General features: G+C 44.0%; 1 protein-coding gene across 3 annotated transcripts; it reads right to left on the bottom strand.

Annotated features, from left to right (window-relative positions):
• Positions 1–16,926: 16,926 nt before the first annotated feature.
• KIDINS220 (kinase D interacting substrate 220) lies at positions 16,927–117,310 on the bottom strand. Of its 3 annotated transcripts, XM_075269089.1 has the most exons (30): positions 117,211–117,310; positions 108,300–108,439; positions 103,940–104,038; positions 101,803–101,901; positions 100,958–101,056; positions 100,239–100,340; positions 98,996–99,094; positions 98,382–98,579; positions 94,839–94,937; positions 94,650–94,748; positions 93,280–93,378; positions 93,013–93,190; positions 91,420–91,584; positions 90,796–90,975; positions 88,161–88,326; positions 87,492–87,643; positions 85,917–86,206; positions 84,684–84,824; positions 82,497–82,737; positions 79,313–79,401; positions 76,922–77,066; positions 74,926–75,088; positions 41,678–41,856; positions 40,646–40,869; positions 38,997–39,110; positions 37,492–37,548; positions 26,226–26,363; positions 25,991–26,089; positions 22,291–22,524; positions 16,927–21,310 (listed from the first exon to the last, which is right to left on the bottom strand). In XM_075269089.1, the coding sequence occupies exons 2-30, from the start codon at positions 108,405–108,407 to the stop codon at positions 20,072–20,074; spliced, it is 5,295 nt and encodes a 1,764-aa protein (XP_075125190.1). In that variant the 5' UTR covers positions 108,408–108,439; positions 117,211–117,310; the 3' UTR covers positions 16,927–20,071. The 3 variants fall into 3 exon arrangements, with proteins under 3 accessions (XP_075125190.1, XP_075125191.1, XP_075125192.1); XM_075269090.1 differs by lacking the exon at positions 37,492–37,548; XM_075269091.1 differs by lacking the exons at positions 37,492–37,548; positions 38,997–39,110.
• Between the last annotated feature and the right edge of the window lie 4,586 nt (positions 117,311–121,896).

The raw sequence follows: 121,896 nt of genomic DNA on the forward strand, positions 1-121,896 counted from the left end.
AATACACCTTTAAAGCTGTAAAAGTTGCTAACAGTCTTGAAGACTGTTTTGACTAGAAAGGGTTAAGAGTGAAGACTGGCTATTACTTGCTTGAAGGACTCTCCTGCTGAGAAAGGAGCCTCCTCACCTGTATGCTGTAACACTTTAACCTGAGTTAAACAGGTGTTTGGGAGGCGCCGAGCAGTCTGGAGCCGCTGCCCTTCCTTGCCCTTGACACAAAATCCATCTCTCAGGCCTGGAAGCCAGAGCTGTGCTCCTCTAATACAAACAGTGCACTGATCAGATAAGGAAATCCACTGGGTGACCACACATACAGCTCCAGCATCAGACTCCCATCAGACGTCTTGGAGACTTCTTGGTACTAATTTCTTGCCCTCCCACATTCGGGGTAATCTGTTCTCATGTCAGAAAACTTGTATCATGGCAGAGAATGGAGCACTTGAGAAGATTTATAACCCTTGTCATGAGGAGCGGCATAGACAATGCTCTAAGTAGGGCATCTAAAGCAAGGGGGGGTCTTGGAGTCCTACAAAAAAAAGGAGTATAACTATATGGACACTGGTGGCAACCTATATATTTAGCTATAAACTTTAACATTCATGGCACTAAGTTATGATCATGATTTTCAACTTAAGATACCAGCGTACAGGGGGTTTGTAGTTTTATACATAGGGCTGTATAATCTGACTACTTGTCTCCCACCCCTTTATCCTTATAGGTAACATGGCTACTTAAATCACAAAAAGAGGCACGGTTTCCCTATTAAGCCTATATTCACTTAAACCACATTCAGATTGCCACAGTCTTGTTGCATTTGGTACCCCAAAATCATTGACATGACCTGAGCTTAGATCACCACGGACCCCTTCAGTAGCAATACAAGAGGTCCAGCTATTGTCCCCAATGTGAAGGCCTAAAAGGGTTGCCAAGGGAATCTTTACTTCGTGTGGGGGTTTTAGATCCTGTACCTTGTGGTTCTCACGCCAGGTTGTGATGGGAATATCCCCGGGTCCCTGCCCCTTCCTCCTCTCTCACCACCAATTACCTGTGCTATGAGGAGGGGGAGTTGGCTTTACCATAATCTGCTACAGGTAAGTATGGCATGGAGTGACCTATGGACCAGGTGCCAGGTCTGATCATGTGGTCTGGGATCTGAACCAGGTATAGCATCTATAAACCCCATAGAGGGCAAGTTTCAAAACAAATATATATATATAATATTTTTTTTTTTTTCTTTGAACTATATCCAACTAAACTTTTATGAGCTTGTAGAAAATATCAGGTGCACTCTCTATTGGTGCTATAATAATGGATGCTGTACATATTTGTGCTAATGGTAGACAAATCCTTGTATGATGGGCCATGCTTGGTGCAGGGCCTATGGACACTTTGTATGTTCTCTGTTTGGTGTGGTCTGAATTGGGTCATGCAGGGACTCTTGCACTAGGTGTAATTATTTATTTTTTCTCTCCTCTGGAGCGTCCCTTTAAAATTGTGGTATTCATGTATATAACCCTCCAAAGGGAGCAGAACTAATATATATATATATATATATATATATATATATATATATATACAGACACTATATTATGGCAAAATATATAAATCCTAACGTCGATACATCCGCTGCGGAGTGCCACTACAATATACATTTCATGCTAGTCCTTCTCTCCATTCACCCTGCATGTATATTGATCCTTCTGCAGTCCAGGAAGAGCTGGGAGCAGCAGATTAGCAGCTCTTTGGCTCCCTCTAGCTGCTCAGATATTCATGACATATATGTGCTATCTTGTAGTAGATGGTATCCCTGTTCTGGCCAGTAGCTGAAGCCTCTTCCTGCTGATAAACACTTTGGTCTCCTTCCTGTTCTGCTAATCTTAAAGCAGGCCCCCGGAGTGTCAGAGTGAGCTGCTGAGCAGAGCCACACCGCTGATCTCTCATCTTGACAGCGTCCCTTGTTTAGACACCGCAGATCTCTACGCTGCAGTCAGGGTATTTTTAGGTAGACGTTTCCTGGATAGGAAAAAGTAAAGCTGCACTTCCTATACTGTTGATGTGAAAGTGGTTCATGCAAAACCGTGTATGCTGAAAGAGGAGATCCGGCCCAAGTCGCTGGGTCTCAAGATACGGGACGAAGTACGTCCAGGTGGGAGAAGGAACACTGGAAATGGCGTCAGTGCTTGGTTGTCACAGGAGAGTTCAAAGACATTACTGAACCTTCTACAGCGTCAACCAGTGCCATAGATTTACGTTTATTGGATGGGGTGTCTGACTCATGAGCCAGTTACACTAAAGTGCACCCTATAGGATTGGGATATGGGCCACCAGGTGATGCTTCAGAATCATTTACATCAGGTTCACTCTCGTGTTGGGGTCTCTGTTTTATTGGTTCATCTATAAGATCTGAAGAACAGTCCGTCAAAGGATGGACAACCATGAATCCCCATTACTTCTTCATCCAGGACTTCTGCCATATTCTACGCTGAAGACTCCCATGCAGATGTGAATGTATCCTGAGCGTTGTCTTGTAGACAATCCTGTGTATTTGTCATTCACATGTAGATCCTCCAACCTTTTATTGAGGTATCTCATCATAGACATTGGTGGCGTACTGCTATTCTCTGGGTCGGCCATTGACTATAATGGATGTCTATGTGTCGCCAAAGTAGCCGGTTGGTTTCCTAATACTGCAGCTACTTCTTCCTAGTGATTGTGAGGGTTACAGCTGTGGATCCTCCTCCGAGCACTACATTTATGGTGGATCTTCCTCCGAGCACTACATTTATGGTGGATCTTCCTCCGAGCACTACATTTATGGTGGATCTTCCTCCGAGCACTACATTTACGGCGGATCTTCCTCCGAGCACTACATTTACGGCGGATCCTCCTCCGAGCACTACATTTACGGCGGATCTTCCTCCGAGCACTACATTTACGGCGGATCTTCCTCCGAGCACTACATTTACGGCGGATCCTCCTCCGAGCACTACATTTACGGCGGATCCTCCTCCGAGCACTACATTTACGGCGGATCCTCCTCCGACCACTACATTTATGGCGGACCCAGGCAATGTCTACAAAAGGAATAGGAAATACATAGGATGTTCTTATACTTCTAACTTCTGCTCAATCCACTCCGGACCACTCCATTACAAAGACAATCCACTGATTTAAATGGACATGGTGTAATGCCTAATTCCCCCTGTGGTGTCACTGTAGGCTTACCTGTTATAGCTGATCGATGGGGTGACATGCTTATTGTCAAGTGATCCTTCCAACGAGTGAAGACCGCTACAATTCAGGCTCAAGGAGCAGGCCATGGAATTTGAAGAAACTGCATCTGGGACCTGCATTGCACCCATCTAGTCAAAACTTCCCTCCATTCCTGGGGAAGGGGCCCGGCGCCTGTAGTTTTGCTTTTCATTGTCGCTGCAGGAGGAATGTAATACATAGTTAAGTCCATCAGCCTAGGATCTACTCTTAGAAGGTCTGCTTATGTCTTGCAACTTCATAGGGGCCATCAAGATGGGTCAACCCGGGGAAGAACTACCTATACGTCCATCAATAAAGAGAAATCCTGCTCTAAAATCTCTGCGCCTCCTTTCTGCTCGGCTGGTGGGTCTTATAACCAATCGTGTCTATGGACAGCTGTATATGATACAGTATATGGAAGACTTTATATAGGTTCTTCTTCATATTCACCACTGGACAAGACAAAGTATTACAAGAACTTTTCCCATGACAAGAATTTTGAGTATTTTTAGAAGTCAGAAGTAACAAGTTGTTTCCTTCAGGGTTTGGTAGATACAAGTAGAGTTCAGGCGAGTCATGGATCTGTCAACTCTCAAGGCTACAAAATGCAGAGGAGCAAGTTCTATTTCTGATATTCGGTGGCGTTGGTGTCCTCAGATAGACGTTTACCCTGGGAGCAGTTATAGAAGAATGAGGGCTGTGCCGTGATCGGCTGCTATGGGCAAGGCTTGGTATGACCACACATGGTGCAGAGCTGTTTCATTTACATTTGGTTGTACGTTGGTGACAATACTCCTGAACTAGTCAAAACTAGACAAAAGAAAATGTTTGCAGATAATCCTCCCCTGAAACTCATTAGCATATTGGGAGATATAACACTATACATAGCCCTGGTTCCCCTGCAGATGGTCTGGTGTAGTGGTGGGGTCTTCCCTACCGGAACTCATTGTGTAGCCTAAATCTAATTCTAAAAGGGGATATCCTAGTGATGTTATAATGTACATGAGTCCTCATAGGGGATTCCTACAGTGTCTGACTTCTGTCTGCGGATGACAGTCACCTAGTGTGTATTGTCTCCTGCAAGCATTGTCTGTACTAACAGGTTATACTGACGGCTATTTGCAGCAGAACAGTGCCACCTACTGGCCACATTATCATGGAAATGCTAAAACACTTGTTTTAAGACTAGATAGATAGATAGATAGATAGATAGATAGATAGATAGATAGATGGATGATATGAGAAAAGGTAAAGAATGAATCCAGAAGCAGAACAACCAATATGGCAGCTGCTTTACTGCTTTGGACACCTTCATATGGGCTCTGTGCCTAAGCGGCTCTATGTATCTTCACACTTCCATACTAGAAATCCCATCGTCATGATGGAACGTATAGAAGGAAACCTCATTCCCCACCATCTCTGTATTAACACACTAAATGCTGGATGTTCTCCCAGATTAGGAAAACATGGAAATTCCTAAAAAAATAATAATTCAATACCGGTCCATGGGCTGTGTCTGGTAACTCAGCTCCACTGTAGTGAATAGGGCGGGCTGCAATACCAACCATAACCTGTAGACAATGGTGGTGCTGGTGTTAGAAGAAAGCAGTGATGTCTTGAGTCAAGTTTCTCAGCTCTTTCTGTTCCCAGGATCTCAGGGGATGACATATCATTGGGGGCAACCTGCACAGTACCCAATGAGTGAAGGGGTCCAATGTGACACTAAAGCAGCTTCCCGCTGTCTATTAGAGTGACTATAAATCTTTGAGCTATTGAATGTCATGGCTGACAATTGTTAGAGAGATAGAATGATCATGTGCTGAGATATGGAATAACAAGGGGCTTCTACTGTCTGGGCCACCACTGCATGATCGGACCTTTTGCTGTCCATACACTAGGGGTCCATGCATTTAGCAGAGCCCAAGTCCGGTGCCATATTGCCTCCATGTGCCTCCGTACAGGCTCTATTAGGGGCCTTATATAGAGAGTAGTCTCCCACCTCCCTAAAAACAATGCCTGTACAGAACCATACAAGTGTCATACAATGGAGAATACCACACGTTGGATCGGATCCTTACCGTATTATTCGTCAGGTCTAGTCGTTGCCAATGTTTAAAAAATTGTCCATGCCAACAAAGGATGTGCAGACCATCAATATAAGCCCAGAGCAGACTACAGAGGACGGAAACCTTCACATACGGTGGCGTTTTTATTGCAGAATGCCCCTACCAGTTCCAAAGTGTGAAATCCGCAAAGCGAACCCACACTACGGGTCAAGTTCCTCCAGCAGATGCGGTGGAGCCCCCTCCCCATATGAACATACCCTTAAAGGATTGGATTAGAAAAGGTATCCAGGATATGCCTCGTTTCCAGGAACACCCACCATGATGGGCAACCTCTTTCCAAAATCTCCATTTTAACCTATACCAACAAGGCCCATTTTAAGAAGTGGGAAACCAACATGGAGACTTTAGTTCTGGGCCTCCAATTTTTCATGAACCACCTAGTTTTGTCTCGTGCGCTAGTAGGGATGTATGATAGTATCTGAATATTCGGAATGATAAAGCCGCCATGTCTACTTGGAGTTGAGAGTAGCATCACCCATCCCTGACAGGGTTAAACCCCTTCCATTTTATGCCTTCTGGATTGGCACGCACACGCCTTGTTTCTCGTGATTCGCCGCTGACCCGGTGTGCGGAGTGTTATTGCACCACAGGCTCCACCACCATGCGGAGGTCGTTTGGATGGCACTTTCAGGGCTGTGTAGTGGATGGAAATGGAATATTATGCTTGGATCCTGCCTGCAAATGCATAATATTTTAATGTGAACAACTTCCATTTACCTGTAGTAAAATCTTTTATGTAGGTTTTCATTATGATAGCGGAACTGGCGTCATAAAGCTTTATAGGTTATGTTTAACTTGCAGGTGGAATGGGTGATGGATAAGCTCATTGATACACATTAGAACCTGCGCCAAGTCTACATTTCACGGTGCCAGTGCTGAGACGTGTTACATGTTGAGGGGGGAATTAAATTTATTTATATGGTAGCAGTCTATGTACTTGGAAGGTACAAACTGGAGAATATACAGCAGGTACCAGGTGGTGCAAACAAATCCATCTGAAATTGTGGTCTCCAGCTGTTGCAAAACTACAACTCTCAACATGGCTGCAGTCGGCAGGGCACGCTGGGTGTTGTATTTTGCAACAGCTGGAAACCCACAAGTGCAAAAAAATAGGCATATGAAGGTCAAATGGTGGTTAAAATGGATGCTGTACCCCTGAGAATTCATGGACAGGGTATACTGATGTGTCTCATCCATAAGGCGGGGGCTACATTACCAAAGATCGCCTTGAGGCCTCACATTGTGACCCAAAAGGTGCTGTGATTACGACAATGATTGGGTTATTAATTATACACTATACATTATTATATACTGTAATTAGAAGGTACAGTCATAGCACCCTTGGGATCACAATGCGACTCTGTTCATAGTTACATAGTAGATGAGGTTGGATGAAGACATCAGTCCATCAAGTCCAACCTATAACCCTACAATCCCCTACAGTGCTGATCCAGGGGAAGGCAGCGAAGGAGTTGCAGGACGACATGGCGATCTTGGGATGAGGTCAAAGTCTCTGTGTAGTCCAAGCCAACAGCAGTCTTATAGATGAGACATATGCAAAAAAAAAGCCCCTACTGCAACCATCACATCCACCCTGTAGGTCCCTATGACCATTTCAGCACCAGAGTGCTCTAAATCCCCATATAAATAATGGCCTAATATCTATCGGAGAAAGAAACCATCAGTATCATAATGGCAGCCAGCCGTCCTGGGTGCGATACCATTGGGTTACCACTGATAGCCATTTGCACTGTGATGTACGACGTAATAAACTAACTGTAGCCAGAAGGGACAGGACCAGTCACCAGTACAAAGTATCAGTCAGCCATGTGGAAAGGAGGCGGCCGCGGAGTTATTGGCAGGAGACTCAGCTATCTGTATATACAATGTAGTTTATCTGTATATACAATGTAGTTTATGTCCTCGTACCCTGTATGGTCATCTTATAACAGCAGATTGGCTAAACCTTATTGTACCCTCCAGAACATTGAAATTGCAGCATCAAGAAGGAAAAGTCTCGGAATTCTGGAAATGACAGGATAGACATATTAATGATAAAAGTATTCAAGACATCTCCATTTATTCAGTATCCAGTATGAGCGCCATGGACAGAAATCCACGCACTTCTCCACCATGACATGCTAACAATGAGGTTATTAATGGTTAATAAAGCAAAAATCATCCAGAAGTCCATAATGTAATAAATATGGGAATAATCATACAATAAAGAAAAATTAATAAGCAAAAACAAACATAGGAGAGGAATATACAATATATCTAATTTACGAGAAAAAACCTGCTATATACAGGCAATACCAGTTATAACATATCCGCAGTGCAGTCAAAATAATATCCTGTATAAATAACTCATGGCCATGGACAGAAGTAGATAACATACTAGGTATAAAGAATTCATGGCAAGATCATATATAATATACAACGGTTAGGGAATGTTCACATGCAGGAATCTGACGCGGAATTTGAGGCAGAATCGGACACAAAATCCGCCTCCCATTCATTTCTTTTGCTTTTTTCCCTTTCCTATCAGTATGTCTTTGTAGAATGGGAGGAAATCCACGCAAATACGGGGAGAACATACAAACTCCTTGCAGATGTTGTTCCTGGCAGGATTCGAACCCAGGACTCCAGAGTTGCAAGGCTGCAGTGCCCCAAGCTCCTTCCATTCATTTCAATGGGAGTCAGTAGCTGGAAGAAATAAGCCTCCTGCTCGTTCTTCAGGAAGATTCCATCTGAGAACTTCCATTGGAACAAAGGGGAGACGGAAAATAAACCACCCCAGTGGCACTATTCTCCAAATTTTATTTCAAATTCTGCTTTAAATTCAGCATCAAATTGCTCTGCGTGAACACTCCCTAATAGAGATGAGCGAGTACTGATCCGAACAGCACGCTCCATAGAAATGAATGGATGCACCTGGTTCTTCCACTTTGACGGGGGCCGGCCGCTTAACCCCCAGCGTGCTGGCTACGTCCATTCATTTCTATGCGAGTGTGCTGTTCGGATCGGCTGATCTGAACAGTACTTGCTCATCTCTACTCCCTAAATACACACGGATTAAATTGACATAAAACACAGCAGATGCAAAATACCCAATAAAGATAAAGACTACGAAACAATTCATCAATAGGAACAATAAGAAAACGGAAATGGAATTTCTACACATCCAAAACAAAAAGAAATAAATAGGAAAAAATAAGTATAAAGAAGGAACCGAGACCAGGCGAATGTATCAGAAGGCGTTTACAAACATACCCCGGACATGGTACCAGTGACGTTGGGGTGTCCCCCACTCTGATACATGTTTCGCCTCCTTAGGCTTCGTCTTTAATCTCATCAATCCTCTGACATTTTTTCCAGTTGCTTTGAGCGTTTCTTTTGCTTTCTTGTGTTCTTTGTACATCGATCTTGTAACATTTCACTATAAGACGATGAACCTCATACATCCCCTTTAAGAGCCTTTCCACCTTCTTAGTCACCTCCATCTGCCAATGACACTTTTTGTTACCTTTGTCCCTTATTTTGACTTCTGATGACTCCCATTTGTCCAATGACGCGGCTTCTACACCCCTTTCATGTGGGGATGGTCTGTGACTCGTCCATACCCCGACTGCCACTTTTTATTAACCCTATTAAGTGGTTTTGTAGGCTGCTTTGCCTTCCTGATGTTATTTCTTCTACGACCACTTGAAACATTGTCATTGCGCCAAGGTTGTCACCAGTCATGGGACGAGTGGACGGTTCCAGCGATGACTTACGTGTGTAGTAAGAGGGCTGACACATTCAGTCCGCAGCGGAGGTCGGTCGATTGTGTAAGGTTTGTTTCCTGAAGCGTCATCCATGGATCCATAAATTAGATATCACACAGTAAAGGGAGTGACAGACCAGTATATACGCTATATACAGCTCAGGCTTGCTTTAATGTGTGCAGCTTTGCCTTTCCTGTCCATCAAAGCGTGTAATCCAGAGAAATAGGATGAAGGTCAGCCATTTAATTACTCGGGTGACCTAGACAAGTGCTACACTGGATAGGAAGATGGTGGAGACATTGTGATGTGGCCTAATGTAAGCAATACATCAGACATCAAACAATAATAAGCCAGAAAAGGAAGCAGTGTAATGGAAAATGACCCGGGGCTGCTAATAAATAAACTAAAATGTGATCACAGTGTACGGCGGCGGCGGCGAATCACACAGTGTGACATGAGGAATGAACTTAATTATTTTCACAGAGAAGCCCCGGCATCATTTGATACACAATTTGGCAGCTTATATGGCAGGAAAAACATTACACGACTTGTAGAGAGTTATCAGTGACACAGGCAGAAGTGTGGATTTATTCTGCTGACAGTATCCTTTGTGCTGGATGTGCAGGCTGGAATTCTTCGCTGGTGCTGTCAGTAGGAACACGTGCGGAGACTGGGAGTTACCATCCAAATTTACAACTAGGAGCTATGCGGAGAAAAGTATTACAATAGTAATCAGGACTAGGGAGCGATGAATAGGGAATGTAGGAAGAGACAGTGGCTCGGTGGTTTTATATCTAGAAGCTTTGCTAAAGAGAAGTATCACAATAATCCCAGGCCTAGAGAGCGATGAATGAGAAATGTAAGAGGAAACGGTGGCTCAGTGGTTATAACTAGGTGCTACACAAAGAAGTATTATAATAGTACCAGGCCTAGAGAGCGATGAATGAGAAATGTAAGAGGAAACGGTGGCTCAGTCGTTATAACTAGGCGCTACACAAAGAGAAGTATTATAATAGTATCAGGCTTAAAGATCAATGAATGAGAAATGTAGGACGAGACAATGGCTCAGTGGTTACTACTAGATGATACACAAAAGAGAAGTATCACAATAATACCAGGCCTAGAGAGCAATGAAGGAATACAAGGCCTAGAGAGCAATGAAGGAATACAAGGCCTAGAGAGCAATGAATGAATATCAGGCCTAAAGAGCAATGAATGAGAAATGTAGGAAGAGCCGGTGGCTCAGTTGTTATAACTAGGTAATACACAAAAGTGAATTATCACAATAATCCCAGGCCTAGAGAGCAATGAATAAAGAAATGTAGGAGGAAACGGTGGCTCAGTGGTTATAACTAGGTGCTACACAAAGAGAAGTATTGTAATAGTATCAGGCTTAAAGATCAATGATTGAGAAATGTAGGACGAGACAATGGCTCAGTGGTTACTACTAGATGATACACAAAAGAGAAGTATCACAATAATATCAGGCCTAGAGAGCAATGAAGGGATATCAGGCCTAAAGAGCAATGAAGGAATGTCAGGCCTAAAGAGCAATGAATGAGAAATGTAGGAAGAGCTGGTGGCTCAGTTGTTATAACTAGGTAATACACAAAAGAGAAGTATCACAATAATACCAAGCCTGGAGAGCAATGAATAAGAAATGTAGGAGAAAACAGTGGCTCAGTGATCACTACTAGGTGATACACAAAAGAGAAGTATCACAATAATACCAGGTCTAGAGAGCAACGGATAACAAATGTAGGAAGAGACAGTGGCTCAGTGGTTATAACTAGGTAATACACAAAATAGAAGTATCATAATAGTGTAGGACTGAAAAAAGCAATGCATGAGAAATGAAGGAAGATCCAATGGCTCAGTGGTTACAACTAGGAACTACTCAAAGAAGAGTATTACAACAGTATTCAGCCTAAAGAGCAATAATTGAGAAATATAGGGAGAACCAGTAGCGCAGTGGTTAAAAAGTGCTACTTGAAGAATAGTATCACAATAGTACTGGGCATAGAGAGGGCTGAAAAGGAAACATAGGAAGAGCCAGTGGCTCAGTGGCTATAACTAGGAGCTACTCAAAGAGAAATTTTATCACAATGATATCAGGCCTAGGGAGCAATGAATGAGAACTATAGGAAGAGACAGTTTCTATTAGGCTTCCTGCATAGGACTGTAGGCAGTTTAATGAATGGACTGATATACAAAACCAGCCAGGAGTGGTATGTACATACTCCATATTTTGTGGTTCACTTCTATTGAATGGGCCCCTATGTCATTCATTTTCTCTAACAATGGATAGGATATGGACAAAACTAGGTTACTTTCTCCATATTAGTCTATGAAGAGGGGAGGGGGGTTAGAGGAGATTCTCAAATAATTGCTGCTGTTATACTCTGCTATTCATTGCACTGCTAGGTTGTAGATAAGAGTCTGTGAGAGCCCGAGAATCTCCCTCCCCTCCATAGAGTTGTATGTGTGCGATGGATGGAAATAAAGCAGATTGCTGATAAGGAGGAGAAACAGCCATTTATCTTGGACCTGCCCTAAACTTACTTGGTATTGGGAAAACAAGTGTGTGATTGCAGGTCACATTTAACATCACAAATATTTTTCACTTTAGGTTATGCCTCTTAGACAATTCTAATAGTTTTGTATTGGCGATACCCAAATCAGTATAATAAGGCCTCATGCACACGGCACGTACACAGTCAGCTATCTGTGTTATTCATGGCTAGCACATTGACCCATGGCCTTATACACATGACCATGAATGGGGCCCAGAGTCAGGACAGGTCACGTATCAGGTCATCCATTGGCTTTGTGAAATAACCCCGACTGTAAGGAAACGGAAAGCAATGGCAAACAATGGGTTTGGCGGTGAAGAGATTAGGTTTGGTATGAGGTGTAGGAGGTGCTTGTTCTCCTCTCTCCAGCTTTAGGGTTATGGGTTTATGGGTGGGGGCTTAATGTGGGGTTGTTGGTTCTTTGTGTGTTATTTTAATATGTTTATGTCACCCAATGTTGATCTTTAATAAAGTTTTGTGTATATAAAAAAAAAGTCTAAAAGTAAAATGGTTTGAGTTGCCCATAGCAACCAATCACAGCTCAGCTTTCATTTTGTATTCTGCTCCTGATAAATCAAAGCTGTGCTGTGATTGGTTGCTATGGGCAACTAAGGCAGTTTTGCTTTAAGATCATTTTAATAAAACAGCCCCAGTAAGTGGATGTTTTGAGAGCGGAATAAAAAGCATGACAGGGGGCGCTATAACATATGTAACTGCAATATACACACACAGGAGCTTCTATTTAAATAGTAATGTTGGTACTATTCCGTTATCGGGCCAGCAGCAGCGCATTTCAGCACCAGCTTTCGGGACAGCAGTTCAGTTCAGCAGCGGGAATTACAATGACATCCGAGGACTGCTGGCCCGATGCTTGTGCCCAGTAGCCAGTACATCAATGACCCCCCCTCCATCTCCTCCTCCTTCCAGTGCTGCCCCCCAGCTCTCCTTACATCTACCCCGTACCCTCTCCCCGCCACATGACTAAGCCGATGCTGGCCCGATGATAGAGGCCGTGCTTGTGTGTAGTAGGCAGTACATCGATCGATGCCCTCATCCTCCTCTTCCTTCCAGTGCTGCCCCCCAGCTCTTCTTACATCTGCCCCGTACCCTCTCCCTGTAATAGGCCTCACCGTAAATCTTGAGCAATGAATGCTACTAGATAGCCGCCGGACGCTGCAGAAAGTTTGTCCCTCCGGCTCGCTGTAGCTCACCGTTCCTATAGTCGGCGTGTTTCTTGTCAGGGCCTGGATTGAGCCCCGGTGTCTTTCCTTTCGGTCTCGGTACTAGCGCTGAGGTGAGGCCTAGTCGTGTGGCGGGGAGAGGGTACGGGGAAGATGTAAGGAGAGCTGGGGGGCAGCACTGGCAGGAGGAGAAGGATGGGGGAGGGGGGTCATCGATGTACTGGTTACTGGGCACAAGCATCGGGCCAGCAGTCCTCGGATGTCATTGTAATTCCCGCTGCTGAACTGCTGTCCCGAAAGCTGCTGCTGAACTGCGCTGCTGCTGGCCCGATAACGGAATAGTACCGTAATGTTTTATGGGATCGGACAGGGAGATGCAACATTCATTGTGGGATAATCCCTTTAAAGAGGACCGGAGCCTCCCCCAACGTGTCTTACAGTATACACTAGTAGGCCCCATGGGCTGAGCATCTGGAGAGAAATCTACACCAGGTCATAGCGTCGATTTATCTACATCAGGTTTCTGGTGTAAATTATACATTTGTCAGGGAAAAGGAGGTGCAAAAAAAAAAAGAAAAGAAAAAGTTGAATTTTTTTTGCAAGAAAAAAACCAATTGAGCCCCAAAGTGTGGAAACACAGCTTTTTTTTGTTGCAGATTTTATTGCATTTTTTTTGAGCCGAAATGCATTTGCGGTCCGCAAGTTGCTGATCATCAACTTACACTCCGCAGATGTCCGTGAGCTGCCGCACTCGCCCATAGAGTTCTATGGGCGAGTCCGTGCAGTGCTGTGAATTGCGCCCATGTTCCAAAAAGTGCGGACCTCGGTTGCGGCCCGCCACGCCACGGATAAAATATCCGTTGGTGTGCGAGGCCACATTGACTATAATGTGTCCGCAAATGGTCTGCAATTGAAAACCCTCAATTGCGGACCATTTGCGGACTTAAACTACGGTTGTGTAAGACCAGCCTTACACAAAAAGTGTTGCTTTTTATGTCTTGTGCGCCAGTTTTTCAGCATGATTTATGCCAGATTATTACCATAAATAATAATCTGGCCGGGCCATTTGCTCCGCCCTGGCATGCGCTCATGACACCCCCTTTTCAGAAAAATGGTGAGGGCTGTACAAAAAAGAAAACGCTGCATTTTTTTTCCAGCAAAAACACAATTTGCTAAAGTAAATTGTGCCTTTTTATGCCAGAAAACTGACATATGGAGTATAATAAATCTGCCCCATGGTGTATTATTCAGAAGTTACCACATTATAACATTTTTTTTTCAAATGTAGACTGTGAGCCATATAGGGATCAATATCACATATCAATATGTCTTTGTAGATTGGTAGGAAATCCACACAAACACGGGGAGAACATACAAACTCCTTGCAAATGTTGTTCCTGGCGGGATTCGAGCCCAGGACCCAGTGCTGCAAGGCTGCAATGCTAACCACTGAGCCACTGTGCTGCTCCTATTATAACATTATTATCCTGACCAGGGCTGGCCTTGGCATGGATGGTGCCCTATCCGAGTCTCTCTCTTTTTGTTGAATGGTAATATGAACCCAGTTTTGCAGGTAACCGGGCGGCCATACACCATCAGTGCTCACCTGACTTCACTCTCTTAAGATCAGCTGTAGTGAAAATAACATATGTATAAGATGGTTCAGTTTAAGAATGTAAAAAAATACACATACACATGTGCACATATACACAATACAGGTATACTGTATACACACAGTGATATACACAATCATACACATACACAGACAATTACTACACCTGCTTCCATGTACAGGCTCATAGGCGCTGTTATCGGAGATTTCATCACCAACTCATCTTCTAGGGCTTGGAGATTGTCCTGTGAGTGTGGGACAGAAGAAGAGCGAGACAGAGGGAGATGGTCCCCACACCAGATAACCTGCACACGAAGAACTATATAAGGGGGCGACCTCTTCATGATAGATATAAAAGTGCCCTGTACGTCTGTCTAGGTTGTACAGTCCTAAAGCAAGCCCTGATCCTGACCTCCATCTGAAATCAACCCTCATAGTAATCTTAACTCCATAATGTGTTCTAAGTTCCCAGATCTTGTGAACCAGTGAAGATCCCAATGTTACAATCAGAAATTACCTTTACAGTGACCTCCTACATATACAGTAATGGCGGCTAAATAGTTATGTCCGCCACCCACAAATGTGCCAGCCATAAAGTGATGGCCAGAGAAATTTCTACTACAGCAGGGCTCTTATACACTGTCTACCAATAAGTATTTGGACACCCATGCAAATGAAGATATCTGCGCCCGTGACGTACATCACGCCTTCTGCCGTTAAACAGGAAATAGTATTGGCATTAGTCACATGCAAGATGCCACGAAGTGCAGAGTTGTCCGATTTTGAGATAGGAGTAATTGTGGGGTACCACAGAAATGGTCGATCCTTAAGGGCCATAGCAAGTGAACTGAATTACCCAAAATTGACAGTGGCCTATGTGATTACGAAGTGGAAGGTGAACAGTGATTGTGGGAATATGCCCAGAGTTGGCAGACCCCCGAAACTGGGAGATAGAGAGCGACGAGTGCTGGCCAGAGGAACCGCACCCAACCGATGGCTCACATACACCAGGAGTGTCACCAGGCATCCAGGAGTATTGTGTCTCTCAATCCCATCTGTAAGGAAGCATCTGCTGGCGTCTACCAACTATTGGATAGGAAGAAATGTGGTTTTTCTATTCTACCACAGGGGTCCAAATACTTATTGGTAGACAGTGTACTATAACACCATGGGGGGAATTCATCCGGGTGGGCGGATTGGTCTGGTGGAAGATGTGTGTAATACACGATGAAGCAGGTTTGTGGCTATTTTTTTTATGTAGATTGTTAGCCCCACATAGAGCTCACAATGTACATTTTTTCCCTATCAGTATGTCTTTGGAATATGGGATGGAAATCCACGCAAACACGGGGAGAACATACAAACTCCTTGCAGATGGTTTTTTGCCCTTGGTGGGATTTGAACACCAGGACTCCAGCGCTGCAAGGCTGCAGTGCTAACCACTGAGCCACCGTGTGGCCCCCGGTTTGTGGCTATTTTGTACCAAAAAACTGGTGTAAAATATTGATAAATCCCCTTCTCTTCCCACACCCTGTCTCCACCATGGACCATCTTCTATGCTACATAGTTCTAATTATTGCAGACCATGATGGAATACATTTTCTACGGCTCAGGTAAGACATTATGACAATACTAAATATCAGAGTTGTGGCCCACAGATTACTGTCCATACCAACCTGTGGTCTAATGTAATAAATGGAAATTTGATCAGTTTCGCAATACGATGCCCCTCATCAGATCTAAAGAACATTTTCACTTGGTCTCCACTAGTTCCATACATGGTGCTTTGTTGGACCATGTAAAGTACATCAAACACCTACATCTATCTACCTGTAGTACTCTTCAGCTCCCACCTAGTTTATGGAGCTTTTGGAGGTTGTCCTCTACTGCCTGGCTCATTGGCTATCTGCAGGGAAGCGGGATATCTGGGATGGTCTAATATCCATGATTTCTAATAGTGTACTACATTATTATTGTTTCCATTGCAGTGGGTTTTAGGACACAACTAAATTACACTAAGTAATAACCACAGTACTTACATTCAGTGCAAGTGGTAAAAAGTCTGAAGAAAGTGTTTCCCACCACAGAGAGGAGCAGAGACTCAGGCTTAGGATGATGCTGGAGCTAGATAAGAGCTTTCAATCACAACCAAAGAGCTTTACTTACATCAGTACATGTTAGTAATTCTCTATGTATGTCCTGCATGACCCTGGGGCAGTAAAAGACTGTTATGGCACAGATTCTCCTCTACTCACTGTGTGTAGTATACATCAACTAGTCTCCCTTAACAGCTCAGAGAGAGCTACAAACTACATTTAGAGCCTGCCAAAGTGCTAAAATTGAAAAATGTAAGTTACGGAACCAAAAAAAAGTCACCTGAAACGACAAGTACGCATTAAAGTCTCCAATAAAGACATAAGACTGGTTCCATTAGTGATCATTTAGTCAGATGTTTTATTTCCAGTTTTCACAACATCAAACCATTTACATCACGTTTGATAGATAATTCACAATACTGTCATGCAAGCTCCATAGACAGACAACGACTTCCCGGTAGACATGATGCAGTATAATGGAGGGGGGCAAACATGGTACCAAAACGCTGCCCTGTCAGTCTCTGGAACTTAAAGGCATTGTCCAGGATTCTAAGCTTATAACTATATTTGAAGGACACAACAGAACTGTGATGTTGCCTCACTGTCTAAGTCACATGACACATGGCCATATCCAATGGCTCTTGAGAAGGATGACCATTGGATGATGATGTCATGATGATGTCATGGCCAGGTCAGGTTTTGTTTTTTTTGTTATAGAAGGTCTGGAAAGTCCTACCTTTTCTCCACCAGGTCAGCAGTACTACTTACTCTCCTTTCTGGTAGACCATGTATCATTGACTACAGGATGTTCTACGACCCCCTCGCCGATACTGCATCATAGGAGCACTGTACATCAATATAACACCACAGTAAGCAATGACCAATAAGTAGTGATATCAAACACTGCAGATACACAAGACAAATATCCAATGTTTTGCTGCATGCGTGTATAAGGAACATGACACATGGTGGCTCTTGAGGAGATCTGGGTGGACTGGACTTCAGGAGATCCTCTGTCTTTTCTTTCCAAAAATTTTAACCCATCCTGGTAGAATGGAGAAGGCAAAATACCCTAAGAAAACGTTTCCCTCATTTGTACTAGGATTCGTTCCAAGAATTGATGAAACGAAAGGCGTACATGACAGTGGATCCTATGAAGAAGGGCGATGGTGGACAACAGAGTGTGTTGAACCCTTTCAGTGGACACCAAATTCCTCACCATTTTCCTCCATGTGAACGGACGGACCCTCAAGATGTCAACAGTCCTCTACAGATATCTAATTACTGTGTATGACACCCAAAGGAGATCACATTTAGCTTTTACACCCCAGATGAGATACCACTGATCAGAAGAACAGAACCCGACTCTTCACTCTATGGTCAGCACATCAACACATCTAGAACATGCAGTCTAGCAGAAGACTATATTGTGTGAGGGCACGAACACTTTCCTGGTGTCACTAATGTTATGGCACAGAGACTCAGGTCTCTACAGTTACAGACTACGACTACGTGTGAGGAACAGCGAGAAATAATAAGACAACTGACCCTGGAAAATATTTAGAACCAATAGAAACAACGATGACTCCAAAACGTTACCACAACACGTCTACTACATAAGAATGGCAACATGGAGGGGGGAAGCATTCAGGAGGCCTTGTAAAATTCTTTACACCCTGGTACATCGGATAAAAGGCTGAGGCTGTGCCGTAATATTTCCATAACCTAATTTTAATACTTGGTTTTAAGATCTTATTGATCGCTAAAGAGAATTAGTCTAGTGTTCATCGATCTATGGCTGTCTGGCAATCTCTCAGCATGCTGGAAGATGTAGTCCTGCTACAGCTAGACACCTATAGATTGGAGAACATCGGCATAAGAGAGAGCGCGGCTGAACCCAAACATCTTTTGTGTATATGGTGCCTACAGACTCCCCCCTGATGTCCGGGAAGGAAGATGACGGATGATGAATCTTAACATGCCCACTTTTTACATTCCCTTTGAGAGATAAGCTGGAGCAGATGTGCTTGGCAGCATCTTACTGTTCTTTCCTCTGAGAGTCGGAAGGGATAGTCGTTGGCCAAAAACAATATACTGCTACAGTCTTAACACCACCCAGTCTGTATGACATCCGAGACATATGATGGTACAGTAGGACCCCATAGACCTCTCCGTGTAATGTATAATGGCACCTTACAATCCCTACAGGATCAACACTGTAGGGATTGTAGGGTTATAGGTTGGACTTGATGGACTAATGTCTTTATCCAACCTCATCAACTATGTAACTATGTAAGCCATATTATAGTAGTGTCCAAGATGTCTAACATGATGTCTATTCAATGCGGAAGATCTAATAAAACTGGCATTCTGTACGCCAGTCTTAATAAAGTCCCAACCAGTTTTAATACCACCTAGATTATAGTATATTTGTCAGGCCGAGACATCCCCACTCCAGCCTGCCATCCGAACAGGGTGCATAAGGAACAATGTGGCACTTCTTTGGTGCAAGAAAGGGTCATGTGCCAATGATTGACCACATTTACACCAATCTGCACCAGAAACCTGGCAGAGTTGGGTTAGTAAACACCCCCTAATATGACCATCAGCCTTATTTCAGGTACTTGGATGTGGAGATGTCTACAAGGAATTGGACTCTAATACACTTAAAGGAGCAAATAAATGATGTAGACAATGCAATGGTGACATAGACAATGTGTACAATGATGGATTTGCAGTTCTGTGTATGTGGATGAGATGCAACAACAAAACTGAATACAGAGCACAATAGATTCTTCTAGTCTTAAAGGGACACCATCAATAAAATAAAATAAAAAAAGTTTCCTTTGTAACATGGCGTCAATGGCTCCTACATCTGCACGGTGTTAACACATCTTTATATTGCCTGTCTGGACTGTTCTGCTTCTGTTTACACCGAATATTTAACAGGGACTCGAGGCTCCAATTCTCCAAAGCCAATGTCCGCTTCCACCAACACAACCGATGACAAGTCCTCATTTATTAGTCCCGGGTAGAGATGAGCGGCCAATTCCACCAACCAACAGAACATAATGAGCGAATTGCATGATTGCATGAAGGCAAATCACTAATATGGTGAATGAAATTCCCCCAATGTTGATGTGGACTTCCCCCAAGACACACATAGAAAGTAACTAAAAATATAATGACAATGTCCCTTTAAGTAAAACGAGACGGCAAACCAGATCTTCTCCTCTCACAAGATAAAATAGAGTTGGGCCTAGAGCCGATGAAGATGATGGGATTCTGTGCTCTTTAACATGTTACTTGCTGGTTTTTGCACTTAAATATTTTCCAGGTCATTTTAAGGAAGGCAATGTTAAGGACCACAATCTGTTGGAGGCTTTTAGGGGGCGAATGATGAAAAAGGATGCTGGATAGGATGAAATGAGCACATGAACAGGCTGGACAGATGGAGACTGAGTTTAAAGGATACTCTCTCGCTCTTCGGCAAATCCGGCGGTGTCAGAGGAGGTAACGGTGTGCAGCTCTGACGTATCTTTAGCCAGCCGGCTGTACCCTGCACGTTGACCTCTCTTATGGGTCATGCGCTTTAGGTTTTCGTTGTGTACTGGGCTGGACCCTGGCACCACAATGATTGGAGACTCTTCTTTTGCTTCTGCTGTTTCATCGAAGTTTTGGTTGCCGGTGTTATTGTTGAGGGTCACTGTACTGGGAGTGCGGTTGAGGTTGTAGTTCTTCTGGCAAGTTGGCCAATTCTCCTCCGGACTGCTGGCTATAAGACTGCTCTCTGATGGGCTTTTCTTGTCTTCAGAGCAGATTGACATGCGTGCTATGGAAGGGTCCTGAAGACCGCTCAGACTATTGGGTATTCCCCGCTTACTACGCAAGCGGTCATCCTCAAGCTCTATGAGGTTGGCTTTTTCCATCTGGGAGTCATCCGAGCCTTCGTTGTTGAGAGAATGATTTGGTGAACTTTCATTGGACCGGACACCGGAATCAGATGAATCTTTCTTGTCGAGGATAGCGTCGGAAAGATATTCCTTGGCCTTGATGAATGTTCTCACGGGCTCTGCTGCATGATCAGTTACTTTCTTGTCTGTAGATGAATCTGGCTTTTTGTCTTTGCCATCTTTAAGAAGAGGGGTGTTGTCGGATTCCTCAGGCCCGGACTCGTCTTCATCGCTTGGGAGTTTCTGATAGCGCATTCCACTTCCTTTAAGCTTTATATCTGGGGCTTGGAAGAGGCTTGATCTTTCTGCACTCTTCTTACTTGGAAGGAGTTTGGAACCAGACTGGTCAGACTTCTCATCTTCTTCAGTGATGGGGTCTAAGGGAGATGCATCAGTAGTGGACACGGTTGAGGACGTATAGTCAACAACGTCATTCCTCTTCAGTAGGAAAGGCTTCCTTCCGTCTTCTTGCTTCGGCTCCGCATCTTTTGATTTCTCTTGTTCTAAGGAAGAGTGCAAAGAGCTGACTGATGTACTCTGCCCCATGTAGAACGCACTGGAGCTCATTGGAGAAGATCTGCCACTTATCGTAGACGACCCCACTCCCCCTTCGATTTGAGCCATCTGAGCGATGTACTCTCTGTAGGCATCTCTGTATTCAGCCTGCACTTTGTCAGTCAGCTTTGAGATCTCATTGCTGGACTCTTGCGAATTAAGACTGGATAAGCTTGGGGTCCTGTGTGCTCTGGCCTGAAACACAAATGTGGAACACAAATATTAATGTAATACCATTGTCCTATTTATATAGCCAATTACTAGAAAGTCATTTAGAGAGGTTTATAGCAAGAGCTCACACCAACACCAGTGTTGATGGTGCCGATGTTGTCATCCATATGCAAAATTTTCTCCTACACAGTGGCATACACTGTCACCAAAACATGGCCCCATTGACTGGAAAGACTAAAGTTGGCCATAAACATCAGATAACTGTTGGCCAAGTGCTCATTCGACCAAGAGCAATTCATCCAGAGACTGCCATATATGTGCACACTTGGCTCGACTGGGCCCACATGTGTTCTCAATGGTGAGTAAGCCCCTGCCAGATATCTCCAGCACCTTACCTCACCTGTGAGCGACTGGGTAGTTTAAATCCAACTGTCCCATCCTTCTTAAGCCCTTCAGATTCAGTATCAGTGAGGATCCCACCAATCGGACCCCTACCTAACCTTTCTGTAACTGGTCCCCTTTAAAGAGGACCTTTGAAGTCTTCCAAGATAGGGCATGTTATATACCGTCAGCAAAACTGATGGTGTGCTCTCAGTTTTCCACATATATGCCCTGGTTCTGAAGATATCAGAGGGCTGGCCTCCTAGCCCAGCATACTCTATGCAGTACAAGTCTATACTCAATACTCAGCAATAACGTTGATCTATGAGGACGGCCTCTCTGATAAGGCAGAAATATTGGTAGCCAAAACTAATGGCACCAATATCTCTGGAACTGGGGAATATATCTGCAAAACTGAGTGAATTCAGTGCAACATCAGCTTTGCAACAGGTGTTAGGATGCAAATGGTATAGAACATGACAAAAAAGGTCCTCAAGGAAGAAATCAATATAGTGAATATCTAGCGAATCTACAATTTTTCAGATGACAACTAGACAGTGCAATCCTTTCACTGTTCCCGCTCAATGCCGCCATTCCTTTCCCTGCACGGTATCTTCATTTACCTGCCAGTTCATGGCGTTGATTCGTGGCGCTTCCTCAAAACCAAGTGTGTTCAAGTCTTCAAAACTGAAGCCAAAATCATAACTCTGGCTAGCAAGGTCGGTGTGAGGGATGTCTGGGTTTGGCACTGATCTCCGGGCAACGTCCCCGTGGCCCACTACAGCTCTGACCGGCTCCGCCATTCGGGCTTCGTCAGGGTGAATCTGCGGTGCTTCAGAGCTTCTCATTTCTTGAACCTTTTACAGGAGGAGGACAGCAGTGAGATCATTATTTTACACCCAGCAAACCCACTTCCAACCCAAATCTCTACAATTATGTGGATTGCGCTCCTCCCCCTTGCTCCAAAAACAAAACCTTGACAAAAGAGAGCAAAGCGAAACAGAGAGAGACTTGTCTCCAAGTGTAATCTGCGCCTTATGACTCCATCTGGTTATGGAGAGATCCCGACAAAAGGCTCCAGGAAGACATTTCCAAGAGAACAATTAAGTCTGAATCATTTTCTTACCATCGCATGCAACGCTGTAAATACTTAAGTCACATCATCATGACTGCATTCAAGATCATATCAATATCTGCCCTGAATGTTCAGAGACCTCTGCCTCGGGCCTTCCTACATCGAAATACAAGTTATCTATATTATCTGCAACTTAATAAATATGGGGCAGCCCCCAAAACACCACTACAACCTGTTACCCAGGATGATGACAGGTTCCCAGTGGCGATGTTCTAGGTTTGCAAACACAACAAGCCACCTTTGGTTTGTCTGCGCATGCGTAGGATGCAGGTAGGCTCCAATGTACATGCGACAAATGTGGCTTGCAACTATGTACCTGACCTGTAGAACCGTGATGGTGAACCGATGGTGCCAGAGGTGGCACTCAGAGCCCTCTCTTTGGGCACTCATCTATCAGATTATACTGTGTGGGGGCCACTGTGGAGCTGATTGTAGCGTGTGGGTCACTGTGGAGCAGATTGTACTGTGTGGGGGCCACTGTGCAGCAGATTGGACCGTGTGGGGGCCACTGTGCAGCAGATTATACTGTGTGGGGGCCACTGTGGAGCAGATTGCACTGTGTGGGGGCCACTGTGCAGCAGATTGGACCGTGTGGGGGCCACTGTGCAGCAGATTATACTGTGTGGGGGCCACTGTGGAGCAGATTGTACTGTGTGGGGGCCACTGTGGAGCAGATTGTACTGTGTGGGGGCCACTGTGGAGCAGATTATATTATGTGGGGGCCACTGTGCAGCAGATTGTACTGTGTGGGGGTCACTGTGGAGCAGATTGGACTGTGTGGGGACCACTGTGCAGCAGATTGTACGGTGTGGGGGTCACTGTGGAGCAGATTATACTGTGTGGGGGCCACTGTGGAGCAGATTGGACTGTGTGGGGACCACTGTGCAGCAGATTGTACGGTGTGGGGGTCACTGTGAAACAGACTGGACTGTGTGGTGGTCACAGTGGAGCAGAAAGCTCTATAAAGCCCCATTCGTATGACCATATTTTGCAGGTCTGTAATTCTGTGCAATGGTGACTCTGCACATTATTAAGGTTAAATTGCTGTGTTGGCACTTTGTGTAATAGTACGGCGCGTGTCGGGTCTGTAACTATGGCGACCGCCCCGGAGCCGGGCGGCCGTCATAGCCGCCGGGTGTCTACTGCTTCAAGCAGTAGACAACCGGCTCTAATGCCTCCGATCGGTCCCCGGACCGATCGGAGGCATTAACCCCTCCGGCGCTGCTGTCAAAGGCGCCGGAGGCGCCATCTTCCCGGCGGCGCATGGGCGCCGCCATTTTGGCAGGGATCGCCGGCTCCTGGAGCATGCTCCAGGGCCGACCCCCCGTTGCCATGACAGCCGGGAGCCTTGTTAAGGGCTCCCAGCCAGTCTGCAAATTCTCTCTTTTGCAGGCTGGTGTATACAGCCCGCAAAAGAGATGATGCTTTTTTGCAATGCATTAGCATTGTAATGCATTGCATTAGTGATCAGACCCCCTGGGGTTCAACACCCTTAGGGGGTCTAATAAATGCAAAAAAAAATAAAAAAAAAAGTAAAAAAAAATATAAAAAGTATTAAAAGTTCAAATCACCCCCCTTTCCCTAGAACAGATATAAAAGTAGTTAAAAACTGTGAAACATATACATGTTAGGTATCCCCGCGTCCGAAATCGCCCGCTCTACAAATCTATAAAAATATTTTTCCTGTTCGGTAAACGCCGTAGCAGGAAAAATAGTCAAAAGTGCCAAACCGCCGTTTTTTCACTGTTTTAATTCTGCTAAAAATTTGAATAAAAAGTGATCAAAGCAATAACATTTTCCGAAAATGGTAGAACTAAAAAGTACACCCGGCCCCGCAAAAAAAGACGCCCTATGCATCCCCGTACACCTATGTATAAAAAAGTTACGGCCGTCGGAATATGGCGACTTTTAGAAAAAAAATTTTTTAACACCGTTTTGGAATTTTTTTTAGGGGTCAAAATGTAAATAAAACCATATAAATTTGGTATCCCTGGAACCGTACCGAAACACAGAATACAGGGGACATGTCATTTTGGCTGCACAGTGAACGCCGTAAAACCAAAGCCCGTAAGAAAGTCGCAGAAATGCATTTTTTCTTCAAATCCACCCCATTCTGAATTTTTTTCCTGCTTCCCAGTACATTATATAGAACAAATAATGGTGGCATCATGAAGAAAAAATTGTCCCGCAAAAATTAAGACCTCATATGACTCTGGGAGCGGAGAAATAAAAAAGTTATGGGGTTTAGAAGGAGGGGAGTCAAAAACGAAAAACGAAAATCAAAAAATGCCATCGGCGGGACGGGGTTAATTAGTGGGTTTTGGGTTGCAGTTTGGGCACTCGGTCTCTAAAATGTTCGACATCACTGCTGTAGGACATCAATGTGGGGATGGACCAGCATGGCCTCTTTGGAGAACTCCTCTGTCCCTGTGACTCTGAACTCTGTATCCCTGTGCTTGTATAAAGGTATATTTCTGCATGATGCCGACATCATAAGGAGCCAGTTACCTTCCAAGATAACAGGATGGTGGGAGTTTGAGAGGCAAATACTTGGTTCGCACTAGTGTCACCTCCCTGATGCTTTGGTCCATCAGAGAACCAGAACAATGTGCAGGACTCCGATGCAGATGTGTACTTAGCCTCATTCTCCGTGACAGGCTCCCTTTAAACAATTTTGCACACGACAGCACCACTGTTAACCACAGGCTGTGACTGGTTTTGCAACTTTGCTTCCGTTAAATAAATAGAGCTACATTACAATACCAGATACAACCCACAGATATACAAGAGGCAGTGGAGAGAATTTATCAAGGCGGGTGTTACGCAAGTCAGTCTTAAGAAATGTGCTGAAGTAATTTGCGCCAAATTTATTAAAAAGAACAAGACTATTTCGTACAACCCCTGGCAGTCCATGTCCGAGACCTCTTATTATAGTAACAATTTATTATTCAGCTTCTATTAAGTTTTCTGGAGTAAACTGGGATAAATCTGTCAGTAAGCGACCGCCCAGCTCCATTCTGCTAAGGCCACCCACTGTAATGCCAAGTGCAGCCAAACTCCATATACAATACCACATGCCCCGCTCTATAAGAGTACCAGGATACGTCACCAATGATGCATTGCGCCAGACACAGACATTAAAGCTGGCTACACTCTGGTGATGGTATCATCGTAATTTCCATCCTTACCGCGCTCTTGAATAGATGCCAGTCACCGAAGTTCATGCTCATCTCTTTCTTCAGCTCCTCCATGCTGCACTGGGCCAGGACACGTCCATTGATGTTCGCCTGGGTGAGTAAGCAAGCAATCGAGACATAAGCCTAGTGTACATATCACAGCGAATGTGTAGACAGGATGTTTAGGATACCCCAAGTTCACCGCTGGCCCATCCAAGAAAACCAACAGTCTATAGACACTGCCTACCTTTCGGATGGTTGCGGTGTACTGAGCCAACATGCTCTGGTCAATGCCGTCAATCTGCTTGAGTTTTTCACATACGGCGTCTACGTTCATGGCTCCCAGAGCGGAAGTGTGCGCTCCGACAACATTGCTGCCTGCAACCTGCACGAGGACAAGATAGTTTAAGTTGCTGACACAATGTAAGGATCCCTGGTAACGTCTCTGTGCACCTGCCTGCTCTGCATACACACAATACCACATGTTATGGGCTCTACCGGTATTCTCGAAAGCTCAGCCCAAGTACGCAGCCCCATTTTCATGTCTGTATTCCTGAATCAACACGAACCTAGGAACCGAACTTAGATAATCATAACTATGTTGGGTTCCACAGAACCGAGGTGGATCTGGGTTAAGCCACCCACCGTATTCTACGTTTGTAGACCCTGGGCCAACTGCACTGTATAGAGATAGAACACAGAAAATACAAAGGAGAACTTTCCAATATATGGATGTGGTCAGACATTAGTTAAGCATCACTACATGACAACACCTATAAGTAGTAGTATTACTATCCTGCTACAGAAACACCACACCAAATGTAACGATAGCCGCAATGATAGAAGAGTTATAGGTAGGGGTCCAGGCTGGACCAGGTATCTACTGAAGCTCTGCCTCGTGTACGGGACACCAGAATCTGGAACAAAACTATATTTAGGGCTCCTTCAGTGGTACCAAATCCAGGACATATAATGTGCTAGACCAGGGGTAGGGAACCTTTGGCTCTCCAGCTGCTGTGAAACTACAACTCCCAGCATGCTCCACTCACTTCCATGGGAGTTCCCAGAACAGCAGAGCCAGTATGCATGCTGGGAGTTGTAGTTTTGCAACAGCTGGAGAGCCGTACGTTCCCTACCCCTGTGCTAGACTAATAGCAATCCCTGCTTCTTGCTTGGCCGGTAGTAGTGAGAATAGCAGGTAAAAAAAAAAGTAGTAGCAATAATAATAATAATAATAATAATAATAATAATAGCAAAATAATATTGCAACTTATTTTTTATTATTACTATTCAGAATAATAATAATAATAATAATAGAAAAAAAATATCATTTTAATTATATTATTATGGTTATTAACAGGAAATGAAACATCCCACAACCCAGCAGAGTCAAGTAAACTGATCTTTTTATAGATATGTGATGAACCTGCAAGTGCACCAGGGGCGGGGCCTATTTTTACAGACTGCAAGTGCTCCAGCTCACCCTCCGAAATGGCTTCAGCCCTATAGACAGAATTAACATTTTCTGTCTCTGCATCAGGGCTGTCTATAGACAAATCAAGCTCCGCCCCTGGTGCACTTGCAGGCTAATTTTTATACCATACAGAGATGGTTTATCTCCGCATCACTTCATTTGTTTTGTGGTCACTAAGGTATGTTTCTACTCCTAATAATGTCCCCCCCACTTGTATTAGGTTGTGAGGAATTTTGGACCTGAATACCACGCGCAACCTCTCGAAGATGGCAGCCATGTTGTTTCCTAATCCTATACAACCCCTTTAACCATCCATAACAAGGGAGCCTCACCAGTACAGGGTGTTGTCCATAGATGGCAGCCTGGAGCACAGGAATACGTTTGTCTACAGGGCTTCCCTATAACTACCAATGTATAGTCCTGTATCAGCGCTCGGACCTGCCTTCTACAATCAGTCACTCCTGCTATAAAATATACAGATCCCTACACTGATCCCTACAGACGCTTCCCCATAGTTATGAATAGGACATAGTCTTATATGGTAAACCAGATTAGGGGAAGGAGAGGGGTCACATGTAATGTGCAGTATATAAACAGATGCATCAACTATAAACTTTGTGAACCCTGAGCACAGTTTTGTAATCCCTCACCCCCACCTTTGCAAAACACTGGATATGTTGCCTTTTGCAATATTATTCTGTGTATAATAATATATTACAACATATACTATATAATACAGTTACATGTTCAATATGAATGTAAACCTAGATTTATTGAAGAAACATAAATAAATTGCACCAGGCGAGCCAGCGGCCAGTAGATGTACTCTAGACATTTTGTATACAACTAATATACTAATTTCGTCAGAAATCTTCCCTATACTTGACCTATGTCCTATACAAGATCTGCATCCAAAAAGTCAATACGCACAAACTGACCAGCAATAAGATGAATGGAGACAGGCTTGGCATTCCTAGGGCACCATAACCATCGCCTGATGTCGTTCTTCCAGCAGCACTTTCGTGGTACATCATGCCATGTATTAAAAATATCAAGACTACCGCCCAACAACTACTACATACACTGTAATCTAGTCCCGCCCCTGAGGAGCAGGCTGTGTTTCCTGCCTGGCTAGAAACTGGTTGGAAGTAGTAGTGATATATTTCTAGGCAGAAGAAATTCATTCTGCTATTACAGTAGACTCTGAGGACCCTTCACCACGTTCATGAACTGGAGCTCTTTTCATCCTTTAATAGCCTGGGTTCCACTAATTCTGGCATATTTGGAATTGTTTTTCTAGTCAGCACCCTTCCTGAATTATCAATGCACTTAGTTTTGATGCTCGATATGCAGCCTAGACTCTCTAATGTCTAGTGGGTGTAGTCAGGTAGGAATAGGCAGGGGGTGTGACTCAGAGCTCCAATCAGAGGCGGACAGTGTCACACCCCCTTGCTTGCTCCTGCCTGACACCACCCACTTGATATTAGAGAGTCTATTCTGCATATCAGGCTCCAAAACTAACTGCACTGATTATTTGGGAACGGTGCAGACTAAAGAAAAAATTCCAACTGGGTCAGAATCAGCAGTCTTGCCTATTAAGGCATCAAAAGAGTTCAAATTGGCGGATATGGTGAAAGGCTCTCTTTAATAGACTATCACATAATCTGATACAAAAAAAGGAATCGGTAACCTCTCCTGAGTTAGCAATTGATTTTGGGTTGTCTTCTTTGCAGGCATTCTTGGAATTGAGTTTCTCTGCCCATCTGATAATCCAGATTATTTGATAACCCAGCACTTTACCCACCGATTTCAGATGAAAGCAATTTTACTGTAGTCTACCGTAAAGTATCACTACAGAATCCAACACAACCAGAGCGCTCGGCACAGTTTCTACGTTGCCCATAGTCGTGAGTCATTCTCTCGCCAGGAGAGTAAACTTTCTGTAAAACAGGAAATTACTAACAAAATGTTTGCTTTACATAACTGGTGATACTTCACCCAGATTAGTTTATATTGGAGGAGCGACAGGAAAATGCAAAAGACACGTAATGAGAAAATATCAACCAGCCACCGACCGCCAAACATGGGACAAAACTCCGATAGCCCTACACACATGTCCTTGACTTGTTTTAGCTTGGTGCCAGGAAGGCTGCGCAAAACTATGTGCAGGGCGATTAATGGACAACTCCTCTAAGGCGACGCGTAGCCAATTACCCAGGATCACGTCTGTTTTATGTTTATTGCTCAGATGTCTTCCTTCCAGATTGTTCTGTATATTGGAAAACACTCCAGCCGGGAAGAACAGGTTTATGTGTTGGTGCTAACCTAAGATTTCCTCCTGACCTGTTTTCCTTAAAGGAATATTAAAGGGGTTGTCCCATGAACAGTTATACAAGTTTACACATAACTATTGTTTTACTAGAATCATTTTGAATAAAGTTCCCATGTCTAGATTATTACTGTTACTACTTGTTATGGCGCCCCCTGGGGCTCTTTTGATTTTCCCTCGCAATGTCCACCTTGTGTGTTTAGTGCTGGTGGTCATACATGGTCAGAAGAACTGGAGTGATCCCAGCTATGAATGGACCTGAGCTGTGACCTGACCATGTGACTAATGGGTGTGATGTCACTTCCTGTGAAGAGGCTTGAAGAAGTGCTGTCTATTCCTGAATAACCCCTCTAAAGGAAATGTGTCCCCAGAAAATTACATTTTTTAATGAATTTTTAGGCCAAACATATTTTTAAATAATTTTTGGCAAGATTTCTAAAATGTTTTCCATGTTATTATCTGTATTTTAAAAAATAGTTCTAAAAAAATCCTGTAGTTCTGACCACTAGGTTATATAATATGCTGAGACTTTCAGCTTTTTGTAGATTTCTTTGCAGCAGCAACCTCATTTACTGCACACTGACGATCACAGCGATCATGTACAGTATATGTAGTCCACCATTCACAATAGAGGATTTCACTGCTTATCTACTCCCCTCTCAGACAACAGGGCCTGCTCCAAACCATTGTATCCATGGCCCGTGGCCCTTCTATAGGAATAAGAAAGTCACAGAATGTTTTAGGCTTAGTGGCAAAAGTTGGAATTGCAAGAATTTTAGGGTTTTTTTTTTAAATATAGATATTCATTTTGAAAAATCTGTTTAACACAAGAACGTGATTTAGACAATAGGTAATTCCCTGCAACACATTCTCTTTAAGACCTCTCGGAAGACGCCAACAGTTGTCACTTTTACGGCACGAACAAGGGCGTTGTAAAGGTCTCAGATATTAGAAAGCCAAAAACTTTATTTACTAGGAAAATAACAAGCTCATTCTTCGTGGTCACCTCAATTGGACAAAAACAGATGAGAATAGTCACAGAGTTGTAAAACTAACCGCTGTATTCCAAAACCGAAAGGTCACCAAGCAAGTCCGATGACCAAGTCACGTAGATGAAAGAACCACTTCTGTTGTGCACATGACACATCCGAGTATGAAGCTGCACATGTGACCTCGCCATCATACTCTATAGAATGATGGATGGAGCATTTTTAGGAAGGACAACGGGGGAGAAAATGAGACTATTCACAGTGAAACAATTTGTGTGTTACAATTTCCTCTTTAGAGTTGGACAATACCATTATGTGGAAACCGGCCGAGCTATGAAGACAAATTCTGAGAAAAGCAGTAGTGTCACTACCTTACATAATGGGGGCCATTTAAGCAAGATCCTGAGCAGAAGCTTCAAGATATACTGCGGCCAAACATAAAAACCTAATTCAGCAAAAGGGGGAACCAAATGAACCCTCCCAAATGTCTAATAGGAGTGGGGTCCATGAACTAGGATGCATCAATACCAAAACAGGGGTGGTCCTAACCTATCTGCAGGCTGGGTTAATATGCTGGGCTCTTGTGACTCACTTTAAACCTTAAAGGGATTCTACCATTAAACTACCTTTTTTTTCTAATGAATACGTCGAAATAGCCTTAAGAAAGGCTATTCGTCTCCTACCTTTAGACGTGGTCTCCGCCGCGCCGTTCCGTAGAAATACCGGTTTTAACCGGTATGCAAATGAGTTCTCCGCAGCAATGAGGGCGGGCCCCAGCGCTGAAACATCGATGAGCGCATCCCCATTGCTGCCCGAGAGCTCTATCCTGCACCGCCTCCTTCTTCTGCAGCAACTCCGCCTCTTCTGGCTTCTCTTGCTCTTGTAGTTCTATATAAGAGCATAGAGAGGCCACCCCAAAATGGCCGCCGGCCGGCTCCTGTATTGAACTGCAAGAGCGGCTACCCAAAAATGGCCGGCGGCGGCCATTTTTGGGTAGCCGCTCTTGCAGTTCAATACAGGAGCCAGCTGGCGGCCATTTTTGGGTAGCCGCTCTTGCAGTTCAATACAGGAGTCGGCCGGTGGCCATTTTTGGGTAGCCGCTCTTGCAGTTCAATACAGGAGCCAGCTGGCGGCCATTTTGGGGTGGCCTCTCTATGCTCCTGTATAGAACTACAAGAGCAAGAGAAGCCAGAACAGGCGGAGTTGCTGCAGAACAAGGAGGCGGTGCAGGAAAGAGCTCTCGGGCAGCAATGGGGACGCGCTCATCGGCCTTTCAGCGCTGGGGCCCGCCCTCATTGCTGCGGAGAGCTCATTTGCATACCGGTTAAAACCGGTATTTCTACGGAACAGCGCGGCGGAGACCACGTCTAAAGGTAGGAGACGAATAGCCTTTCTTAAGGCTATTCCGACGTGTTCATTAGAAAAAAAAAAAGGTAGTTTAATGGTAGAATCCCTTTAAACATAAGTTTGACAACTCCTTTAACGTACCGTGCCCTTATAATTGGCTTAGAGGAGCAAGATCTAGAGAATCCCATATGATTCTATACATGGTGGCTTAGGACAGTAAGATGGTAAACGTCACTATACCTGGTAGTCTAGGGCGGTGAAGGAGTTAATTCCAAAATCAATGGGGGCCCAAAAGTCCCCCCCTGATACCTTCTTGTAGATGAAGCACCAGGGTGACCAGCTCTTCATTCACTTCTATGAGGCTTCTAGGACTTCAGTCTCCAGTAGCCCCATAGAAGCGAAAGGAGTGCCGATCGGCAACAGGGGCATTTCCCGGAGCCCACTCTATTGATCATCGGTGGTCTCAGCTGTTAGAGCCCCAGTGATCTGACACATATCTCATATCAGCAAGATACGTGTTTGTAATCACAAAACCCCTTTAATGTGTAGCTTCCAGGTGGAGGACAAGGAAGGTGCTGATCTCGTATACTTAGGGTTCCGACGCTTACTCGCTCCCCCATTACTGTCCTGGTTGTAAACAGAGGCTATACACTGCTCATTCAGCTTCCAGTTTCCTTCCTGCACTGATCATGCAGATAAATGCAGGTAATGGATAAAGAGAACAACAGCAATAACTGTATGGCTGCACAGTTCTCTCTATGATCAGGCAATTTATAAACGCTCTACCCAATCATATAAGTTTAGGGGAGGATTATGGAGCCTGTATCTGAGTAGACTTTCCTTGAGCGGGAATAACATCTGAGCTGGGGAAAAAAACTTTGTTTTTCTTTCTTTGCTTATCCATTTTCCTAAAACGAAGCATAGAGTACAGTGTTACTGGGATCATTTAGGCCAGTTTAGTGGTATAAAATGATCCCTTAACTCTAGATTTCAGTGCAGGCATACTGTTCGGCAGAGGGTATGCATGATTTAAGAGGTGGGGCGCTTCTTCTCGTAAATGGGGCACACCCTCTTCCATTGTAGGGGATATGCAGATTCGGGAGCACCTAGTTGTAGGCTCCTGGGGTGAAAGTCCATGTGGAGATCAGGATCAAGATGGGTCTCCCTTTCTTTGACTTGGGGAAATTATAGTCCCCAATCCTTTTAGGGCCTTCTGGCTTGGACGGTTCGGGACCTTAGGGGTTTATCTTAAGAGAGTGCTTGCAATAGAATGCATCCTTTTTTTTTTTTTTTTTTTTTTTTTTTTAGTGTGGCACGTCCCCACTTTTTTGGTACATAGGTGATAGAAGGCATGAACTCGGGCTTTAAAAAAATATATATCTACCCCCGTATCCCTATGCACCCCCACAGGAGACAGAATAAAGGAGAAGCTAGAGGAGCGCACGAGATGGCAGCTAGACAAGGGAGCGGGCCGCCATCATTCACTCAGTAATAAATAAGCCAACGTACAGGGTTAAGCTGCTGACTCAGCAGCCGCCATATATTAGTATGCAAGCAGAGATTTGTCCATTGCAAATTAGCCTGGGCTGAACGATTTGCTGTATAACTATTTTATGTCGAGTGCCATCCGTTTTGAATATGCAGATGGATATCTCCCCCCATGAGCTATGTTTTATTTAACAGGCCCCTCTCCACTTTGTGAAGTATAAAAGAGAAGGCGCTGAAGCCGACATCTCGCCTGCGCCGTTCTACCACTTATTTATTTATTACATTTTTTTTTTTAGATTTTTTTTAACAAGCTCAGAAGGAGAAGGTGAGAAAAGAAAGAAGAAATTCTATACAAATCTGAAAAGCAATTTCTGAAAACTGTGGCCGTGAAAAGAACATTCGTCAGAGTGATGCGGCCCATGCACGCCCAGCCCTGCCAGATGGAAGGAATCCGCTCTGCCTGTTTTCATTTACTTAACACCGATTTACTACAGCCGGATGGGAAGATAAAAGATTCAAGAGAAGGTCTTAAGAAAACCCAGCACCGTCCTCTCTTCTTCATCAGTCTCGTTCATCATCTCTGTAATAATGCTGGACAGACCGACATAAAGAACACAGGAGAGGATTGTATAGAAATAAATGGGGATATTATAGGCTGAACTGAACAGGCAAGATGAGAAGACATTGGGAGGTTCACATTGTACCAGCAGCAAAATCCTTCCAACAGCTGATCAGCGGGGTGCAGGGGAAGCAGCACCACAACAGCGATGGACTATCTTAACGGGCCATCGCTTTAAAAAAAAAGAAAAGCCGAATAACCCCTTTAAGTAAGTCTTATTTTTCCACCAGAGAAAAGGGAAGGTTCACCATTAAACATCTTATAAAATCCTGAGAAGATCGGAACGGTAGGGGAAGTCAGTGCCGTAATATCACTAGTCCAGCACAGGCTGACAGCTCTACCTGTATCAGAGTGTAGACAGAAGGCGGTCACTCACTGTGTGTGGGCGGAGCTATCAGGACTCTCTCTGTCTCTGCTAGGAGTCCTGGCAGGATTTACACTGCTTTATACTTATATAATATAATCCTATATATCACAGAACTCAGCTTCTCTCCTCTATCCTATAACCCTATATATCACAGAACTCAGCTTCTCTCCTCTATCCTATAACCCTATATATCACAGAACTCAGCTTCTCTCCTCTATCCTATAACCCTATATATCACAGAGCTCAGCTTCTCTTCTCTATCCTATAACCCTATATATCACAGAGCTCAGCTTCTCTCCTCTATCCTATAACCCTATATATCACAGAGCTCAGCTTCTCTTCTCTATCCTATAACCCTATATATCACAGAGCTCAGCTTCTCTTCTCTATCCTATAACCCTATATATCACAGAGCTCAGCTTCTCTCCTCTATCCTATAACCCTATATATCACAGAGCTCAGCTTCTCTTCTCTATCCTATAACCTTATATATCACAGAGCTCAGCTTCTCTCCTCTATCCTATAACCCTATATATCACAGAGCTCAGCTTCTCTTCTCTATCCTATAACCCTATATATCACAGAGCTCAGCTTCTCTCCTCTATCCTATAACCCTATATATCACAGAGCTCAGCTTCTCTTCTCTATCCTATAACCCTATATATCACAGAGCTCAGCTTCTCTCCTCTATCCTATAACCCTATATATCACAGAGCTCAGCTTCTCTTCTCTATCCTATAACCCTATATATCACAGAGCTCAGCTTCTCTCCTCTATCCTATAACCCTATATATCACAGAGCTCAGCTTCTCTCACTATGCTTCTCTATATGTCATATTAAATAAATCCCTTGTTTGTTTGTTGTTTTTTTTTTTTTTTTTTTGGGGGGGGGCAATAAAGCCGACCACATATAAATACTTCCCCGCTTTAGGAAGTTGCTGCCAATGTAAACGTAAACTTTCAGTACCAACATCGCTCTTCAGTATCTCCTATTCATTGTAGATACAGCACATGAAGTATTTAGCAAACTAGAAACTAATCTCAGGAGTAAATCAACATTAAGTCACTCGATGAAGCTCTTGTAAGGGTTGGTACCAAGTCAATACCAGTAACCCAACGCCAGCTTTGTTGGCGATTTAGTATAATATCTGTCTTCATCTATTTCCGAATGATACCATCCAGGGTGAACACACGTTTCATTACAAAGGCGTTGCACACAATTCCTGTCGTTTGATGACTGCGAGTCTAATCCCAACCCTAGAAAGGGCCCGGTGAGGGCTGTAAGCCGCGCGGGCACAGAGTCAGCAGCAGTATCGCTCGAAATGACTGCAGTAAGAGGGTTATCCTGGCATCAGGCACAGGCTGTTATGTTCTTGTTTCAATGTGGAAAACAGGCTCTAGGCGACCAGGAATGTAAGACTGAGCAGATTTCATGATCATAATATATTGGCTGACACAGGATTATTTGCTCCCAAGAAAACGACTCAATCGGCTTGTATGGAAACGCTAACAGGTTCTTCCCAAAGCAATGAAGTTTCTCTAGGCCCGAACATCTTGCCTAAAAATTAGGACTGCAAACAGCCAGCTCTCATGTTATCTCCATCAGAAACCACAGCCTTGCAAATCGTACAGAAGGAAGGGAGACTATTAAAAGAAGCAGTGTACCGTGGAAGAGGTTTATTACAATATCGAGACAACTGACGTAAGACATGGCAGAGTAGAAGAAAGCGTCTTCCACTACCCTAAGTGCTAGTTCACACAGGGATAGGCGCCACGCATTTTGGTCCTGATTTTGACGCGGGAAGACGCGACAGAATAGGGCCAAAATGAGCCTGCCGCGAATGTCACGGCTTCCCGCTCCGGAGTAGGCCCAAATGAATGGGCAGAGTCCGGAGGGTGCTGCGCGAGGCGGACGCCGGGGGCTGAATCAGCCGTGGAGTCCGCCCGAAGAAAGGACAGCTCGCTTCTTTTTTCTGTGAGCGGGAACATAACACTAGTGGTCTACATAGACCTCTATTGTGAGGGGGTGGATTCTGAAGTGGATTCAGTGTCAAAATCCACCCTCTCTTGCCCCGTGTGAACAAGCCCTTTTTCTACATCCAAATTAACTTGCCAAACACTTAAAACAGGACATATCACCAAAAAAAGCCCAATGTCATACATCATCTAATAGGTGCTGTCACCCTGAACATTTTGTCTATCCAAATCTGTTCAGCCATTCCAAAGATATAAACCCTTTTAGTGTTAATACATATTAGGGTACATAAGCAAAGTGGGCAGTAACACTACGGTTTCTCTGGGTGCCTGATGTCATGCAGGGTTACCCCCGCTTGGCTAATATACCCTAATATATACCAACACTAAAAGGGCTTATATCTTTGGAATGGCTGAATAGATTTGGATAGTTGCAATGTTTTCCTAGTCCGAAAAAAATCAGGAGATAGGACTCCTTGGATCATAATGATCTATGACGCTGCGAGTCCCTGCCTCCTCCCAGCACTATATGCAGTGCAGATCCCTATAATGCAGAGTCCCGCCTCTTTACTGGGTCCAGACAGGGACATTTTCTGATATACAAACCTGATTTTCCATGTGCATGAGAATTAAATGGGTCCTTAGAATAGGACACAGAATAAATCAACTTTATTCAAGCCACTGTTCGCATTTAGAACTAGTATTATGTACGTGTGCATTGTTACATTAAATGCATACTGTATTAACCCATATATGACCTGATAAGTCACGTAACACTAGTGAGTCACACCATTAGTTTCTATGCTAATCTACTGTAGATACAAACAGACCAACCATGATGCGCAGTTAGTAATGAAAGCGTTAATGGGACGGGTCCTAAAGCAATGGGATGCCACAGCACACCACCACACTACTGCAGGCTTTACCAGAGGCGAGTGGGTGGGAGTAGTCGGCGTCTCAGCGGAATCTTCTTCAATAATGTCCTAAGTAACACAACAACGTGCACAGACTGAAAAAAAGACCCCCCGCAACCATACACATCATACCGAGAAATGGGAAATGGAAGTTGGGGGAAACAACACTGTCAACGAAGTGTCAATTACATTATGTAGCAGAGGTAAACTAGAAAAGGTATCCGAATATCTTCTCACTGTTGACTAGCAACAAGAATTACAACGTACGGCTGAAACCGTCAGGGTTGCGTTAGGCTTTTGTGACCAGCGTTGTCACCTATGTGAAAATCTGGCCTAGTAATACCATAGTTATCACTATACAATTTGGTATATCAGTAGAGTCTAGCAAATAGAAATGATGCCTTTAATTTCTATGGGTAACTTGAAGCTGCCAGACATAAATCTGCTTTGCCCTTGAATAAATATGTCTCTGTGGATATTAAAGGGGTGTTCTGAGCTTGTATTGTCTGTAGCCGAGACGCCTCTGTAAGTCAGTCATCTCACAAGCATGACCATGCTCCTGGTATTAATCTTCAGCCTTTGTGATATGCCGTACACTATACACAAGGTCTCTTTTCACCTATGGGATATCATAAATCACAGTCCTTTTATTTCCATTAGTCCCTGGCTCTCCCCTCTTGCTGTTAATAGTAGGATCATGTTTCACATGCTGGGCAGTCAGATAACAAAAGAATAGCAAAGTAAATATGGAGAACATCGTGCTACCTTGAACCTTGTAGAATGATACAATGTCTGGGATAAGGGAGAGGAGTCATGGGAACTCTAGTTGTTCACATAGGAAATATCACACACAGAAAGCTCTGGTAGCAGCAAAAAATATTGAAAATACAAAAAGTATACCTACGTCATCTGATAGATTTAGATCAGCTCAGAAAACCCCTTTAATTGAAAAAGGGCCTTTTGTGGCTCCATATATCTTACATAGGACAGGAAAGTAATATGGCCAATAATGTATTCGGTGTGACCCAATACATGGATCTGTTACTTCTATCCTCTTACAAGGACAGTTGCAGAGAAACTAAAAGTCAAAAAGTCTGTGCCAATGTGGAGGGACCTGGAAGTAAGTGTACGATTCCCCTGCAGCACCTCCACTGAGGAAACCAAGTATTGCATGTGCTGGGTCCTCCAGGTTGAGAGAATACATATTTACTCCTCTTTGCTGTAGGTATTAGTTAGGGGTCCTAAACTGAGGACATCTAAACCAGACACCCCCTTTAAGGATCATTAGATCTAAAATAAAGCATCATAACCCATTACTGAATTGATGGGGACATGTTCCAACAGTTGTAACCATGAAGAATCAGATCTCTTTATATATGAACAGAGACAAAAACAAGTCACGGTGACATAAGCTCTACTTCTCTGACCCAGATAGGAATAGGAAAGTGTTAAGGCAGGAGCAAACATTAACATCTTAATCCCCAGTTAGTGACACGAACCCCCTACTGAATACTTACAAGGCTCGTGGACTGATCTCTGGATATACTGTGTTTTACAGATGGACGTGATGTGGGATGTTGGGGGTTGCCAAAGTAATACTTTGGCAGGTAAACATGAGGTGCAAAGAATGGCTATGGAAGAGAACAGAAAACATGCGGGAATAAAAAAAAAGTACAAAAAGGAAAAAAAAAAAGTGGAAACATGATACAAAGCAAATAATGATCACAAGTGAAGCTTACCAGCAAAGGATAAAAAATAATACAATAATAAAAAAAAAAAAAAAAAAAAAGCAAAAATATGTGCAAAGGGCAAATAAACTGATATAAGATGTGTCCACGGTCATATAGACGGTATGCTATAGCCCTACAACGTATTCATAGCCAGAAAGCTATCTTAGACTCTTAGAATTTTGTGCTAAAATCTGAATAAAAAGAAATCTACAGGCAAAATGCATTGTGTTATGCCTAGTGCAGGGCCTGCGAGGGAGCGCTGGGTGACTAGGCCGCACCTCAGGCCTGGCACTAGGAATATTAGCTAGAAATACCCTGAAAGAGGACGGTTTTGGTAAATTATTGGAAGTAACAATTCAGGAGTATCTTAGAAGTCTGCACATTGTTATTCCTCCTGGAACGCTTAGGCTGGTCTTACACGACCGTATTGAATGTACAGTCCGCAAGTTGCTGAACGGCAACATAGACTCCGCAGATGTCCGTGTCCTGCCGCACTCGCCCATACAGTTCTATGTGCGAGTCTGTGCAGTGCTGCAATTCACAAACATTACGGAAATGTGCTATAAATTGCCGACCACGGTTGCGGCCTGGCCACATCACGGATAAAATATCCGGTGGTGTAAGAGGCCGCATTGAATATAATGTGTCGGCAAATGGTCCACAATTGAAAACCCTCAATTGCGGACTTACATTACGGCCGTGTAGGACCAGCCTAAATGCAAATCAACATTTGGGTATTACGGTTTTCCTCGTCAGTAGCAAGGTATTTCTACACAAGGGGACATTGTGCAATCATTGCTGGCACTGATATGCCCCTGCTGGTAAAGGGAATGGCAACACCCAGTTGTCAGTTTTTACATTTGCTTCTAGGAGGAACAATGGCAGATTGCAAATAGGTCATCCGTATGTGATTTGTGGGGGTCTGGCATCCAGACCCTGCACAGATCAGCTATTACTTTCCCTTCAGAGGTTGCGGCAGTGGACGGGGAGCACATGAAGGGTGGTCCTATTCCTATTCAAGTGGTACTACAGTGCCACCCACTGCACAGAGGTGATTCCGGGAAATTACAGCACTGCTCTTATTACTAGAACGTGAGCAGCCTGCATGTGCTCCCCACTGCAGCAGCTTCTGGTGTCTGGAGGTCACTTTAATAGTGATTGTTGGACCCTTTAGATCACATATTGATGACCTATCCTGTATGAAGAATCCATTTGGGGACAGAAAACCCCTTTAAGTTTAAGTGAAACATGGCGGGGAATGAAAGCTAGAAAGGTGTAAATACCAGGGACCACCACTCAAGATATTTCTGGGGTCTCAGATCTCATATCAGTTGCAAAATTTTCAGCAAAGGACTTGAGTAACTATAGTATATCACACACAAATCCATATATATATAGATTGATATACCATCAGCTGTGTGAATGAGCCCACCTACCCTGTTATAGAATGGGTGCTGAGGGCCCGTCAAACCACTATAGTAACTACTGGGTGGTTGAGGAGACACAACACCACCGGGGAACGGACCATTGAAGGATGAAGAGGAGCAGACGGAAGACGGCTGGCTGAACACAGAGGCCGCCCTGGGCGGAGCTTCCTGCAGGGGTAACGTAGGGTAAGGGAAGCCTCCGATGTTCATCTGGTCTCGGGCCGCTCTTACATCTGAAAAAGTGAAGGACAAGAAAAATGGATTAAAAATAAAATCTAGGATTCCTGAAATTCCAGCGGCTTACCAATAATGTATCTTACCAGAACCCTGGTGTAAACTGTATAGCACTTCATTATAAAAAAAAACAAAAAAAACCCCCCCATGTCTTCTGAATATAAGCAAGAGTATAATAGCCCTAATGTTAAGTAGTGAGCGTGTGACAGTGCCGCAGCCCATCCTGCATGTCAATAAACATACATGACTGATAGGCACATATCTACGTAACAGTTGGCGAGGCATCTGCGCGTCTTCAGACCCCTATGGCCATGAATAATAAACACCATCCGTTCCTTTACCATTAGAAAGGAAGAAGTACCGTGTTAGTCTCGAAGATGATGAGTATGGCAGTGTTATAGGGCTTATACAGGACTATGATATTGTCCTCTTCTCGGACTAAAGACATGCATTGGTCGCATGGCCATGCTGCAGCTCAGTCTCATTCAAATGAATGAGGTTGAGCTGCAATGCCAAACACGGCCACTATAAATGGCTGTGCTTGCTAAGTAGTGAAGAGGTCACAGCAGTCAATATCACAATCCTAAATAACCCCTTGTGATAAAGGGAGATTCTACAAATTGCAAAACACACACGTATTAGGTATAATTTTATAGAAAACTTAAAAAAACCCTCTATTCATATGTTTTTGAAGTATGGAAGATATCCGAAGTCACAAAAACACTCCAGGTCCAGGCAGATGTTGCCCCAGGAATCCATTGGTGCAAAACAATTCATTATTGAAGGTCCTAAAAAGCTAAAATTTACCTGCAATTATTTCCCGGAGTTTTGGATCCAAGTTGACGGTACAGGGTAAGAAGGTCTTCACATCCCGTGCCACGAGAACCGGCGTCCTGGATGACAGGAACACTTCAAAGCTTCTTATGTCACCGTCAATTTCCAATAAAGGCTCCACATCCTTTGTTGTGGGAATATTTTTGGAAATTCTAGCATAAGAAAAAAAAACAAAAAAACATTGATGTCAATCCAAGCAAAGAATCGTAACGTAAATTCAGAAACCGAGGACTTTGTCAGATCGTTCTTTGATGCTATACAATAAACGCGCCCACTAACCAGTGTTAAAGGTGTTGGTCACTTTGTTACTCAAGTGTTTTATTAAAACATACAACATTTTCCTCCCAACCGCGGTCAGGCTGTATAATCTACATCAAGCTAAGCGGAGATCACTCCGCACAGAGAACTAAGTGATCCTGACATCTTTCTTTTTCTTTGCTGTGACTCCTAGCATCCTTTTTATCTTCTATTCGGAGCTTGTATGCGGTTTTTCTTGTAGTATTACTGTATTATCCATGCTGCTGCAACACATTGAAATTTCCCCATGGTGGGACTACTAAAGGGTTATCTTAGAAAAGTTATTAAAGGGGCTATCCGGCCCCTTCTTTCTCAACAGGAAGCTTCTCTCTTGACCCAGGACAAAATGATCACCCCCTCCCTTCTGTGTCAAGAGACCCCGGACTCTCACACTGCTTGAGATGTCTATAAATAATTGAGGCAATGTTTTATCATTTGCTGGGCCTCGAACCCCCGGGTAGGTAAGGTAACTGCATAGTGAGGTCACCTTTTTAGTAGAGAGAATGGTCTCAGCTTAAAAACCTCAAAGCCAATTGTTGTATACAGAATAAATTACTTTATTTTTCCACTTGTAAGGCCTGGTTCACATCTGCGTTCGGTATTCCTTTCAGGGAGTCCCGAACGGAATACCGAACGCTTTGATAAGCGGTGACTATAATAGGGTCCGTGTGCTTTCTGAGCAGTGTCCACACGGAACATGCAGAGAGAAAAGTACTTCATGAGCTACTTTCCTGTCCGCATGACTTGTGTGGAGACCTCGCGGAAAGCACACGGACCCCATTATAGTCTATGGGGTCCATGTGCTTTCACTGTTCACCGCTTGTCAATGTGTTTGGTATTCTGTTCGGGGGTCCCCAAGCGGAATACCAAACGCAGATGTGAACCAGGCCTAAGGTACTGACATAGAGCGATCTCTCTCTATATATCAGTAATATGTGTCCGTAAAGAAGAACATTGCTTTTATAAAAGGGCTTTTCTAGACTCAAATGGACATTTTTGTATGCATTTTTTTCTATTAAAAGTTATGTTTTATTAATTTTTCATTGTTCTGGTTGCTGAATTACAAGTTTTTCTATTTCATACTGATGACCCATCTACAAAACAGGGCATCAGTATGTGAGAGTGGTTCAACAACAATGACCGAAAAAGATGAGCTGTTCTGGCAGCCTCCGTAAGACGCTGCAGTGAACAGGTAACATGTGCAGTCCACTTCTAATCAACTAAGTTCCCTGGAACCAGTGGATGGAGCTCGAGCTCCTCCTATTACGCCAGGCCACCGCAGCAGCTTCCGGCACATCACTCCTGGGAATAGATGATCAGTATGAAAAATCCATTTGGGAACAGAATACCCTTGTAAGGCTTTTAGGCTGTGAAAATCCTCCCCTATAAAGAGATGAGAGTCACTACATTGTTGCTTTGCAACACAAGAGAGGGGAAGTATTAGAAGTTAGGGGTGACTCCAAACAAAGGGGTTTGTTTTTGTTTTGTTTATTAAAGGGGGGGTTGTTTTTTTATGAATATATATAAAGGAAACTCCCTGGACCTCCCCTTTAAATTCTCTAGTAGTCTTTTAACTAGAACTTTGCCTCTTTTACAGTATCTCTCGGCGTTGTGCTGCCCATAGTCACTCCTCTCTGTACCCGTCATGTGTTGCTTCTCGTCCAAGTAATGTCAAGCCCCGGGGCACTGCCTGGCAGTTATTGGGCGGATAGCGCCAACACGTACAGGAACTCAGTATTATAGTAAGATTAATAACTCTAAATTCAAGACATTTCTAACCCCCCCCCCTCTTTAACCCCTTCTGAGGAGTGTGAACCTCACAAGTCGTCGCAACTTTATTAATCTGTCGCAACAAAAAGTGTCTGCTAAACCCCACCATATTGTGCAGACAGATGCACGATTCAACACAAATATTGTTCTGCATCGTCTGACAGAAAAGGAACAGATCGAAACGGAAATATGGGATATCAAAGCACAGAAATGAGCATCGGTACACATGAAAAATTAAAGAATATTTCACAAGTTTATGAGCAATAAGCCATAATGTTTACGACTAAACCAGTAAATCCAAATTTAAGTACCGAGCAATAACAGATCTACCAAAGAGAATGAAAAAGATAATATTACTGGGGGAAAAGTGCAAAATAAGCAGCCGACTAGTGCTGAATCCACGCAATTCACTGTGTCGTAATATAGGGGTCACTTCATATAGTCTATTAAAAGGAAAAGACTTCAGTGGGGGGAAAGGGGGGGAACTAATAGTTCATTAAATCTGACAGAGAGACGCTAGAGGCTACAGATGTTCTCCTGCAGTAGAGACTTAAAGGGGTTAGAAAAACATGGCTGCTTTCTTTCAGTAGCAGTGCCACTCTTACCCACAGGTTGTGCCTGGTACTGCAGCTGAGCCCCACCCCGCACAGATCAGCTGTTTTTTATTTGCTCCTACTTTCCCCAATGTAGTGAAATATTAGAGAGCTAAGCCTGTACAAGTACTGCTAATGGGGTTCTTAAAGGGATTCTATCATTAAAATCACATTTTTTTTTCCTCAGTCACACGTAGGAATAGCATTAAGAAAGGCTATTCTTCTCTTACCTTTAGAAGTCTTCTCCGTGCAGCTGTTCGGTAGAACGCCGTCCGGTTTTCGTCTGTATGCAAATGAGTTCTCTCACAGCACTGGGGGCGTCCCCAATGCTGCGAGAGAACTCTCCAGTGCCGCTTCCATCTTCTTCAGGATCGGCCTCTCCCTGCGTCTTCTTCTGAAGCTGGGTTCAAACTTCTAGGCCTCGGGGAGAGCCAAATGTGCATGCCCACAGGCCACAAGAAAATGGCTGCTTACACCAGCTTACTGTGTATGTGGCCACAAGAAAATGGCGGCTTACACCAGCTTACTGTGCCATTTTTCTTGTGGCCGCAGGCATGCGCAGTCGGCTCTGCCCAAGGCCTAGAAGATTGAACCCAGCTTCGGAAGAAGAAGCGCAGAGAGGCCGTTCCTGAAGAAGATGGAGATGGCGCTGGACATTTCTCTCGCAGCATTGGGGCCCATCCCCAGGGCTGTGAGAGAACTCATTTGCATACAGACGAAAACCGGGATTTCTACGGAATAGCGGTGCGGAGAAGACATCTAAAGGTAGGAGACAAATATACTTTCTTAAGGCTATTCCTACGTGTGATCGAGAAAAAATGTGATTTTATTGTTTTTTTAAACAAAGTTTTCTAAATCTGGTCAAGTTTTTCATGGTATTTCATACTAGAGTACACACAAAGATCCGTCTTTAGCAGAAAACAGTGGGTAGAAACACGAAAAAAAAAAAGACTTTGCTATCTGGCATCTCCAGTGCACAAAATCCAAGAGAGATAAGATGTGAAAGGCTGGAGTGAAAAGCCCCGGCTGACAAGTCACATGAAGTGTATTAGTTTTCCTCTAATTCCAGTTCTGCTAAAACCTGTTAGTACAAAGCTTTATTCTGAGCACAATACGGCCATTGTAAGGAAGGCAGAAATGAACGCATTTAAGAAGGTCACAAGCATCTAAATACCATACAGTAAGAAAACATGTACTATAGCAGGCTGCCGAGAGACAGGGCCGTGTTCTCTGCAAGGAAAATATTACATGGAAGAGGAAAAATCCATCGCTAGATCACGGGATGCCATGGCAGTCCCCGCTTATTTCCCTTCTTAAGAGTTAAAGGGGATGTCTCATTTTATAAAGGAATGGGATAAGGGACAAAAGTCTAAATGGATTGAATCCCCCTCTAAACACAATGACAGGGTCTCGTGTGCTCTGAATGGAGTGACATAAGCGTATGTGCAATTCTCTCAATGGCTCTGTAGTATAGTAATAGAGTAGTTGGCAGTATGCTGGCTCAGTGGTTAGCACCGGGTCCTGGCACTCCCTGGGCTTGTATGGGGTTTTTTCCATTAGGGTACATGCCCACAACATGTAGTATGTAGGGTTTTGATTGACGGCACATGGATGACCTCCGTATGCCGCCTGCGTCTCTACGACCCCCTTCACTGCTTTCAGGCCCCAGCAAAATGGACAAGAATACGACCTCTCCTGAGTGTTGACCCAAGTTCAAGGCGCCATGGGCCATAGAAATGAATGGGTCAATGTGCTAGCCGTGAAAAACAAGGCTCTTCCTACAGTCCAGAGTATGCTGGCACTATATATGAGAAAAATAAAGAAACAATAGTCAAATACAGCGTATATACACAATCCCACCAGCTGCAGAAGAGTAACTCCAATCCAGCTGACAGTGCCAACTTGTGAAACTCCAACTCCCGACATGAATCCTTACAATTTTTGTGCCATTTTGGTCAATAAGAAACCAGGCCTATAGCTGTAATAGGCTACATTTACATGGGAGAACCTATTCGGCGGACATATTCACTTTGAAGTGATAACAAAAAGATCCAAAAAATGTCATCGGAGAGGATGAAACACTTGTATGAAACCTCCTGCACATACAAGGTTTACGGACCGTCCCCTACAGATATGAGGGAAGTGTTCATGGACACAGTCCTAACAGATTGCGTCCATCATCACGTAACAGACTACAAATAGCATTGTTATAATAGAGGAGTAGATACATTGCACTACTTGTACTGACCCTAGTCATAGTCTGTATTACAGTCGGAGTTATAATCCAGGGGCTTTAGCTCTTAAACCTCCCCAGCACTCGATGGCTCAGGGGAGGCAAAAAGCGTATCGCTATTTGCATTCTAGGGAGTGATATGTATGTACAAATTGGATGGATGTTAGCCAAACCCAACTATTTCAGCAGTACAGGCTGACCACCTAATCCGTATGGGGGTGTTCCAACTTTCTCCGACGCCAGATGTCAGGCAAAAGAACAATCGGCACGTTGCATTTCAACATGCCCAGTTCCTTTGTTCTCGCGGGAGATAAACGGCCACCAGTCTAAGAACAACTTATACCGTTCTCAGAACACATGGACGTCTGGCCAAGCGTGTATGTCGGGGGAGTGAAACCAAATAGTCAAACACTTGTCAAACATTCAGCCGTCTAGGGTTGTATGGCCACATCTCCCACTAGTTATAGGCATACAGCTAAAAGTCAAACGAAGAAATTTTGTCCGGCAACTCTCCGATAATGTAAAATATAACTTTTAATAAGACATCATCATAAAATGACAAAAAATTAACGTAAACTATGAGAATAAAGAAAAGAAAGTAAACCCCCTAAAAAACTTTCAACTCCACAGCCCTGCTGAAATCCCAAGAATCTAAAGAAAAAGATCCCCTGAAGAAGAGTTTTACAAAGTACTTGGAAATGGTTATATCTGTGAACAAATTTGTTGACCATTTCTAACAGCAGAATTATGAATGCAGCTCTTCAGCTCCAAAAGGGGGGTTGACTTCTCCTGGACCTTTGCAGCTCTTTATTGTTCCACTTCCCGAGCCTACATGAGGATCCTATGGTTCTCTAGTGGACTAATGTTACCCTGTTTACATGTATTCATACTTCATTGTAGCCATTGCCGCTAGCTTTGGACCTTTTGCTTATACCGGACTAACCTCTCCCCACGACTTCGTCTGCGTGTTGCTGGCGTTGATGATCCAGCTATATTCAGCAACCGATGGTTTGCCTGCTCTGGCGTTTCGGCAGCTGTCAAGCTGTCCTGCTGCTGAACTTTTTCCTCACGCTGTGCCCGTGATTGTCCCGGCATCTCAGCAGCTCACTGGGACACCAAATAATGAGTGCATCATCGATAACAGACCTGGCTTTATTAAAACCTGAGATAAGCTGCTGCAAGAGCAGTTTAATATAGTATATGAACATAAATTCATAACAGTCATGAAGCCATGTCATTTACCGGGATAAAAAGTAGCCTATGGTTTTAATCGAGGTTACAAACTATCTATGTGCCGAATGTCATCTAAATCTGTCCAGCTATTTTTGCGTGATCGAGGAACAAATCCAAACTTTCACATTTATAATATTAGTAGGATAAGGTCATGATAGAACTTACTTTGGCACAACAGCTAGAAATCCTTCTACAAGTTGTCAGATTGCAACTATCAACTTAGAATGACGGACCTTGTAGATCCAGACCAGCCATGCATACCGACACTGCACTCTAAGCCCCATACATAAGGACAATAGCCAAAAGGCCAAACTGCTCCCTTGAATATTTATAAAGAATGTATTGTGTGTCCACAGGCTAGGCAAAATGTGATGTGCATATGCTAGTGGAATAAATTGGCTTTAACAGACAGCTTGTCTTATTATAAGATGGCAGCTAGGTCCTGGAGCAGGCATGGCAGACGCAGCTTTGCAGCCCAGAGTGTAGAGACAGACCTAGCCTGCAGGACGCGCCGTGCTTCACTGTGTCACGTGATCTCATTTACAAGGGAAATAGATTGACACAAATCAAGTTTACTTGGCGTCTCTCCAGTCAGACCTCTCATCTCAATGAAATATCACTTCATTAGCCATTTTCTGAATGTGCTGCGGATGGTGCCTGGCCTGGAGGAGTCCTGCTCGTTCGTATTGCCTTATCAGTAGTGCACGCTTCTCCGTCATTTCTATGAAACCAGAGAAAATAGGTCATTCCGCCTTCCATCTACGTGTGACATAAAAAAGATAATACTGCCGGGCTCATGTAACCTATAAAATGAGCGGAGTACGTGACACAGTGACACCAATTACATGCACCATGTACAAGCTTCTTATAGGTCACACGAAGACATCTTATAATGTATCCGTCTCCTCCAGCTCAAAAATCGTATGTGTCCATCTAGAAAGAGGTCATGCTGTAAAAGGAGTCAGACACCAGAACCCAGCTCTCCAGATAGATAGGTTACCTGGGGTTTTCCCATTGCCAAGATATCACCACTTTTGTCGATAGCAAGTGAGGTATATGGAGCCATGAGGGTTTTGTCAATTACCTATATGGAGCAATGACAACACCCTTGTTGCTTGAAAGATCTCAATTGCATGTTAAAACAAGCGATCGCTCAGAAATGGAGGCAACAATTCACAGAGTGAAAACACTGTTTGATTCATGGGACCATAACCTATCTATCTGTCGAGCTGCGATGACCTTCTGGGTTTTCCTGCCATTCAACATCATAAAAATGGAGCAATATTTACCATTTATGTTTATTATCCAATAAAGCATTATGATATTTACTTACATAGTATGGTGACACCTGGAGTTTATTTAGCATAACAATATACATGTCCACCTAATGCGCTGGTACGGTCCCCCTAGTGCAGCTGGACACACATGCTCAGTCTTCCCACAGCCAGGTCTCTACCATGTGTACAAAGTGATCCTGCTCATCCTGCTGAACAGCCAATAGAAATAGCTCATTGTCCTGCTCGTCCTGCTGAACAGCCAATAGAAATAGCTCATTGTCCTGCTCATCCTGCTGAACAGCCAACAGAAATAGCTCATTGTCCTGCTTGTCAGGGTAGGAGCAGAACGTCTGTAGTAACATGACAGTATAACACCTGTTCTTAAAGGGAACTAGTATGGTAATTTACAAAACTACAACTCTATATGTTTATGGATGAGTTTATTTATTTACTATTTGGGCTGAATTTTGAGCCATTTGCACCATGAATATTGGTAGGATGGTCCGAATGACTGGTCTACAACTCCCCTTTCAAGTTTATCCTTTCAAAGCAATGGAACTGCAGAACAACCCCATTGAGAACAGGATGGTATATCCCAACCATAAGCCACCACTTTCTAAATGTGGAAAAACCCTTTCAGATGTCTGCCTGTCTAAATAGAAGAGTCGTTTTAATTATTGAAAAATAACCAGAATTTTATTATACCGTAATATAGACTTACAACAATGATGGTTGTCAGTTTTTGGCCATCCCCATAAAGGAAGTTCAATATAAACAGTTACGCACCCAACAGTCGAAGTCCTATACGTAAGGGGTAACTACACCAGCGGGGCCTCTCCACATTGGTACTTTCCGGCATATCCTTCTGGTGTCCCCTTTTTTTACTCCACCCAGCCTCATTTATAGATAGGGAAATCACATTATGCACCAACTGGGAACCAATAGCAGGATGTAGGTCTCAAGCCCGACTACTATATCATGGAGACTCAGATACTACAATGGCAACATCCTTAACGTGTTCCTCCAATGTTTCTCAATCTGGACAGACCACACGCTACAGTTACCTTTACTCAGTGAGTTCCACGTATGGGTCCGATTTATTATAAACCTGTGCACAATACTCACCAGGCATGGCTGTAGCATACAGCTGAGTCTCTCCATGCCTTATCTGAGGGTCACACGGGAGAACAACAATATAGGGACACTTTAAAGGGAACCGGTCAGCCTATTTGGGTCACTAAACCATCCACATAGGTCCTTATGGACCAGAGGCTTGATGTCCCAAAGAGCATGATCCTAACACTTACCATGACCACCCCTCTGGTGTTTACGCAGCTCTTCAGTTAGGAGGTTATACCTTGGCTTTACACCATACGCGTTTAAGGTCCAAGCTCATGCGCACTGAAGCCAAAGTGTACTACACCTGCTTTAGTGAAGAACTGAGCAGACGTCACGAGTACAGGAGCCAAATAAATATTAATCGGTTTACCTTCTTGTTTCTTTGAACTTAAAAATAAGGACCAGTGATGGTTTTTGTGTCAAAAATAGCTCCGATGGGTTCTCTTAAAGGCCATAATAGAAACCTACATGGAGAAAAGGTATAATGGAAAGACTATAACACCTCTTCCATGTTTTGGACCAACATCCTTGATGCCAAATACTATCGTTAGGCAGCAGAGACATCAACAAATTTCCAATGCTTAGATCTAGTGGCAGACTGGGCCGCCATGTTTTCTTGGATACTTGGTACATTAATGGTAGAGTAATAATGGAAATGTTAGTTCTAGATTATACATAGTGGAGAAGGGTACGAAAGTGGAACGCAATTGCTCTTGAGCTTTAACCATGGTTTAGTAGTGGTATAGTATGGATAGGAAAATCACAGAAGACTAAGTTAGTAGAGCATTATTTATTTTGGGCTCACTAGCGTCTGCTTAACAAGATATTATCGAGTTCACCGAGTAGCCAGCCATTATGGAGAGAAATGAATATTAACCCGATTTTATTTTCTTCGGGGAAAGACGCTGCTGAAATCTATCGGAGGACAGAACTGGAATATATTAAGAAAAATATTTGCAGAGTGGGAATGCTTTCATAGATAATCAAAGACAGCAAGAAGAGCGCAATGCCAGAGTCATGCCTCAAAGCACGAAGAGATCAGTATCTGGAGCCACGAGGAATTAATGAGCAGATTGTGGACTGAATTCTAAGTTTCCACAATTGGCGGCGATAGATGGAAGACTCGCACATTGAGTTGCAAAAACAAAATCGAGTCAAAACAAAAAAATGTTGAGAGCTCTGCGAAACCTATTCTGCATTCAGTGGAAAAGCAGAAAAGATGACAGATTTAGATGTCTATGTGGACAGAAACAAATAAAAAACCTCTTTCAAGAAATCTTGAGGAACATGCCAGCATTCAAGGTCCCATTACATAAAGTCTCAATGATTACATGAGCTATGCCTATCCTGAGTCCTATCGGCAATATTAAAGGGGCTATCCAGGCATACCACCCAATCTGACACTAGGTGAAGAGAAACATAACATTCAATGACCATCGAGTATCATGAATGAGTCCATGATGTTCTAATTGACATGGACATTGGACAATTGTCTTGACAAATGTATACTCAACAGGTAGATGCATCTCTTCAAGCCCAATATCAAGTCATGTCTCAACACCTACACCTTAGACATAGTGAGGGCAAACCCCCTACCTCCCAAAACACTGGTAGGTCATGCTAGAAACAGATATATGGAACTCCTTTTGTCAAGCCAATGACTAGACTATTCCTACACTTCTTCTCAAGGTAAAACAGACACGTTCCACCCTTTGGTGTCCCAATTGTGACCAATTTTTCAGACTACACGGGATAAAAACTAATATCATTCTCGGGTTAATATTCTCTCAAAAACATTCTTCTGGGTAAGGTGACATGTTGTAAAGCGATTGTCAAAAAGGGTGAATATTGGGATCTCTACTAACATGTCCATCAAAGCAAATGACCAGATCTTCCCATCACTCAACCAATGGATCCAAGCAGCTAGGACTAGCTGGAAAATAAAGGTGGTCATATACATTAGATGAATGTCAAATGGACCATTTGACCATCTAATGTGTAGGGTAGTGGCAGACTTTCTCGAAAAGAGAGGTCAGGAAAAGAAAAAGGATTGGGCATTCAGCATTGTAGGTACTTTCTGGTCAAGCAAAATAACCTTTGGCGATGGCTTACTTGCTTCACTATTGAGAACACATGTATTCTCGCCAACCAGGTACACGTGTGTATATAGGAGGAGGGGGGGGAGAAGCCTTTGGGCAGATGTACAGTTGACAGCTAACTAAAGTTATAATTTGCCTTAAACCAATATCTGGAACCAAAAATGGCATCTAACCAAGCCTATTATCATGCAGAGGGTTGGGTACGACCGTATTACACTCCAAAGTAAGTATTAGAAATTTCAGACATTGAAAAGGAAATTTCACTAATGACTTAAAAACGGAAATGGTTTGGTTTAAAAGTTCCCAAACTGAAACGTTCTGCAGCATCGATGAACTACTTTCATGTCCGACCATAAAAGTGCTGCCTGCCATCTGCCATAAACATTATGTGTGAGTCATAAGGGAGTGTGGAATAATTCACAGCCTTTCACCAGGAGAATCCCATTCACTTGCTCTCTTTTAAAGGACAGATTTGGCATCATCTTCTGACTACTGGAACATGCGCTTTTAATTACTCCCTTAAAGCACCAGCTTAGCTAACATGTCAGACCTTTGTCGCCAGTGAATAAACCAAGGAGTCAGGATCCCAACAATAACAATTGTATGATGTCCAAAATAATAATAATAAAGAGTATGAACCATGGAATGGTAAGCTGGCAACATGGTATTATCATGGCACACAACCCAAAAAGTATATGGAAGCATTGAAGGGTTGGGAGACAAGTAGATCCCTTTTACAAGGTAACACTATTGTCCATAGACAATGTTGGGTTCTGGTTAGTTCCTCTTCTGTTCTTTCACTAGACATCCCCTATTACACAAACCCATTGGCAGATATGACTTTCAGTACCATCTTTAGGCTGATGACATCCCATAATATACCACAGTCCATGTACTAATACAGGACACCCGTGACTGTCTCTCTGCTGTCTCCAACTTCAAGTCTTCTCTCCATCTGAAACTAAGCCTTTCAAAAGCTGAACTTCTCGTGTTCCCTCCATCTACTAATAGACCTAACCCTAACATCTCCATTTCCATCTGTGGTCTTAATGACATGGTCATTCTGATTCACTAATGTCCTTAAAATTATACACAATCTAGTCACATTAATGTGACCCCCTGTCAAAATCCAGAATAACCACCTTTGGCAGAGCAGGCCGCTGTGAGACGTGCAGGAGGAGAGGGGATGTTGGGATGATGTCACTGGGATGTTGAGCCATGCCGACTCCAGTGCCGTGGCCAGCTGTGCTAGGTTGCGCGGTTGAGCATCCATGGCGTGAACAACCCGATCGAGGTGGTCCCACAGATTCTCGATTGGGTTCAAGTCTGGGGAATTTGCTGGCCAAGGGAGTATGGTAAACTCATCCTGGTGCTCCTACAACCATGCATGTACACTGCAAGCTTTATGACACGTTCTATTGAAGCTCTAAAAAGATGCATTTACCTTGTGTCCCTGCATTGGTTGCCCATCTACAGCAGAATACAATATAAAATGTTCTCCCTTACCCACAAATCCCTCCATTATGCTCCCTACATATCCTCCCACATCACTGTCTAATACCCTACCCATTCAGCCACTGACCTTAGACTTATATCCTCTGTTATCTAAACTCACATTTTCAGGACTTATCTCAAGCTGCAACAATTTTCTGGAATACTCTACCTTGGAAAATCAGTTGTTTAATACCAAACTTCTGCAGCTTCAAACGTATCCCAGAAACACATCTTTTTAGGCAGGCTTTTCTCATTCCTCATTCCTTATGTTAAAGTACTTTATCACTTTGTCTGCTCACATACGCTTTGATTTGTAAAGTTGTGTGGAATATGTTGTTGCTATATAAATAACATTAGAGGGAGTGGGACAACCACAGCACAACGCCTAATCCATCAGACACAGACGTACTCTACGTACTTATAATAAGATCTGTGGGTTTATCATGGTTTTGGTTGTTTTGGATGGAAGAATAGCAAAACATACTGTTCTACTGTTCCTGTGAAAACTACCACGAGTGCAGATGGAGGCTCCGTAAGAAGACTCTGACAGCAGTGTGAACACAGTCTAAGAAGTTTCTGGATACCGTATATACTCGAGTATAAGACAAATTTTTCAGCACAGTTTTTGTGCTGAAAAAGCCCCCCCTCGACTTATACTCAAGTCAGCAAAAAAAAATTATTTTATTTATTTATTTTTAGGAGGAGGGGGGGGGGGGGTCTATGACCAGCCGCAATATTAATGTATAATCAATGTATAGAATCTACCATAAAATAGTGGGGGAAAAAAGAAGCTTTAAAAAAAAATTAAAAAATAAAAGTTCTAAATCCCTCCTCTCCCTAGAATACATATAAAAGTAGAAAATTACTGCGAAACACATACACATTAGGTATCCCTGTGTCTGACAGTGCCCGGTCCACTGAATATAGGCTATCTGCAGTGCTCCTGTTCCATCGGGAAGGGGTTAATAGGAGCACTGCAGATCCCCTATATTCAGCCAGACTGAATTCCATGTGGGGGGGGAACAAACAAAAAAACAAAACAAAAAAAAAAAAAAAAGAAGTCCTCAAGCTCAGGGAAGGGGCAGACAGACAACCAAAACACCCCCTCCCCTTCCCCAGCAACTACTGCACCCAAAAACTCCGGCCATTTTAATTTTTGAAATTTTCCAGCAGCTGCTGCATTTCCCCCCTCGGCTTATACTCGAGTCAATACGTTTTCCCAGTTTTTTGTGGTAAAATTAGGGGCTTCGGCTTATACTTGAGTATATACGGTATTTCAAGTACCTTGGAAATAGGATTTTGGTTTATGTAATAAATGACCATTTAGATAAGCAAACCCTTTCTATACCTATGACAACAAATATTACCCACCTACACAGTCCCCTATGCTCTAGTGGTCTCCTCTGATTGTGGCTTACTTCTATAGGGTATTGACATGCCAATACCAGGATAAGAGTGCTGCAGCAGAATCGTTGGCTTCAGCGGCGGTAATGCTAGTATTTATGGTGTGCAAGTGATGCCAGCGAACGGCGGAATGGTAGGAGATTTATTGAGATTTTCAAGGACTTCCCTAGAGATGACCTTTCCTTAGTATCGAAAATCGTCCCTCGAGGTCTGGGACCAATCGGGTGTGGAGATACGGGGATGAGTGCGCACAAAACAGCAGTCAACCTGATAGTCTTCAAGATTTTTATTACTAATACACAAGCACGACGCGTTTCGGGCTACTTGCCCTTCCTCAGGTGCATATACAACTTGGCTGGCAGCCTTCCGAAATTAAGTCCGGTAAGTACAAATGCTGACCAGGATCACACCTGACACTGTAATGGTTGAAGAGCGACACTTGGTACTGTCTAATAAAGTACGAGGAGGGCAGGAATAAAGGAGGATGTCTCACAGGAGAACGGGAGGTGGTTTTGCTTTGAGGTAAGGATACGCATCTCCAACCTGCCAATGTATCCGCTGCCAGCACTAGGAGCAGGTGACATGAACAATACAGTCCATTCACTTATCTTACTACGTGCGAAAACTCAGCTACCTGACAAAAATAAACCTAAAACTGAAATGGCCTCTCCTGTGAACGATACATACAGCGTTATTACCGGTGACCTTCTGTGTTCATACAACACAGGTTACATGACACGGTGGAAACCACAAAATGCACAATGGAGCAGTATACTGGGTGGAGAGAAATTCAGGGGATCTCCTGATCAGATATCACCGCCAGCCAAATGTCCCAATTATAGTAAAGCTGAAATAACAGAGCGGAGTACAAAGAGAGCCAATACAATAAGGGCAAGCATGGGGATTTCCAATGGAAGTTTATCACCAATTATACCGAGGACAAGGTGTGAACAATGCATGACCCCGATGGCTTATTGTGGAAACTTAGGTGTGTACTTGGGATAGAAGTGATAACAGACAGATGGATAGATGGTTGGATAGATAGACAGATAGATAGATAGATAGATAGATAGATAGATAGATAGATAGATAGATAGGCGATAGATAGATAGATAGATAGATAGATAGATAGATAGATATAGATAGGATTCATGGGCCCCAAATACCAATTATCCTGTAGCATCTTTCTGCTGTCTGAGCACATATCCCTGGCTGACAGCGCTAAGATGGCCCTAGATCAAAGCAGTGTAGTTGTATAGTGGGCCCTCAGAATGATAGACTAACACTTGCCAATTCTGTAGAGGTTTATTTTTTTTGCAATAGTCACCTAATTTACATCACAGATAGGGTTATAATCGAAGCTAACACCAATTGATAACAGCCATTAAATCAACCTCTACTAATACAACCTGTCACAACTTATCTCCTCCCCCTCCCTACACAGTACGTCTCACGAGTGTGTGTATAATTATATAAATTATTTATAGGGATCCTATCATTTGATCCCCTTTTTTCCTGATTAACACATAGGAATAGCCTTAAGAAAGGCTATTCTTCTCCTACAATTTAGATGTCTTCTCTGCACCGCCGTTCGGTAGAAATCCGGGTTTTCTTCGGTATACAAATGAGATCTCTCGCAGCACTGGGGGTGGACCCCAGCGCTCAAACAGCATTAGGGGCATCCCCAATGCTGCGAGAGAACTCTCCAGTGACGCCTCCATCTTCTTCAGGAACAGGTCTTCTCTGCGTCTTCTTCCGGCGGTGGCTTCAATCTTCTAGGCCTCGGGCAGCTGACTGCGCATGCCTGCCAGCCACAAGAAAGTGGACGCTTACAATACTGTGTAAGCGGCCATTTTCTTGTGGCCGGCGGGCATACGCAGTCAGCTTAGCCCTAGGACCGAAGCCTAGAAGTTTGAAGCCACCGCCGGAAGAAGACCCGTTCCTGAGGAAGATGGAAGTGTCGCTGGAGAGTTCTCTCGCAGCATTGGGGATGCCCCTAGTGCTGTTTGAGTGCTGGGGTCCGCCCCCAGTGCTGCAAGAGAACTCATTTGCATACTGGTGAAAACCAGGATTTCTACGGAACAGCAGCGCGAAGAAGACATCTAAAGGCAGGAGAAGAATAGCCTTTCTGAAGGCTATTCCTACATGTTAGGTACAAGAAATTAGATTTTAATGGTAGAATCTCTTTAAGGCTATTCCTATGTGTTAGTCAGAATAAAGGGGTATCCAATGATAGAATCCATTTAAACTTTCATTTTTATTTTTCTTAGAACATCTGATGCATTATAAAATACTACATGTAGCTGTGTACTGGATCTAATGCACTTCATCACCTCCCCCCTCCCCTCTCTCAAACACCCTGACTGTCCCAATAGCAATAACAGTCCAATGACAATTATAGTAGTCGTTGTTAGGAGCAGAAATCCCAAAGAAATTTTTTTTTCTACCAATTCCACAATATGGTTCCCCACCCGCCCAGCTCTTCTCCGCATCGCTCAGTATCCGAACCCTCCCACACGCACAATACCAGCAGCATACTGTAGCGCTGTTCAGTGGCCACACTTGAGTTTGCCATGAAGTTTGTCCCCGGCTCGGGACGGCGTACAAGGAGTGTTTGTTGTTGGTGTATAATTTAGCATGAGAAACAGGAAGAGGGAGAATGCCATCATATGCCTGGGATGGAGAATTCGAAAGAATTCATGTTTCATCTCAATAAGGGCCAACAAAGGAAAGCTATATTTTGATAAATAGAGTCATCTAGACAAAAATGATTGCCACTCGATGCATTTCTACTGATACAAAGGCCGCAGTGAAAGGGCTCAGCAGCTGTCGAAATGCTAAAGACTATTAGGCTAAGGGGCCCTGAAAAGCTTTCTGTGCAGAAAACACCACAGATACTTCAGCCAGCTTGAGGGAAAGAAGGCCTCTTTTTAGCAATGCACAAATTGGCAGAACATTTACATTTTTAGCCTGAGAAGAGAATGTAACCCTTATTAAGGCTAAGTATGACCCACAAGTGTGTTTTCTGCAGAGTTAACATTTACAGAAATTGAAGGGTCATATACGACTCTTAGAAAGTCGGCTCGCTCTCATGGCTGATTGGAAAATTGTACGCAGCGCGATAGTCGAGGCTTGTTACCCGTAACCGGAGAGCGGCCACCTCTGTGACGCTTAAAGGGACAGTAAATTATGGGAAATAGAATATTACCAACACCTAAAAGGCAGTGTCCAGGATGTATTGCTTTATAGCCATTCCTTAGGATAGGCCAGAAATTTCTGATCAACTGGCCCACATATGGATCGGCTGTACAGGCCCACATATGGATCAGCTAGATGCTAAGGGCACATTTGTGACACTAGTGTTATACACAGCATGAAGCCGGAAGACGTTGGCGCCAGTCTCTGTATAATCGCCAGAGGCCAGGTGAAGGTACTCGGTCACTATATACCGAACACATATTTATCCCCAATAAGCCCTTTATCACACAATACAAATTTTCAGAGTTTTAAATAAATTTAAATGGATTCCATCATTAAAAACACATTTTTTTCTCAATTACACGTAGGCTATTCTTCTCCTATCTTTAGAGGTCTTCTCCGCGCTGCCGTTCGGTAGAAATCCCAGTTTTCGTCTGTATGCAAATGAGTTCTCTCGCAGCACTGGGGGCGGGCCCCAGCGTTCAAACAGCACTGGGGGCATCCCCAATGCTGCGAGAGAACTCTCTCCAATGCCGCCTCCATCTTCTTCAGGAATGGCGTCTTCTTCGAGAGTTGGGGGTCAAACTTCTAGGCCTCGAGTAGAGCAGACTGCGCATGCTCCCGGCCTAGAAGTTTGAATCCAGCTCCAGAAGAAGACGCGTGAAGAGGCCATTCCTGAAGAAGATGGAGGCGGTGTTGGAGAGAGTTCTCTCGCAGCATTGGGGACGCCCCCATTGCTGCAAGAGAACTCATTTGCCTACAGACGAAAACCAAGATTTTTACCGAACGTCGGCGAAGACATCTAAAGGTAGAGGAAGAATAGCCTTTCTTAAGGCTATTCCTACTTGTGATTGAGAAAAAAAATGTGATTTTAATGGTAGAATCAAGAAAAATCATCAATATGTGACTAATGAGGGTCCAAGACCTGGGATCCCCACAGATCAGCCATTAAAGAGACCTGGCTTCTTCCCTGTGCCGTTGAAGTCATGTTGATCAGTCATAAGGTCCTGCAGCTGCTCAATCCCATTCAAGTGAATAGGGTAGAGCTACAACACAACCACACCAAGTACACAAGTACAACCCCTGCACAATGAATGACATTGTGCCTTATTCAGTGTCGAGGCTGCAGTGCTCACCCAACTGTGGCCTCTTCTTCCAGGTGATCTGTGGGGATCCTGGGGGTCCAACCTCACAAATCACACATTGATGACCTTTCCTAAGGATCTGTCATCATTATGTAAGTCTCAGAAAACCCCTTTAGGCTAATGCCCAACATTGCAAAATCCGCAGCAGAAAAAAAGAAAAAAAAAATTATGATGCAAGGTATCAGCCTTCCGTCGCGGCTTTCTGCTACTGATCAGGCCTAGATCAATGGGCCTTACCATCAGCGAGTCTCGAGCCGCGGAATCCATGGCAAGATCGAACAGGGTGCAAATTTTTTTCAGTGTCCTGCTGCGATCTCCGATTCCCACAGTAAACTATGGGAAATAGAATCTGGGCGCTATCTGCCACATATTAGGAGGAACAATCCGCCCTCAAATTTTCAGCAAAATCCGTGTGAACTTATCCTAAAAGCATTTCTGGGAAAGTACTGGTGGTACATGTGTAGCTCCAGATGGTATAGGCGGTCTTATAGGAAATGGTCCCTGGTAAAAAGCAGTATGCAAATTAGCTCTCCTCCAGAGGGAAGAAAACTTTCAAGTGTCACCAATAAGTAGTAAGTTCCTAGAGATGGGACATCAATTTTTACTTCCTCCTTCCACTGCAGTTTGGAAAAAAAATGAAGTACTTGGGATTGGATTGGAAATGTGTTGCAGGAACTTTACCTGGTCTGTCACTAAAAGTATCGTAAGGAGATTGTCTGATACATACACAAGTCTGAACATGTATTTCTGAGAGCAAAAGTATGAGAATAATTTAAAAAAAAGTTACTGAATCCCATGTAAACCAATGTAATAAGCAAAAAGGAACAACAAAAAAGGTTTATTGTTAGTGGTCTACAGACTATATGGATGGCCTCTGCATAAGAGAGAGGAAAATAATCTTGAATATTTTACAAGTAGTAAAGAATGTACAACTAGTTTTAGGGTAAACAACATTAATTCGGTAACATATGCTGAATAAAACGCCCATCTGCTCCGGCTCAGGAGCCAAATGGAAGTGACCGTGTCCTGGAGTCAGGACTCTGGCTCGCGACCATAGAGAATAACACAGCATGCCAACGGGAACCATCACCTACCTTATGAGACCATAGCAGAGGGGGTCAAACTGAACGCACAAGCCACGCGGTTACTGGTTTCAATAACTGGTTAATGGTGGCAGGCAAGAGTCTTAAGGGGAAGGGGCAAAACGGGCCGGCTCAAGAAAATAGGGCTCAATCCTATTCTTAATGTCTCAGGATCTGCGCCTATGTTAATCTGTGCTAAATATGAATTTAGTTCCTTTTTCTGTGAAATGTCCTAAAGGCTTCCAGAAAGGTCACCTATGGGGTCACCCATCGTGTCACCAAGGCCGATGTCCCTAATGTGCAGCATTGAGCAGGTTCATATCTAATAGAAGGCTCTTCTAGTTTCAGGAAGGGTTTAGAGAAACATTTCATAGATGGGAAGGGGCAACATGGGAACCCTCTTAATGGAGAGTTTGCATCACATGCTCAATACCCATAAGTGGGCACAACCACCATCTACTTACACTAGGTTCATATTAGCACTCAGGGAGTCCGTCCCCCATTCCGCTAACAATAGGCAGAGAGAAAAGTCCTGAAACCAGGCGGAAATCCAGCGGACCCAATTATAGTTTATAGGGTTTGCGGATAATTACTTTTTAAGTGGATAGGGTTTCTGGAAACCTGAAAGCTAGTGTGAACTTAGCATTGGTCTGACCATCAGCAGACCTACAGGGTCTAAAGGCCTGCATGCTTACCCCTGCCACATGCTTAAATGAAGGGCGCATTTTCACTGTAGTCAATGGAGATTAAAAAAATGAGACTTGCCTATAAAAACTGTTCTAATACAAAACAAAAAAAAATAAATCAAATATAAAGAAATAATTTAAAAAAAACAACAGAAGTATAGCACCCTAAAAATTAACACTCCACCCAATGTATGTTTGTATCCGCAGTAGGGCTGGGCGAATATGACCTAAATCAAAAACTCGATTAATTGGGCATTTTACCTCGATTACGACTAAGGAACGATTTTAGGCCACTCCCTTTCTTACATAACACTCCCACCTCCAGTAGACCCTCATGTTTTGGGCCACAGCACTAGAGGTATTTGTTGGGCAAACCTCATGAGATGCATCTCCCGAATACTTCTGCCCTATGGTTTCGTTTGCACTGAACACATCAGAACTGGAACAGCCATTATAATTCTGTGGAGTCTCTTTAGACATAGTTACATAGTAGATGAGGTTGGATGAAGACATCAGTCCATCAAGTCCAACCTGTAACCCTACAATCCCCTACAGACCCCAGAGTATTATAAGCAGAGGCCCATGGGAGGTGAGTAAACATAAATCGTGCTACTCATCTCCCCTACGCTCCAGGACTGAATGACATCCGAGGCCGCTGAGACCTGTAATTGGGCTTGCACCTATATATCAGCCCAATGAACCCCTTTAGGTATCCATTGGTGTCCATCATTTTAAAGATCCATTACTTCTATTCTTTTGCTCCTATTGAGAGTGAACGCTATGATGAAAGGACCCCTACAGTAAAATCACCCACAAAACAAATGATGGAGTAGACCTGATTTTCAATTATTTTTTCCGTTGATTTTACAATTTAATATTACCAATAAATATCCAAGTATCTAACCATTTATGCATTTGGTAATGACGAATATAAGGGTATGTTCACGTAGGTGGAAGTCTCAAATTCATCTCTCTGACATTCCATTATGGCTGAATGCTAAAGCTTCAGATGAAGCAAACTGTCTCAGGCCGTGGGTTCTGCCCCAGGGAAGATCCGGGGATGCTTGGTAATCAATAGGAGCAGATTCGGGGAGCAGAGTTAGGAACCAATTTTGAGGTGGAATCGACACCAAAATTAACAATGTTAAAGTGATCCTATCATTAAAAGTGCATTTTTTTTCTCGCTAACACGTAGGAATAGCCTTAAGAAAGGCTATTCTTCTCCTACGTTTAGATGTCTTCTACAACCTGCCGTTTGGTAGAAATCCGGGTTTTCTTCAGTATGCAATTGAGTTCTCTCAAAGCATTGGGGGCAGTCCTGAGTGCTCAAACAGCACTGGGAGCATCCCCAATGCTGCGAGAGAAATCTCCAGCGCTGCCTCCATCTTCTTCAGGAACGCCCTCTCCCTGTGTCTTCTTCCGTCTTGGCTTTCAATCTTCTAGGCCTCGGGCAGAGTCGACTGCGCATGCTCGAGCCACAAGAAAATGGCGCTTACACAGTAAGCTGGTGTAAGTGGACATTTTCTTGTGCGCCGGTCATGCGCAGTCGGCTCTGCCTGAGGCCTAGAAGATTGAAACCCAGGACGGAAGAAGACACAGGGAGAGGGCGTTCCTGAAGAAGATGGAGGCGTCGCTGGAGATTTCTCTCGCAGCATTGGGGACGCCCCCAGTGCTGCGAGAGAACTCATTTGCATACCGAAGAAAACCTGGATTTCTATCGAACAGCGGCGCGGAGAAGACATCTTAAGGTAGGAGAAGAATAACCTTTGTTAGTCTTTGAGGGAAAAAAAGGATTCCAATTATAGGATCCCTTTAAGTTATCCATAAGCAGATATATATTATATAAGACTCCACTTGATACAATCACTGAAGAACAGGGCAAGGGAATCCATATCTGGGCTATTATTTCGTAATATTGGTCTTTAATGGTGGGGTTGGAAAAAACATGCAATAACCTCCGTTTTTACATAACGCTTATCTCGTATGAAACAAAAAAAAATAAAAAATCCCTCAAATGATTTAGACAAAAGCTTTTAACTCAACACATAATTGCATCAAAATTACAATAATTGTCCCAATTAAAATAATGCGGAATGAAGAGTTTGTCATCTTAATGTTGCGATGGTTTATAGAAGGATCTACTTAATTAGCCCAAATGACTTTCCCGTGTTGGTATCAAATGTCATTTGTTAAAAGTTGAACGATTTAGAAAATAATTTAACCAAGCAATTTCACAAAACACCAAGAAGTAACGTTCCCCTTTTTTCAGCTGAATAAAGCAAGCAGATGTGTCATCAAATTACTATAAAAACAAATGAGGCTTTTTATGGAAAAAATAAATTTTACTACTTGCAAAGAAGGGGAGAAAAAAAAATACCATTTTCCAATTGTTTTACCAAATCTGAATTTCCTAATAATAAAATAAGCGTGTCGCATTTATCTCCTGCTGCTATTAGCGTGCTGTAAATACAAGGCGGCCCTGCCCCCTGCACGGCTATCGGGAGGCGCTGTACCTTCTGTACGGTACTATACGCACTGTCAGGTAATGGCGCTATATGTCCTGGGCTGCAGCTGGGCCATTTGTGTACATTACAAAGTACTTGACTAAAAATGGAGGCATTAACCATCCGGCGCTATTAAAGGCAACAGATCGGAGGCTTCATTTTCAAGGTCCATGTGGAAAATGGGCCCGGAATGGGCATGTTTATTTCAGATGTGTAGGTTTTGTTGAAGCAGAAATGGTCGGCTGTGACCAGCCGAGCTGGTGGAGGGATAAAAACAAACATTTAAGTGTCCTGGTGTCTTGCTTTATGACCGCGACGTGGGGAATCGATGGCTAGACTCTTGCCGTTATTACCATGGGTCTGCTTGCCCCTTTCCGTGCATTCAAACCTTTGGGCAGGTGACCGACCAAAGAACATTCATAAGGATGGTGCCTTAAAGGGGTTGTCCCATCTCAAGGATTCTATCTATACTGCTAGCTTATGTGGATTTAAGACTTTTCCTAAATGCATTGCTTCAGAAAAACTGCTTTGCTTGGCTACTATCGGAGATTATTCACTTCATTGTTTACACTGTGTTTCCATAACCACGGACCTGGGGATGATCTTATCTCTCGGTCCAGGACATGTGACGTAGCTCCCTGCTCTCAGGAGGGAGGGGGAGCAGAGTTTTCGGAGCAGCTTGTATTTCTGAGCTGTTTATCTCCAGCACTTCCAGTTATCAGGTCGGATAATTGAATTTTGCTGATAAGGGCTGAGATAGGGAGTCCGTTACCTCTGTATGTAAACACAGACCTAAAACTGAGTTTATTGCAAGCTGACTCTTGTTCCTGTAGCATGTAAACTTGGGATTCTCATCACCTATCAAATCCAGCTCTGCTACATCAGCTTCATATTGTGCATCTTCCAGTGATACTGTGCTAATTTATTTACAACCATCCCTTATTAATGACTGCAAACATGTTCTGCTATGAAGAGAGATAGCAGAGCTTTGCCTGTGACAGCAAGTGAAACCCCTCCCACCGATATACCGAGAAAACCAGGAAGTGAACAGAGCACACAGCATACAGGTTGGTGAATAGGCTAGTTGGGAATACCCCTTCAAAAGGGACAGAAAAAAAAAAAGTGATAATTCCTCTGTATCAGCTGTATTTTCCTAAAGGTTTCCCATGCAGCCAGCCCAGGACTAAAACTTTAGGTTGCAAAGGTAAAAACCCACAGCCGAACCCGCAGCAGTAATTGACATGCTGCGTGCTGAAAAACCTGCAGCACAAGAAAGTCTCTGCTGGATGTAGAAATCCCATTCACTATGCCTGTACTATACTTCACAGGGGTGTTACCTCCATCATAATTAACTCACTGCGAACTTGCAACGTGTGTTTTCTTAGCCTAAGACTAACTCGCACGTTGGGGAAAAGCCGCTTTTTTTTTTTCTTGCAGATTTTGCTGCAGTTTTTTGATCCAAAGCCAGGAGTGGATTGAGTAGAAGGTAGAAGTATAAGAACTTCTTATATATTTCCCGTTCCTTTTGTAGCCACTTATAAGTTTGGTTCCAAAAACCGCAGCTAAATCTGGAACGAAAAAAAAGCCTTAGCCTATAAAGAAGTTTTTCCATTAAGACTGTCTTTATTGGTGGAGGTCTACCCACTGGGACACCCATCAACTACAAGAACAGGGCTCCCTAAATAGAAGTGCGCCGCTGCTCCATTTCACTGTATGGGACTGCCAAACATGGCCTAGCGCTGTACTCTTCTTAGGCCGGTTCACATCTGCGTTCGGGCCATTCCGTTCTCTTATCCACATGAAATACGTGGAGGGAAAGGTCCTGCAAGCAGCACTTTTCTCTCTGCATTTTTCGTGCAGAAACTGAGCGGAAACTAAACGGACCCCCATTACAGGTCTATAGGATGCGCAGGTTTCCTTAGATAACCGTTTTTTTATGCGGATAGGTTTCCATTCGGGGGATCCCCAAGTGGACTCCCTGAACACAAACCCGCACGGAAATGTGAACAGAGCTTAACAGTAAAGATTGAATAGGGAATATGATGTTTTTCGGAAACTCAAAGGCTGAAGCAACATGGAAAAGCTGCATTGTTTGCTGAATTTTTTTTATTTTTTTTAAAGCAAAGGCCAATAATGGATTTAGTCAGCTGGATATGTATAAGCCCTTACTTTATGCGTGATCACATTGTAGTTCTTTCCGCAGCGCTTTGAAGAGAAAGTTCATGGAGTTTTCCTCTGCGGACTTTCTCTTCCCATTATATCTACGGGTAAGCCGCCTGCGTTTCCGTAGATATAATTGACATGCTGCGATTTGCAAAGCCGCAAAGTGGGGATGGGATTCGCATGTCCCGTGGGGCCCAGTCCTTGAAGGGGTTTACAGGGCTACAAATATTAAGGCGCTATCTGTAGAATTGGTGGGGCCTGACCTAATACCGCCACCAATCATCTGTTCTCAGTAGCTGATACACAGACAATGGAGCAGGAGGCAGACAGCGCTGTCTTCTGTGTAGTGGCCAAACCAGGTACTGCAGATCAGCTCCTATTATACATATTATTATACTACAAATGGTTGGCCATGTAATAGATAGGTGGCTAATAGCGAGCAATTCTCTACTCTGGCTTATAGTGAGGGGTCTCAAATGGGAGACCCCAATCTATATTATCCATATGCCCTAAAGGCATTGACCAGTACCTTTGAGAAAAATCTTGGTGTAATATAAGTTAGCCAAGGTAGCGTAAGGTAAAGGGTCTAACCTGTCCAGCATGGTGCATCACACCCATCACCTAATGTGAGCCCTGCTGGTGCAGTCACCGTCTAGTTTTGTACGGTCTATATTTAAGACAATATTAATAAATCTGCCCCAGTGACCCCAGAGAAGAAACCTCACAGTCTCATTGACTGAAGTTAGAGATCTATTCTCTTTCAGACTTGGAGTAGATGGAAGAAAAGATGAAGGAGTCAGTCATGACCGTACATGCAGGAAATAATAGGATGCCTATGTGAAGTCCTGAGACCGATCCTCACACCCCAAATGCCTCTCCGTATAGATTTTCATTGTCACACATTTCCCAGCGCTTTTCAGCCGAGCTCAGACTTTACATCATTTTTTGCTACATTTTCTTCTCAGATGTCCGAGGCCTTGAGACTGTGGTTTCTATTATGCAACTGTGTTGTTCTACAAGTCTTGAATTCCTCAGGCTGAATGACCGGGGACAACATTACAGGGACAACCACAAAACTGGGGTTTTGTAGAAATATGCGGAACAAACATGTGCTATTTATAAGTGGTGTCTATTGTGCTTGGACAACCCTATCACCGATAACAAGGGTAAATATCCTGCTCCATGGAGGGCTACAGAAAGGCGGCACATCATCTACTCTATACAAAGACCAAGCAAGCTGCTGCCACCACCAATAGGACACATAGGCTTTGGCTCCCGGAGACGTTTGTGCACACAGTTGCAATTTTTGTGTCTCCATGGTGACAGACTACAAACACACCCTCTGTAGTCTGATCCTCCCACCTGTCTTCTACTTCTTACAAACCGGCTATTTGGGAGGATCAGACTACAGAGGGTTTGTTTGTAGTCTGTAACTGTGGAGACGCAAAGGTCTACATACCTAACCGGGAAGATTAAAAGTGAAGCCTTGGAATAACAGCAAAAACACTGTTCTTATGGCATCCACATGTCCTAACATTGTAGATAGTAACCAAACGGTGCCATTTTGTCAAAGGGCTGCGTCTGGCCTGGTGAGGCGGATGAAGGACCTGTTTTTGAACAAGACAACCATTAAAGATTTCACCGACTCATATTATGTGAACCAACAACCAACCAACAACAATTTCCTGATCAACCAAAATGTGCGGACATTTCTGGACTTCTACATGATGGGCTATGGGTAGAGAAAAGGGGTTTCAATTGGCAAATGTTTGGTTATGGGGTCAGTTATTTTTTAGATATGGATGCTGAAATGGCCGCTTTTAATCCAATATAAATTTGACGGGGTCTGGTCTGGAATCTGATTAATTTTTAGGGGTCCCAAATTTTAAAAGGTATGGTTCATTTTATGGGTATGACCAGGCTCTGGATTAATATTAGGGGTATGACTAATTCAAGGACTGGGATCGGGGAACACATTCAATTTTAGGGTCTGGTGTCTGAATGCATTTAGGGCCCGGAGGTTTTAATTTTTGGGGCCTGGTCTAGTCTCTGTAATAAATGTTACTAAATCTTGATGAAAACTGTATAGCTTTAGGGTCCGGCTCAGACCTAGGTAAGACTGAATTTACATCCGTGTTTGTGTCTCCGCACCTAACCAGTTTCTGTGATCTATCGTATCATCATAAAAACTGATTGGGGCAACACAGTGGCTCAGTGGTTAGCACTGGAGTCCTGGGTTCGAATCCCACCAGGAACAACATCTGCAAGGAGTTTGTATGTTCTCCCCGTGTTTGCGTGGATTTCCTCCCATTCTACAAAGACATACTGATAGGAAAAAAAATGTACATTGCGATCCCTATATGGGGCTCACGATCTACATAAAATAAAAAAAATAAAAAATTAAAAAAAAAGATTATCCATTGATTTCAATGGCTTTGTAAAACAATCCGCTGAGGTGCGTTTGGAGGATTATGCCGTGTATCCGCTCTTTTGCACAGAGGCAAAAGTCAGGGCCCGGTCTCCACTTTGTGGTTTTCAACCTTCTGCCCGAGAAACAGGACAGGAGATGGAGACCGGCAGTCAGTGTCCGCCCGTGAGCGTCTTCTGCCTCTCCACGCCGAAACCGTTTTTTTAAACTGGAAACAAAGTCCTGCATGTCCGACTTTGTGTCTGGTTAAAAAAACAACAACAATGTTTCGCCACGGTCGGACACTTTGCAAACCCATTCAAGTGAATGGGCTTGAAAACTGACTGCTGGTTTCCGTCTCCTGTCCAAACCTGCAAAGCGGATATCGGGCACAGGTGTGAACCAGCCATCAGACTTTCACTTTTGTTTTGTTTTTTACATTGATGTCTATGGAACACAAATGGATTCCGTCTGTTTTTCAATCTGTTTTTTTCCCTTTTCATTCCTCCATGCACATGTTCAGAATGAAGATTGAAAAAAATGGATCTATGAAAAGCTAATACAAAAGAACAGGTTTTTTTGGTTGTTTGATTTTAAGGATACCCATTGATGGATTTGTCAAAAAAGATGGATTATGGTATGTTTAACTGTTTGTATCAATTTTTTTTTCTTTTAGACTGATTATGAACGGGTGGATACCAGGCGCACAATGCGAACGCAAGTGGACTCTTCACTAAAACTAAAATACCCCTGCCATATACACTCAGCCATATTACAGATTTGCATTGTTTCATCCATAGGTGTATGGCAGATCTACAATACAGCATGATAAAGAACCGTATACACTATATGCACCAATGTAATGGACTAGAATTGATATAACACATTCATTTTATTATTTTCTATCACGGCTCCCTCATCTCTTCCGCCCATAGCTCTACATGAACGTACAAGGGACTTTGCAATTTCCCATCCTATACCCAACAGGGATGTTTGATAAGCATCAAAAAAAGAGGACAATCCAATTTCAATAGTTTATGTGCTGTAACAAAAGATGTAGCTTGTAAATGCGGTGCTGACATTACTAAATCAAGTGCAGGCCCTGCCGCCGCAGACCTCCGGGCACACGCGCTATCTATTGATGCTGGCTTAGAGTTACGAGCGGCAAGAGATGTCATCGTATTTATCTGCAATCTATTACTAATTTCTGAGTGTTTCGCCTGCAGGACAAGGATAGCGAGGATTCACAACGCCAGAGTGAAGGGCAGGGAAGAGACGGCAGCGGCTGCAGCAGGATTTAACTATCCACTTTAAACGCTGTCATTTCCCATCTGCTCCGGGCAAGAGGCAAAGGAGGAGCACAGCCGACCTGCACAGACGGAGGAGACTTTATATTTATTTATTTCACTAATGCCTCTCAGGCCCCAAATCCACAAGAAAATCCCGGCTAAACCTCTTATTCACTCATTAAAGTACCTCGCAGGGATACTGAGATTCCAGGGAGCCCCAGCAACAGTACACAAAGGGGCCCAAAGTCAGGAGCAGGCACAGTGCAGACTGTACAGAAAGGACACCGGGAATTTAACAGGGTCTTGGTGCAGATTTTACCAAAAATTTACAACACTATTAAAAAGGAGCAACAAAGTAGGATGAGGCCATTCACAGCCTGGCAGATTTACTAGGAGTGATGCTGGCACCCATGAATGCAGCCTCACATTCCTCTCCACTTTCCGCCCCTCCGGCTTTCAATCCCTGATGAGGATCCCTAATGGAGATGGAGTAGGAGGCTTATTTTTTCAGGGTCCTGCTTTGAGCGCTGCCACCCATTAAAGGGATCCTATCATTGGATACCCTTTTTTTCTGACTAACACATAGGAGTAGCCTTAAGAAAGGCTATTCTTCTCCTACCTTTACATGTCTTCTCTGCGCCGCCATTCAGTAGAAATCCCGGTTTTCGTCTATATGCAAATGGTTATCTCACAGCACTGGGGGCAGTCGCCAGCGCGCAAACAGCACTAGAGGCATCCCCAGTACTCCAAGAGAAATCTCCAGCGCCGCCTCCATCTTCTTCTGGAACACCCTCTCCCTGTGTCGTCTTCCATCCCGGGTTTCAATCTTCTAGGCTTCGGGCAGAAGAATATCAAAGAAGATCGGGATTTCTACTGAGCTGCGGCGTGGAGAAGACATCTAAAAGTAGGAGAAGAATAGCCTTTCTTAAGGCTATTCCTACATGTGATCTACAAAAAAATGCGATTTTAATGATAGAATCCCTTTAAATTCAATGCAATAGGAGACAGATATATAGAGGAATTTGGCTCTAATGTTGCAACAAAATCCACCTCAAAAATCGGTGCCATATTCTGCTATGCGAACATACCCTTAGGAAATTGTGCACTTATTTTTGAGGTGATTTCAGCTTCAAAATAAGCAGAAAATTCTTCCCTGGTTGTTTTCAGTGTTTCATATGAGCCTAACCAGTAGGTGATGGCCGCAGTGGAAAGTCAAACCTCTGCTTTCGATTTCCAATGTGGGATACTGGAAGGGAAGAAATGGAAGAGGAATTTTGGATGGAAGTCCGCTTCCAAATCCTCTTTGACATATTATGAAATATAGATGTAATACATTTAAAGGCATTTTCCGGAAGAAATATTATGTCAGCAACATTGAACATCAAGATACAGGAAAATAAGTAAGAGCTGCTCAGTGAGACTTGTCCCCCTCAGACCCCATAACCACCATTACTACTGCAGGATACCCTACACGCAAACAAGGGAATATTCTCTGCATACTTATCTGTCACAAAGCTGAATCTTGCTGATGGCAGAAGGAACAACTACAGGCAAATAGCGTTGGGGAAAAAAAATATACGTTCACCCTACAGAGTGAGGATAGCGAATCAGAAGAAGTGATAAGTGAGCCGCTATACAGACACTGAGCAGGCTCAGCCAGCACTAGAGGGCCAATAAGGTAATAGCAATGTGGTATTTTGGTGGGTGATGCAAAAATTAATTTGTTATGGAAACTGGTTCAATGGGACATGAAAGTGATATGGGGAATATTGCTTTAAGGGAGCTGTCACTGGAGGAGGGGTTCTATAAATGCATAAAAATCAGCAAACATGCGCCCCATACAGGACGGACAAACAAATACAACCAGCGGGCTGCGCTACTGCTGCGGCAGCAACATATAGGACCTTCTGCTGCAGGAATAGAGGTGACCATAGTGTCCTCACCTAAGCGCTATGGACGCTGCTCTCGTCTGATGCTAATAAAAAACCCGCTGTGCATTGAGAGTGACCACCACCAGACAGAAACACAGACAGGCACGACAAGACGCAGGTAGCAGACATGAGCTCTAGAAGATCAATATCAGGAAAACCTCTTCAAAGTGGTCTGTACAATACTGCCATCTGCTGGAAACCTACAGCACTTCACTTTGGCAAATTCAAAGATTTTAAAATTCAAGTTTTTATTGAAAAATCTACAAAAGCAATGGCAGAGCCCGGAATGTATTTAATAACTGGAGGAAAGTGTAACATTTGTTCCGTGGTCTGAAGGGATGTGCAGTTTTTGGACTGTCTGAAATGTAAGACTATTTACAAGGATTAAACATGACTTATTAGTATCGTATAGCTTGTGTAATGCAGGGATTTTTTTCACTGAAATGCATGCTTGTTTGTCTAAAAATAAAAATTTCTGAATCAGAGTTTCAATAAAACTTTTCCACCATTTTCCTTCTGCAAACCCTATGCATCACAGTACATAGCAATCTGCTGTCTGCCATTCATAGCCCAATACACAGCCTGGTCTCCAGCCCAGTGTTCTCCTGACCGAGTTATCTAAGGACGATTGTCATCAAATCGAAATGTATATGATTTAATTTGATCATCACTTCGTTTAGCGGATTGCACAGGGGAACATAGGAGAAGCGACATACATTACATACCCAACAAACCCAACTTATTGGACTGTTAAAGGCAGCGTGCAGCTTGCTATGTTGTCTGATACATAAAATCTGCAGAAGGCAGAAACAGACGAGACTATACAGAAGTCATCGACCTACATGTTCAACAGACAGGTAATAGACCATCAATAAATCCTCAGAAGACAAAAAAAAAATGCACACTGAGCACATTATTAGTAGCAGCATACATTTATATGTATTTTACTTGACTTTGTTCTTCCATTATTTCTTAGTCACTGTCCACATAAGACAAGCGTCACACAGCACTTTGTATCCACATTCATTCTATAAATTAACCTTTCATGGATTACAGGTTAGTGGTGTGTGGGTGATCAGACCCCCACTGACCCAATATTAATGGCCTAATCTGAGGCTAGGTTCACATCTGCCAGATGACCCGAACAACAGAGAACCGGACCGCTAAAACAGCACTAGTGAACCCCATAGACTATAATGGGTCCACCATTTTCATACTGAAGTCCTCTGTGCCGGACTTTACTCTCCACCAATTTCAGGTGGATTCTGCAGCGAAGTCTCCAACAGAGACTCAGGCGCAGATGTGAAATTAGCCTAAGAGTAGTCCAACGCTATACGTTGCCTGGAATACCTCTTTAAAGAAGTTTTCCAATCTTATAAAGAGATGACTTATCAATAACTTAATCAGTGGTGGGGGTCCAGGCTCTGGGAATTCCACGGATCCTGGATATATAGAGATCAGAATAATGACTGACTGCTGTGTTTCCTTCACTGTTATTCCCTTCACTTCCATCCTACTGGTTGTGCAAGGAACTGCAGCACAGCCTCATCCACGTCATCCTCAGGATCAGTGGGGGTCCAAGGGTCTGCAACCACATAATCAAACGGCAAACCCCTTCAGACCCCACGCACATGACCAACTGTGCCGTCTGAGCTTCTGATGTTCTGTCCCAATGTTTATAGGGCCGGTCCTATCCTGCTCGGTGACACTGACACAGAATGGAACCCCCCAATTAGAATCAATGGGAGAGGGAAGGTATCGCCCTCATCCTGCACACTCAGTCGTGTTCATGAAGCCTTAATATTAATCATTTATCACACAGACTTGTAATGTTAATCTACCTACAGGAAGTGACAATCTTTAGTAAGAGGCAAATTAAGGCACTTTATCACATACTGATGACTTAAAATGTGGTATGAAAACTTGATTTTGGACTACAAAACATTTTTATTAAGGCTAAGACCCCATATTCCCGAAACACAGCAGAAAAAAAAAAATACTATTTTACAGTATTGGCAAAGTTAATAAGATTCTGGATAATCTGGTCCGCACATTGCAGAAAAAAAAAGCTGGGTTTTTGAAAATCGTAGTAATTCAGTTTTCAGGAGCCTTCACACGGAGTATACGCTCCGCTCATTCTGAACGTAACAGTCGTTCAGAATGAGCGTATAAAAACCAGATCCCATTGGCATGAATGGGTGCCGGCATATGAGCACTCCCCAATGAAATCAATGGGAGGCTTTTTTCCCTATTGCTTTCAATGTGATATGTGCGTATGACGGCACTCATTCAAGTCAATGGGAGCTGGTTTTTACGTGCTCATTCTGAACGAGTTTTATGTTCAGAATGAGCAGAGCGTATACTCTGTGTGAAGGCTCCCGAAGGCTGCAGAAACCAAAGTGTTTTAGTAAGGGAAGTAAAACCGCACAGAAAAAAATACAATGCAAACTACAGTAAAAAAAAAAAAAAAAAAATGCAATGTGTTTTTGCTGCGGTTTGATATGTGTGGTCTTAGCCTTAAAAGGATTTTCTGAGAATTATTAATTGATGAGCTTTCATTAGAATAAGTCCTTAATTAAAGATTGGCAGGGGTCTGACACCCACAGTGTTTGAAGACCATCATTGCGAGCCCTGCAGCCCCTAGACTACTAGCCAAGCACAGCACCATACATTTGTGCAGCAGCTGTGCTTGGTTTTGCATTGCAACTCATTTACTTGGTACTGAGCGATCGGGCCATGTGACCAATAAACGTGGTGTGACATTGTCTGTGTCATCAATTCAAAACCCCTTTAATAAACACATAATGGCGTCTGTCACGTGGTCTGTCATTTTGGTGGTCAGAGCAGCGCTGTATACTACACTATTCTTCCTATCAAATAATGACCAAACCTGTGACCCAATTTGCTATATCGCTGCTGTCAGGTGGAAAACGGAACCCATTGAAGTCAATGGGAGTCTTTTTTTGCAGCGCTGATTCTTACACGAGTTATCGTGCCAACTTCTTCCGTGTGAATGCCCCCTAATAAGTACATTGGATACTGAATAGTAACAGAATGGATTGCTCAGAAATGGTGGGGGCCAGAGAAAAAAATCCCTTCTGTGACAGACAGACGGATCCTGCGATGAATACGTAACTATGTATGTAAGAATCAGTGGAGCGCAGCCTATTGAAGGATGAAAAACGTTGGGAACTGTGGCAGGTCCCCTTTAGGTAATGTCAGAGAATTGATTTATTTTTAAACTAAAAGGAATCAACTCTCGCCACCTTGAGCAATGCTTATAAAAGGTAAACCTACCTCTCATAAATAGTCTTCAGCGTGGTTTGATCATGAACAGTCTCGGTCTCCTCCAGGTAGAGGATCAGCCATGACGTTCTATAAGGCCACTGCTCTGTAAGGTTGATCCAGGATGCCAACCTATCCCAATTAAAAGTAATCTGATTGGCTCTTAGTAACCTTCCTAAAAACAGAACAAACCAAAAAGATACAAGTCAGTCAAAAGCCACAAAGAAATCCTATTACACGTTTCAGCAGAACATGAGTTTGTATGGAAAGGTTACACGTATTGATGAAACTGACAGGTATACAGAGCTCTGGGAGGGGACAAGAAAAAAGCACAATGGGGGAGTTAAAGGAACCAAAATTCACCAGAATTCTGGCGTTCCTTATATCAAATCTGACGTACGTGCTTCGCTCCTCATTTTTTGTGGTTTATATACTTTCTAATAGTTTTATACATCAGTCAGAGCAGGGGGATGCAGCAAAATATGGAAAAAATGTGTACTAGACAATTCTCCTAAACTCTCGACAAGGTGCCAAAATTCTGCACCACAATTTTACTGTAAAACTAAGCCAACTAATAAGTGGTGAAAAAGTGCACCAGATTTTCAAACAGCCTCAGGAACTTTCTAAAAATCTGGTGCAATTTAAGACTGGTCCAACTTTCCACTGTCTATGTTTTTGATCTAACCGCTAGAATTGGGCGTGCTTAGGGTTAGAACCCCACCAATGAAGCCCAGATCGATTCTTCAGAATATAAGCCATAAAAATATAAATGGGCTTTCCAAGCTAAAAATAATGATGACCTAGAGAAATGTCATCAATACCAAATCGGTGGAGGTCTGACATCTGACACCAGTTCTCATTAGCTGATATAGAGAATGGTGAAGGAAGCAGACAGCTCTGATCTCGGTTTAGTGGTCAGATCGGTTCCCATTCATTTAAATGGGAGATAAGCTGCAGTGACACAGTTCAGCCACTACACAGAGAACAGCGCTGTCTGCTTCCTGCTCCATTCTCTGTGTATCAGCTACTGAAAACACCCGACTGGTGGGGATGCCAGGTGTCAGACTCTCACAGATCTGATATTAGTGACCAGTGCGGCTCTACACACAGCCGATCAGCAGCAATGGGGCACAGTGCTCAAATGAGCCAGCGGCAAAAATAAGCAAGCCCCTGCATTATGAAACAGTAAATTGGGTTATGACTGTGATAGAGATTGGCTTTGTGGTTAGACCTGTGGCAAATCCGTCCATGGATTACCTCATTCATTACGGGCTAAACTAAGTGTGGATGCCCGCCGTAATTTCTGCACAGAAACTGCAGAGACAAGTGACTTGTCAGTCATATTTTCTACCATGTGGCTTTAGAATCCCTGTCAGAAAATTCCATACGAATGGCGAAGCAGAACCCGCTGAAAGCAATTGGAGATGGATTTCAGGCAAAGTGATATGTGCAGAAATCCATGAGAGTCTGACCCATGAGGCTCCATGCATACAGCCAAGTTTACTGTCTGATGTGGGGCAGAGTTTGCAGCAGAAAGAACTCCAATGACACTTGGAGTGACACCTGAAAGTAATCCAAGTGCACTCCATGATGTACTTACCTCTTTGGAGGCTGTGATGCATTCCAAAGACATGGAATAGCTGTATGTTCACTGCAACTGAACATACCATTGGACCCCCCCCCCCCCCATCATGAGCATCGTCCTGCCCACTCACTCCAGTGCATTAGGCCTAATACTCGGTCTGTGTAAGCATGCTGAGATTGCCGGCCTGAACCGTGTGCAGGGAGATGGACTCCTAGCATTATAGATATCTACGTTACTCGAAGTCCTTGCCTTTCCAGACAGTATTTCACATGGAGGCATCGCAGAAAACTCTAATGCTACAAGTCTGTCTCCCACCTACTGTTCAGGCCGGTAATCTCTCACACACATGGATTGAGTTTCACCACTAAGATGTATGAGTAAGGCCTAAGTACTCTACAAGTCAGAGCTCATAGCCTCACTTACCTGTTACAGAAACAATATTCAGCAGTCTTCTCATAGTCTGCGGACTGATGTCACTGAACCAGTCCTCGGTCACCAGTAGTTTGGTGAGGTCAAATGACATCTGCCGAGTGATCGTGCGCTGCATCTGCCGCCTTCTGTACGTATCCTGGGGAGAGAAAACCAAGAATTGTATGGTAAGTCCAAAGAACAAAAATGTCCCTGCTCAGAGAAGATGCTTCATGTGCCGGCCATTAATAGTCTATACATAATAGCAATGACATAATCCTGAGCTGTCACTACCATTATTAATGTCCATCACTGTCATCCGTGGACCGGGCATAGGTGGCCCCCCTACATCTATATCAGTTCTCAATGACTCTAATGTAAAAAAAAAACATGACACGCTGTCTTCTGCCTTATTTGTTTTCTTTTGCAATGGAAGAAAAATACCTGTATAGACAACTTTTTTTTTTTTTTTTTTACAAAGCTTTTCGGTAGAAAGCTTCTGTCATGGGGGTGAATGCAGGCGGCTCCATCTGCGTCTGTCATTTAAGGTCTTTGCACTCCTTCTGTGACGAATGAGAGCTATGGAATACTCTTAGCATGGTTTTATGCTTTGACCCCCTGACACACAAGAAGAATAAGGTAGAGCTTGCTGTGACGCCATGATATTTTGTCTATCCCATGGGACACTTTCCTAACAAATCCTGTCCCCTCAAATGGAACATAAGGGGGTGGGGGTAATTGTATGATGGGCAATGCAAGGAAGCACGATAGATCATGAACTAAGTGAGTGGGAGACTGGAAGAGACAGGATACAGTCACCAAGGGCTTACAAGGGAAGGCGAGCGTAGATAAGGGTAGTGTGAAGTGGAAAGTAAGGGCAGGTTCACACCTCCACCCAGTCTCCGCTTTCGGGTTTCCGTCTTCTGCCCGAGAAACTAGAAAGGAGATGGAAACCGGCAATCAGTTCTCAAACCCATTTGTTTGAATGGGTTTGCAAAGTGACCGCCCGTGAGCGTCTTCTGACTCTCCGTGCCAAAACAGTTTTTTAAACCGGACACAAGGTCGGACATACAGGACTTTGAGTCCGGTTTTAAAAAAAACAAAACAGTTTTGCCGCAGAGACCAGAAGATGCTCACGGGCGGACACTGACTGCTGTGTTTCCATCTTCTGCCGACAACACGGAGACCGGGTGCAGGTGTGAACCTGCCCTTAGTGTGATGGCAGCAAAGCTATTGTAGGCTTCCCTAAAGAAGTGGGTTGTAAGGTTTCAGAAATGGGGGAAGGGAGTCTTATGCATGCTATCTCAGACCCCTCTTGAACTGGTACAATGCATCATCCATCACAACACCCTGTGACAATGAGTTCCAGGGTTGAAAGTTGATATAAGAAACACTTTTGGAGGTGGCAGAAGGCGTTAATGGATTAATGTGAATTTTGAGACAGAGTGAAGAATATAATGACAGTAACGCCACATTTTGGCAAATTTATTAAGACTGGCATATCATATAAATGGCCCGACTGATGCAGGGACCAAGATATTTCTGAAGAGGCTGTGGTCTATAAATCTATCTGCCGTTCCTGCACCAGAATGGAAATTTACGCCAGATTTCCATTGTAACTCAAAGCAGAAAAGGGTCGGACACTTCGCACCTCCCTGATCTTCATCCCATCCACAGAATGTGGTCGAGGAGGCACCAATAGGGCTAAATGTGCTCTTCAATGATGAATTTGCCCCACTGTATATAGATGGTATATGTAGATGGTGGTGACAGGCTGAACACGCGCCGTGCCCGCTTCACATTCCCCTCACACTATCATTTCTACTTGTGACTACAAAGCCATCCCTTTCAATAACAAGTTTTGGAAACTCGGCAGCCGGTCCGTCATTCTTTTTCCGACGTCTAGCGGTTTTTCTTAGCCTTCATGCCATAGAAACTCAATACACGTTGAAATCTGGTACCAATATTTGACAACCCATTGACGCTAGGAAAATCTCTGGTTACGAGACCACAGCTTACCTACCAGTGTCAGGTTTTGTGAGGATGACAGATCTCGGAATTTACCAAATGTGACAATATGTAAACTGGGTTATAATATTAACAGTACGGCCTCTGGGTGAAGGGGAAAATAGGGAGTTTGTTGAAAGCCACATTCCCGAAATTTGGAGAGCAAACCAAGCATTGCGAGGCAAGCAAGCACGACGACCTGCTCTCCAATTTTGCGGGTATACGACTGAGACAGACGTGTGCTTTTTATATAACCAACATGCTGTCGAGCAGAAGATTCGGTTTTGTTTTTTTTTTCTATCCTTTAGTTCTATTTTGGAGCCGCTTTGCAATTGACTTCTCCGTCTCTACACAGTACATACATTCAGCGTACACCGAGACTTATCCTTTTCCTCTTACCCGTCTGTTCAAGGCTGTTTTGCTGCCAAGTTTTGAGGTCTCTGCAAGACTGTGCTGAGAGACTCGACGATCCATATCTTCATGGCCTCCTATGGAGAGAGCAGAAGACGCAGAGAAGTCACATCACATTCTTCCAAAAAAACACACGCGTGCAGTTGTCTGCTTCTTCTAAGTATGCCGGATTGCTACAAACAGGGACGGCTCCATATGCGGAGCTGCTAATTCCAAATGCTTATCTATCATCAGAAAATATATAAGAAGTATGGAGTGAGAGCCAAGTTATACTGTGCAACATATCAGCCATCTGGGGAGTGGGGGAAGGCTGAGGTTACAGCAGACGGTAACAGTACCTAGCGCACTAAATGCCGAAAACTAACTACTCCCCCCACTCTTTACAACACGCTGCTGCTGCTGCTTCATGTATTAGTGAGGGGACGCCAAAAAAACACAGCGCCTGTCTTCGGAGAAGAAAAGTTGGGATGAGAGGGTGGAGGAGGTCAATATGCTGCACCTAGAGCCATGACTCTGGTTTCATTTTAAAGGGATTCTATAAAAATGAAATTTTTTCTCCCCGAGTGCGCAGCATCTCACCAGAGATGTTACACGTAAACGTCAAGCACGTTCTGCATAGGATGACCATGCTCACCATGCATGATGGGGGCCACATTGAACAGTCATGCTAGTCGGTGGTCCAAATGGGACATCCCCAAGTATCGACAGACGGGTTTTGCGCCGCACGCTCACTGTACAGCGCCACATTATCCCCAGGTGGGGAATTTTGGTATTGAATTTTTTTTTCATGCTGTCCGTTTCCCCATGCCTTGATTAGCACACATACAAATTTTCAGGCAATTCCGTCCATTGGGTCAGCCTGCACACGACTCCAAACACCTGAGGTTATTTTATGGCCACCCTGTATTTGCAGGGCTATCCACTTTATGTTAATGTCTTACCATTAGGGAGTGGTGCTAGCCTGGAGCAGCTGATCTGTAGGGGTCCTGGGTGTCAGACCCTTGCAATATACATTATATAAACTGGATAACCCCAGCAGCCACCATCAAAAATATGCCGTCTTTTAAAGGGCGTAAGCAGACAAAGGCCAGTAACCGCTCACTGCTCCTACTCCACAGATGTGGACAGGTAGAAGAGAACGAGGCTCTGAGCGTATACAGACATAAATGATTTTATTATTTACAGTATTTTACATGTGTATCTCGACATTACTTCCCGAAATGTTGCAAAATTAAAGGACCATCTCGAGACATCTAAATACATGCCATCTACGTATTAACATATGTCGAAAAATTTGCCACAAATAATGTTTTGCCTGCAACAAAACCGACCTTAAACATTCTGGATATGATGACTTCCCCTCATTGTTCCTACACGTGCTTGTTAAGCTGGATTCACACACAGTGTTATGTAGCATTTCTGATCACGTTTTGAACAATTTTTTTTTTTTTATCTGTCTGCAGTGGCTACACTTACCGTACTTTACAGAAAATTATTGAAAAATCTACACTTATTCTTGGCATTTTGCAGCATATTAAAATGCAGCATGCTCTGGATTTGGCCTTTTTGTGGCAGTTGTTCCCCATAAACTTATCTATAGGACTTGAAAAAGATGGCAGAGAAAAATTTACTATGCCTTTTACTCCACTTTTTTGGGGTGTACAAGGAAAGAAAAGTTGCAAAAGTCAGGTTTCTGGTTTAAAACTAGTGACTTTGGACCAGGGGCGTAACTACCGGGGTAGCAGAGGTAGCGACTGCCACAGGGCCCGGGACATTAGGGGTCCAGCGACAGCCGCTACCGCTGCATTTTTTTATTTTCTTAATAGGCCCTATATACTTATCGATCCTGGTAGTGGCCGGGATCGGTAAGTGATGCTACGGGCCCCACAAACATCATTATTATACTCAGGGGTCTTTCAGACCCCCGAGTATAATGATTGGAGGTCCAGGGGAGGTAAAGTAACATAACACTGTTACTTACCTCTCCGGGCAGGTTCGGGCCTACTTCTGTGACTCTTCCTGACGTCACATGACCAGGGCCTGTATCCCCGGTCATGTGACATCCTGAACGTAACTGAAGATGGCCGACACCACCGAGGACTGCAGGGAAGCCGGGGATAGGTAAGTAACATTGTTTTTTATGTTGGTCCCCCCCTTCGGTCTCCGATTATTATACTCTGGGGTGTGAAAAGACCCCATAGTGTAATAATTGTTCATGGGTGTCCACAGTGGGGCATAATACTGTGTGCAGGGGCCACTATGGGGCACAATAATGTGTACAGGGGCCACAATACTGTGTGCAGGGGCCACTATGGGGCATAATAGTGTGTACAGGGGCCACAACAGGGCATAATACTGTGTGCAGGGGCCACTATGGGGCATAATAGTGCTGGGCCACTAAGGGGCATATTAAAGAGTGCAGGAATGAGGGAAGGAGGATGGGGGTCGGTCAGGGTCTTCGGCGGGCGTCGGGGGGGCATGTCAAAAAAGTTCGCCACGGCGCCCCGCCCTTCCTAGTTACCCCACTGTTTTACACTTTTGTGTCACCACGCCATTTTCTTAAAAGGCAGTGTGGCCAGTACATTTTACACCATTTACACCAGTTTACTGATGAGATTTCAGTGCAGGTGTAGGCCCGGTGGAGGACCGTACAGTATGGTGATATGTAATAAATGACGCGCACCCTATGCTGGTGAAGGACATATGACATTTGGCATTGAATAGACCACTTTTCATGAATCTCACCTAAAATGTTCTACAAATAAAATCATCAAAAATACCTGAAAAAAAAAAAAAAAAGCGCTGTGACAAAACACTTAGCTATGGACACATTGGACAGGTCTTTTATGACACTATCATTGCAGAACAGGCCATGTAAAAAAAAACTGGCTGTTGAAAAACCGAGGACAAACCGGCAGTAATAAATAACATGCCGTGGGATGAAAAGCTGCAGTTTGCTGCGCAGGTTTGTCTGCAGGGTGTGGATTGGATTTGTTGACATCCCATCCACTACACGTCAGGTTAGCCCCTGGCGATGCAGCTGCATCTAACCCGCTGCGAATTCTCGCCCCACCAAAAACTAGTGTATAGTAATGAGGCCTACTAGATTAGCTTCACACTATCATTTCACAGGGCACATAAAGTCCAGTTTCTGTGCATAAGCCTCACTTACCTGCATCCACACCCGGCACATCGCCATTTGTAGTAGCCGCCACACACATTTTTTTGGCGCTGCTTAATCCGCGGCTGTTCAGGAAGACCGGAAGGTGCACTATATTGCGCATGTAATCGTGTCCATTAATATTGGAATCTCGCAGAACACTATTGAGATTCTGGTTAATTGCCTTGATAATAATGTGGGGGTCACTAGCAAAGATGGCGATGAAAGGACCCTTGGAAAAGAGGATCCGAACCTGAAAAATAAAGAGAAAATGAAATACCGTCCTATAGTCCTATGAGTCTATTAGTCTGCCTGTGACTATAATAATGGAGCAGGACCAAAATAATACACTCTCCCCCTGTGTCTCCACTAAACACATTATCATAGGTTAATAAGCAAGGCTGTAATAAGAAAAAAAACATGTCATACGTTTATTGTGAGACTGACACAAAGATGAACGGCGCAACTTGTCTTATGGGTTCGTTAATAGGCCATTTTAGTAATGGCAGCAATTAGCATAAATCACTTGAAATAAAACAAAGTGGCGGCGTGAATAAATTAGCTTTGAATTGCATATTTCTAATCCTCCAGCAGGTGGCGCCATAGCCCAGTGACCGCAGTACACAATGTATGGGAAACATCCAGTTTACAGATCGCAACGGAGAGATTAGGAGAATGCTTTATTTTTCCCTCTATCCTATTTCTGGGCTGGGACAGTCATGAGGTGCTCTGTCACTCTCTATGACAGCCCTCTGGGCACAAATTCACAAGCTGCTTGTAAAATCCCCAGCAATCGGCTATCATTATAGAATTAATAGTCGTGTAGATCGTTTGCAGAACTTGAAATGCTGTTAATTATGGCTGTAAAACAGCGGTAATATGATGTAGCCGGCACCGGCGCCGAGCCGGATTTCACAGCCTGGAATTAAAAGACAATGGGGAATCGTTTGTTACCTAGAAAGTCTTCGTATCGTCCTATATAAATTGTGTGATGGAGAATTTACTGTCTAGTACAATTACATATATAGAGGGACATACCAACAAGAGGAGTGGGCATGCGATTGTACAAGTTACAGGGAACCTGTCAGGGTGATATGAGACACTAAACCACCCACAGGTACCTATGGACAGGGGGCTTAGTGTCCCAAATAGCCATCGGGGGCTGCAATAAAGACATACTTACCCGGCTCCAGACAAGAACACCTCGGCTTTATTGTGCATGTGCCAGATCTCGGGCGCACGCGCAGTAAGGCTGGGGTGAACTGTACAGGAGCACCTGAAATGAATCCAACGCAACTCATCGGACACATCTCTAGGTTTGCACGGATGGCACTGCTACAAGTCTATATGGGGCAATAAACCACACACAGTTTCTTACGGATCGAGGGTTTAGTGTCCTATATAAACCCAACACATTCCCTTTAAAGACCCTTTCAAGCAATGTAAATAAGAAATACTATGCCTTGAAGTAGAGCTGAGTAACCTAACATAATCCACTCAAAAACTGCAAAAATAATGTTCATTCTGTGGCATTTCCACATAAAAAAAAATACTATTCTGCCTCTCATGTTTTTTATTTTAATGGAGGCAATGACGAATGCAATCCTGTAGCGGAATGGCGAGATGTAAAGGGGTGCCCAAGCAAAATTGGATCAATAAATTTTTTTTCTTTAAATTGGCCAGGAGCAATAAAAAAAAAAAAAAAAAAAAAAAAGATTAAAAAAAAAAAAAAATCCTACTGACCTTTCCCTGGTGCCTCTCAGCACGGTCTGGTCCTCCCGGTCCATTGTTATCTCCCGGGGACTCAGCAAAAGAGAACCAGGACGTCATAGCCAGCGAGCGGAATCACTTTGTAAAGACACTGGAGGAGCAGGACCGGACCACGCTGGAGCTCCGGGGAGAGGCGAGGGCGATTTTGTTTAAAAAAAAATTTCACATCCCCTAGCCTATTTAAAGTACAAATTTGCCTGGACAACCTCTTTAACGTCAACCTTGTGCTCCGGGTTACACAGGACCAGACCTTGGGTAAGATTTTGAGGTTAAAGAACATAAGTGAAAAAAAATAGAAGGGGGGGGGACCAGCATGGCAAGATTCAATCCCTACAGTACAGAAAGTTGGGCTGTGATGATTTCAGAAGATACAGGTGCAGTCCGATGCTGCGTGCATGTAGCATATACATTAACAGAGGGAATACATACTGTGTCCAGCATATGGAGAACCTTGTCCTGTTCACATGCGTCCAGGCCATCAATGATCACAACCAGCCTCGTCTGGTTCTGTGTAAAGCTGTCAATGGTCTTTGCCATTTTAGCCATCAGTTCCACCTCCCACTTCAAAACCTGAAACAAATATAGTGACAGAGATAAGTGGTTAAAAAAAAAAAAAAGAACTACTGAAAAAAAAAAGCAAAGACTACAAAGTAATTAATGAAAGGGAAAAATAAATTCTCTACATTGATCCCATTCCTACCGCCCCTAATGGATATGGATACTGTCCACTGGACACCGTATGACCGCTAGATCAGTGCTGGTCAGAACAGTGGAACGCCTATAATCCCTAAACCAGGGGTCCCTTTTCTCCCATGTGACTGGAGTGACAGGTCACACGTGCGCACTGCCGCCCATTCATCTCTACCAGTCTACAGAAGAAAAGTCAAGTAGTCTGCTATCTCCAGCAATCCCAAAAATGAAGGGAAGCTGAGAGCATGGGTAATGACTTGCCAAATAGAGACAAACAAATAAAAATATGGTATGCCTCGAAAGAGATATAGATTCTCATGACAAAAACATAGTTATCAAAAAGTGGCAGGGTGATGAATCCCAAAAAAACATGGGGGTACCAGCGCCGGTCCAGTCAAGTACCTTTATTGAGATCATGATGTCACTTTATACACTAAAAGGTCTTTTTGCTGTCCGACACGCATAGTGTGCCTGATCTTGACAGGACCAGCGCTAGTACGCTCATGTTTTTTTGGGGGTGCATTACCCTGCCACTTTTGAATATTTGCGACATGGGATCCGTACCACGTGAAGGAGGTGCCCAGCTGCTCTAAGAGTCTGAATGGTGGATTCATTAAGTGAACAGACCCCATTTTCAAGATCAGTAGGGAATCCAGCAGTCAGACCTCCTCCAAACTAGCAGAAATCCCATTATACTGTGGAAAGTCCCTTTAAAGGACACACAGTATATAACTGGACAGTATACAGTAGGTGACTGGTGGAGGGTCCAACCTATCCTATTGTAAGAGCAAACACTAAAGTGACAGTGGAAAGTTTGTCCTGCTCATTCATCTAAACTTCAGAAAAATATATTGCCCCCCACATTTAAGGCCAACACTTGTCACAAGTTAACAGCAGTTTGGGGGCGAGTTGTATAATGAAAGGTGGCATCTCCACCACACCCCTAGTCAACCAGTCCTGAATGACAGCTACCTTCATGAAGCCCTCGCTCTTCAGCCTGTGCAGTCTGGAGGCCGCACTATGAAGACGCTTCCTCTGGGAGTTCAGTATGGAGTCCATAACCTGCCACCATGTCAGACAATTGAGGATTAACACCAAGCCAACCACACAGGCCACAGCGATGAGGATAGCGTTCACGGTCATATTCTTGGGATCCACTTTGTAGATGGCCAGCAAGATAACCCCAGCAAAGATGCACGCCATTATGAAGATGAAGATCACAAATGATGGGAGGCAGCAAGTCTTCTTCCATTTCTTTTTGCCTACAGGAGAAAAAAAAATTGAAGTATAGATGAAAGCACATCAAATCTACCAGAACAGAAGACTTTATTTCTAGGCGGATTGTACTCTTGCTAAACAGTGATGAGGTGAAGGGTACAAAACCCCACATTTGATGCCTACAGACTCATGACAAGACAAAAATGCAAGATTATTCTGTTACTTAGGGACCCAAAGCAAATAAGTTTTTTTTTTCTATTGATAACCTATCCTTAGGATAGGTCATAACTATCAGGTCGGTGGAGATCCAAAACATGACGCACCCAACAATCAGCGGTTCTCAGGTGCTCCGGTGCCAGAAATATACAGTGTACAACGCCTAAGTAGAGGCTCAATACACAGAGCTGAGGTCACGGGAGCAGTCTGTAAGACCAAGTGCAAGTAAATGGCATAGATCTTGCACTGCTATCCAATGACAATGTTCTAGGCCAGTGACGGTGAACATTTTAGAAACTGAATGCTCAAACTGCAACCCAAAACCCACTAATTTATCACAAAGTGCCAACATGGCAATTTAACCGTAATACTGTGCGGATCCACAATTATGGACAGATACGGACGGTCTGTAATAATATCACTTGTCTGCTATAAAACAGATACAATGTGATAAAAATAGTGAAAGGCCCCCACACAGTACAATCTACCACACAGTGGCTGATACACAGTACAATTTGCTCCACAGTGAGCCCCACACAGTGTAATCTGTTTCCCATAGAGAGGGCTCTGAGTGCCAGCTCTGGCACACATGCCATAGGTTTGCCATCAGGGTTCTAGGCTGTTTTATGGTCATTCTACCGTGGGATTATTTGATAGTGTATGACGTTCCTTACATTGTGTGTCACTGCTACTTAGAGGCACTACAGACTACTGGCAGTGGTTGCACTACATAGCACTATATAGGCAACTGTTTGGAAGTATTCCTCTTACACAGTACTGTACGGTGCTTTATTAGACATGGTCTCCTGTGCACAATGTTACTGCACATGAAGGCTGTTTGTCATGTGTATTTTGGGACAGAAGGATTCCCCTGCATTAGATTACTGTACAGTGTCTGGTGTAAAATCTGCATTTTTAAGTCACCAGAACATGGTCAGTCCAGATAATGGAAGATCCGAGTTCAGAAGAAGTGCGACTGCAGCTGTGGATGAGAACAGGATGCCAACCTATATAGGAATCCCAATTCTACAAGTAATGTAATTGAGTTGCAATGTTGTTCCGCTTCCCTTGCGGAGTTGGTCTATACACTATAAGAAGCCAGTGGACAAGTACCTTGTGTTTCTTCTGTTTTGAAAACCCGGAAGAGTCGAGTTGCGAGAAAGCCAAACTCTCTCTCACAAGCGTCAGACAGGGTGGCTATCATCTCTGCCATGGAGGTCTCTCCCCCGACACTGGAGAGTCTATTGTAGTCTGTAAACAGGAACCTGAACAAGGAGAAACCAAAAAAATATTTGCACATAGAAAATAAAGTCATAATCAAACAATGATACACTGTGCATGAACTACGGTCATAAAAAACACCTCAACATGATGACCAAGATATAACCTGTAATGTTCCATGTAACGTCAACCTAAGGGTATGTTTACACAGAAGAATTGGGAGAGAAATTTGAAAGTGTCTTCTGCCTTAAAAAAACAAATACCAAAAACTAGTCCTATTCTCCGTCCTATTGTTTTCAGCTGGAGGCCATGACAGACTGGTCTTTTAAGACAGCCTCAAGTTCCTCTCTAAAAATCTTCGTGTGAACATGTGTCCGGCACGTTATGTTCTCGAGATCTGCTTTCTTGTAGGTCTTCTTTTTCAATAGGAGATAATACAATTTCAATACATAAGGACAATTGACTATCCTCCAGCGTCTTCTCTTTAAATTTATTATATAACAGGAGAAGAAGTTTGACCGATTTATAAAAATCAAATAAATAAAAATAAAAAGTTCTGACCTTACTGGCAGCGCCTTGGTGGTCTGTTCTGGGAGCTCGGGAGGATTCACAAACATCAGCTTCAATAGCAATTCCAGGTAACCAATATGTCGGGCCAGCCTTGTACTCAGCACCCAGGCCCAGTTCCAATTCTCTCCTTCCTGTCGTCCACCAAAATACACCACAGCTGTAAACAGGAAAACCGTATTAACAAGGGCTCAGTATAGCAGATGCCACTCGCTCATAACTCATCCTATTAGACATCCAGCTGTGTTGACCAGATTCATTCTTTTGGTCTCCCAAAAATTCCTACCACCAATTCACCAAACAGAAAGGTCTTCAACATCCAAACTGACCACACAGATATATAATCATACCTAAAATTAGGTATACTCCCCATATAACCTATCCAGGGGCTGTAACTGCCCTGGCAGCAGGATAAGGGGAGAGAAGCTGAGCTCAGATATATAGGGTTATATGATAGAGGAGAGAAGCTGAGCTCTGTGATATATAAATATATATGATAGAGGAGAGAAGCTGAGCTCTGTGATATATAGGGTTATATGATAGAAGAGAGAAGCTGAGCTCTGTGATATATAGGTATATATGATAGAGGGAGAGAAGCTGAGCTCTGTGATATATAGGATTATATGATAGAGGAGAGAAGCTGAGCTCTGTGATATATAGGGTTATATGATAGAAGAGAGAAGCTGAGCTCTGTGATATATAGGTATATATGATAGAGGAGAGAAGCTGAGCTCTGTGATATATAAATATATATGATAGAGGAGAGAAGCTGAGGTCTGTGATATATAGGGTTATATGATAGAAGAGAGAAGCTGAGCTCTGTGATATATAGATATATATGATAGAGGGAGAGAAGCTGAGCTCTGTGATATATAGGATTATATGATAGAGGAGAGAAGCTGAGCTCTGTGATATATAGGGATTATATGATAGAGGAGAGAAGCTGAGCTCTGTGATATATAGGGTTATATGATAGAAGAGAGAAGCTGAGCTCTGTGATATATAGGTATATATGATAGAGGGAGAGAAGCTGAGCTCTGTGATATATAGGGTTATATGATAGAGGAGAGAAGCTGAGCTCTGTGATATATAGGGTTATATGATAGTGGAGAGAAGCTGAGCTCTGTGATATATAGGATTATATGATAGAGGAGAGAAGCTGAGCTCTGTGATATATAGGGTTATATGATAGAGGAGAGAAGCTGAGCTCTGTGATATACAGGGTTATATGATAGAAGAGAGAAGCTGAGCTCTGTGATATATAGGGTTATATGATAGAAGAGAGAAGCTGAGCTCTGTGATATATAGGGTTATATGATAGAAGAGAGAAGCTGAGCTCTGTGATATATAGGGTTATAGCATAGAGGAGAGAAGCTGAGCTCTGTGATATATAGGGTTATATGATAGAGGAGAGAAGCTGAGCTCTGTGATATATGGGGTTATAGGATAGAGGAGAGAAGCTGAGCTCTGTGATATATAGGGTTATAGGATAGAGGAGAGAAGCTGAGCTCTGTGATATATAGGGTTATATGATAGAAGAGAGAAGCTGAGCGCTGTGATATATGGGGTTATAGGATAGAGGAGAGAAGCTGAGCGCTGTGATATATAGGGATTATATGATAGAGGAGAGAAGCTGAGCTCTGTGATATATAGGGTTATATGATAGAAGAGAGAAGCTGAGCTCTGTGATATATAGGGTTATATGATAGAGGAGAGAAGCTGAGCTCTGTGATATATAGGGTTATATGATAGAGGAGAGAAGCTGAGCTCTGTGATATATAGGGTTATATGATAGAGGAGAGAAGCTGAGCTCTGTGATATATGGGGTTATAGGATAGAGGAGAGAAGCTGAGCTCTGTGATATATAGGGTTATAGGATAGAGGAGAGAAGCTGAGCTCTGTGATATATAGGGTTATATGATAGAAGAGAGAAGCTGAGCTCTGTGATATATAGGTATATATGATAGAGGAGAGAAGCTGAGCTCTGTGATATATAGGGTTATATGATAGAGGGAGAGAAGCTGAGCTCTGTGATATATAGGGTTATATGATAGAGGAGAGAAGCTGAGCTCTGTGATATATAGAGTTATAGGATAGAGGAGAGAAGCTGAGCTCTGTGATATATAGGGTTATATGATACAGGGAGAGAAGCTGAGCTCTGTGATATATAGGGTTATATGATAGAGGAGAAAAGCTGAGCTCTGTGATATATAGAGTTATAGGATAGAGGAGAGAAGCTGAGCTCTGTGATATATAGGGTTATATGATACAGGGAGAGAAGCTGAGCTCTGTGATATATAGGGTTATATGATAGAGGAGAGAAGTGGAGCTTCTGTCTGCTTGTTGTTGGCTGATGACATCAATTACATTGGGAATATTACCGTACTGAACCCCAGTTTTCAGAGCTAAAAATATTGCTAACCTGGTTACTGCATCTTAAATCCCAGTCACTTGAATAGGAAAGGCAGCAGCACCAATCCGATATTGTTGACCTATTCTTAGGACAAGGCAATATTTTTAGTCTTGAAAACCCCTTGAATATCAGTGGGGCTGAGCTGTAATACCAAACACAGTCACTATACAATGTACGGCGCTGTGCTTGCCACATCACACTAAAATCTTTACTCACTGAAGAAAATGTAGAGAACGGCAAGCAAACTGAGTGACACAGATATCCCCAGCTTGGTGTCCACGGTGAAGGAGAGGAGCAGACCGATAGTGCTGCACATCATAAGAATGAGGAAGACAATGAGCCAGGAGAACTGGAAGAGCGGCTCAATCTGCTGCCCAGCAAAGGTCTTCATCTCATCTGCAGCGAAGAGCAAAGGAAAGATTACACAGAGAATGCACAAAATATGTATTGATTAGAGATGAGCGAGTACTATTCATATCTCCCGTTTCAAATAGCACGCACCCATAGGAATGAATAGACGCAGCCGGCATACAGGGGGTTAAGCTGCCAGCCACTGGCAAAGTCTGCATACCGGCCGCTTCCATTCATTCCTATGGGTTCGTGCTATTCGAAACGGCAGTTACAAATAGTACTCGCTCATCTCTAGTACTGATCCTTATCATAGACATGTCCAATTGTACAGTGCTGCAGAATATGTTGGTGCTATATAAATACAATGTATTATTATTATCATCATTATTATTATTATGCCAAAATGGTTGATCATTCTGACAAGCCTCAGGTCATCTAGACCAATTCTGCAAAGTAGACTTGGCGCATTGACTTCAGTAATAACGTTACCTTCAAGCTTCTTGAGCAAAAAGGACTTCCCACTCCCCCACTGAGCATACAGTCCGACACAGATAGGGGGCTGCATTGTGGGCTCGCTGAGGATATCAGCCAGGGCGCTACTGTACAAGTCATACCCCAGCATATCACCATCAGACTCAGTTGGGGAAAGATGCCCTGTAAGAAAGAGTAAATATTAAATGAAGTCTGGAATTTGACATAGATTACATCAAAATTTAGAAAAAATAAAATAAATTATAAACCAAACAAACAAAAAAAACACAAAGCTGCCCATATACTTTAGGCCCATACACTTGACAAGCTGAATAGAAGGGCCAGCTCTGTCCTGGGGAGCCCCCTGGACCCAGTACCGGTGGTGGGTGACAGAAGGATACTGTCCGTGGTGAGCTCCATGCTGAAGAACAAATCCCACCCCATGTATGAGACTGTGATAGCACTGGGCAGTACTGTCAGTGACCGACTGCTTCACCCCCAGTGTGAGAAGGAGCCGCTATCGGAGATCCTTCCGCCCAACCGCGGTCAGGCTGTATAATCAACATCAGGCTAAGCGAAGATCACTGCGCACAGAGAACTAAATGATCCTGAAGATGTGCTATCCCTCCTACTACCGTCACTGTAATGCCTCTACCGTGGAGCTTTTGTATTTGTATTATTATTGTATTATTTATTACACTGAATTTCCCCATGGTGTGACTACTAAAGGATTATCTTATCTTAGATAGTGGTCAGCTAAATGCTAATACTTTCCAGGCTACATTCACATTTGCGCTGGAGTCTCCATTGGTGACGGTCACAGACTCAACCGAAAATTGAGGAAAAAGTCATGCACAGAAAACTTTCTTCTCTGCAGGTTTCTGCTGAAAAACTATAGGCACCCAACAGATCCTGTTATAATCAATGGGGTCCACCGGGCTACGTGTGTAACCACTGTTGACTGGTTCCCCGGACAGACCCGAACAGGGAGACAGCACTAGTGTGAACCTAGCGTCACAGCTATCATATAGTGCATCTCTATGGCTAAGCAGTGACATGTGCTGAATGTTGAGAGGAGAAAACCGCTGCCCAGCTCCTCTGGCATTGGCGTGTCAGCCCAAGGGCGGGTTCACACCTGCGCCCGGTGTCCGATTTGTGGGTTTCCGTCTTCTGCCCAAGAAACTGGACAGAAGACGTAAACCCTGCATGTCAGACTTTGTGTCCGATTTTAAAAAAAAACAAAAAAAAAAAAAAACAGTTTAGACGTGGATAGGCACAAAACTCTCACGGGCGGACACTTAGCAAACCCATTCAAGTGAATGGGTTTGAAAACTGCCTGCCGGTTTTCGTCTCCTGTCCAGTTTCTCGGGCAGAAGACAGAAACCTGCAAAGAAGAGACGGGTGCAAGTGTGACCCTGTCCTAAGACAGAAGGATGGAGCAATTGTAGTCTAACTACCCAATCTCATCTTGCCAAACATTTGCCATCAGGCGAGAGCTAGAGGCCCCCATATACAATAGATGGTCGGCTAAACAGGACAGGATCTAATGTGTACGGTCAGCTTCATTACGTAGTATAGAGAAGATAATAAGGAACCCACAAAGTGACTTACTGGCACCAAATATCTGGGTGAGAATACTTTTCTGGTGGCTGCAGTCTATGTTGTAGGGGGTCTCTCCAGCTTTGTTGGGTCTGTACAGTAATCGGCCATCTTTCGGGTTCCTCAGGAGAAGTTCAGCAAGTTTACGGCTTCTGCCTCGGATGGCGATATGTAGGGGAGTGTCCCCTTTCTGCATGGCACGGATAGATTATGGAGGGATTAGAGACTTTGCCATATACCCGTTTCTCTCAGTAACATGCAATATAATACGTCTCTCACCTTGTCAACTGCAGAAACCTTTGCTCCTTTGTCAAGCAAGAGCTCCACCACTTCTATATTTCTCATCTTGGTCGCCTTAATCAACGGAGTTTCTCCATCCTGAAAGCAAACACCATAAGATAATTTAACCCCTTCTACACAATATTTGCATTTTGGACAATAATCTCCTATGTTAAACAACAAACTGCAGTTTACGCAGAAAGCTGGTGTAAGCGGCCATTTTCTTGTGGCCCGAGCATGCGTAGTCGGCTCTGCCTGAGGCCTAGAAGATTGAAACCCAGGACGGAAGAAGATGCAGGGAGAGGCCGTTCCAGAAGAAGATAAAGGTGTCGCTGGAGATTTCTCACAGCACTGGGGACGCCCCCAGTGCTGTTTGAGCACTAGGACCGCCCCAGTAGTGTTTGAGCGCTAGGACCACCCCCAGTGCTGCGAGTTAACTCATTTGCATACCGAAGAAAACCGGGAATTATACCAAACAGCGTCGCAGAGAAAACATCTAAAGGTAGGAGAAGAATAGTCTTTCTTAAGGCTATTCCTAAATGTTAGCAAGAAAAAATGCAGTTTTAATGATAGAATCCCTTTAACTACACAAGAAGTAATTGAAAACTACAGCATCTCTACAGATCTATATTTTTTTTTTTTTATTTTTTTTTTTAACTTCTTTTTAGTTTATTCAGACCAGCTGGGGGGAGGGGGAATCAAGAAGGCGATGCATATATTATTCGTACCAGATATTCCTATTTAGCCATGAAAGCATTTAATTGTGCCCTGCCAAGAATAGTTTGTATGTCTGACTAGTCTTTTACTAGTATTTTCCCATCAATGACATTTAGTCCCCACCCACATGGCGCATTCAGGCGCACATGTGGACCCTTGTTCGTCTGACAGCTGCAGAACCCAGTTGTTGGTCCCACAAAAATCAGTAGTCAGCACTACAGTCTTGCAGCATTGGATTTCTAGGTGTGAATCCAACCAAGGACAACATCTGCAAGGAGTTTGCACGTTCTTGCGCGTTTGCCTGGGTTTCCTCCAGGTGCCTGTGCTTAGCTGCCGTTTTATCAATCCATCTCTCCGTCATTCAGGTCCCAGCAGACTTTAGCAACACTAGTGGGAACCTGGCCATAGAGGAGTATGGTGTAAGAGCTGTTATATACTGCAGGGAAGCGGATCCTGGAGGGGCGGCCATTGGGGCATAACAAAACTTAGATCAATGCTTCAGTCGCCATATAAAGGAGGAGATTCTCAGCTTTCATATGACACCAAGATAACCAGTTTTGTTACACTTCACCAGCATAAAAAGAAACCATAAAACTGCAAGTTACAATAGTTTCTTAGCCATACAGTATTTTTCATACAAAACATGACCTTACTTTAGTGCAGAATTCGGTGTCCGGGTTACACTGTAAGATATCGCGCACCATAGTAGCATTTCCCTTCTCCACAGCCCAGTATAAAGCAGTTTTGTTATCCTACAAGACATTAAATATTACATTAGAATCCAAATTAATGATGTAGTTATGAAAAAACAAGAATATGCATTATGTTATTACGAGGTTTACCTGTCCCCTGATGTCTATGTCCGCATATTTATGAAGTAAGGCGCGGACAATCTCAACATGGCCACCACGGACGGCTCCGATCAGAACAGTGTCCCCATTCTGTTAGAAAGAGAAGGAAGTTCTATAATATTCGTACAAGACAGACTTAAAATTAAAACCTAACATTTTGACTGCAGTCACCACTAGAAGGCGCTCTCTCCAGTCCAAATGTGTAAAAGGTTTGTCAAGGAGTCACAAAAATAATTGAGTAAAATCCGGGAATAAAATAGAAAAATACTAATACTCACCCCCATTATAATGTCTTTGCTGATCTCTGTGACATTGACATGACCACTGCAGCCCATCACTGACTTACATGCAGATTTTACAGTGACGGTCAGTCACTGGCTCCAGTGGTCATGTGACTGTACGGCACATCACTGCTCATGCTTGCACAGTCTTTTGCTGCTCCCTCCATTCGTTTTTACTTGACTGCTGACACAGCCAAACACATGACTGAGATACCTCCGACAAATCTATAGAAATGAGCGAAGACCATCGCTACATTCAGATGGAGGTAGAAGGGACCTCCAGTATTCTGACGAGTGGGGGTCGCTGCAGTAAAAGCCTGACTGATCTTAAAGGGAAAGCCCCTTTAATCACATACATAAGTGATGTCTTCACTTTTTCATGATCATTGAGGTTCTGACTGTTGGGACCACCACAAATCCTCACTCCATAGTTTATCTCATTACAACAGCGCTTGCTGTGCAGGGGACTTATATAGGGCTACATTAACTTAAAGGGATTCTATCATTAAAATCGCATTTTTTCTCGATCACACGTAGGAATAGCCTTAAGAAAGGCTATTCTTCTCCGACCTTTAGATGTCTTCTCCGGGCCGCCATTTGGTAGAAATCTTGGTTTTCATCTGCATGGAAATAAGTTCTCTCGCAGTACTGGGGGCGGTCCTCAGCGCTCAAACAGCACTGGGGGCGTCCCCAATGCTGTGAGAGAACTCTCCAGCGACCCCTCCATCTTCTTCAGGAATGGCCTCTCTGCGCGTCTTCTTCCAGAGTTGGGTTCTAACTTCTAGGTCTCAGGCAAAGCAAACTACGCATGCCCACAGGCCACAAGAAAATGGCCGCTTAAATCAGCTTATGGTGTAAGTGGCCACAAGAAAATGGCTGCTTACACAGCTTACTGTGTAAGCGGTCATTTTTTTGTGGCCACGGGCATGCACAGTCGGCTCTGCCCGAGGCCTAGAAGTTTGAACCCAGCTCCGGAAGAAGTTACAGGGAGAGGCTGTTGCAGAAGAAGATGGAGGCATTGCTGGAGAGTTCTCTCGCAGCATTGGAGATGCTCCCAGTGCTGTTTGAGCGCTGAGGACCGCCCCCAATGCTGCGAGAGAACTCATTTGCATACCAGTGGAAAACGGGATTTTAACAGAACGGCGGCCCGGAGAAGACATTTAAAGGTAGGAGAAGAATAGTCTTTTTTAAGGCTATTCCTACATGTGATCGAGAAAAAAATGTGATTTTAATGATAGGATCCCTTTAAAAGGAAACTATAGCATTGTGGTGCAAAAAAAAGGTCACAGAATATTCTCTTCCCTTATTCAGGTGATCGGTGGGGTTTCTAGAGGTTGGACACCAGTTATGAAGTCATGGCATACCTTGTAAAAGGCAATTTCTACTTATGACATGACTACAGAAGAGACATCGGTACAGTTATAGACTGTTTAATAGTAAGAGAACAGATGGCCTCACTATTCTGACCTACCCCACCATGATCATCAGAAACCCCACGAGACCCCGGACCTCAGACCCGCTGTATTATAGTAAAAGTTAACCATCTGAAATTTTTTCATTGTGACCAGTGACAACTGCAACGTCTCCATGGGAAACTTTTCTCCAGCTAAAACTTTTTTTTGCCCTACATATCGGCAGTCATTACTTTGAACTTCATTTTATTTTTACCGCAGAAGGACAATTTTCTCTAAAACCAGGCCCAGGGGCACCCAAATAGGAGACTACTAAAATAGCTCCACTTGGAAGCTTTTACAACAAATCCCATAGCACAAAGTGTCCATCTGCTCCTGTCCGGTCCTGCCACACGAGGGCCTTGGCAAAGTGACGCGAGCAGATGGGGGAGACATATGCGCTTAGATTGCTTTAATGTGCTAGTAAACAAATACTTCAAATCCTTTCATATTGGGAGTCTGCCCAATGTCACGCCGTATGTACTCTGCTCTGTACTGCACATGTATGTGTGCACGTAGTCACATCTAAGACAATATGGCTCAGAGGAAGAAAGAGCCAGAACTTCATTTTTACTTGCTGCAAGAATATCCTCTAGAACTTGTCAAGTTAGATTTTAAAGGGAGTCTGTCGGCAGCATTGACTCTTCAACGTGTTCAAAGGAGTAGACAGTTTAGAAGATGATCCCAATGTTGGACGCCAATGTGGTCAGTGAAGGGCAGAGGGGACAGCTTGGGATCATTGAGGGTACAGAGCCTGGGACAGTGTATGTTCAGGGACTGCCCCACCACACTTGCAATTGAAGTGCCAAAGGAATTATAGGAGTGTTCCCACAAAAAAAAGATAACTTGCAGATTAATGCCCAACCACCACTCCATTCAGATCAGAAGTGAAAGTTGGACCCCCAATGATACTCAACTTATCCCCTTATTCTATGGAATAGGGTATAACTTCCTTTTGTGTGAAAACCCCTTTAAGGCTGGGTTCACACAGGGATTTTTGGGCTGGATTTTGACGCGGAATCCACGTCAGAATCCGACTTGCTTGTGGAAAAAGGAAGCGACCTGCCCTTTCTTGCCGCGGAATCTGCTGCAGCGTCTGTGGCGCAACACCTCCCTCCCGACTAGGCCCATTCATTTGGGCCTAATCTGGAGCAGAATGCTGCGACCACATGCCGATGCACCGCATCAAAATCCGGTCCAAAAATTCCAATGTGACATCGGCCTATATATCTACATCTCTATTTTTTGAGCACATTCTTTTGTGCCCGTGACATTTGAAAATGAATGGCCGCTAAGCTTCAGTAACTCAGCTAGGCCATTACAAAGAATACACAGCTGTGCCCTTGGTTCCCTTCTCTGGGTTAGTTCTTATACTAGCGGCTTCTGAAAACGTGGAAGTTGATGGAGGTGCTAAGAGCTGATTGTAGGGGCGCTGGGTGTCAGAAAACCCCTTTCAAGTCTGATACATGCAAGACTGTATCTGCAACTCCCATTAAAGCCCACGCACATCCCCCGCTTCATTCAAAGTAACCTGTGGATATACCATTATGATATAAATATAGAAATATGTGCCATTAAAGGGGTACTCCCATCTCAAGGATCTCTCTCCTCAGTGTTTACAGCTGTTTGCCTAAGTTACAGACCTGCTCTCAGATCAGAATGATGACTCCTGGTCGTCTATATTCTCTTCTCTTCCTCTCACTACATATTGCTTTTAGATTTTGAGTTGAGTAGAAATGATAATTGTAAAGGGTTAATTCTTCGCATTTCTGTTCGGGAAAAAAAACAAAAAACTTCCTTACCCGGTCAGGGATATTGACATAGGTCCCAGCGTCTAGCAAGTCTTGCACGATCTCAGTGTGGCCCTCTTTGGCTGCGATAGCCAGAGCTGTGTTGCCATCTTTATCTGTCAAATTGACATTAGGGTTCCTCTTCAGAATCTCCTTCACGGTGTCGGTGTATCCGCCTTTCACTGCGACAATCAGAGCGGTCATAGAATTCTGCAACAAGAAGAACACAATGATCCCTTGAGACTTGGAAACCTCTTTAAGTAACTCACGAAACAATGTGGGACCTTTATTATGCTTTCAATGCCAGTTTCTTAGAGGACAAAGCATGGAAAAGTCGCAAATGTTTTGCACAAGTCAAGTTTATGTGCACAAATTTAGCATTTTTTTTTTTTTTTTTTTTTTTTTGCATGCGCCAACCTCATAACATTCCTGAAAGGGGGCATGGGGCATATGATTGGAATAAATGATGCCCAAGATCTCGGCCAGCAATGAGCTATGGTAGATTTCAGTGCAGGTGCCTGATTTATAGGAGGCGTATACCGCACTATAAATCTCCTCTGCCAGTACAAGTAATATAATGACAGGCATCGTAAACGCCCAAAAAAAGACAGTTGTCAGAAACTTACCGCTCCCTCTTGGTCCACATCAGCTCCCATCTGCAGCAGGGACTTCACACACTCCAGGTGGCCTTTCCTTGCACCCCAGATAAGAGGGGTAGTGCCGTACTAAAAAAGAAAAGAAATTTAGATTTTTACAGCACTACATGAATAATCACAGAAACCTACAGGAAGGATTTAAAGGGATTTTCTGGATTTAACAATTGACAACCTATTCTTGACAAGTGAGGTCATGAATGGGGGAGCAGCTCCCCGAATGCTGCTTCTGCTTCACAGGATGCACGATGGGACACATCAAAGCTCTCATTCACTTCAATGGGAGTGCTGGACATAGTCAAAGTACAGCACTCATCTATTTATCCTCTATCTTATGGACAGAGTAGAATTACTTTTTGTGGCATAACCCCTTTAATACCACATGTGGTTCTGGGCCAAAATGCAATGAACTTCATTTAAAAATATTGCTATTTCCTGCCTGAAAAACCCCTCTAAAGTTCCTTACACAAGTCTGCACCTCCCCACTGCTTACAAAGAGTATAAGAGGAGTTCAGATAGTTCTAAGTACTTCTGACTAGCTGCTTGTGTTATTGCTGATGGGATGGTAGTCACAGACAGTAAGCAGCTTTCCTTACTGTGCTCAGATTTCTCTTATAGGGATCTTTTAAGCTGCACCATAACCTGGATTTGGAATCCGCAGTCCATGGATTTCCTATATTATGTTAACTTGAGCTTTTACCAGCTATGTGCTTGCTATTTTATAGTTACTCCTGGCAGCATTACATGTAAATAAACAAGTAATAGTAAAAATAGAATGGAAAGGGGAAGACAACTCTGTATTGTCCATACTCTGCTTCAGGCAAAACGTGCTGAAGCCATAATGGGGCTATTAGCAGAAGAAACACTGATAGGACCGCATGTAGGAAGGCTTATACAGCCGGAGCACAGACGGTACAGCAGGACCCTGCAGATGGAAACTCAGGTACCCTTTAAAAGTGTTATCATACAGGGAGTCCTCTGACTGCACCCACCCCTCCATCTAGAGGCCAGAACCAAAAGGTTATATGTAATATTCCAAATCTGGTAAGGTGCTACTCTCCTCCAAATCCAATTTTGAGGTATTTCTGAAGATGGACGTGATGTAATCAGGCGAGCACCACCCTGGTGACCGTTCCATAGTACATCAAACCTTAGAAGTGCCACAACAGGTAAATATCCAAAGGAAATGTCACTGTGTATAACCAGAAGTATCTACCTTGTCTGAACAGTTGACCTTGGCTCCATATTGCAGTAAAAGCTTGACAATGTCAGAGTGACCTCTTCCGGCCGCCCAGATAATCGGGTACACGCTGTACTGCTAAAATGGGAGCAGGAGACAAGAAGGTTATCAGACTCGTAATGATTTCTGACACTGCAGAAAACAATGTTTAGCAGCGGCCGCACAACCACAAGTCCCACACTAGGCGGCACCATATAATTATACATAAGCCGGCTGTCTATACTAGGAGAAAGGCTGGCGCTAAGGATAATATAATATAATATAATATAATTATTAATAATCAATCCTGCTATACTGTAGTCGTATCAGCTTCTGCCGTCTCTAGAGATAGTCACAGTATAGAGTGTCATAAGTACAGAGGATACAATATAGTCAGAGACATTCCCTCTTCATGTATTGTGCTAGGACTACAGGGCGACCTACAGTCAATTGCAATCTCATGGCTAGAGAGATGCAAATATAAGGTCACCTCAATCTCCTCTGGGATGCAGCGGTCGCCTCAACAGGCGGAATAAGGGTCAGAGGGATCCCAAGGATGAGATCCTCGATTACGGTATTAAACAATATTGTCATCTCAAGCTATAGCTTAGAAATGGCTTTTTGAGGTGAACATATATTGTATATAGGAGCAATAATAAGCAATCATACAAGCATAAACCCCACCACAGGGCTGTATTGGGTAAAGGGTATCTTACCAGGCCAGTTATATTTGGGTTTGCACCTTTGGAGAGAAGCAGATCCACCACCTCAGTGCACCCTTTGTAGGAAGCCCACATAAGGGCAGTCCATCCACCCTGAAAAAAAGAAAATACTTTAGTTAACTGCGGCCAAGACTCAAGACATTTACATGGAGAAGACAATGATGTACAAGATCAAGCAGAAGGAAGATCCCTCTATTAAGAGAAGACTGAAGGAACAAAGCAGGAAATAAACAAATGCCAAACAAACACATGGCACAGAGATGTTCAGTATACCAAGATTCAGGTGTCCATAAGAAGATAAAGGGGTGGTAACATGAACACCACTTCCCCTTAACCACAGGGCAGGTTACATGTGTCCAGGTGTGGGGTCCGACTATCCTTAAGTCTTCCAGGTCCTCCCATACGGATGAATTAGAAGTTGTGCATATCAGATGCCATTCCACTTTATAGGACCACCAAGGCAAAGTCAAAACCAGTCCTACAGAGTTGAATGGAGTGACAGCAGACACTCAACTACTGCCGCATCCAAACAGGGGGACTTGGACCTTCATTCTCGTGATCATTGGCAGTCTCGGTGGTCATGCCCCCAGCATTTAGACACTGATCCTATGAATGGGGATGTGCTGTATATGTTACAACCTCTTTAATGAATTGCTTTTATAAGGAATCTGTGCAAGAGAGGGAAATCTTGAAGTCCTCTTCTCCAAAGACTGCACACACTGCACAGACATCAGAATCTGTCAAGGACACTTCAGACAAAGAACACTAAGACCAGTCTGATCCTCTCTAAACAAACATGTTCCTCGCTGCCTCTGCTATTGACATTGGATGAAGTTTACCATGTCACGATGTTCCAGGTTGGCATTGCAGTCCACTAGTTCTCTGACAATCTCCACGTGCCCTTCCTTGGAGGCAGAGATGAGAGCAGTCCAGTTATCCTGTAATAAAACAGACCCAAGATTAGGAAAAGGAAGCCATATTACCTATACCGACAGAGCCCTGACAGTGCAGGAACCTACCAGATAGTCATACCAGGTAGACATGGAGAGAGGGTTTTGTAGATGTCTACACGGGAGACGTGAGTAAAATATAACCTCTGGCGTGTAAGTAATGATGGTTTATATCCACCCAGAAATTACATGGTGAAAAAACACAGAGATCCTTAACTGATCTCCATTATTTAAAGGGGAAGGCCACAAGTGTTGACATGACAAGGAAACGTGAATTTAGATTTACATTCTAGAAACTTGGCGTTTCCCGCAGCGTTTTTCACAGAAGGTCAGTAGAGGATTCCTCTGTGGACTTTCTGTCTGCATTATAACTATAGGGAAACCGTCAGCATTTCTGTAGGTATAATGGACATGCTGCGATTTACAAAAACACAACCATTTTGGAAATCGCAGCATTTCCACTGTGTTTATTTTTCTGCATTGTGTGGATGGGATTAGCCAGAATGTCATCCTATTTGCAGGAACTGTGCGCTAGAGGTGTTTACATTAGGTGGGGCCCTGGCGTAAAAGGGTTTAATGATAATATCCTTAGAGATATGTGATCGGTGGGAACCGCACTGATCACTTCCCTGAAGAGGCCACAGGGTTCAAAGCTTGGTACTTTGGTACTGTAGCTTAGACTCATTCACTTGAATGGGACTGAGCGGCTGCTGTACCATGTGACTGAGCACTGACTGTCAGGGTTCCCAAGTCCAAACAATCTATCCAAAGGACGGGTCATCATATGCAAGTTCTTTAAAATCTCTTTAAGGGCTTAGACTGACTAACAGGAGGCTGAGATCGGCCCAGCAAAGGTAAGGGAACATAAAAGAACAGTGTTACTTGCCTCTCCTTGCTCCGGAAGGCTTCGGGCCTACTTCAGTGTGTCCCTGACATCACATGACTGGGGCCTGCATCCTTGTGCGTCGAGACGCAGGGCTCCAGGTCACATGACGTCCCGGACATCATTGAAGATGGCCGCCATCAGCAGGGAGTGCTGCGGAGCCCATGGAGAGGTAAGTAACAGTGCTTCGGCGTCGGTCAGGGGAAGGGGGGGGCGCATGTCAAAAGTTCGCCATGGGGCCCCGCCATTCCTAGTTACGCTACTGCTATACAGACTGTAATTTACAGATTTACAAAGCGTAAGTTCACATGGGGAGCGGAAACACGGATTTTGGCACCAAGAGTGATGCGGGGAGCCACGTCACTCTCGGGTCAAAACCTGCCTGCCAAGACTGTCGCGGCTTCCCCCTCTGGAGTAGGCTCAAATAAATGGGCTGACTCTGGAGGTTGCTACTGCAAGGCGGACACCACGGCTCAACGAGCCGCAGAATCCACCCGAAGAAAGGGCAGCCCACTTCTACATAGACCACCATTGTGAGGGGGCGGATTATGATATGGATTACGCGCCACAATCCGCCCCCTCTATGCCCGTGTGAACTAGCCCTTACAGATGCAGGTCACATGGCTCACGGCTGCAGCACAGCTGATTTGTAAACTCACATAGAGGTGAATGGAGGAGCCACACAACAAGCTTTGCCACTTTGCAAGGAAGGTTCAAGTCCCAAGTGTAGGACTCAGAACTATAGGACATATAGTGTGGCTACATAGGAATCCCCCTTATCACATAGCTGGAGTATATGGATGTACACACAATGGTCTGTGTATATAGTAGGAACATCTTTGCCCGCGGTCTCTGGCAGAGCAGCGTTTATCTACCTACTGATACCACATTAGGGCACTCCTGTTTGCTACCCGGCCCCTGTAAACGGTGAATAATTAGTCCCATTGCTGGAACTTTTCTGTTGCTTCTGATGTCAACCCTGACAGAAGGGAGAAAAGAGCAGAATCATCATGAAAGATGACACGGGTGACATTCGTTCCCAGTAACAGATGGCGACTCCCGCATGCGCCCCTTCGCTCGCTACGTGACATCACAGAGACCTGTTAGAAGGCCGCTCCTTGAAGACCATGGGGAGACACTCACCACATCTTCCAGGTTGCAGTTGGCTCTTTTTTGAAGAAGCTCCTGGACAATCTCCAAGTTGCCCTGTTCTGCTGCCAGCATCAGCGCCGTCTGCCCATTCTGAAAGACAAATGGCACACTTAGGTAGAAATGGGAAGCTTGTCTTCTGGGGAATGAAAAAAAAAAACACAGAAGATTATGTTATTGCATTAAAGCGGTTGTCTGAGACCACACACGTATTACCTATCTGTAGGATAGGTCATCAATACAAGATTGGTGGGGGTCCAACGTTCAGCTGATATGCGCACAGTGTATATGGCAGTATTAATACAGTACTGATGGCCTGAGCTGCAGCAGCTTCCAACAATCCCCTTATAATACTATTAACCCCTAAAAACACATTTAAAAGTCCGGAGGTCCCTTTTAGGAATAAAGTATGGGTTTAATGATAATCCAGCACACATCACACTGCACATTTCCAATGACAGTAAGTGATGGCATGTGACAAGGATATGGCACTACTTCCTCATAAGTGGGGGGTATGACATCTGGGACCCCCACGGATATTCCTTGTCTGCTGGGATTACCTGCCGCACAGGTAAGAGTAATACAGTCACACTATGGGGTAAATCCACACAGAAGGTACAGACACTGGACACTCACTAGCAGGTTGTGCAGGATTTCTTGCTCTTGCCCTGACAGTCCATGAGTAGATTGTAGGCCTATACGGCCTGAAGGAAATCTCAGATTTCGGTGAATGTGTTTCCTATGTATACTTATGTCTGTCTCATTTTTCCTGTGCAGTCAGTGCCACCTAGTGCACAAACCAGAAGCTTACTTGAAAGCACCGACTTCAAGGCTTCTATTTTTATATAGTCAGGTCTATACAGTATAACGTACCAAATACATGAAGAACATGGCTACTGAAACTCGACTAAAAAGCAGATTGGAACAAACACGTCCACACGAGACACCATGTCACTGACAAGGGCAGAGAGCAATGCACAGGGCTGGGCAATTCACCAAGAGATAACCAAAACCGACCGTCAATAAGGAGAACCAATGTGATTTTTGTGCAATGTCTGTTATTACAAAGCGCTCTTTTTCACCCAGCGTCATTGCCATTGCTCATAGCGCATATTCATACGGATTCCAATACTTTTACCTATCACACAGCGGACCCTGGATGGAAACAGTGTGACGTTGTTTCTTCCACGAACTTTAAGTATGTGTCACCATAGTCTCTTTGGTAGTAGAAGACTGAACATACATGTATAAGGTGGGATAGAATGAATAACTGTGGACCAGCAGTCATACAAAGTGTATGGCCAGCTTAAAGATGGCCTATCTTGTCCTCTACCATGTGACATATACTTATACACTGCTGCAAAGTTGACAGTGCTGTGAATGTAGCCGAATAGAGCTAGAATGATCTATGTTTGTATCAGCAGGGTTCGGGCTGCTTCTCTAGCCTTCATCCATTCTTTATACTGCAGCTTTGTTCGATCAAATTGTCTGCTGTATATAGGTTCACTGAGAAGTCAATGCACTTTTTTCTAGACCTGGAAAGCTCTTTTAAAGGGGTTGTGCCACAAAGACACCATGGCTAGAGTATAAATGTCAGCTTGCTGGGTATCCAGCCCCCAGTGATCAGGAAAACTGAGTAGTTAGAGAACTCCTGCATGCTCCATGTGACTGAAGTGCTGGTGCGCTTGCTTGACCATTGCTCCATTCACTTCTATGAAGCGGACAGGACAGTGTTCTGACATGTATGTCCTAGTGTCTTACTGAAACAACCTATTTAACCTAAAGTAATGTATATATTGTACTAGCAGGAGGACCCGGCTTCGCACGGGTATATTACATTTTATGTTTGTGTAGTGGCCCCATAAGAATTGTCCAATTTTGCACTGGTGTATTTTGTATGTGATTTGTGTGTATGTCCATAAGCGTCATGTGATTATGTGTATCTCATTTTGGATATCAGTGAAAAACCTGTGATCAGTTGTTATGGATACCTGGAGTAAAGCTGTATCTAATCCTTCCCCGTGTAGTACTGTGTTTAGACGCAAGTATCTAATCCTTGTTGGTGTGGTACTGTGTGCAGATGCACATATCTAATCCTCCGGCGTGTGGAACTGTGTGCAGATGTGTGTATCTAATCCCCCCATGTGGTATTGTGTGAAGAGGCGCGTATTTAATCCTTCGGTAAGTGAAACTGTGTGCAGACGTGCGTATCTAATCTTACGGCATGTGGTACTGTGTGCAGACGCGCGTATCTAATGCCATGGCATGTGGTACTGTGTGAAGACGCGCATATCTAATCCTCTGGCGTGTGGTACTGTGTGCAGACGTGCATATCTTATGCTCTGGTGATGCGTGTATCCAATCCTTTGGCATGTGGAACCGTGTGCAGATGCACGTATCTAATCCTTCAGTGTGTGGAACTGTGTGCAGAAGTGCGTATTTAATCCTCTGGCCTGTGATACTGTGTGCTGATCTGTGTATCTAATCCTCTGATGCGTGTATCTCAGTTTGGATATCAGTGTTGTATTGTGCATGTGGAGTGACCGTGTGTATTGCGGTTGGAATATGAGTGAAAGACTTGCAGGTTTGTATTGACTGGGGGGGGGGCATTGTGTTTGGAATGCTGTATTTCAGCAACGGTACGTCCGAGCAAGTTGGAGTCTCGTCTTAAACCTTCCCGGATACCTGAAGTATCTCTGTACCAAATTTGGTGAAGATTGGTACAGTCATTTGGTTTGCATTAGAGAACAGACAGACGGACAGAAATTCATTTTTATAATATAGAGAGATATGAATTTAATAGTAACTGAACTATAAGTGAATAATGTGCGCACCCATAAATAAGACTGCTAATATAAGTATAGTAATGGTGACCATTAGACCCACTTACTGCCTCCTTATAGTGTAGACCACTGTGGAAATGTCCATTTTGTATATAAATACCCCATACTGGACTTCTGTCTTTATCCTGGCATAGGAGGAAAATCAAGCAAAGTAGAGTTGCCAGATGTGTCCATGCCAGGGCCCACCAGAATAAAGAGGGCATAACCCAATGCAAAAACTAGTCATCCTTTGGGTACAGTTTAACTGGCTGCTCGGTGTGTATCCAAGTCACTCCCAACCCAATTTTCTACAAGGAGTCTAGGTTATGTTTTTACAGATACTAGAGGTTTCCAACTAATCTTGTGGTTCAAGTTTCCTGGCACCAGCAAGTGACGCAGGTCATGGCATGACTGGGTATGTGTGTACTGTGCCAGCTCACATGACAGTAACTCAGACTGACTGACCACACTCACATGGAAATATTCTTACTCACTCCAGGTCAGCTTATTCCAGATGAGAAGTTCTCCTTGCAGTTAGAACTGAAGATTAGTCCTGAGTCTTACATAGAAGAGAGCAATCTTGTTATACACAGCCCCATGCCAACTGCTGATAGAGCCTTGTGTTGTTTCACTAGTAACTTTATATTGGACAATGATCAAGAACAGGCACTGCAAATGGTTATCACTCACCCAATCATCTGCCCATATAAAAGTCCCTTAAATGGACAGTTTAAAGGGATCTTATCATTGGATACCCTATTTTTCCTTCCTAACACGTAGGAATAGCTTTAAGAAAGGCTATTCTTCTCCTACCTTTAGATGTCTTCTCCGCGACGCAATTCGGTAGAAATCCTGATTTTCTTCAGTATGCAAATGAGTTATCTCGCAGCACTGGGGGCGGTCCTCAGTGCTCAAACAGCACTGGGGGAGTCCCCAATGCTGCGAGAGAACTCTCCAGCGCCGCCTCCATCTTCTTCTGCAACGCCCTCTCCCTGTGTCCTCTTCCGTCCTGGGTTTCAATCTTCTAGGCCTCGGGCAGAGCCGACTGCACATGCCCGGGCCACAAGAAAATGGCTGCTTACACAGTAAGCTGGTGTAAGCGGTCATTTCCTTGTGGCCCCGGCATGCGCAGTCGGCTCTGCCTGAGGCCTAGAAGATTGCAATCCAGGACGGAAGAGGACACAGGGAGAGGGCGTTCCAGAAGAAGATGGAGGCGGCGCTGGAGAGTTCTCTCTCAGCATTGAGTGCTGATTCAGTGCTGAGGACTGCCCCCAGTGCTGTGAGAGAAATCATATGCATACCGAAGAAAACCGGGATTTTTACCGAACGACAGTGCGGAGAAGACATCTAAGGGTAGGAGAAGAATAGCCTTTCTTAAGGCTATTCCTACGTGTTAGGGAGAAAAAAAAGGGGATCCAATGATAGAATCTTTTTAATGCTTCCTAATATCAGCTTGATGGGGCAGAAGTCTGTGTGTGTGCCCCGCTCTAGTCATGGATCATTCCCTTTAATACATTTCCTGAAGGACATACCTCGTTTCTCTCATCCACATCCTTGCATTTCTCCAGGAGAGTTTTCAGAGCGGCTATATTACCCTCCTCCACATAGGACAACAGGTTCTGGGTACCCAGGCTCGCCATTGTGAATGGCTGGGTCTAGGATCAAACGTCACCTGAGAAAAGAAGGAAAACAAGAGGTATTAACATGAGATTACAAAATCATAAAGAGCGTCACAAAGGTCAATACAGGAATATGGAATAGAACTTTCCTTTAAATCACTACCCAGATCTCTATCCTTTTACATTAAAGTCAATGGCTGCTTTTATGACCGGGGTCACACCAGGTATACCACGGCAGGATAGCTACATTGTACTAGCCAGCGGCTAACTTACCCCGATATACAGCTACGGCATGGTGGATGACATTTCGCTAAATCTAAACGACACGCTCTGACTAAACCCACAGCATGGCAATTTATGGGGTGGTTTAACCTATGTCGTAATGCAAAGGTTGAAAGTAGAAACAGACCCGCGGCAATTCCAGCAGGTGTGGCCTTCCACCAAAACAAGCTGCCTGAACTTTAGCAGGGTGACCCCCCCAGGCTAAGGAGGTGTTCCCATTACTAAAATAATAATGAAATCCCTTATAAATAGAACAAATACACTGTGTGAAAGGAAATTAAACTGTTATCCCCACTAAGGACAAGGACTCACTAAAGAGTTAACACTGCGCTGCAATACCAGACTGTGCCATACACAAGAGTGTCGCTGTTCTGCGAACATAAACACAAAGCAGAACCTTTCTTCTAATCTCATACAGCCAAAACCAGAAAAACCTTCACCCCAAACTGCATGTCTATACATTCTCAGGGCATATAGATAAGACCTCTGCACCTGTATACACAGGTAACCTGATAAGTAAGCAGAGGTTGTGTACACATATACCTGTGCTGGATCCCTTCCATCAGTGATAAGTGGCCAGCCCTGAATAACCACTGGTCAATATTTGCAGGTATTGGTGAGGTGTTTATACAGGAGGACACTGATAAGAGTTATAATGTGTTATAGAAACCGCCGTCAATCACAGATCTGCCTTATCACTGCATCAACATAGGCCATAGGACTATCCAGCAGGCTGCACACGCTCCTCAAGAAATCACCAGCCCGGTCACTGGGTTCAAGACTTCTCCATGATACATAAGGCTGGCCACAGATCTCCCATTACACTCCACTGTACTGTCACTAAAGGAAAGGCTCATTTGGGGGATCCTGAGCCCTGGCAATTTTCACTCTGAAGACCTATATTAAGGACAGGTGGGAGGGGGGGCTGGCTCCCAGACGCACCAACCAGCTGTTCTGCCTTCCTCTGGGTGCCGGTACCAGTACACACCATCCATTGTATAGCGGCTGTGCCACAGTACTGAAGCTCTGCTCCTAATAGCCACAGTCTCCTGTATCACCTCTGATGCCTGGAAGAATCCGGAACAGCTGATCAGTGCGGGGTCTGGGGATCAATCAGATACTGACGGCCAATTGTGAGGCTAAGTTATCAGTAGGAAAATTGCCTAAAAAGCCCCTTTAAGAAGAGGAGTCAGCTCTCCTCAATTTTCTTTAATAAATTCCTGAAAATATGTCAAACCTAGAGCACCTGTCCTGAAGTATCGTGCCATTCCTCTGTTATTCCTCCTGGAAATAAATAAAGACACAAATACATGCTAAACCAGATGTCAGGAGAGGAGACACATCCTTAAGGTGATAGATCTGGGTAGAATAAGGCATCTATAGTATAGATCAGAGGTTATACACCTTTACAAGCCAAGTAACCCCTTGTGAAAAATGTTCCAAACAAGTACCCCCAATGTGACAGATCCTGCTCCCGAAAGAAAAACCTTATGCTTGTGGGGACACTTGTGGCAGATACGCATTAAAATGTCTGCGGGTCGGGGGCAACACTGTGGCTCAGTGGTTAGCACTGCAGCGCTGGAGTCCTGGGTTCGAATCCCACCAGGAACAACATCTGCAAGGAGTTTGTATGTTCTCCCCGTGTCTCCCATTCTACAAAAGACATACTGATAGGAAAAATATAATGTACATTGTGATCCCTGTAAGGGGCTCACAATCTACATTTTAAAAAAAAAAAACGTCTGAGGGTCTTCTAGCTTGTGACCAGCTTTCCACACATGACATATCTGTCCAAAGTGTCCCCTTAACCCCGACCCAATGTCTTCTGATGCCTACCATTGCATGGCAGCGACTCTGCCCCACCATTTGAAGATGTTGGGGGGCTTGGGCGGCACTATCTCCCCAGAAGCCTTACACCCTGAGCACTTGCTAAATCTGCCACTTCAAAGTGCATGTTCCCCCTTGGGTACAGAACCACCGGTATAGCGGGGCCTAGACACTGCATCCACTCTAGGACTCATCCTTCCCCCACATACAGTCAGTATCAAGGGGGCTTCTTTTATTTAAGGGAGACATGAAACTCTATTATGCATCCCATATTATACATACAAGAGCAGGCCAGGATAAACCGTGTACCGGCTGCACTTACCCGCCTGAACGTGGCTTGGCTGGATTGTACTCGGTCAGGTCAGCCAAGCTGTGGTCAGGCTGGTACTTGCAGCCAATATGCAGAATTTATTTTGGCCTGAAAATACTTTATTGTTGAGTTTCCTCAGGAAGTAGCCACATATACTGACAACCCAATGCAGCCGAATCCCCGGCCACCTGCAGTGGTGACAGACATCGTGAGTGTGAAGACAATCCTTTAGTGTTCCCGGCACACTCAGGCAGCCCACGGCCCCCGCGGACACCATGTCTGACTGTTCCCTCATAGTGTCAGTCTTATGCTGCTGCTTTTTTCGGTCGCCCTACCACTGAGCTGTTAGAAGGTGCCGGGTGCTCAGGAGTTTGCTGCGGCTTCTGCGTTCTTTACCTGAACGTTGTCTGAGCGAGTCTATCAGGCTCTGCTACATCACTACATCGCTCTCCACTATTCCTAGAGGTCATCACCATCATCTACTGAACACATCCAAACCTTTATGGCATTATAATAGTTATACAATTAACCTGTTTCCTAAACATGGCTGCAGTTTACGGTATAATAGGACCAGAACTCATCACCCCCCAGGGGAACACATGACACAGCTTAAGCCCGTATACATAAGAAGTCAGCTCAGCTGGCAGATTGTACTGTGTATGGTGGCCAACACTACAGCTGGTCTAAAATAGGGGTCCCTGCCCCATGTCCTGCCTGCTGAGGTGACTGCCGCATCTAGGTAGGGGGAGGGAGACGATCCTGCTTGTGATATTTGGCAGCGATTTCGAAATCTTGAATGTGAATAAGAAAACAGAGACACCTATGCCAAGTCAGCACAGACCGGAGGGTCATAGGTGACACAGTACTGGTGACGCTGCAAAAACAGAAAGCCATAAATCACTTATTTATACTGTTCACCCGCAGGTCACCTTGGCAGGGGCGACAGGCTGACATATTAAAGCTGTACAACCAAATTGTCCCGTCTGATAGCCGAGGGTCCCAGTCCTGGCAAACAGATCTTTTCTCCAGGGGTGGTGTACTCCAGCCAAGCAATTCCCCCTCCTGAGACCCCTGCATGGTGTTATCATGCACTGTGCCGGCTTTTCGGAAGAATGGACACCCCAGTAATACAAGGAGGACTCACATCCTTATAGAGGGGCTCTCTATTCTGGTTTATACACTGGGGTCCCAATACCTTCATGTTATAAGACAATCCTTTTAAACTAGGATACATGAAAGACAGCAGGATTTCAAAGCAAGTTTCAAAGAGAACCCCTTTCGGAACATGGCCCCTGCAGAGAGAAGCTGAGTGCCCAGGTGCCCACTTCCAACAACCCTGGCAAACAGATTTAGATGCAGTCCAACACCTCAAGTCCACCAGACATTGAGCACATTGTATACAGAGGCATTGTGGTGTACAAGCAGTTGTCCAGCTGCTAAGGAAGGGGCACAAGTTATAGGACTGGCACCCCTTATGATGCCGCCGGCTTGTGCCACATCCATATTTGACACACCATAACCTATTCAGCACTCCAACAACTCCAGTTCTTTGCATAAAGTAATAGCTGCCCTTCCACTGATTCTGGCGCAGTTCGAATTTTTTTTTTCTCTAGCCCCCCCACACACACACACACACACACTTCCTGAGCAATCAGTGCTGTTAGTTTTGGTGCCTGATATTTAGGTTCTGTATTGTCAGGTATGCTGTGTCAGGCAGGGGCAGACAAGGGGTGTGAATCTGGTGAAGCTGAGCTCTGACACTGGTTGCCTCTGATTGGAGCTCTGAATCACGCCCCCTGCCTGACCCCACCCACCTGACATTACAGAGCCTAAACAGCACATCAGGCATCAACTAACTGTGCTGGTTTCTAAGGAATGGTGGGGGCTAGAGAGAAAATTCCAACTGCGCTGAAATCAGTGGAGCGGTGCTTATTAACAGATGCTACGAACTTCAGCAAATCTAACGAATCCCATCTACATATTGTGGTAAAATACACAAAGCGCTACAATTTCCAAAACTGTTGCGGTTTTGGAAATCGCAGCATGTGATTTATACCTACGAAAATGCTGCAGATTTCCTATAGGAATAATGGAGGCAGAAAGTCTGCAGAGGAAAACTCTTCTGACTTTCTATGAAAAGCGCTACAAGAAAAACCGCAGTGTAATTTTTCCTGCAAAGCTTTTTTTTTTTTTGCTGCGGCCCGCAATGTGGGTGATATTGTTCTTTATGACGTCATTGTCAGTACCCTGTAACGTGACGTCATCAGCACATATCCCTGACTTGTCCTGGTCACATCTAGCAGAACACAGCCTGGTTCGTCTATGGGATAGCCAGACTTCTATTATCAGTGGGCAAATTTTACTTTTTACCTGTCCATTTTGACAGGCAGCGTGAGAGTTATCTCAAGTCATCTAGCTTATCTAGTGGCGCACCCATACATTTTACCCATTTTACCCACGGGGGTCCCTGAGCTGCCACTTTTTTTTTTACATGGGCCCTCCTCTCTGGAGCAGCAGAAGGAGTTTAAGTAAAAAGACCAAATTTAATTGAAGAAATATATTCTCATTAAAGGGTTTGTCTGGGATTTTTAACTAATGACTAGAGATGAGCGAGTAGTATTTGATCGAGTAGGTATTCAATGGAATACTACGGTAGTCGAAATACTCGTACTCGTTCTAATACTACTCGCTATTCACAGTAAAGATCCGATTCAGAACCAGCATTGATTGGCCGAATGCTATACAGTGTATAGCATTCGGCCAATCAACGCTGGTTCTGCAGCAGGCTCGTCCTTGCTAGTCAGGAGAGCTGGCAGCTCGCGTTTATGCAGGAGCTGACTTTTTCTCATAGGAATGCACTGGCCAGCGCTGATTGGCTAGTGTACAGCATTCAGCCAATCAACGCTGGTCCTGCTGGAGGTTCGTCTGTGAGAAGGCGGAGTCTAAGATCGGACCACAATGGGGACTGCTGTGGTCCAATCTTAGACACCGCCTCCTCACAGACGAGCCTCCGGCAGAACCAGCGTTGATTGGCCGAATGCTGTACACTGTATAGCATTCGGCCAATCAATGCTGGTTCTGCAGGATGAGTAAGTTCACATTAGTGCTTGCCTCCTGTCCGGAAGGAGTCCGCAGGAGGACCCCCCCCGAATGGAATATCAGCGCAACTGATGGGATCTGTGCGCTTTAACTGCACTTCGCTCCTCCTAAACACTTTCCTCCTGCTACTCGTGGACTTGGTGACTCTCCTTTAGTCGAATAGTGGTTTCCCCTGAAACGAGCATTTTTTCCCATAGACTATAATGGGATTCGATATTCGATCGAGTAGTCGAATATTGAGGATCTACTTGAAAAAAATATCAAATCTCGAATATTTCACTAATCGCTCATCTCTACTAATGACCCCTTAGCCATGGTCTTCAGTGACCCTGTTTTACTGATCTCTGGTTGTTGCAGGCCTAAAGTCATAGGCCTCCTAAAGAAATATACTAGACAATCCCTTCAAGGAGTATCATCAGTAAAACCTCTAAATGCCAGGACTACCTGTGTGACAGATTGTATATGCCCAGCTTACACATTCTGCCTTACAATCTAGCAGGGATGTATTCTCCAATACGTCTCCACCCCCTTCCTCAAGGACAGCTTATTAAGATGGGACATGAGAATGCGCCCCCCTCCCCTCGTGTGCCAGCCATGAAGCAGCCAATAGACAGGATTAGTACAGTATTAGCAGAGCAATGTCACTCGCACCTCCGAGACAAAGCACCAGCAGCCATTCCTCCGCCCTTGTCAATCATCATATGGAAATGCATCTAACACACAAAGAAAGATGTTGCTGAATGTGGGCTGAGCAATATGCACTGAAGGAAATCATAATATATATATATATATATATTATATATCGCTACAGATACAAGATATGAACTATGTAAATATAAGCAAAATATCCAGAATAAAAAAAAAAAAAAACATCAGGAAGGACAAGGAGACGACCACACCCGGGATGAGACAACAACCAGTGCAGCGCAGGCTCCTAAGGATGTCAGTGCTTATCACAAATGTAGCAGAGTTGAACGTGCCGTTTAACTCTTTGCATAGTGACAACAATGAAATGCAGCGGTCTAATGGAAAAACAGCAATAACACACAGTGAACCGTGCCAAGTGAACTCGGCTCTGCTACATCTATAAGGAACATATGGGATATGGGAACATCATATAACCTGCATGGGAAACGGGAATCTGAAGTTCTTGTTTTTGTGCTTTATTCCAGCTCAGTATTTGACTCAGAATTGGCAACAAGAAAAGATGTATTTATGGTTCTCTTTTCTACAGCAGAAGCACCACCAAACCATACACAATTTAAGGTGGCGTTACACGATACATCACCAAACCACACACAATTTAAGGTCTCAGTACACAATACATCCAAGGTGCGGTAAAAACATGTGGATTGCTGGTAATGGCCGGCTGCACTTGTTTTGTGAAGCAAATTATGCTGTAAGAGCCGACTTACATGGTGAAATCTGCAGCTGATTTTGGGACAGGTTATACCCCAAAATCAGTGGTAGATTCCAACCCACCTCTGTCTGCCACTGAATTACACAGGAGACAGATCTTGCCGCAGAGTCCATGGCTCATGGCATCCCTTTCACCTGGGCAGAAAATGTAGAGGAAACCATCAAATTCCTAAATTTCTCTTCATTTACTGTTCCTAGTTCACAAGTATTTTCTCCAGCTCAGGCGTACAGTACACCTCTTTATTCACATGATGGAAACCGGTTGTGATAAACAGACAAAACAGTCCACAACCAGTTTGCATCTATGCGTCGCCCATTTGCACTGGCGTCTGTGAGTAATCCGAAAAAAGAGAGACGAAGGCGCTGGCCTTCCCATAATAATAGTTAGAATAATAATGGATTTTATTTATATAGCACCAATATCTTCCACAGCGCTTTACAACTCAATGTTTCCAGAAAGATCACTTACCCATTGCTCCATATCACTAAATGACTGGAATAGCCAATATGGGTTAAGGCTAGGTTCAGGTCACCTTCATTTTCGCCCATTGCTCTGATCTGTCACAGGAGCGGAACAATAGACTGAAGAACTAATAGTATGACAGAACCAGACAGAAAACATATCTCATATCTATCATGATTCACTGTGATGTAAAAAAACAAGATGGAAACTTTCTTCTGTCTTGTTTGTTAGAATGGGGTCACACTATATTTACTCAATGTCCGTTGCTCTCATCCGTCACATGATGGGAGTAATGGACAACAGACGCAAACGAAGCGCTGTCTGTTGTCAGTCTGCATTCACCTTCATGTAAAAAAAAAAAAAAAAACATTTTCTTCCGATATAGTCAATGGGAATGGACACAGATGGAGGGTTACTCTACCACCGTTAATGTCCGTTGCAGTCATTTTAGGATGAATAACAGCAACGGACTCTCGTAACGTAATGTGAACATAGCCTTATTTTAGACAGAAAATACTATTATACCTGCAGTATTTTATTTTCCATCTAAAAAGTAACAAACAGGAAAGAAGAAAACTTGTGAATGACGACAGATGTAGACAACGTGCTCCGCCTGCATCAGCCATTGCAGTCCGTGGATCTGATCCCATCACCCATCAGATCAATAGACAAATGTGAAGGTGATGTGAACAGCGCCTAAGTCCATATTAGTCATTACAGCTACTCAGTGAGATGTGAAGGATAAATGATATTTCTGGGAACTTTCATCCATGGACAGATCAGTCATGGACTAGCAACTATACAACAGAAAGGGTAAATATGGCCACTGTTAGATTACATGTACATATATAAATACATACACAACATACATACATGTAAACGTATTGTATATAAGTGGATAAATACACATAAAATCATATTGATGCATACATATAACATGGAAACATATCTAAATACATACACATTACATGAAAACGTACATTGATTCATACATGTAAACTATATATATATATACAGTATATACACACACAAATAGACATAAACATACCATGTAAACACAAATAGATACATATATAACATGTAACCATACACAACAGATACATATAGAACCACATACATACACTCATAACATGTAAATATATACAGATACATACACACAGTATAGATATATGTATGTAATGTAAACATATATATATTATATATATACAGCATGTAGGTGTATATATAAATGTATACAGACACTACTCTATATAATATGGCTACACGGCATAAACATCCTCCTCCCTATTGATATAGCGGTCAGTGTCAGCCCTGCCGTCCATCACCCCACAGGATCCTGCTGTAAACAACATCCAGCCCCTCCCACTCGTCACGACACTGCTGCCAGTCACGGCCTCCCCCCGGTCCGCGTCCTCTCCCCTCACCGAGTACACCGGGCTCTGTCGCGGCTCTCAGCTTCAGATGCCACAGCCGAGCTCCTCAGCAGGTAGCCATCTTGTCTCTCCGGCAAGTAGACAAGCCGAGCTGATCATGTGACCAGGGAGAGTGACGCTCAGCAAGCGGGTGGGCGTGGTCTTGGTGGCAAAAAGCCAATGACTTAAGAGGAGGGGCGTGGCCACCCGACATAGCCTCCTGCCCTGGGCTAGTCGCCAGCTGAGAGCTTGAAGTTGTTTCCACGGTAACTGGCCATGGTTCTTGGTGGTTCTCTGCTGTGTAATGGAGTCAGTGATGTCTTTAGGGATACTGCAGCCATTACTGTGTGAGGAGGGGCTGAGGGACATTGTGAACAAGACAACATGAAACAACCAGTGGAGTGTGTGGTGACATTTATCTGTGACTTCTTTCCATTGTAGGAGGAGATATGGGCTGTGTGAGCCATGAGGCTAGGACTAGCCGACATCACGTGTGAAGTGACATTAAGATTCCGTGTCACATTCAATTCCTGTTAATGGGGTCAGAATGTGATTATATAGGGATTTTTCTCCTATCAGTATGTCTTTGTAGAATGGGAGGAAATCCACACAAACACGGGGAGAACATACAAACTCCTTGCAGATGTGGCTCCTGGCAGGATTCGAACCCAGGACTCCAGCGCTGCAAGGTTAACCACTGAGCCACCGTGCTGCCCCTGTTTACTTCAATAGAACTGAACTGTAGTGGATAAGCCCCATTTACAGGGTTACCCCTCCTCATGATGTCATTAGTAGAGATGAGCGAGTAGGATTCGATCGAATACCTCCCCTGCATAGTTATTGGTGTAATCTGTCAAATACCACACGGTAAGCGCAGTAAAAATTCGATGCCCCTTCCACCTTCCCTGGCGCTTTTTACACCAATAACTATGCAGGGGAGGTTTTCGATTGAATAACACTCGCTCATCTCTAGTCATTAGTAATTCTCATGATGTCATCAGTAATGACCCCACCCCATGTGATGTCAGGTCTGTAATCATCCATTGTGGCGCACTCTTATTAACTGTCACATAACATCTGGGAGACACCCAAAAAAAAGGTTGCACTCCTGGAGCTGGCAAATCTCCTGGGCCTGCGTCCACCAGACTCTCTGTAATTTATTTATGACGTGGGTACATCACATTCTACAGTAGTCATGTCACAAAAAAAGGAGTGTGGTCAAAAATGCAGGCCCACATTACTGAAGGAGGTTTGGCAGTGCCCAAAAGAGACGTAGTCTGGCATGAGGGGAATGGCCATGTCTAAAAATCTCCCCAACATCAATCTGCCAATCACCCTATAATAAAAAATAAAAAAAAACTTTAGGGCTCGTTCACACGGGGCAAGAGGGGGTGGATTATGGTGCTGAATCCACCTCAGAATCCGCCCCCTCATAATAGAGGTCTATGTAGACCGCTAGCTTACTTTTTTCCATGAGCGGTATGTTTCGGCTCATGGAAAAAAAGAAGTGAGCTGCCCTTTCTTCAGGCAGATTCTGCGGCTGATTCAGCCCCGGCGTCCGACTCGCGGAAGCACCCGCCGGTCTAGGCCCATTCATTTGAGCATACTCCACATTTTGGCCTTATTATGACGCGGCTTCCTACGTCACAATCAGGACCAAAATGCACCATACCGCCCCTCCGTGTGAACCAGCCCTTATACTCCCCCTGTACTCACTCCTCACACCAGCGCAGTTCTTCACCATAGCCAGAGGAGTATACCTCAACCTCAGTGCACATGCACCATACCCACTAAAACCAGGGTGTACGTCCACTGCCTCACTGAAGAACTGCACAGGCGCCGGGAGCACCAGAGAGGGACATTAAACTTGGTATATAAAGACCTCTGGGTGGTTTAGTGTCCCAAATTGACATTAATAGATTCCCTTTATAGTGGCCACACCACACTGAACTCTGTGAGCGCTTAGTGAAAATAGATCCCTGACGGATGCCAGATGGCTGTGAAAAAAGGGACCGTTTTGGCTGTGTTTTTTATCCACGGTCGTGTGAATATAGCTTTAGAGCTTGGGCCAAATGGGTCTTCTAATATCATAAAGTAATGATATACAGAGGGTACAGAAAGTATTCAGACCCCTTTAAATGTTTAACTTTTTGTTTCATTGCAGCCATTTGTTAAAAACAAAAAAGTTGATTTTATTTCATATTAATATACACTCAGCACCCCATCTTAACACAAAAAAACAGAAATGTAGATATTTTTACAAATTTATTATAAAAGAAAAACTGAAATATCACATGGTCAGTTTTCAAGTAGTCAGACTCTTTGCACTGACACTCATATTTAACTCACATGCTGTCCATTTCCTTATGATCCTCCATGACAGGGCCGGCGTCAGCGCACGGCATAGTCGGGCAAGTGCCGGGGCCCACAGAGCCTCTGGGGGCCCCCCGGCACTTGCCCGCCCCAGCACTTGCCTGTCCCGATTTCAGCTCATCGGCGTCCGACATACATAGGCGATTAAAGCAGGAGCTGTGAGCTCAGCTCCTGCTTTAACGCTGCGGGCCGGCTTCGGCGTGTGTAGGCGCGATGTGATGACGTCACATCGCGCCTACAACTATGTGAATGGACTGAGAGAGCGGAGAGAGGAGCGGCGGGGGAGTGATGGAAGGTGAGTGTAAGTGTTTATTTTGTATTAAACATTAAGGTGGGACATAATGAAGGGGGCCCATGAAACTGGGGGGCAAATGAAGGGGAGGGGGGGAACGGCACGACACTGGGGCAGATGAGGGGGGGGGGACGGCATGACACTGGGGCAGATGAGGGGGGGGGACGGCATGACACTGGGGCAAAGACGGGGGGACATGAAACTGTGGACAGATAAAGGGGGGAGAACGGCATGAAACTGGGGACAAAGATGGAGGGGGCCCAATGAAACTGGGGGACAAATGAAGGGGAGGGGGGGAACGGCATGACACTGGGGCAGATGAAGGGGGGGGGGGGAGAACGGCATGACACTGGGGCAGAGACGGGGGACATGAAACTGGGCAGATAAAGGGGGAGAACGGCATGAAAATGGGGGCAGAGATGGAGGGGGGGACATGAAAATGGGGGCAGAGGAAGGGTGTATATGAAACTGGGGGAGAGATGGAGGGGGGGCATATAATTTACGGGTGACTGTAGAAGGATTATACTATGTGCGGGCACATGAAAAATGAATGAGAATGGGCGGAGTCAACATAAAAGTGGTGAAGCTAAATTTGCCACGGCGCGCAGAGCACATTTTGCCCCTCTTTCTACTCTTCAGAAGTTGGGAGGTATGGCGTTGGTGACGTCACACTCCTGCGTGACGTCACTCGCTTCATCTGCGATGCACAGTGTCTCGATTCCCCCGCCTCCTTTACAAGGGGGCCCATAAAAACCTGGAGCCGTCCCTGCTCCTTGAGATGGTTTTACTCCTTCATTGGTGTCCAGCTGTATTTAATTGAACTGATTGGACTTGGTTAGGAAAGTGTTATGACCCGGTCTCTGCCGTCTCAGCCTGTTGGGTTCAGGCGTGGAGTGTCTGAACGGCATTCGATGCATGAATCATCTGAGGCACTGCAGGGGAATGTTCACACTGAGCATGCTGTTTCTGCAATAGCACTCAATCATGGAGCATGTGATGAGTTGCTTTGTGGGTCAGTGCTTGGTGTGTCTTGGCCTCTAAAGGGGTTAAGTCCTCTGCAGTGCTGAGGGATTACAGGCTGTGGGCGGTTCTAAATCCTGCGCTTTCCTATTTATATCCACTGTGCATGCTGTCTGATGCCGGTCTTAAACTTCAGTTTCCAATGTTCCTGAAATGGCCTGTTTGCCTGAAGCTGCTATTTCATCTGCATCTGAGTCCTGGCCCATCCAGCTTTCTTTGCTGCCTGTTGATATTATCCTGATATTTTGTTAAGTATTGAGCTCATTTATCCTAACATAGTTGCAGTGAACCCTAGCCTTATTTTCTTTTTGTAGGGTTTTGTGTGTGTGATACTAAGTTCTGTTCTTCCTATCCCTTTTCATAGTGTCAGCTTTCTGTGTTTCACATTTATTTGCTACACTATACTTTGTGTTCCCCCATATTCACCATTAGTCCAGTCGGACATCTGTGGGGGCTTTTTCTGTATCTGCCTCTCCTTCATAAATGTGAAACTAGTCAGGGGTTTCTGTTTCACTAATAGGGAAGTTATTTCTCCGGCTGTGTTCGCGCCCACTCAGGTTAGCTAGTCGGGCCCACGGCTACTTCTAGTGTGCAAGGCAGGGTATAGGAGTATCACACACTAGATATTCCAAACTGCTCATACTCATATTTAGTTTTTTCTTTTGTGTTTTCTCTTTAACTTGACTGAGAGTTTATCAGTCGGGCCAGTCCGTTGTCAGAGATCCCCAGACCATAATCTTAAAATGGAAGAAGTTTGGGACGACCAGAACTCTTCCTAGACTCCAGCAAAACTGAGCAATCGTGAGAGAAGAGCCTTGGTGAGAGAGGTAAAGAAGAACCCAAAGATCACTGTGGCCGAGCTCCAGAGATACAGTAGGAAGATAGGAGTAAGTTCCACAAAGTCAACTATCACTGCAGCCCTCCACCAATTGGGGCTTTATGGCAGAGTGACTTGAAGGAAGCCTCTCCTCAGTGCAAGACATATGAAAGCCCACAAAGAGTTTGCCAAAAAA

The sequence above is a fragment of the Leptodactylus fuscus genome, chromosome 3 (genome assembly GCF_031893055.1).
Source record: "Leptodactylus fuscus isolate aLepFus1 chromosome 3, aLepFus1.hap2, whole genome shotgun sequence".
Lineage (NCBI taxonomy): Eukaryota > Metazoa > Chordata > Amphibia > Anura > Leptodactylidae > Leptodactylus > Leptodactylus fuscus.

Coding starts and splice junctions, on each gene's coding strand:
- KIDINS220 (XM_075269089.1), bottom strand. CDS start 108,407: ATGGCGAGCCTGGGTACCCAGAACCTGTTGTCCTATGTGGAGGAGGGT. Junction 101,057..101,802: donor ACCTGGAACATCGTGACATG/GTAAACTTCATC, acceptor TCTTTTTTTCAG/GGTGGATGGACTGCCCTTAT. Junction 94,749..94,838: donor ACATAGACATCAGGGGACAG/GTAAACCTCGTA, acceptor AATGTCTTGTAG/GATAACAAAACTGCTTTATA.